Source organism: Lithobates pipiens, unplaced genomic scaffold (genome assembly GCF_037356315.1).
Source record: "Lithobates pipiens isolate NorthernLeopardFrog02 unplaced genomic scaffold, aLitPip1_a1.2 Scaffold_1, whole genome shotgun sequence".
Taxonomy (NCBI): Eukaryota; Metazoa; Chordata; class Amphibia; order Anura; family Ranidae; genus Lithobates; species Lithobates pipiens.
Window position 1 is genome coordinate 204,421,498 of NW_027507685.1, and position 144,179 is coordinate 204,565,676.

Below are 144,179 nucleotides of genomic sequence, written 5' to 3' on the forward strand. Positions count from 1 at the left end.
CCGATCAAAATGCTCTACACATGATCGGATTAGGTCCGTCCGGCGCAGTTGGTCGGGAAATCTTTCCAACATGTTGGAAATTTGGATCGGACGGAGATTCGGACGGAATCAGTCCGATGCATACCACACACAGTCGGATTACCTGACGACGCGGTCCGATAAGACTCATTCTGACAGATTCTCCGACCGTGTGTACAAGGGCTTACTGTGAAGAAACCTTTCCATATTTGGATATGAAATCTTTTTTCCTATAGACGTAAAGAGTGTCCCCTTGTCCTCTGTGGTGACCTTAAAGTGAATAACTCAACACCAAGTTCACTATATAGACTGCTTATGCATTTGTACATGTTGATCATATCCCCGCTAATCTCCTCTTCTCAAGAGAGAATAGATAGCACTTTCTCTCTCTGTATGGAATCTTTCTATCAAATAATATTTTTGGTCTCCTAACATGAGAACAAACAACCAGCTCTCCAAACAATGTTTGAGTTTTCACAATTTTTTCCCTTCCAATAATTATTAAATCAGATTCCGTAAAAGGTCATTCTTGCATTCCAATGGCCTCCTTTATCTTATGTTGTTTGTTGTTCGGTTCTGTGGCCCTTTAAAATGCCCAGCTATCTGTTCAATATACAGTCAATAATTTCTATCTTCATTTCCTAGTTTAGACCAGAAATCAAGTTGTAAGTTAGAATTGGAAGTCATGAACACAGAAAGCAATCTTCTGACCCAGTCTACAGAGCAAACAATAAGATACAAGACCTTCCAGACCAAACAGGAGATTAATTCATCAATACATTGAAGTGTTACTGCCGTCCGTAATTAGTGGCTGCAAACTGACCTCCTGGGTCAGCGTAGTGGGAGGAAATAGACAGCCTGTCACCAGCATTGTGCCTGTAGGCAAATGAGGCTCTGTGACGGGCCAGTCATCAGCAGGTGCAAAACAGAAGATATTAGAGAAGGGTGGATGTGTCAAATTAACAGGGTGACAAATATGAACAGATGGAAATGGAATGAAGCAACATGCATGGACTTTGTTTGACACCTCTGTATCAGGACCATTCACACAGACATTCTCTTGGGGTCTAGGACATGGTTGGCTTACTCATGGTTTACATCAGGTTAATGGGATTTAAAAAAAAAAAACACCTTAAAGTTGACCCCTTGCTAAAGTTTCTTTGCTTAACTATTAAACAGGCATAAACTCCAGCAATGTTATCCTTCACACATTCTACAGCTGCTCTATTGCCCAGGTCCATTTTGTCATCCATTCTACAATGCTGCAGCTGTGAAGCAGCCATCATATTTATAAAGGTGTTCTACTTGTTCCTAGACCCACACCCTGATTACATTAATAATTGAATTCAGTCATCAGAAGAAGGAGTGTGTGGGATATATTTCTGATGACGTCAATGGGCTGAGAGGCTCCTGTAAATCTGGAAGAACAGTGGGTGCCTACTGCCTAGGTATTGTCATGTCTACTGCTTCTAATCAAGAATGCACCTTTAGGTACTAAAGATACATTTTTTAACTGATTGCTTTGTCAAATAAACAGTGCTAATAAATCCTTGTTAGAAAGCCACACTTCGGGTTATAAGTGTAGGTCCACTTTAAAGTAGGATGGATGGAGGTGTCAAATTCATTTTTTTGTTAATGATGTTTAAATGTTTTGTAGTCCCCGATAAAGATTTTTTCTACTATACATAAATCTTGAGGTCACATTTAGTACCTGCTTTTTCTTTTGTGGGGTCTTTTTCCCTTTGTCTTGTGTTTTGCAGTACTTTGGGGTATGCTGACCCACATCCGTATGGTGTTTTCTGTATATATTATGATTTTTTCTACATTTTTCCCTTCATGGTGTCTCATGTATGTTGATACACAATATAGCCACTTTAAAGTAGACCCGAATAGGAAGAGCGATGATATGCTAGAAGAGGGATCTGTAAACTTTCTAAACAGTGCCAGTTTACTGTTCTTCACACTTTAGGGGGGGCCAGACTATAACCCATGAGAGTAGAAAATTCCCCAGCATCAATGTGAGTAGACCAGGCTTAATGGTCAGTGGGAGTAAAAATTACATAGCACCTGTGATTGTAGGAGGAGGAATAGTGCCCCATCATTGGTATTAGTGGGAGGAATTATGCCTCATCATTGGTGCAAGTGGAAGAAATAGTGTCCAATCATTGGTATCCACAGGAGAAAGAGTGCCCCAACGATGGCGTCAGTGGGAGGAATTATTTCTCATTGGGGATAGAGGAAGGATTAATGACTCATATCAATGGGAGGAACAATGTCCCAAAGGCCGGATAAAGGTAAGCAAAGGACCACATGCAGCCCGCGGGCCACAGTTTGGAGACCGCTGTGCTAGAAGAGGTTCTCACTTCTTCTGGTACATTCTTTGTAACACAAACCACTTAAGTAAAAACTACCCTCTCTTAAAGCAGAACCAAACCCTTCAATACCCACCTTTCCATTGATGTGATGTCCAAGAGCTCCCTTTTGTCTCTTCTGTAATATATTTCCTGTTTGCAAATTGTTTAGGTTCAGGGCACAATTCCAACTTAACTGCCACGTGGCAGGTCTTGCTGGCTGATTGTCTAAACACTGGTTTCCCTGAGTGAGCACTGTGTCATAAAATTTCCCAGTATCTACTTTAAACTAAAATCAGGTTTTTGTGTGACCTTTAAGTTCCAAGTCAGTGCTCAGAAAGGTAGAAGGCTGGGCACACAGCTAGCAACTTGGCAACATAAAATTAGCCATTGCTTAGGAAACATCTAGAAACCACTGTCCAATGTGCCATGTAAAACAGATTATATTAATACAGAGTTCTATAGTCTCACTGAATTGACATCTGATCTTGACTTATTGATGGTATTTTGAATTCATTTCAGCAACTCTACAAAATAAAAGGGCCGTAAAAACTGGTGTCATTGGGAAAATTTGAGAAACTCCACCTGCATAATTGTCTTGACAAAATCAGGCCATACAAATAAACCTATCAATATTTCAAAAATAACCCATGTTTGAGATATTGATAGGTTTATTTGTATTGCCTGATTTTTTGCCTTTAAGGGGCTACTCGTGGATGGTTAAAGTGGTGATCCATATATTCGTCTGCCCACTATAGGAGCCACAATTGTGACTATATACTGACTATTTTTCAGGCTGAATCAGTCCGATGACCCATTTTTAGGTATGTTGGGTGCTGGAGTTTATTACACTGCCCAAGCAACTACCTTATACTGAGGAGAATGTAAATAGTCTGGCATTTATGCCTGATTCAATTTTATTTCAGTGAGATGCCCTATGCATGGAGCTGGCTTGAGGATCAGTATCAGTTACCAGGTAATTATGTGTGGATGAACAGCTTAGCATCTGCATACCCTCTAGTTTAGGGGTCTCCAAACTATGGCCCTCCAGTTGTTCAGGAACTACAATTCCCATCATGCCTAGTCACGTCTTTGAAAGTCAGAGTTTTACAATGCGTAGTTGATGAATGCGATATGGATTTAGGTTATCTGGTTGCAATTTCAGATGGGTTCATCTTTGGGCTCTCCTGGGGCTGGCTGACTCTGCAGGATTTCCCGACTCCCTCAAATCCCTCTCTGGAATGGCTATTAAGGTTGTTTTGTGAAGTATGTGGGTCTGTTTTGAAGTTTGGTTTACATTATTTGGTCAAATCCAGCCCTTTATTAGCCACTCCCTCATGTTCTGTTCTTCTCCTGTTTAGGGATTATATCTATTGGTGTCCATATGGTTGGACCAGTATAGTGACAAGTAGCAGCTGAGGAAGGTTGGTTCTGAAGAAGCAAGTAATGTGAAACGTATCAACCTCTTGTATGATGGTAGGCAAAGAATCTTATGAATAGTGTATATGGTTTTGTGAAACAGACAGGATAACTTTCCAAATTGGTTTTAGGTTGTGACAATTTTATAATTAACATTTTGTATCTTTTTTATGTGTCAAGTCCTCTTTGTACTAGTAAAGTCCACAAAATCATTTTGAGCTTGGATTTACCAATCCCCTAGTCATCATCCATCAATTGTCTACACCAATGGTCTCCAGACTGCGGCTCATGGCCCAAATGCGGCCGTTTGCTAGCCTTTTCCTGGCCCTTGGGGCAAAAATTCTCCAAGGACAGCAACAGTGGGGCATAATACCTGCCGCTGAGACCAACAATGGGCACTAATTCTCCCACTGATAGTAATGATGGGGAACTATTCCACCTCCTACTGACCACAGGCCAGGGACGGACTGGGAATAAAAACCAGCCCTGGAAAAAATTTCATACCAGCCCCACAGCATAACGTCATTATTTTCTTGTTCATGAAAGGGAAAATCATACATTTTAAAGCACATTTGATGAAGAGTGTATTATATATAGATATGAAATCACATAGGGATATATATATATATATATATATATATATATATATATATATATATATATGCAAATTCCAATTGAAAGTGGTAAGTGGACAATCATCAAGGGGGGCCCCAGGAACTCAGAATGTGGGGGGGGGTGCACCTTCCACAGAAAGAATACACTAAGGTAAGGGGGGTGGGTGCCCACCAAATGCAGCTTTACTCTGCCCGTGAATGCAGTCTCACTGTGCCCACAAATGCGGCCTCACCGCGCCCACCATTGCAGCCTTACTGTGCCCATTATTGCAGCCTCACTGTGTCCATCAAATGCAGCTTTACTGTGCCGTGAATGCAGTCTCACTGTGCCCATGAATGCAGCCTCACTGTGCCCATGAATGCAGCCCCTCCTGTGCCCCATGTCCCAGTCTGCAGTCCCTGTCTGTGGGAAGGTGTGTTGTTGATGCTTGGTACGGTACCATGTATGCTAGCAGGATATCCATGACGGGCAGCAGCAGGCAGGGTCTGTTCTCGTTTTGGATGGGGACGGTGCTCCTTGCAGAGGATCTGTTTGCTGTGAGATGGAGTGGTCCCTGGCCACCTGCACCTTCAGCCGTCCCCATTTACAGGCCCCAGTCAGCCTGCCCTCTGGTCCTGGGGAAGTGGAGAGCACTGGGTGGGAGCTGGAGAGAAGGGGGAGCAGAGAGTACTGGCAGGGTTGGAGAACACATGGGTGGGGGCAAAGAGCAGGGGGTAGTAGAGATCACAGGGGTGGGGAGCAGATAGCGCTGGGGGGAACTTGAGAGTACTCAGGGTGCCAAAAAGAACAGGGGTGGAGAGAACGGTAGGCTGAGAGCACTGAGGGGGCTAAGAGTGTGGGGTAGCGAAGAGCACTGGAGGGCAGAAAAACAGGGGTGGAGAGCATGGGGGCTGGAGAGTACTGGGGGGTACAAAGAGTAGGGGGGAGAGCTTGGGAACACCAGTGGGGGCCAGAAAGATCAGGGGGAAAAGCACGGGGGACGGGAGAGCATTAAGGGAGGTGGAGAGCATTGGCAGGGTTTGAGAGCACATGGGTGGGGGCAAAATGCAGGGGGGAGTGGAGAGTACAGGGGTGGGGAGTGGAGAGTGCTGGGGGAGTCAAAAAGAAAGGGAGTGGAGAGCACGGGGGGGGGGGGTAGAGCAATGGGCGGAGCTTGAGAGCACCAGGGGGCCAGAAAGAACAGGGGTGGGGAGAATGGAAGGCTGGAGAGCACTGGGGTGGGGGCTGGAGTGTGATGGGGAGAGCTGGAGAGCACTGGGGGGGGGTGAGAAAGAACAGGGGGGAGAGCACTGAGGGGAAAAGAACAGGGTGGAGAGCACTGGGGGGAGTGGAGAGCACTGGGGGGGGGACAGGGGGGAGAGCACTGGGGGGAGTGGAGAGCACTGGGGGGAAGAACAGGGGGGAGAGCACTGGGGGGGAAGTGAAGAGCACTTGGGGGAGAACAGGGGTGGCACTGGGGGGAACAGGGGGGGAGAGCACTGGGGGGATTGAAGCGCACTGGGGGGAGAACGGGGGGAGTGAAGAGCATGGGGGGAGAACGGGGGGGAGAACACTGGGGGGATTGAACAGGGGGAGAGCACTGGGGGGAGTGGAGAGCACTGGGGGGGAACAGGGGGAGAGCACTGGGGGGAGTGGAGAGCACTGGGGGGGAACAGGGGGGAGTGGGGAGCACGGGGGGGAGAACAGGGGGATGTGGAGAGCACTGGGGGGAGTGAAGAGCACTGGGGGGTAGAGAGCACTGGGGGGGAGAACAGGGGGGAGTGGGGAGCACTGGGGGGAACACTGGGGGGAGAGCACTGGGAGGGGGTGAGAAAGAACAGGGGGGAGAGCACTGAGGGGAAAAGAACAGGGTGGAGAGCACTGGGGGGAGTGGAGAGCACTGGGGGGGGGGACAGGGGGGAGAGCACTGGGGGGAGTGGAGAGCACTGGGGGGAAGAACAGGGGGGAGAGCACTGGGGGGGGAGTGAAGAGCACTTGGGGGAGAACAGGGGTGGCACTGGGGGGAACAGGGGGGGAGAGCACTGGGGGGATTGAAGCGCACTGGGGGGAGAACGGGGGGAGTGAAGAGCATGGGGGGAGAACGGGGGGGAGAACACTGGGGGGATTGAACAGGGGGAGAGCACTGGGGGGAGTGGAGAGCACTGGGGGGGAACAGGGGGAGAGCACTGGGGGGAGTGGAGAGCACTGGGGGGGAACAGGGGGGAGTGGGGAGCACGGGGGGGAGAACAGGGGGATGTGGAGAGCACTGGGGGGAGTGAAGAGCACTGGGGGGTAGAGAGCACTGGGGGGGAGAACAGGGGGGAGTGGGGAGCACTGGGGGGAACACTGGGGGGAGAGCACTGGGAGGAGTGAAGAGCACTGGGGGGGAGAACAGGGGGGAGAGCACTGGGGTGAGTGGAGAGCACTGGGGGGAAGAACAGGGGGGAGAGCACTGGAGGGGAGTGAAGAGCACTGGGGGGGAACTGGGGGGAGTGGAGAGCACTGGGTTCGTTTGGAGAGACCCTTAATCTATGTTCTTGACTGAGCTGTCACTGTTCGTATCACGTAGTTGCTCACATGAATGTTTCCCTAGCAGATGGAGAACAGTTTTTGTAAAGCTGGGTATACACGTAGCTTTTTTTTATTTACAGAAAAAAATGTACAGATCCCCTTATCCACACAAACTATATGGATACATGGATCTCTCTCACTCCGGTATTGTATTCTGACTAGGGGTGCACCGAACGGGTTTTTTGGTGCTGAAACCGATACCGAAAATGAAAAATACACTAGGCCAAAAACCGAAACCGATACCGAAACAGCACCGATACCGAAACATATTGTTAAAAAAATATTTTTATACAGGAGATGGTCAGAGACTGGGGACATGTACATGAGATGGTCAGAGACTGAGGACATGGTACAGGAGATGATCAGAGACTGGGGACATGTACAGGAGATGATCAGAGACTGGGGTCATGGTACAGGAGATGGTCAGAGACTGAGGACATGGTACAGGAGATGGTCAGAGACTGGAGAACTGGGAAAAGGAGATGGTCAGAGACTGGGGACATGGTACAGGAGATGGTCAGAGTCTGGGGATATGGTACAGGAGATGGTCAGAGACTGAGGACATGGTACAGGAGATGGTCAGAGACTGGGGTCATGGTACAGGAGATGGTCAGAGACTGAGGACATGGTACAGGAGATGGTCAGAGACTGGAGAACTGGGAAAAGGAGATGGTCAGAGACTGGGGACATGGTACAGGAGATGGTCAGAGACTGAGAACATGGTACAGGAGATGGTCAGAGACAGGGGTCATGGTACAGGAGATGGTCAGAGACTGGGGACATGGTACAGGAGATGGTCAGAGACTGGGTACATGGTACAGGAGATGGTCAGAGACTGGGGACATGGTACAGGAGATGGTCAGAGACTGGGGACATGGTACAGGAGATGGTCAGAGACTGAGAACATGGTAGAGGAGACGGTCAGAGAGTGGGGACATGGTACTGGAGATGGTCAGAAACTGAAGACATGGTACAGGAGATGGTCAGAGACTGAGGACATGGTACAGGAGATGGTCAGAGACTGAGGACATGGTACAGGAGATGGTCAGAGACTGAGAACATGGTACAGGAGATGGTCAGAGACAGGGGTCATGGTACAGGAGATGGTCAGAGACTGGGGACATGGTACAGGAGATGGTCAGAGACTGGGTACATGGTACAGGAGATGGTCAGAGACTGGGGACATGGTACAGGAGATGGTCAGAGACTGGGGACATGGTACAGGAGATGGTCAGAGACTGAGAACATGGTAGAGGAGACGGTCAGAGACTGGGGACATGGTACTGGAGATGGTCAGAAACTGAAGACATGGTACAGGAGATGGTCAGAGACTGAGGACATGGTACAGGAGATGGTCAGAGACTGAGGACATGGTGCAGGAGACGCTCAGAGATTGGGGACATGATACAGGAGATGATCAGAGACTGGGGACATGGTACAGGAGATCAATGCAGCCTCACCAGTGCCCATCAGATGCAGCCAGCCAGTGTCCCCATTGCAGCCAGCGTGTCCCCCATTGCAGGCAGCCAGCATGTCCCCCATTGCAGGCAGCCAGAGTGTCCCCCATTGCAGGCAACCAGTATCCCCCATTGCAGGCAACCAGTGTCCCCCAGTGCAGCCAGCCAGTGTCCCCCAGCGCAGCCAGCCAGTGTCTCCTAGTGCAGCCAGCCAGTGAGTGTCCCCCAGTGCAGCCAGCCAGTGTCCCCCAGTGCAGCCAGCCAGTGAGTGTCCCCCAGTGCAGCCAGCCAGTGAGTGTCCCCCAGTGCAGCCAGCCAGAGAGTGTCCCCCAGTGCAGCTAGCTAGTGTGTGTCCCCCAGTGCATCCAGAGTGTGTGTCCCCCAGTGCAGCCAGCCAGTGTGTGTCCCCCAATGCAGCCAGCCAGAGTGAGTCCAACAGTGCATCCAGAGTATGTGTCCCCTATTGTAGGCAGCCTGTGAAGGGAAGAGAGAGGAGAGCCACCTCCGCCGCCTGTTTGATCAAATCACTGGGAACATCACAGCTTTCATTTCAATAGCTGTGTGTTCCCGGTATTCTGCCATATAGCGTCCGGCCATCTAAAAGTGTCCGCGCCGTACTGCGCAGGTGCAGCGCTTACGCAGTACAGAGCAGAAGGAGATTCGGAAAACCTCCAAAGATGAACGGCGCCTGCGCCGTGAGACGAGGTGCAAGCCCCACCATCCAAGTGAACATAGGGCTGCACATATTAGAAGGCCCCTCGCGGGCTCGCTTCGCTCGCCACGCTTTGGACACAGAGGTCTTCCCGACTGACTTTTCAGCAGAGTTCCGACGGACTTTCAGAACGAACGGACTTGGCCACACACAATCACACCAAAGTCCGACGGATTTGACCGTGATGACGTACGACCAGACTAGAATACGGAAGTTCATAGCCAGTAGCTGCCCTAGCGTCGGTTTTCGGCCATCGGAGTAGCATACAGACGAACGGATTTTTTGACCGAACTCGAGTCCGTCGAAAAGATTTGAAACATGCTCTAAATATAAAGTCTGTCTGATTTTTAGACAGCAAAAGTCCGATAAAGCCCACACATGATCGAATTTGTCATCTGACCTTTGCTGTCGAAAAGTCCAGTCGTGTGTACACGGCATAGCGTTACCAGCAGCTAAAATATGTAGTAGTAGTAGTAGGCAGTGTTCATTTTGATGTCAAATTTAAATTTAGTTTTAGTCATGGTCTTTTGACTAAAATGCCATTTTAGTTTTAATCATATTTTAGTCATCTGAATTGTTTTAGTCGTACTTTAGTTGACTAAAATCTCCAGGGCATTTTTGTCAAATAAAATCATTTTAGCCGACTAAAATCTAATGGGTTTAGTTTAAGAGGAAGTAAACCCTGATGAGTTTTACTTCCTCTTTTTACCCCTGCAAAAAAAGCATATGGACTAGTATGTGATGCGTGCTCTTTATTCAGTGCGCATGCGCAATGACATCAGCGCAAGAGTATATGGTAAATATCTCCTTAACCGTACAGGTTTAAGAGATATTTCCAGTACCTACAGGTAAGCCTTATATAGGCTTACCTGTAGAGAAAAGTGTTGTAACTGGGTTTACAACCACTTTAACCACTTGCTGGCCACCCACAGCCCAAAAACGGCTGCAGGGTGGTTGGATACCCCTGGGAGGGTATACTATAACGTCCTCCCAGAATTGCGCTCCCATGCATCCCCTGGGGCGCGCATCTGGGAATATCCGTGACCGTTGGGTCCAGGGGACAAGGCGCATCACGGATCATGGTATAGGGTCGATGGGAGCGGCCCTTTAACGCGTGGTTGTTCTGTCAAATTATCAGTTGTAAACAAGCTGGCGCATGCCCGTTTCATCTCTCGACCCTCTGTGCCGATCGGTACAGTGTGAGAGGAGAGGGGGAGAGATCAGTTGCAGCAGCTCTGTGGGCTGGATCTGTAGTGCCCACAGCACTGCTCTGTGCTAATTCCTGCCTCATCCATCCATGCTCACCCATGCCAGCCATACTCACAGCCATCCATACTCAGCCATGCCATATATACTCATCCATCCAGCCCTGCTCAGCCATCCCATCCATACTCAGCCATGCCATCCTTATTCATCCATCCGTCCATGCTCAGCCATGTCATCCATACTCATGTGTCCATCAACGCTCAACCATAGCACCCATACTCATCCAGCCATCCATACTAAGCCATCCCATCCATGCTCAGCCATGCCATATATACTCATTCATCCATCCATGCTCAGCCATGCCATCCATACTCAACCATCCATCCATGCTCAGCCATGCCATCCATACTCATCCATCCATCCATGCTCAGCAATCCCATCCATACTCAGCCATCCCATCCATACTCATCCAGCCATTCATACTAAGCCATGCCATCCATTCATTCACAGCAATCCCATCCATACTCATCCATGCCATCCATACTCAGCCATCCATCCATACTCAGCCATCCCCATCTATGCTCAGTAATCCCCATCCACGGCTCAGCCATCCCCATCCACAGCACAGCCATCCCCATCCACGGCTCATCCATCCACATTCATGGCTCAGCCATCCCCATCCATGGCTCATGCATGCCACACAGTTCTCACCTGTGCCACATCCATGCAGTTACAGTGCCCATCAGTGCCTCACAAAAGTGTAATAGGTAGTCAAATTAGATTTGAAATTCATGTCCCTAGAACACCTGATGGTGCTCCTTGCATGTTGGGCCTCTATGGCTAGGCTGTGTAAAAGTCTCAAACACGCGGCATCATTATACTCGGAAGGAGTAGCAGAATATATTTTGGGATGTAATTTTTGCTATGTACATGCTATGTGTTAAAAATATTGTATAAATGGACAACTTTGTGTAAAAAAAAAAAAATGTTTCTTTCCACATTTTCCAAAAACTTGTGGAAAAAATTACATGTTCAAAAAACTCATTATGCCTCATAGAATATACATGCGGGTGTTTGCTTTCCAAAATGGGGTAATTTTTGGGTGTTTCCATTGTCCTGGGCCTTCTAAAGTGCAAGAGGTAGTAAAAAAAATTATATGTGTAATTTATGTCCCTAGAACGACTGTCGGTGCTCCTTGCATGTTGGACCTCTGTATGACCTCTGTATGTGGCCATGCTATGTAAAAGTCTCACACATGTGGTATCACCATACTCAAGAGGAATAGTAGAATGTGTTTTGGGGTGTAGTTTGTGGTATACATACGCTGTGTGTGAGAAATAACCTGTTAATCTGCCAATTTTGTGAAAAATAAATAAATAAATAAATAAAACAAATCTTCATTTCGCAAAGAACTGTGTGAAAATAAGTATGACTTCACAAAACTCACTATGCCTATTACTAAATACTTTGGAATGTCTACTTTCCAAAAAGGGGGCATTTGTGGGGTATTTGTACTTTCATGGCTTGTTAGGATCTCAAGAAATTAGATAGGCTGTCTATCAGGTGTGATCAATGTGTAGTGATTGGCACCATAGCTTGTGGACTGTATACCTTTCACAAAGATCAAATAATATACACAGATATGGATTATTTTTACCAAAGATATGTAGCAGTAGAAATTTTGGCCAAAATGTATGAAGAACATTTACTAATTTGCAAAACTGTATACCAGAAACAAAGAAAAATGATTTTTTTTACAACATTTTCGGTCTTTTTTCATTTATAGCACATAAAAATAAAAAACCCAGAGGTGATCAAATACCACCAAAAGAAAGCTCTATATGTGTGAAAAAAAGGCAAAAATGGCATATGGGTAGAGTGTTGCACGACTGAGTATTTGTCATTCAAAATATGAGAGCACCGAAAGCTGAAAATTGGTGTGGTTAGGAAGGGGGTTTAAGTGGTTAAATTGTAATTGCATTATTTCAGCATTTCTCTAGAATTTCCAAACTCATTTTATACTCCTGGAGTAAAAATCTAATAACAACATGTTATTATTAATGGTACAAGGTTTAAACATGCACTACAGACACAGATTTAGCAATTACGATATTAAACCGTTTTTAACCACTTCAGCTCCGCAAGTTCCTCCCTTCCTGACCAGGCCTATTTTTGCGATACGGCACTGCGTTATTTTAACTGACAATTGCGTGGTTGTACAACGCTGTATGCAAACAAAATTTATGTTCTTTTTTTTCTCCACCAATAGAGCTTTCTTTTGGTGGTATTTGACACCTCAGTGTCTTTTAATTTTTGTGCTATAAACAAAAAAAGAATGACAATTTAAAACAAAAAAAAACAAAAACAATATTTCTTCATAAATTTAGGCCAATATGTAGTCTGCTACATATTTTTGCAAAAAAAAAAAATCCCAATAAGTGTATATTGATTGGTTGCAGCAAAAGTTATAAGGGGGGATTTACTAAAACTGGAGCAGACCTGCATAGAAGTCAGCTTTGAAAGCTCGAACCCATAAAGTAATAACAAAACACTATACCAACAATGAAAAATAAAAGATGGCTACCAAGTAAAAACGGGGGAGGGAAGGGGAGGACCGCGACATTGGGAGGGGAGGGCGGGCGCCTTTTTCTTCTGCTGCAACCGTCGTTCTGAAGAAATTAGTTGGTCGTTTTCCTTTTATAACCTTCTGTTTATTTTCATAGGTTCGTTGGGTCACCTGATGTAACTGTAGAATATTCTGGAGGATTGATCAGGTGACCAGGTAAGTAACCAATTAATTACTGTTAAAAAATCTAACTGAAATTCCCTTGTCCCTATTCCCATATGTAGGGGGCGCTAGTATGCCCCCCCTACTCTCATTCAGCTTCCAGGTTTTGTTTTGTCAAAGCTTAATTGAACAAGCTGAAGTTAGAAGCTAATTGGCTACCATGTACAGCTGCACCAGCTTTAGTAAATCTCCCCAAAGTGTCTACAAACTATGAGATACATTTATGGAATTTTTATTTCATTATTTTTTCTACTAGTAATGACAGCGATCGATGACTTATAGTGGGACTGTGATTTTGCGGCACAAAAAGTGGACACTAACTGTCGCTTTTTTGGGGACCAGTGACACTAATACAGTGATCTGTGCTATAAAATATACACTGTACTAATGACACTGGCTGGGAAGGGGTTTACATCAGGCGTGATCAACGGGTTAACTGTGTGCCTAGCTGGTGTTTTAGTGAACTGTGGAGGAGGTGTTTTCACTAGAGGAATACAGGATCAATGCCTTCCTTACTGACAGATCGCCATTCTGCCTGTGTACCAAACGTTCAGCGGGTGCTGGTGTACATCAGGTCCATGGACCCTCTGTGTAGAATCCCAGCGGGAGTGAGCCGCCCACGTTGCGTACTTGCACTCGATACCGGGAAGTGCAGGATCATGAAGATAGATAGATAGATAGATAGATAGATAGATAGATAGATGGATGGATGGATGGATGGATGGATGGATGGATGGATAGATGGATGGATGGATGGATGGATGGATGGATGGATGGATGGATAGATAGATAGATAGATAGATAGATAGATAGATAGATAGATAGATAGATAGATTTTTAGATTGTAAGATCTAACGAGCAGGGCCCTCTGATTCCTCTTGTACCAAATTGTAATGTAACTGTAATGTCTGCCCTCATGTTGTAGCGCTGAGCAAACTGTTGGTGCTATATAAAACCTGTATAATAATAATAATAATTATATATATATATATATATATATATATATATATATACACACACACACGCACGTGATCCTGCACAGTGTAAACGCCCTGTAAATAGGGTGGTTGGCAAGTGGTTAATTTTGACGTCAAATTTCGATTACGTTTTAGTTGTACAGTAAATTTAAGGTTTAGTCGTATAATAGTCATCAGAATTGTTTTCGTTTTAGTCGTATTTTAGTCGAATAAAATAGTGTTAATTTCCTTCTTGTTAAGCGGTGAAAATATTTTCAACAAAATTAACACTGGTCGTAAGTAGTAGTAGCAAGCAGGTAGCCAAGTGCAGCATAAAAATTTCAAGGAAACTCCATTGTCATTTAAAAATGTTTATATATACTATGTTTTTGTAAGACTTTCTTGCAACCATGGCCATTTGGGGTGATCTGTACTGAACTGATTGTGTACTGAACGTCTCAACAAATCTTATTTCCTGTACATGTTATGGGCTTTTCCTTGCAGTTTTCTTCTATTAGTGCTCATTTGTTTTTCTGCACCCGGTCAATGTACTGTATGTCTTTGCTCACACCAGAACAAAGTGGAGAGGTGCAAAGCGGACTACCCCAGAGCTCACCTGCAGTGCACAGAAGTATGTGAAATGTAGCTTTGTGACATTTCAATAAAGTAAAAAAAAAATAAAAAAAACAATACAAAAGGTAAATATTGCCTTGCATTGTAAAAACATTAGGCACCTCCCATGAGGAACAGACACCAGCTCTCATTCTAAAACGGTTTGTTTTTAGCATGCCGGTGTTCTGCCGTATAGTGTCCGGCCATGAAATAGTGTCCGCCCCGTACTGCGCATGCGCAGTACGGAGCAGACGAAGCTTCAGAAAATTTCCGAAGCTGAACGGAGCCTGCGCCGTGAGTGGAGGTGGTAGCCCCACCATCCAAGCGGACATAGGGTTGTGAGTATTAAAGGGCCCTTAGCGGGCGAGCTTCGCTCGCCACGCTTTGGGCTCGGCCTCGCTGCGCTCGGCTCTTTTTTATTCCTACTCTATGTCCACTTGGATAGTGGGGATAGAACCTGGACTCACGGCGCAGGCGCCGTTCATCCTCTGCAATTTTCGGAATCTGTGTTGCTGTGTACTGCGCATGCGCAGTACACAGCGGACACTATCCGATGGAGGACGTTATTAGACAAGACACCGGCTGTTGTGAATGATTTTCTTACCAAGCCTGATCATGTGACTTAACAGACAAATCTTCAACTTTGCTTTTAGGAAGTAGCAATGGACTGCAAAGAGGAAGTAGGAAGTAACTGGAACCAATGCATCAGTTTCAACAGAACAGCAATGGGTATATTTGGTAAAAACCTTGTGATGTATAGAGTTGACCTGGAGAGACTTGTGGAGTTTCGCTTTGAATGTAATATATGAGACTGGAGTGAACATCTTTAGGCTCCTTTCAAACGAGCTGCAGTATGCACCAGCCCCCAAAAAGCGACCTACAGTGGATTGCTTTCCAAAGTGCTATACATTGAGGCTTGCAAGTGTTCTGGAGTCAATACGGCCATTTCCTAATGCCTTTATTTTTTTTGCATTGTGGGACTGTGAACTAAGCGTTTTGCACTTACATTGGAGAGTCTAACAAGCAGTGCCACCTGTCATATGCGTTATGCTGCATTAAAATGGCTGCAGCACTGTGTACTCACCTGAGCCCCACCATATCTGCTTGCAGGTGGGCAGTTGGGGAATGGTAAAAATGTAGATCAACCACCTGTTTTTACCCCAGATGTTCATTCAACCTGCTGTGGGTGTCAATGTTAAATTAAGGACACCCCAAAACAGCTTTCAAAATGCACTGCAATTGAGTGAACACTCATGCGATCCAATTCCAGTGCAGCAAAAAAAAGGTGCAGGACCCATTTTGGTGCAAATACGGTGCGATTTGAGCCATAAAAAAATAAATGGCTAAAATCGCACCACAGAGAATCACATGCGATGTGCCGCATTGCGGCTGTGTGAATACAGCCTTAATAAAAGCAGGTGCCTGGTGTGATTGTGGAATAACTGACAGCGAAACTACACTGTAATGTAGACCATAAAATAAAAAACGGAAGGCATTCCTCTACAGACCCTGAAGTTTATGGGTGCTATAAATATTTATACAATTATATATATATACATCCACAGTGGATTTTTTTCAAGTTCTTTTATCATAAAAAACAGGTAAAACAATACACTTATCAACTCAAATAATTATAATATTAATTAAAAAAATGTACAAGTTAACTTAGTCCCTGCTGCGAGTGATGACGTAAAAAAAAAATAAAACCAAACAAAATGAAAAAAACAAGATTTCAAAGATCTTGCGCTCTTCATCTGTCTTTAGACTTGAGTCCTGTGTTGGTCCATTCATAGAAAGGGAATTGTGGGTCGGGAGGGTGTGCGTGAAAAATTAAAAACCCACAAAAATAAAATCAGTGGTTTCCTTGCACCGAGCGTCAGCTCTTCAGTTTACACTGCGGCATATTTAGGAAGACGGTAGAATGGGGTTTGTTTTCCTTCCCTTGCATGGCCCCCGCATTTCCATCAGTCTCTGTTCTGCGGTGAAAGCAATCTGCAATCGTCTAAGGGGTAGCAAGTCTGACCAAACAAATCCCTTTTTCTAAAGACAATAGTTTTTTTTTTTTTTTGGAAGCTGGAAGAAAAGGTTAGAAGAGTAGCTGACACCCGGTTTGGCTGAATGTTAGTGAGCGTGAATGTCTATGTTTTGACCGTTGAGAAGTGCGTCCGCCGGGCTCTGCGCTGACACCAGGTGGTGAGGGGAGGCGCCTGCAGGCAGAATCATGGAGGCGTGGTGGGGGTGCCCTGGGAGGTAGGAGTGTAAAGAAGGTCCGTGACGCAGGCCGGCAGGGTGCGAGGGCATGGCGGGCGTGTAACCGGCTGGAGGGAATCCCATGGCCATAGAGCCCGGGGCCGCAGTGTAGTCCCCTGGGATTCCTTGGAAGCCTGGCAGAAAAAAAAGAAATGAAAATGTCAGCTCTTCAAGTCAATACAGAATATTCACTGGATTAAATAACATCCTATTTTCCTTTCAATCCAGAGATGTTTATAGGGGAGAGGAGTAATCAATGTGCATTTCTATATGGAATCCCCACCATTAATAAACTGTTGATTCTACAATCAGCAAAACAGTAAGTCTGGGCTCATTTATTTTAATATTGGATTGTCTACTGACAATAAAAAATTTCCATGAAAGTAGAATTCATCCTAAATGGAGCAGCCAGTTTTGGGTGAAAGAAAACACCTGATTGGTCAATATGGGTATCATGCATTAACAGTAAGTGGCTTCAAACATGCTTGGGACAAACATAAAAAAAGTTTAAAAAACTTAACTAAAAAAAACGAAACCCCCCAAAACATGCATAAAAAAAAAAAAGGCAGACTCAATAGACTCTGTCTATTTTCTGCCATCACTTTTCTGCATACTTAATGGTATATTTGGCAAGGTAGTGTAAAAAAACAATGATGGCAAATTGCAGTAGACCGCAGCAACCAGATTTCAGTTTAATGAAACCAGATAAGTGAAAGTGGATTGCTTTTGTGCGAGTGACTGCACTTTAAATTTTTTTCATTTTATCCCACTTTTATTACTAAGCTCCAGCATAATTCTGCATCAATATTAAAATGTATGTTTAGAACAGAAGCAAAACCACAAAAAAAACATATTATATATATATATATATATATATATATATATATATATATATATATATATATATATATATATATATATATATATATATATATATATATATATATATGGGATGGATATGAATTCTTAAAACAATAATGAATCTGACTTAGAAGAAATTACACAGGTACAATGTTTACCATTCATAACATGCACACACTTATCATCCCAATCATGCATTTGCATTGTGCTCCTTTCACTCTCGATTGTCCCCTTAAGCTGGCAATATACGTATTGATTTCTTTCATTCAGCCTATGGGCCGAATTAAAGAACTCAAACAGCTTCCTCCTTTTACACTAACTGCGTAGGTGAATGAATCTCCCGCTGCAGGCTACTGAATTGGCACCTCCAGCTGTCAGAATACCTGAACAGCACCTGCATCTGATTGGCTGAAGGCACTTTTCAACCGACAATTTTCCACCCATCTCCAACAAAAATCGATACAGAAATTGACTTTTGTCTGTTAAGGTGTTGCAGACGTGGCCACTATGAAACTCAGACGCAAGGCATGTATGGCCAACGTCAAAGAATCTGCAACTTATCTCCTTAGGTACCTCATCACAATTTGGCTGTAAAGAAGAGGGATCTAACCACTCGGAAATGAGCAATCAAAGCCTCTGTGAATCCTCCTTTTACACACCATGCCTATCTAGTGTTCAATATGTGTCGACTGGAGCCCATAAGTCAGCAATAGAATGCTTGTTTACAAAGCTGGACATAACATTCTAATCTGTCTATAGCAGGGTATCTCAACCAGGGCTCTGTGGAACCCCATGGGTTTCTCCAGAGGTTGCTAAGGGTTCCTCAAGCGATGAAAAGTTTCTATCTCCCAGTAACCAATGATATCAAAGTGTAAAGGGGGGCTGGGGCGGTCTTCCCACTGGTCAACACTAAAAGTTTCCTTCTCCCACTGACCATTATTATAAGGGGTCCTTCTCCCATTGGCCACCAATGTATGGGACCAATACACCAACTACCAATATAAGAAGGTACTTTTTGCACTGACCACCAATTTAAAGGGCACTTCATTTTTTCACGATTGGTGTGTCTTTTCTGGACAAAATTATTTTTGGTTTAATTCATGATTGTTACTAAAAAAAAATTCTTATAAAGCAGGGTAGTGTTAAAAAAAACTGCACTGGGTGTCAAAAATATTGGATACACTATATTCTTTTATGTAATATTATATTTACATCTTACTGAGCACACAAATGTGCCATGATCTAGACATGTAATAATTTAGCAGGGGTTCCCCATGACATTAAAATAATTTCAAGGGTTCTTCTGTATTAAAAAGGTTGAAAAAGGCTAGTCTATAGGAACGATCACAAAGAAGTATAAAAAACAGTGGTTCACTCAAGGTAATATCCAATTCATTTACCGACTCACCAAAAGAGGGTGGTGTTCCTGGAGCCAATAAGTAGCACAGGAAAAAGGGGTATGATGGGGACTCAAAGGGGTGCCCATCAAAGGGGCTCCTAGAGTCCTCTAGCTCAGTACTCTCGTCTATAAATTGAAGCTTTCCTTCATCATCCCCATAGTTCATTACCATCCCCCGGTGCCCACAACAGTGTGTGAATGGAAGTGTGTATGTGAGCCCAGGCAGTGATTTTAAGTATTTGACAATGTTGTCATACCTGTTTTAATTGATTTGCGGTGAAGGTGTGGGGATTTTTTGCATAGTTTTTTGGCATACTGTTTAAATGAATTTGCCAATAAAAGTGTATTTTTAACAAGACATACCGCTGTTTGTTCCTCTATGGAGCGTCTTTGATGGGCACCTCTTTGAGTCCCCATCATACCTCCCCATCATACTCCCCATAAGAACACTGATGCTGTATCCCAGCCTTGAGATAACAACCATTTTCATCTATACAAATAATGATTTTACATAACTTCGCCAAAACAACTAGTATCATATGACCAACTTAACCACTTGCCCCACCGTGACATACCGGGACTTATAGTCGTTATACCGGGATGATGCCTGCAGCTGCAGGCATCATCCTGGTGTTGTTTTTTTTTGGCCGGTGGAGCACTTTCATGTAAAAGCAGTCTTAGCCCTTGTACACACGGTCGGAGATTCCGACAACCAAATCCGTCAGAGTAATTATGACGGATTAATTCTGGAAGAGGTCCGGAAGCGATGTTGCATACACACGGTCAGACTAAGTTGTCGGAAAATCCGATTGTAAAGGTGTAAAAAAATACTGCGCTGTGAAAAAATGTGTTCTACCCAGCTGCCAACACTACTGAAGACTACACAGTAACATACAAAAATTAAAACAAAAAAGTGTGGCGCTTAGGTGGCAACAAACCACATGAACCAGTAAGGCACTAATTCAAGCAAAGAAAATTACATACACTTCAAAAAAAAGAAATTATGTGTAAATTCCGTTGTATATTAAGAGATCTTACTCCCAGGTGGAAGAGTGCATGAACCTCATGCACACAAAAGATTAAGGTAAATAAAATTAATTTAACATATACAGTCCATCAAGTGAACGTCTAACAGTCCTTGAAATGTGTAATATCAATCACAATTCCAAACTTGAGGTGACGTGAAAAAAGGTGAAATTCAACTTCTGATGTGTAGAATAATACCACCACCACCGTGATAAAGAAGGGGAGAGGAGGCTTACCAAATGACGTGGACTCAGAGGAAGGCTTACGCCTCTCGAGTCATATGGGCCTGTAGGTAAGCAAACCAGATAATCGTAGATCTAGTATGTAATCTCCCGCAAGTCTTCAGGTCATGAAATCATCCGTAGCGATCCTCCTATAGTGCTCATCCCACGAAAATAGGGGGCTCAGGTATCAAAGACCATGGAAGTAGAAAACTAGCATAGCGTGATACCGTTTTAACATCCAATTTATTAAAAAATAATAATAAAATTACACTCACATTTGGTTCAATCGTAATAACATAGTCAGAAAGTAGCGATGTCTGTAAGGGGGTCCACCCGACGCGTTTCAACTAAACAGCCGTCCTCTGGAGGACGGCTGTTTAGTTGAAACGCGTCGGGTGGACCCCCTTACAGACATCGCTACTTTCTGACTATGTTATTACGATTGAACCAAATGTGAGTGTAATTTTATTATTATTTTTTAATAAATTGGATGTTAAAACGGTATCACGCTATGCTAGTTTTCTACTTCCATGGTCTTTGATACCTGAGCCCCCTATTTTCGTGGGATGAGCACTATAGGAGGATCGCTACGGATGATTTCATGATCTGAAGACTTGCGGGAGATTACATACTAGATCTACGATTATCTGGTTTGCTTACCTACAGGCCCATATGACTCGAGAGGCGTAAGCCTTCCTCTGAGTCCACGTCATTTGGTAAGCCTCCTCTCCCCTTCTTTATCACGGTGGTGGTGGTATTATTCTACACATCAGAAGTTGAATTTCACCTTTTTTCACGTCACCTCAAGTTTGGAATTGTGATTGATATTACACATTTCAAGGACTGTTAGACGTTCACTTCATGGAAAATCCGATTGTACATAACGTGATGAAGTTATTTCATTAGGACGGGACTACGTTCAGGCTAGTAGCCAATAGCTTTGGTCTAGGAATTTGATCTGAGCATGCGTGGCACTTTGTCCGTCGGAGTAGGCTACACATGATCGGAGTATGTCCGATCGGAGCATTTTGTCGGAAAATTTTACTGGCAAGTTGGAAAAGTTGGTCCGTCGGATATTCCGATGGAAACAGTCCGATGGAGACCACACAGAGTCGGAATATCCGACAAAACGGTCCGATATGACACATTCCATCGGAATCTCCGACCGTGTGTACAAGGGCTGAGTGGCTAAATAGCCACTGGACTGCTTTCACAAGCGGTGGGAGGGGGTCCCCCCCAACCACTACCTTCCAAAACCTTCCTGGGCTCTCATGTCCCACAGGGAAACCCAGGGCTGCAGCCAGTTTCGCCGGCTGACCATAGAGCTGATCGGGAATTAGAACAGCCCCAATCATCTCTATGGTCTAAGAAACCAAATGAGTATTTAGTCACTTCCGGTTTCACTGGTTATAAACAAACCATTACTGGTTTGAAAAAAGCATCATATCATACTGATCCTGGTATGATCTTAAGTTTTTAAGGGCAGAGGAGATATCTGGTGTCTAATATGCAGACCTTGTCAAATTTGCATCCAAGTTGCACTAGATAATTACACTGAAAATTGGATCACAGCAATGTGAACCTAGCCTAGGCCCTGGTAGTTGCTGATCTTTATGAGTTGTGATCCTTTGTTCCTGCTGCAAATGCACAGTTGCGCCAACTTGGGTGCAGTTGCCATGATGGAACGAGTCAGGTGACAACTGCTTTGATGTCAAGCAAATCTGGTGATAGCGATCGACCCTCCCGCCTGTGGCTGTCCCAGCACCAGATGCTGACAAAGCGCCAGGCTGAAAGACTGAAGATGTAGTTGTAGGCAGCAATGCTCCTCCGGGGGGGGGGGGGGGGGGGGGATAATTCATCTTCTTCACTCTCTGCAATGTGTCAGTTAATACAACAATCTATGTTACATTTGATATGAGGTCTCCTTCATCTTCACATGGGCTAATTCTCTGCTCCACCACAATTACAGTGTATCTGAGAGCAGAGCAAAGCTTGATGTAAGCGTTCCCTGCAGCTGTCAGCGAGGGTTAATAATTTCCCTCATTTATAAAATGAAATACTTCCCGCTGCAGCGTAGTGCGCCCTCCGCTGACCCATGATAAAGCGCCGCTCGGAAGCAGAGAAATCTACATACCTGCGCAGTCACTGTGATTCGACACGCCGCCACAGACGGACTATTTAGTTTGCTGCCTATCAATTAGCTCCTGCTGGGGTCCTGTGTCCTCATCTTCTGTAGCTAATTCTCCTTGCAGCCCCACCCCCCATTCCTGAGATGCGGGGAGGACCTCCAACCCCCTCTTCTCATCCCTGTTACTTCCCTGCTCTGATCTCTCCAGCTACGGTTGGGTTCTAGTTTCTCCTCCTCATCGCTATGCATTCTGGCCCAGGTTCCTAAATTTGATGCGTTTCACAACCCCTACTCTTCCAGTCACCTCATAGCTGGTGCACACAGCCTGCTGGAGTGTGAGGCTGTTATTGTACAAGTCATCAGGGACTTCTCATTAAAAATTTGTCTAAAGGACGAACCCTAGCAGCCACATAGTCGCTGTTATTTTCTAACCCAAGTTCAAATCATGAAAGCAAGGAAGCTGCTGATTGGCTACTATGGTTAATGCTTGCAGATCCTTTCAGCTATGAGACCCATGAAATACATATCTCCATGTAACTTCTACATTGTTATGTATTTATTGTCAAAAGTGACAATGTACTGCTTCCAAAATAAAACAATGCAAAATATGTGTCACAAAAGACTATAATAAAAGCTGTTTTCACCCAACTCATGGCTGGTACCAGCACTGTAGATTAAAGTCAATGCTCTGAAGCGAATATGCAGTTGGGGAAAAGCTATTCGACTGGAAGCTTCCGATCTGTGACAGATCCCTATTATTTTTATTATTATACAGGATTTATATAGCGCCGACAGTTTACGGAGCGCTTTACAACATTAGGGCAGACATTACATTACAATACAATTCAATACAGGGGGAATCAGAGGGCCCTGCTCGATACCACCTATACCAGTGACGGCGAACCTTGGCACCCCAGATGTTTTGGAACTACATTTCCCATGATGCTCTCATACACAGCAGAGTGCATGTTTTGGAGTTGCAAAACATCTGGGGTGCCAAGGTTTGTCATCGCCGACCTATACTAATGCTGACCATATGCTAGTAGAATTTCATTACAAATGTTTTATTTCAAGAACGTTTCTACAATTTTCTAATTGTTAGTGGGTCAAACTAACATTTAGTTTAAAGCAGAGGTCCACCCTAAAGGGGAGCTTCCGCTCATTGGAACCCTCCCCCCCTCCGGCGCCACAAGGAAGCCATCCCTGGAGAACACAGTGATTATTGCTAGCAGCTATAGCCGCTGGCAATAATCAAATGTAAAAGCCCAACATGCTGATTGTACCAAAGTCGATGGATGGATCGACTCTGGTACAATCAGCCTGCCCAAGGATGGGTCGAATCTCTGCTGAACCAGCTGTGATTCAAACCATCTATGGCCGGCTTAAGTGTATGCTTGTTTCAGGGCAGTGACTCAAAGTAATACTACCAGAGACAACCATGCAAATTTGTTTTTTCGGAACAATGCCAACAATGTCTACTTACTGTACTTACTCTGGGCATGGTTGAACCAACCTTGACTTACATTCGATTGAACTACTTACTCCCTTGCTTGTTGGCCCTCACACTGTGCTTCAAAGTAATCCTTCCCAAGTATGCCACCCACCATCTCTGCAAGAACACAGTGATCTTTGCTTCTATCCTCAGTGATCTATCCATGCTCAGGCACAGTTTGCACTCACACTGAGCAAACCGTTCTGAACTATGACTGAACCATACTCCAGACCACCTTTTCCAAGCAGTACTAGGCACAGTATACTGTACCTGGGCATGGTTCAGAACGCTCATGCTACACAAATGAACCAGACCAGGGAGCAGGATCCTGAGCAGGTGCACCGTGCTCAGGAACAGTTAAAACTGCCAATGCAAGTACACACTTAGTACAGGTTTCCCACAATCACCAGTTTAAAGAATTCTCGTTTAACATGAACGCATGTGGAAATTCTAAAGTTGCTATAGGTTCGCTTTACCTGCAAAAAAACTCTTAGGATAGACTACAGAATGACTATGTTTGTTCCTAAATTGCTTCTTTTTTGTTTCATATTCTCTTTTTGCATAATGGCTAAAAGAATGCTTTGATGCTGATGAATAAATAAAATAAGAAAGGTGTTGCTCATCACAACCAATCACAGTTGCAATTTTTTTTTCATGTAATGAAAAACTAGCTGGAATCTGGCTGGTATGGGCAACAGTATTTATTATTTCTTCATCTCTGTCTATATGCCCTCATCCCTCCAGAAATCCCGTACTGCCAGTATTTCTCGTATATCTGCACACTGTGAAGGGAACTGTTTTTGTTGACTAAACATGTTATTCCCATTAATCTGATGGTTGGAGGGGGGGTTCAGGAAAATTGGTTTGGCCCAAATACTGGTTTCTTCTGCTGTGAGAAAACAACTGAAGTTCATGAAAAGCCAAGTAATTGAGTCTGTGCCAACATTTCATCCATACTTCAAATACCACACATGCAGTGATGTACATGCATGTGACATCCATGAGAGAGGCATTACACGTGGTGTGACAAAATGAGAGAGAGGGGTAAGGGTGATGTGTGTGTATAGAATGACAGAGTTTAAGGGGAAATTGTGATTGACAAGCACCCTGCCCCTCCCGTAGCAGGTCAAAAGATTAATATATATATAAATAGTTACTTACATCCCTAGTACCAGAAAGGTGGCAGGGGGTTACATGTAGTGCCACTGCCCTTCCATACCTACGGCCATGCCTAAGCCTCCCATGGCTCCTAGGGAAGACAGGCAACTAAGACTGCAAGAATAACACTGTGGTACAGTCACCACCCACATGCCGTGTATTACCTGTCGTGGTCAGTCTGCCCTCTTGCTCACTGCAAAAAGCACCAAGTTAATGTAGCCGCTGAGCTTGCCAGGGATGTACTGCCAAACTGGGAATTCTTTGTGCCCAAGTTCAATAACTTGTTTTAGGCAGTACCTGCAAGACCATAACCCAGTGACCACATTAATAGCTAGCCTATCATCAGAATGTATATCTTAAAGAGGAGCCCCAGTCTGGAAAAAAACAAAATTAAAGCCAGCAGCTAAATACTGTAGCTGCTGACTTTTTTATTATAAGGACACTTACCTGTCCAGGGGTCCCGTGATGTCGGCACCCCGAGCCAATTCATTAATCGGCTTTGGGTGCAGGTGCTGACATTGTAAGTAAGGGAAACTGGCAGTGAAGCCTTCAAGCATGCATGTGCATGCATGAGTCGTGCTGCACTTTCTGAATGGTCCCGCCGTCTTCTGGGACCTTTGGGTGTCCCAGAAAGCAGTGGGTGGAAGGAGGAGGTTCCAGAAATGCTCATAGATCACCCCGGCGATCTTATCCGGAAGTGGGAGTGGCTACCCATCAAAACGAGGTGCCTGCTCCATCCAAAAACAGTGCCAAATGTGGCAGTGAGGGGGGGGGGGGGAGTGCGAACAAGTAGAGCTCCTGCTTTTGGGTGGAGCTCCACTTTAAGTTGACAGATTCCTTCATCCACACTACAAGCCTGGTTGGACAAATCTCCCACTGAGGCTATAGTGTTTTGACAGCCAGCATCAGCGGCTATCAAAATACAGTGGGTGCTACCAAACAGTGAATGCAGCTGATTGGCTTAAGTTACTGTTCAGCTGAGAATAATTGGCCTAGCTCCTTCCATTTTCAGATCAAAGGAGGTCGGGTGGTAGGGTGCCAACAGAGCAACCACTGATTGAATTTTATCCAGTTCATCACAAACTGGATGAAATTTGATCAGTGTATGGCCAGCTTAAGCCTGTGAATTAGAGCATCTTGTTAATTCTCCTAGAGCAATATTCAACCCAAATGCTATTATACATGTGCACTTTAACATCCTCCAGTGCTCAGCAACACAAGACAATAAAAGGGATAACAGAAGGACATAATATAAACTACAGCATTATGAAAGCTGCCTGATTTTGCCACAGGAATATTAGTAAAAGGGGAATTCATCCATTACCAGATGGAAGCAATGCTGCTTCTAATGCCTTCTGAGCTTACACTGATCCTGTACCCATAGAAAGATGGAAGCTGCCAAAGCTGGCGAGTCACTGAACTGAACATTCACGCAGGATAAGAGTTCAAACTTTCAGACTTTGATGTCTGCATGTTTGGTTCAGGTTAGAGACTCACAAGATAGTGAAGCCGGGATGACAACAGTGTAAAGTCCGCATCTTTTATGGGAACGTGTCATAGAAAAAAACATGAAGGCTGCAGTGGTGGACCACTCGTTCTTGGTCAACGCTAGCAGCCATATTTAACATTTCCACAATGGCAGCTCCTCTGTTTCCTTCAAGGTTTTTTTTTTCTTCACATATGAGTATAATCGTGTCATGGCAGTTTATTACCTTCTTTCTCCTGTGTGATATCAGATCCCACCACATACTGTATATCTTAAGTCTAGTACACACTAGTATTTTTTTTTGTCATTCAGCCCAGCGAGGCTGAATGAAAAAAAACTCACAGCTCAGGAGGAGCCACTGTACTAACTATCCAACATTAGTAGAGTGATCTCCCCGGCTTCGCTATTGTGTTTTGACAGGGGGATGCCCCCCCCCGACCAGAACACTCAGGTCTGTGCTGATCGGGCACCAATGGGCAGACCTTTTTCTATTCATGCCTCTTCGACAGAAGTTGGCCGAACTTCTGTTGGATTGACTCCAGTATACACGGGCCGAATGTCGGCTGGTTTCTATTGAACCGGCCAATGCCACCCAACATTCAGCCCTACTAGACTTAAGGCTACACAGTGTCCCTATATAGCAGACAAATCAGGGTATAAGTGGAAAGTGTGACTACTGTATCATACAATACTCATCTATTTGCTCCCTTGTATCTCCCCATGTCACAGTCCCATCTCTCACCTGGTGGGCGGATTCCCATGTGCTGTTGGCCATCCATGACGAATCCCCCCATGTTCTGACCGTCGGGGCTATAAGGTCCACCACCTTGACCTGTGGTAACATGAAGAGTTAATGTTAGATGGCTATTCTTTATTTTTGTTATTACATTACATTTTCTTTCAGAAACTTTCATATTTCACTGTGTTGTGTCTATCTGGTTGTATGGGTGATCTGCAGAAACCTTGAGCTATTATGAAAGCCAAAAAGTGGGTTTTGAATGGCTATATTTTTTATGTATATGCTGGTCATTAGACATGTGCAAAAGGAAAAAATTCATTTAGTTTAGTTTCGTTTTAATTCGTTAATTCATTAATTTAGTTTAGTTATATTCGTTAACTTCCTTAAATTCGTTTTCGGATTTCGTTTAGTTTTCTGCCGAATTCGAAAAATCGGCCACATTCGAAAATATTTCAACGAAATTCGAAAATATTTCTACCGGATTCGAAATGATTTCAACATGATTCGACATTATTTCAACCACATTCGAAAATATTTTGTGACCCGACTTTAGGGCCATGTATCTCAGGGTCACTTGGTGCTAGAAACTCCAAATTTGGATATGTTGTATTGCTAGTATGATTGTGTTTGCATACCAAATTTGGATTTTCTAGCTATAAGTGACCCCGAGATATGTGGCCCCAAAATCGGGTCGCAAAATGTTATTAGTTAATAGAGCAGAGAATGACATTTTGCGACCCGATTTTGGGGCCACATATCTCGGGGTCACAAAATATTTTCGAATGCGGTTGAAATAATGTTGAATCATGTTGAAATCATTTCGAATGCAGTTGAAATAATGTCGAATCATGTTGAAATAATTCCGAATGCATTCGAAATTATTTCAACATGATTCAACATTATTTCAACCGCATTCGAAAATATTTTGTGACCCGACTTTAGGGCCATGTATCTCGGGGTCACTTGGTGCTAGACACTTCAAATTTGAATATGTTGTAGTGCTAGTACCATTGTGTTTGCATACCAAATTTGGGGTTTCTAGCTATAAGCGACCCCGAGATATGTGGCCCCAAAATCGGGTCGCAAAATGTCATTCTCTGCTCTAATAACTAATAACATTTTGCGACCCGATTTTGGGGCCACATATCTCGGGGTCACTTATAGCTAGAAACCCCAAATTTGGTATGCAAACACAATAATACTAGCAATACAACATATCCAAATTTGAAGTGTCTAGCACCAAGTAACCCCGAGATACATGGCCCTAAAGTCAGGTCACAAAATATTTTCGAATGCGGTTGAAATAATGTCGAATCATGTTGAAATCATTTCGAATGCAGTTGAAATAATGTCGAATCATGTTGAAATAATTTCGAATGCGGTTGAAATAATTTCGAATCATGTCGAATTCATTCGAATTCATTCGTTATATTTCTTTCATATTCGTTGTAATTTGTTATTTTTTTTTATTCGGACATTCGGATGCATCCAAGATGCAAAATTCGGCCGAATTTCGATTCGTTACGAAACGAATTGCACAAGCCTACTGGTCATGCATAGTGCAATGTACTACAAACGCAAAGTGATCCTATCAGTAAGCTATACAAACTTGCATAGATACTAATCCAATATCTTTATATATCTGTGTAACTTCTGAAATTTTTTTTACATCCTCTAGGGCACCCTCAAACCATGCAACAATGTAGATTTTGCTGCTGTGATCTGACAGGGAGCCCAGGTTAAAATTTAAACACTGCACATCTCAAGCTTCAGGAACTTCTAGGCAGCCCAGAAAAAGATTAAAGAAGTCACATTGGTATTTGTAGCATGTTATGCTGTCCTTCAAGGCAGACAGATTACTTAATTCAGTGACAGGTTTGCTTTGATACCCAGTGCATGCAGTGTAGTAGAACATGATTTCTCTATAAGCCCTTGTACACACGGTCAGAGATTCCGACGGAATGTGTCCGATCGGACCGTTTTGTCGGATATTCCGACTGTGTGTGGTCTCCATCGGACTGTTTCCGTCGGAATATCCGACAGACCAAATTTTCTAACTTGTTGGTAAAATTCTCCGACATAATGCTCCGATCGGACATACTCCGATCATGTGTAGAGAATTCCGATCGGACAAAGTGCCACGCATGCTCAGATCAAATTCCTACACCAAAGCTATTGGCTACTAGCCTGAATGTAGTCCCGTCGTAATGAAATAACGTCATCACGTTCTGCACGATCGGATTTCCCGACAACTTCGTCCGACCGTGTGTATACAACAGTTTCGGACAAAATCCGACGGATTTGGTTGTCGGAATCTCCGACCGTGTGTACAAGGGCTTATAAAGAAAAACAAACAGGCTTCCATAGCTGAACTTTACTTCTGCAATGCCAGTTGCCAGGCTCATCCAAAGGAATTTGTCACTTTTTACATTAATAAGCATGCGGACCAGGAGTTCTAACTTCACTGGCTCCATGCTTGTTTTAACTCAGAGACTCATTATTGAAGCCAGAGACAGACAGGTATCTAGCATTTTTCAGATGGAGGTCAGCAATGGGAAACCCACATTTTTCTCATGGCAGGTTTTCTTTAAGCGCTGCGTTCAGAGCAGGAGATTGCATTAAGCACATGAAAATAAAATACATATTTTATTTTCTTGGGTGACAATATCTGCTGCCCTAATGTGAAACCACTTGGCCTAATTTTACATTATATAAGAACCTGGCTCACTATATTAAACGTCCCAAGAAAGAGGAAGTACTGTATTTATTGGCGTATAACACTCACTTTTTTACCATGAAAATCGGATGCAAATAGCGTGTGTGTGTTATACACCAATACTTCAAATTTAGCTGCCTCGGAGGGAACGGGGGGGGGGGATGAGTCAGATTACATACAGGGGGAATCTCCTGTTTACTTGGCGGCCTCTGTAATAGAAAGTCAATAGATGGCATTGGCGTGGCTGCTCCATTGATGGCAATGGTGAGGCTGCATTGATGTGGACTAGAAAGGCTGCATTGATGGCACTTGTGAGGCTGCAGATGGGCATTCATCAGCCTGCATTGATGGCAGTGGTGAGGCTGCAAATGGGCACTGACCCTTATTTTGCTTCAAAGTTCCTTATTTAAAAAGTTTTTTTCCTGAAACTTCCCTTTTAAAATGAATGTGCGTGTTATATGCCTGTGCGTGTTATACGCCGATAAATACGGTAAACATCCCAGGTAAATACCACTTACCTGTGCGGTTTGATTGGTCAATCATTGGCTGAACGATCCGTCTTCTTGCATTAATGAACCTGTACCCCAAAGAGAAGGAATGAATTAGAAGTCGACCACAACGGAACTTTCTACAATAAAATCAGTAGACTCGTTTACCTTAGTGGCAAAATTTATTCAGGTGGCAATAAATGATGTCTACATTTTTTTCCTTTTTCCTGTTTATCTACAGTACATGCAGAAGATATCGTATTTGTATTAAGGTGCAAAATTCAGTATTACTGACTTTTTGTGAACAGAATTCCCAGAATATTTGGCACCATGGATAGAAGTGACTGAATAACCATCCTTGTTGCCAACAGTATCCAGGTTCTCCATTTTCAGTGCCATATGGACAAATAAAAGGAAGGGTTTGGATGGTTGCTGTTGGTATCGAGAACAGTACTTTCAGTTTTAAAAAGAAAATTTAAACTAGGACTCATGTGAGATTTTAAGACTACTTACCAATTATTGACCTGAAGTATCGTAAGCCCTGTGTCCTGTGCAAGCTGCTTCTTTTGTTCTTCTGAGGGGTATGGGTGCTTCAAGGAGAAATAGAAAATATTTGATTACATCAGATTGAATAAATAGGATCTAACTCAAGCAAAGGACCAAAAATATCAAATATAAGATACATTTTATTATGTTCTTTCATTCACAGTCATATAGCTCTTCATGTAAAGAGTTTGCTCGCTCATCAGACCTGAATGGATAAAACATGGAGTGTAGAGAGAGACTTCCTGTCCACTTATATAGAAAAACACCACATTTGGTCTTTGCTCGAATGTGCATGGAAGAATTTAGTATTTAGATTTGAGTTTAATAAAGCACCACTGCTCTGCGAGGCTACAGACTGGATAACTTGAAGATAATCTAAAGATTCTCCAATAAACGTTCAACCATCTGCTTTGTTAAGTGGGAGTAAGAGGGTGACTTTTATGGTGTCCTTCTAGATCTATAGGACAGATGGGACCGGCACAAATAGCGCCTTTCTTTTTCAGGAGCCCAGGAAATGTGCAACTGGCCCTTTGCTTGATCAGGAGGACCTAAAATCCAAAACAAAAAAATGTCCATGGAGCTGTCAGGGACAGCAATGATGGATGAGATTGGGGGTCTTAGGTTGCAGCCATTCGGAGACCTTTGCTTGACAGGTTAGTGACAGATGAAGGGCATGGGTGCAGGGGGGGGGGGGAGCTGAAGAGTACAGAAGCTAAACAGTTGTTAAGGGTGACCAGGCCAGAAATTTGCTACAGATATTTGCATATTTTCAACGATTTTTCAGATTGAATCATCTAATATGGACTTGTATATTTACTTAAATTGCAGTGGAAGACCCAAACCATTTATTAGAGTGTTCTCACAAAAACTGTCAAAAAATGCATACATTTTCCTTCTTACTACTGAGAACATTATAACATAAGAACATTAAGGTTCTGCGGGTATTCAGATACTATTAGGATTATTTGTTTACATAGCCAAGTCATATATGATGCAAAATGGCTGCTCTACATTCTTAATGATTTATAAAAAATCAGGGCTGTTGGGAGTAAAAATCAAATTAAATACAATTTCCTAGTGAAAATTAGAAGATGAAGGATAACTTAAATAATTAGTTGCTGGGGGGCATACTAGTTTACTTCTGCCCTTGTGTCCAGCTGCCACAGAATCTCAACAGGCTGACCATACATTATGCAGTATTCCCATTTCAAGCTTCTTCTAAGCTATCGCTTGGTTTGCAAATCTCAAACCTTGTAGAGAAACAGATTGAGGCTTTCACTGTGTAGGTGCAAGATATATATATATATATATATATATATATATATACAGTATCTCTCACAAAAGTGAGTACACGCTCACATTTTTGTAAATATTTTATTATATCTTTTCATGTGACAACACTGAAGAAATGACACTTTGCTACAATGTAAAGTAGTGAGTGTACAGCTTGTATAACAGTGTAGATTTGCTGTCCCTTCAAAATATTAAACACACAGCCATTGATGTCTAAACCACTGGCAAATAAAGTGGGTACACCTCTAAGTGAAAATGTCCAAGTTGGACCCAATTAACTATTTTCCCTCCCCAGTCTCATGCGACTCGTTAGTGTTACAAGGTCTCAGGTGTGAATGGGAAGCGGGAGTGTTAAATTTGGTGTTATCGCTCTCACTCTCTCATACTGGTCACTGTAAGTTCAACGTGGCACCTCATGGTAAAGAACTCTCTAAAGGTTCTGAAAAAAGAATTGCTGCTCTACATAAAGATGGCCTAGGCTGTAAGAAAATTGGCAAGACCCTGAAACTGAGCTGCAGCACGGTGGGCGAGACCATATAGAGGGTTAACAGGACAGGTTCCACTCAGAACAGGCCTTGCCATGGTCGACCAAAGAAGTTGAGCACACGTGCTTAGCATCATATCCAGAGGTTGTCTTTGGGAAATAGAGGTATGAGTGCTGTCGGCATTGCTGCAGAGGTTGCAGGGTTGGGGGGGGATCAGCCTGTCAGTGCTCAGACCATACGCTGCATCAAATTGGTCTGCATGGCTGTCTTTCCAGAAGAAAGCCTCTTCTAAAGATGATGCACAAGAAAGCCTGCAAACAGTTTGCTGAAGACAAGCAGACTAAGGACACGGATTACTGGAACCATGTCCTGTGGTCTGATGAGACCAAGATAAACTTATTTGGTTCAGATGGTGTCAAACATGTGTGACAGCAACCAGGTGAGGAGTACAAAGACAAGTGTGTCTTGCCTACAGTCAAGCATGATGGTGGGAGTGTCATGGTCTGGGGCTGCATGAGTGCTGTCAGCACTGGGGAGCTACAGTTCATTGAGGGAACCCAGAATACCAACATGTACTGTGACATACTGAAGCTGAGCATGATCCCCTCCCTTCAGAGACTGGGCTGCAGGGCAGTATTCCAACATGATACTGACCCCAAACACACCTCCAAGACGACCACTGCCTTGCTAAAGAAGCCAAGGGTAAAGGTGATGGACTGGCCAAGCATGTCTCCAAAACCCTATTAAGCATCCGTGGGGCATCCTGAAACGGAAAGTGGAGGAGCACAAGGTCTCTAACATCCACCAGCTCTGTGATGTTGTCATGGAGGAGTGGAAGAGGTCTACAGTGGCAATCTTTGAAGCTCTGGTGAACTCCATGCCCAAGAGGATTAAGGCAGTGCTAGAAAATAATGGTGGCCAAACAAAATATTGACACTTTGGGCCCAATTTGGACATTTTCACTTAGAGGTGTACTCACTTTTGTTGCCAGCGGTTTAGACATTAAAGCGGGAGTCCGCCGCGAGTTCCGCGTTTTTTTTTTTTTTTAAAAGCCAGCAGCTACAAATACTGCAGCTGCTAACTTTTAAAATAAGGACACTTACCCGCCCAGCGCGCCCGCGATGTCGGCACCCGAAGCCGATCTGTCGATCGTCTCTCGGGTGCTGCCGTCGCCATCTTGGGTATGGGAATCAGGAAGTGGAGCCTTTCGGCTTCATTTCGCGGTTCCCTACTGCGCATGCGCGAGTCGCGCTGCGCAATAAGGATGGTCCCGCTGCCTCTGGGATCCGTGTGTTTCCCAGCAGGCAGCGGGGGACTTTCGGAAAGGGGCGTAATCGGAAGTGGGTGCAGATACCTGTACTGTACAGGTACCTGCACCCCTCTCCCCCCTGAAAGGTGCCAATTGTGGCGCCGGAGGGGGGGAGGATTCCAATGAGCGGAAGGTCCACTTTAGGGTGGACCTCCGCTTTAATGGCTGTGTGTTGAGTTATTTTGAGGGGAAAGAAAATTTACACTGTTATTCACTACTTTATATTGTAGCAAAGTGTAATTTCTTCAGTGTTGTCACATGAAAAGATATAGTAAAATATTTATAAAAATGTGAGGTACTGTATATATACACATTAGAAACAACAGGAGCTGTACTTGCCAATCTCCGAGGACAGGCAATGTTTGCATGGGTACGATGGAACTGCTTAAGACCATCAAATGGCATTCAGCAAATTTAGAGCACAAGTATATTACTACTTGTATTTCTGAATCCTGACAGCTAGCTCCTTTCTATAATTCGGGTTAGCTTGCACTTTCATTACAGATGAATACAAATAATTAAAAGAAAATAATACACTCTCCGATTCTAGCTTTTCCTTTGACTGGGTATGAATGGTTTTACCATGGATGAAGCTTTAAAGGGCATTAGCAAAGATTTTACAGAAGAACATATGCTGTGGATCATGGGAAGCTGTGACAGACCTAATCCAATTTGAGATGGCAGATGCAAATCAAACTCACAGCATACTGCTCTAGCTACAATTGTCAATAGCCATATAGTTGCCTCTTTGAACTAACAATAAGCTTGCAACTCTATATAAATATTAAACTTTATAAAACAATGATTAATGCATTTTAATGGAGTAAAATAACCTCTTAAAGGAAACAGTGTTGAAGTCTTTGTTGGGCTACATGTAGTTTTCGTACCATATTGTATAACGAGCAACTACGTATCAGACATTATAGTAAACACAGTAAAAAACTGTAGATGTGCTTTAGAATTTTAAAAACAACTGTGCCCCAACACAGATCTACACTGTATTGGCAAAAGTATTGGGGCGACAGCCTTTACCTGCACATGATCTTCCCAGTCTTTGTCCATAGGGTTCAATAATATTGAGTTGGCCCACTCTTTACAGCTATAAGAGCTTCAACTCTTCTGGGAAGGCTATCCCCAAGGTTTAGGATTGTGTCTATGGAAATGTTTGACCATTCTTCCAGCACATTTGTGAGGTCAGGCACTGATGTTGGATGAGAAGAGGCCTAGCTCGCAGTCTTCATCCCAAAGGTGGGGACGGGTTGAGGTCAGGCCAGTCAAGTTCCTAAACTCAAAACTCACTCACTCATCCAACAAAGTTGGGAGCATGAAATTGTCCAAAATGTCTTGGTATGCTGACACCTTAAGGCCGCGTACACACGGGCGGACTGTTCGCCCAACCTTGTCCGCTGAACAGTGTTTGGGCGGACAGTCCGCTCGTGTGTGGGCTTTCAGCGGACAGTTTCAGCGGACAGTTGGACGGACAAAGTCTTTCGGAAATTCCGAAAAACTGTCCGCTGAAACTGTGTTTGAGCGAACAGTCCGCCCGTGTGTGGGCCTGTCCGCTGTACTTTCGAAATGAGCGGACTGTTCCCGCTCGGAAAGTCCGCCCATTTCGAGCGCGTGTACAGGTAGGCGGGGCCCGCGAAGGAAACGTCGCGGGCTCCGCCGCCTGGAATGGGCTTAAAGGGGAACCCCAACGCCGAAAAAAATCGGCGTGGGGGTCCCCCCCAAGTCCACACCAGACCCTTGTCCGAGCACGCTACCCGGCCGGCCAGGAAAGGGGGGCGAGCGAGCGCGCCCCCCCTCCTGAGCCGTACCAGGCCGCGTGCCCTCAACATGGGGGGTGCCTTGGGGAAGGGGGGGCCGCGCGGCCCCCCCACCCCAAAGCACCTTGTCCCCATGTTGATGAGGACAAGGGCCTCTTCCCGACAACCCTGGCCGTTGGTTGTCGGGGTCTGCGGGCGGGGGGGCTTATCGGAATCCGGGAGCCCCCTTTAAGAAGGGGGCCCCCGGATACCGGCCCCCCACCCTATGTGAATGAGTATGGGGTACAATGTACCCCTACCCATTCACCTGTGAAATAAAGTACAAATAAAAACACAACACAGGGGGAAAAAATATTTTATTGCACAGCCGGGGGTCTTCCGTCTTCGGGGGTCTTCTCGCCGGACTCCTCCGCTATGTGTGTGTAGCTCTTTTGCCAGCGGAGGAGTCCGGCTTTCTTCCTCCCCGCCGCCGGCCTCTTCTCCCGACTTCGGGGGTCTTGTCCCCCTCTTCGGTTCTTCTGCCGGGCCACCGCGCCTGGTCCGGTGGCCCGGTCTTCTGTCGCCGTCTTCCGTCGCCGCCTTCGGTTCTTCTGCCAGGCCACCGCGCCTTCTTGTAGCTCTTTTACAGGCGGTGGCCCGGTCTTCTGTCACCGTCGCCGCCTTCCGTTCGTGTTCTTCTTCTTGTTCTTCTTGTTCTTCTCCAGGAGATGTTGACACGTCGCTCCCTCCGGCCGGAATGCCAGAGCCGCCCTGCGCTGTGACTTATATAGTGACAATGGGGCGGGGTCACATGGTATATGTCACATGGGTTGGTCACATGGGTTGATGTCACATGGGGACTATGACATCGTAAGGGGGCGGGGTCACCATGTGACATCAACCCATGTGACATATACCATGTGACCCCGCCCCATTGTCACTATATAAGTGGCAACGCAGGGCGGCTCTGGCATTCCGGCCGGAGGGAGCGACGCGTCAACATCGCCTGGAGAAGAACAAGAAGAACAAGAAGAAGAACAGAAGACCGGGCCACCGCCTGTAAAAGAGCTACAAGAAGGCGCGGTGGCCCGGCAGAAGAACCGAAGGCGGCGACGGAAGACGGCGACAGAAGACCGGGCCACCGGACCAGGCGCGGTGGCCCGGCAGAAGAACCGAAGAGGGGGACAAGACCCCCGAAGTCGGGAGAAGAGGCCGGCGGCGGGGAGGAAGAAAGCCGGACTCCTCCGCTGGCAAAAGAGCTACACACACATAGCGGAGGAGTCCGGCGAGAAGACCCCCGAAGACGGAAGACCCCCGGCTGTGCAATAAAATATTTTTTCCCCCTGTGTTGTGTTTTTATTTGTACTTTATTTCACAGGTGAATGGGTAGGGGTACATTGTACCCCATACTCATTCACATAGGGTGGGGGGCCGGTATCCGGGGGCCCCCTTCTTAAGGGGGGCTCCCGGATTCCGATAAGCCCCCCGCCCGCAGACCCCGACAACCAACGGCCAGGGTTGTCGGGAAGAGGCCCTTGTCCTCATCAACATGGGGACAAGGTGCTTTGGGGTGGGGGGGCCGCGCGGCCCCCCCTTCCCCAAGGCACCCCCCCATGTTGAGGGCACGCGGCCTGGTACGGCTCAGGAGGGGGGGCGCGCTCGCTCGCCCCCCTTTCCTGGCCGGCCGGGTAGCGTGCTCGGACAAGGGTCTGGTGTGGACTTGGGGGGAACCCCCACGCCGATTTTTTTCGGCGTTGGGGTTCCCCTTTAAGCCCATTCCAGGCGGCGGAGCCCGCGACGTCTCCTTCGCGGGCCCCGCCTACCTGTACACGCGCTCGAAATGGGCGGACTTGCCTCCGCCTTACGTGGGCGAGTCCGTTCATTTCAAAAGTTGAGCGAACTGTTTGCCCAACCTTGTTCGTCAAACAGTCCGCTCGTGTGTGGGCAAGTCCGCTCATACAAATTTTGAGCGGACTGTTTGACAAACTGTTTGCCGAACAAGGTTGGGCGAACAGTCCGCGCGTGTGTACGCGGCCTAAGAGTTCCCCTCACCGGAACCAAGGGGCCAAGCCCAACCCCTGAAAAACAAGCCTGCACCATAATCCCCCCTCCACCAAATGTTTTGGACCAGTGCACAAAGCAAGATCCATAAAGACATGGATGAGCGAGTTTGGGGTGGAGGAACTTGACTGGCCTGCACAAAGTCCTGACCTCAACCTGATAGAACAACTTTGGGATGAATTAGAGCAGAGACTGCAGGCCAAGTCTTCTCATCCACATCAGTACCTGACCTCACAAATGCGCTTCTGGAAGGATGGTCAAACAGTCCCATAGACACACTCCTAAACCTTGTGGACAGCCTTTTCAGAAGAGTTGAAAGCTGTTATAGCTGCAAAGGGTGGGCCAACACAATATTGAACCCTATGGACTAAGACTGGGATGCCATTTAAGTTAATGTTCGTGTAAAGGTGGGTGTCCCAATACTTTTGGCAATATAGTGTATAATGTGTTTCAAAAAACATCATGCTGGACCTATTTTTTCCATCTGCCTTTGCCATTGACAACCCATTCATTGTGCATGAGATTTCTAACATATCTCCTCTCAGTTTTCAAAAACACCTGCGAATGATCCCTTTTCGACATGTTAATAAGCCTGTATTGCCCCACTACCCTTTTCCTTACATTTCCAATCGTGTAACACAACTGGCAGCAAAGAATGTTCTTTCATTGCGTAGACCAGCCTCTCTCAACCTTTTCAACACAGAGGAACCCTTGAAATAACTTTACAGTCTCAGGGAACCCCTGCTTTAAATTATTATAACTACAACTCAATATACATTATTAGTGTGATGTCAGTGGGATGAATGCTCCTTACACATGTGGTCATTGGGAAGAATTACCCCCTTACAGATACACCAATGGTGTCACTGGGAACTTATCTGAGAGGCAGAAATTGCTCAAGGAACCCCAAGGACACTCTGGAGGAACCTTAGGATTACATGGAACTCTGGAGGAGAAAGCTTGTCTTAGAAGTGACCTCTGTTAATATAAGGAGAGGTCAGGTGGTGATTTTATGGCCATGAGCCTGTCCTATTCACAAATGACCATGCATTGAGATTATGGAATTTTTTTCCTACTGACTTTCACACTTAGATGCTGCAGAATTCATCAGGTCAGTGTGAAATTTTTGCAACGTTACTGTGACATGGCCCTAAATTTGAGGCATGGGATATTTTGCTTGAATTCTGTGAAGGTCTATTCCAGCCAAAGCCAATATTTATTTTAGGTGGGCTCCTGTGGGTTTTATCAGAGGCACCTAAAGCTAAACCCTTGCACTTGGTCATGTGATATCACATGATTAAGTACGGGAGAGAGGTGGTCCAGACTTTAACTGTGGCCTCCACATCTGTAGCTAGGCCACAATGTTTGACCACAAATGCTGATATTTTGAGACTGCAATGGTCAGATTCTTTTTGCAGTCTTTTGTGCCTCTGCCCCATCCTATATTAAAGTAATGTCTATGTACCTTATTTATCGGCGTATAACACACACATTTTTTCCCCTTAAAAGCAGGGGAAAATCGCGGGTGCATGTTATACGCTGATCCCCCGCAGTTCTGAGCCTCTGGGCGGCTTTTAGCCGCCTTTAGCTCTTCAAGGCGGCTTTCGGCCACCTTCGGCCATTATTGGCGGCTTTTGGCCTCCTTCGGCCGTACTCGCCGGCTTTGGGCCGCCTTCGGCCGTTCTCGGCGTCTTTCGGGCCACCTTCGGCTCTTCTCGGTGGCTTCCGGCTGCCTTTGGCCGCTCTCGGCGGCCGAAAGCTGCTGAGGACGGCCTTAGGCGGCCGAAAGCTGCCGAGAAGAGCCGAAGGCGGCCTGAGGCCGCCGAGAACAACCACGCGCCGCCGAGATACACATTCAGCTCTGTATCTCGGCGGCGGCATTTTGAAAAAAAAAAAAAGAGACCATTTAAATAGACATGGCTGCAATGGTGGACAAGGCTGCATAAGGCTGCAATGGTGGAAAAGGCTGCATAAGGCTGCAATGGTGGAGAAGGCTGCATAAGGCTGCAATGGTGGACAAGGCTGCATAAGGCTGAAATGGTGGACATGGCTGCATAAGGCTGCAATGGTGGACAAGGCTGCATAACTCTGCATGACAAGGATGCAATTGTGGACAAGGCTGCATAAGGCTGCATGACAAGGATGCAATGGTGGACAAGGCTGCATAAGGCTGCAATGGTGGACAAGGCTGCATAAGGCTGCAGATGACAAGGCTACAATGGTGGACAAGGCTGCATAACGCTGCATGACAAGGATGCAATGGTGGACAAGGCTGCATAAGGCTGCAATGGTGGACAAGGCTGCATAAGGCTGCAGATGACAAGGCTGCAATGGTGGACAAGGCTGCAGATGACACTGATGGGCATATAAGTGTAAGGTTTTTTTTTCCTTTAAACTTCCCTCCTAAAAGTTTTTTTCCTTAAAATTCCCTCCTAAACTTGGGGTGCATGTTATACAACGGCGCGTGTTATACGCCGATAAATACGGTATTCCCAAGTTATATGTCCATTTCACTTTTAAAAGCATTATCAAAGAGTGTGACACCGTCATTTGACTTCATAACGGCAGAATTGAAAATTCAAGTCAACATAACTTGCTACTGGAGTCTCAGAGCAGCAAATCAAAGCTAGTCAAACAGTTCTGAGTAAAGTTAGCCTTGCAGAATTACAAACTGTGTTCATTACAGACCTGTCTTGTTACATAGAATTCTTAAGCTGACCATTGTTGACTTGACCCCACTAACCATTAGAAAATTGAAAAAAACATTCCAAAAATGAAAATTTTCAAACAAAATTCTACCAGCTTTACAGACGCACTGCGTTTCTGTATATTAGCTATAGAATTCCTTACCATCCTCCAACGAGCAGAGAAAATAATACAGATAATCAGGGGTGTGTGATGCGGGTTCGCAATAGCCTATTCGCCTGTCAAATGTAGCTCTTCGTCAGCCAGCCAGCTCTCCCTCCCCGGTGCCTGCCTGCCGCTAAGCAGGTTCAGGGTAATTACCTAGAATTGATTACCCGTTTACCAGCTTCTAATAGGTTTATAGCTTCGTCAATTAGTAACTAATTGGTCAGCGTTCATTAACTCTGCTTTGTTTAACTAGGCAGGGACGGGCTCCGTTCTGACTAATTGTTTCTGTGCACTCCGCTAGCTGAGATGTAGCCCGGGGCGGACTTCATGGGTAGCTGCAGCCGAGACTCTCAGCTTTTATGCCGCTTTAGTAATTTTTAATTGGGTCTGCATCGCAAAGATTTCTCAGCATGGAGTGGGGCAGAGTGTACCCTCTGGTGCAAATGGTTAAACGCAAAGGATGCACTGACAGCACAATATATAAAGCTCCAAGTCCTCTGTCTAATCACATTACTTCCTATGGTCAATTTTTTTTTCTGCATAGTAAAGAGCGCTCTGCAACAGCAAAGCAAGTGGAAGATATGAAATAGCTTCATACAGAGAAGCAGTAATGTATCCAGATCTGTTATAGGACAAACGCGCCTTAGATTGTAAGCTCCTTGAGGGCAGGGACTTAAGTGGATGTATATTAGGTAAAGATCTGTGTAAATTTCTGCTGCTATGTAGGCATAGGACACATCCCCTGAAACGCCCCCTTAAAGGAGAATTCTACAAAAAAATAAAACTAAAATTTTTAGTTAAACCCACAACTGTTTTTTTTCACCACTGATATTCCTTTAGGGTCCTTTCACACGGGGTGGATCAGTGATGATCCGCCCCGTGTATATTAGCTTGCTCATCGGGTATCGCTTTCGTTGAACCCCGCTGAGCAGGAAGATGACAGGTCCGTCTCTGCACACTGCGCAGGGATGGACCTGTGAGAGCGCCGCTCTCCCCTATGGGAGATCGGATGACGATGGACCGCAGTGTCCGTCGTCACCCGATCCGATGACGGATGGTAAAGTAGGTTTTTCCTCCGTCACATTTGTTCAGATCGGAGCGGGTCGGATGTCAGCGGACATGTCACCGCTGACATCCGATACTCCATAGACCTCTATGGAGCATCCGTTCAGGTCCACCTGAAAAACTGTCGGGCGGACCTGAATGGATCGGTAGTGTGAAAGAGGCCTTGTAATAGTTTTTAAAATTTACTAAAGGAGGCATTTAGAATTTTGACGAATGGTTTAGCACCAGGGAACACTTTTTGAAAGACAAATAGTGCATTTTGTATACAACTACAGTATCTCACAAAAGTAAGTACACCCTCACAGTTTTGTAAATATTTTATTATGTCTTTTCATGTGACAACACTGAAGAAATTACACTTTTCTACAATGTAAAGTAGTGAGTGTACAGCTTGTATAACAGTGTAAATTTGCTGTCCTCTAAAAATAACTCAACACACAGCCATTAATGTCTATTTTCCAGCACTGCCTTAACCCTCTTGGCATGGAGTTCACCAGAGCTTCACAGGTTGCCACTGGAGTCCTCTTCCATGCCTTCATGATGACATCACGGAGCTGGTGGATGTTAGAGACTTTGTGCTCCTCCACCTTCCGTTTGAGGATACCCCACAGATGCTCAATAGGGTTTAGGTCTGGAAACATGCTTGGCCAGTCCATCACCTTTACCCTCAGCTTTTTTAGCAAGGCAGTGGTCATCTTGGAGGTGTGTTTGGGGTCATTATCATGTTGGAATGCTGCCCTGCAGCCCAGTCTCCAAAGAGAGAGGATCATGCTCTGCTTCAGTATGTCACAGTACATGTTGGCATTCATGGTTCCCTCCCTGGTGTCATGTGACTTGTTAGTGTTACAAGGTCTCAGGTGTGAATGGGGAGCAGGTGTGTTAAATTTGGTATTATTGCTCTCACTCTCTTGATAAAGAATTCTGGTCACTGGAAATTCAACCTGGCACCTTATGGCACAGAACTATCTGAGGATCTGAAAAAAATAATTAGTTTCTCTACATAAAAATGGCCTAGACTATAAGAAGATTGCCAAGATCCTGAAACTGAGCTGCAGCACGGTGGCCAAGACCATACTGGTGCAGAGTTACTGCAGCTCTACGCTAATAGCCAATCTACAAATCTTTATATTAAATACAATAAAAATATGGAAGAGCAATTGTCAAAATGAAGACAAGGTACGCGTTTACCCAAGACATGCTTTTACTTTGCCGTTTAGTGTTTTGACCTAGCAGCAGAGTTTCTTACCGAAAGGTGTTGGAAGAGCCACGCTCTCATGATGTTTGTGGCGACTTTAGGGAAGATTCCTCGTTTCTTGTTCCTTTTTTTATCCCTGTCTAAGTCATCGTCGTCCCCCGTACTGGGTGAGGCCACACTATTGTCTAGACAGTCACCTGTAAGGGAAAACATTGTATATGTTAAGAGGATACTATTTGTGTAGTTTACTTTGCTTTACTTTACTTTGCTAAAAAATAATCTCTCCTCACCAATGCTTATATTTTGTAGCTGAAATTTGACTTTTGCCAGTAACAGTTTATCTAATTTACGTGGTCTCAGAACAGATCCCTCCTACTAACAGTACGCAGTATCAGTGAATTCACAGAGATAGAGGAATCTCCTTATATGAGCCACTTCTGCTGACTGCACATAATAAAATATACTTTATTGAGCAGCACGTCTAGAAATACAACCCTGTTGTGCATATTACAGTAAAGGCATCGCTATAAATTCCTGGATTCCAGAAAATAGCACAAAGATATCAGTCTGTCGCTGGTCGCGCTTGGTTTTTTCTTCCACTGCAGCCTCTTCAGATTCTTTTTTCTACTATAACCTTTTCATTGATATCAGTTGCACTATATTCACAAACGGTATAACAGAGATTCCACTACACTGTGAGAAATCTCTCCAACCGCCCTTCCCTGCCTATGGTACATCTATTGATTGACATCACTTTCTCTTAGCAATCGGTAGGCCGAAAGATGGTTAAGTCCACAAAATATTTTTGTAGAGATGCCATTTAAACTTTGAGTTAAGAGTACAGCCCTAAAAAATTATTTGTTTCTCTTCTGAAGATTATGTGACCTGCATTAGGATACTGTATAGCTTGGAAGTTAAAATCAGATGACTCCAATGGTCATATTTTTGTTGGGTTGGCTTTCTTGTGCCCACAAATCACCCAATGCAACAAGCAAAATAATAAGCGGGTGGCGCCAGTGGAGAATAGTGAAGAAGGAGTCTCTCGGGTTGGATTTACACTTGTTTGGGCCGGTTTGGAGCTATGATGATCAACAAAATGCCCTCCATCTTGATTCTGCAAAGCAGACAAGGGAATTTAGGAGAGGTAAGGCATAAATCAGATTGTACTGATCCCATGGAGCCACCAGAGCATCTTCTACTCTGCTAAAGGATCTCTGTACCTGGAGACAAGGAGATCCACATCTGGCATCCCCCACCTATGACACAGGTACTGGATCAACTCCGGGTGATGGGGCCATTCTCTGGGAGTCCAGACATTGTGCACTGAGGAAGTTTACCTGCCAAATTTCCAGGGCTGGGATAATCAGCAGACAAGACTGAAATGTGAAGATCTGCCCAAGAAAAAATACCCTTTAACTCTCTTGCCGCATCAGGCCTTCCAAGACTATTTCCTCACAGAATATTGGTGTAAGCCACTGCCATAAGGTTTGTCTGGATGAATAGAGGCCAGCTGAGAAGTTCAACACTGTAGGAACAGCAAACCACCTGAAGCTCCAGAATGTTAATCATGCAATGAGATTTCTCCAGCGTCTATGTCCCCTACATTCAAAGATTGACCAAGACTCCTCCCCAACGCTACAAGCTGGCATCCATGATGAGAACATTTGAAAATACGGAATGGAATGATTTCTCCATCCCCACAGCTGAATTCCTGAGCTACTATGCAGGTGACAACCTGGTACTGAGCGCCAGACAAATAGGGTTGTCCAAAAACTGTCCAGAATGTTGTCTTTAAAGCGGAGGTCCACCCTAAAGTGGAGCTTCCGCTCATTGGAACCCTCCCCCCCTCCGGCACCACAATTGGCACCTTTCAGGGGGGAGAGGGGTGCAGGTACCTGTACAGTACAGGTATCTGCACCCACTTCCGGCGTAGATTCTGCAGAAGGTACGCCCCTTTCCGCAGAATCTACGCCCCTTTCCGAAGGTCCCCCGCTGCCTGCTGGAAAACACACGGATCCCAGAGACAGCAGGGACCATCCTTATTGCGCAGCGAGACTCGCGCATGCTCAGTAGGGAACCGGGAAATGAAGCCGCAAGGCTCCACTTCCTGATTCCCATACCCAAGATGGCGGCGGCAGCACCCGAGAGACGATCGAGAGATCGGCTTCGGGTGCCGACATCGCGGGCGCACTGGGCGGGTAAGTGTCATTATTTTAAAAGTCATCAGCTGCAGTATTTGTAGCTGCTGGCTTTTAAAAAAAAAAAAACGGCGGACTCCCGCTTTAACTTTTATGGGGTAGAACTGGGTAAGTTGGACTGCACTGCATTGAATGAGGTTACCATAAGCCCTTGTACACACGGCCGGAGATTCCGACGGAATGTGTCCTATCGGACCGTTTTGTTGGATAATCTCACTGTGTGTGGTCTCCATCGGACTGTTTCCGTTGGAGTATCCGACGGACCAAGTTTTCCAACTTGTCCGTAAAATTTTCCGACAAAATGCTCCGATCGGACATACTCCGATCATGTGTAGAGCCTACTCCGACGGACAAAGTGCCACGCATGCTCAGATAAAATTCCTAGACCAAAGCTATTGGCTACTAGCCTGAACGTAGTCCCGTCGTTACGAAATCACGACCGTGTGTATGCAACAGTTTCAGACAAAATCCGTCAGGCAAAATCCAACAGATTTGGTTGTCAGAATGTCCGACCGTGTGTACAAGGGCTAACACTCTGGACTGAAGAGAACAAGTCTCAGAGTTTAGCTTTGAGGTTTCTTAGGGGGAAAGAAAACTCTGGCTTTGAGATCTAAGATGGAGTAAATGTCCCCATTTGGCTTGGGAACTGTGAACAAGTTGGAGAGGGAACCCTAAATTTGTTCTGCCACAAAACAATGCAACAATGACATCCTGATCCACAAGTCCTGTTACTTCTACCTGGAGATCTGCTAATCTGTGCGATGACAAAGGAATGTTAGAGCTGATGAACCGAGGAAGGGGGTGGGAGCTCAAGTCAAGCTTGTAGCCCTGGAAACCACCTACTGAACTGAAGCATCTGAGAAGCAAGCCGTCCAAATGTCCACAAATGCCAAAAGACATCCCCCCACGTTGGAACCCTGGCAACCATAGTGATACTCATTCAGCACAATGTGCGGACTATGATTTTCCTGGGAAGGATCATATTTGACTAATAATAGGCTAATAACACATGTGCAGTGAAATTTGGGAAAATATATGTTTGTGTTTTACATAGTATAAATAAAATATAAAAAAAATACTAATGCCGCGTACACACGACCAGACTTTTCAACATCAAAAGTCCGACGGAATGATTCCGGCAGACCATTCGATCGTGTGTGGGCTGCAGTGGACTTTTGATTTGCAAAAGTCTGACAGACTTTAGAAATGGAACATGTTTCAAATTTTTCCGCCAGAACTCCGCCGGACCCAGTTCCTACCGAGAAATCCGCTCATGTGTATGCTAGTCCGACGGACAAAAACTGACGCGAGGGCAGCTATGGCTATCAACTTCCTTATTCTAGTCCAGTCGTGCGTCATCACGTTCGAATCCGTCGGACTTTGGTGTGATTGTGTGTGGCCAAGTCCGTTCATTCGGAAAGTCCGTCAGAACTCTGTCAGAACTCCGTCAGAACTCCGTCAGAACTCCGTCGAAAGTCTGTCGGACCTAGTCCCTCGAAAAGTCCGGTCGTGTGTACGCGACATAACTTTGTAAATGAATGACAGGCCCCAGGCAGGCTGCAAGCTACTCAGAACATGAGAGGAAACTCAGTCAGTCCCCATTGACAAAGATGGACGCACTGGGGTTTATTTACTAAAGGCAAATCCACTTTGCACTACAAGTGAACTGCATTTGGAAGATCTGTAGATCTGAGGGGGACATGCAAGGAAAATAAAAAAAAAACAGCATTTTTGCTTGTACATGATTGGATGATAAAATCAGCAGAGCTTCCCCTGATTTTAGCTCTTCCCCTCAGATTTACAACAACTGCACTTTCAAGATGACCCCAGATCTCATATTTAAGAGGGCCTGTCAAGCTTTTTTTCTATTACAAGGGATGTTTACATTCCTTGTAATAGAAATAAAGTGACACAATTTTTTTTTTTTTTAAATAACAGTGTAAAAGTAAAAAGTAAAATAAATAAGATTTTTTTTTTCTCTAAACGCACCCCGTCCCACTGAGCTTACGGCCGCATATGAAAATGGTGTTCAAACCACACATGTGAGGTATCACTGCAAGCGGTAGAGCGAGACCAATAATTATTGTCCTAAACCTCCTCTGTGACTCCAAACATGCACCCTGTAGAATTTTTTAAATGTCGCCTATGGAGATTTTTACAGGTAACAGTTTGTAGCCATTCCACAAGCGGGCGCAATTTTGAAGCGTGACATGTTGGGTATCAATTTACTTGGCATAACATTATCTTTCACAATATAAAAAAAAAAAATTGGGCTAACTTTACTATTGTCTTATTTTTTAATTTATAAAAGTGTATTTTTTCCAAATAAAGTGCCCTTGTAAGACCGCTGCGCAAATACGGTGTGACAGAAAGTATTGCAATGACCGCCATTTTATTCTCTAGGGTGTTAGAAGAAAAATATATAGTGTTTGGGGGTTCTAAGTAATTTTCTAGCAAAAAAAAAAACAGTTTTTAGCTTGTAAACAACACATCTCAAAAAGTGCCTCGGTCCTTAAGTGGTTAACGCCCCAGCCAAAAGCGCAAGTAAATAGTTAAGCAGCAATTATTTTTTTTTTTTTTTTAAGTTATGATATGTGAATGAGAGCAATTTAGCAAATATAAAGCAATGCCCTGTACACACTACCGGTTTTCCCGTCGGAATAAACTCTGAAGGTTTTTCCAACGGAGTTCCGACGGAGTTCCGCTGAAACTGTCTTGCGTACACACGATCACACCAAAGTCCGATCGTCAAGAGCGCGGTGACATACAACACATACGACGGGACTAGAAAAAGGAAGTTCAATAGCCAGTAGCCAATAGCCTCCATCTTGTACTTGCTTCAGAGCATACGTCGCTTTTGGTCCGTCGGAACAGCATACAGACGAGCGGTTTTCCCGATAGGAATTGGTTCCTTCGGAAATACTTAAAACATGTTGTATTTTTAGGTCCGTCAGAATTTTCGAAAAAAAAAAAACTCCGATGAGGCCCACACACGATCAGAATATACGATGAAAAGCTTCCATCGTACTTTTTCTGTCGGACATTCCGCTTGTGTGTACGCGGCATTAGTGTTGTCTCAATCTGTCTGAAGAAGTGAATGCTGGCTGACTGTCCTCAGCAACTTGTTGCTATTGCTCCTCCGTGATACAGATATGATGTGTGGATAGCCTATTCTCTTCCTAAATGAAAAGATAGACATTAAAAATTCCCAAACTTACATGTTAGGAGCGTGTCTCAAAGAAAATGCGGTTGAAGGCCGTCAGATTGTGCCGTTATGTCTGACCACTCTATGGGCAACCATAAAAAAATGGGACTATCCTTTTCGTGTGCATGCAACAGAGCCCCGTCCTACCCAGGTCAGGACTGTGGATGTGTGTACCAATTTTAGTGAAAGCTTTGCTCTTCCATAGATCAGCTTTATTAAAAACAAAATAATAAAATAAAAAAGCAAAAAAGAAAAATCGGAGAGATAGCGATTTACAGTAACAGTACCAGAACCTTCAAGCTAAACACAGAGCAAGACTGAGATGGGGCCATGGCCAAGTCTTCATCCAATAGGCAGTGGTTATATATCTCTGGGTGCAGATGACCCTCTTACTATCTCCAAGATCTCCTTTGGCCTGGCCTCGCAAACGCACCGTCTCTCCTGTCTCTTAAACATAAATCAGAGAGGAGGACAACAGGGGGGGACTATATAACAGCTGCTCAGCTCCTATAACCTGCGGCAAAAGAGAGGCTTAAAAGCTTGCCTGGAGGGGAAGTAAATTATGCATCAGAGCCTGCGTCTGCTCTGCCCTGTGTTGCACAGTATTGCTTCCCTCCCCTCACCTCCACAACACCCCGTTATGCCCTCTCTTTCCATATGCAAAAATTATCCCTGACTTATGAATTTTCATAGCGCCATAAAGACAGAGAACAAAGGCTGCCTATGCAAGAGGCACGGAAAAAAAGAAAAACCTGATATATGTTGGGGGTCACAGGAATCAGAGGGGTTTAAGGTGTGGGTTGTATTGTCTGGTGTACTAATTACTGATCTGCAGGTCATGAACATGGGAGGGTTGTGGCATGGATGTGGTATGGATTTAACTATGATATGGCTACTTGACAGCTTTCAATGCAATGTTGATGTGAACTTCACGTCTGTTTGAATTGTTCTTTTTGATGCCGGTACATTCTGTATTGTATTGTAGTGATTTTTAATGGTCTTTAAAGGGGACTCTGTCACGAAGCCAAACACCCATGTGAGGGGGCATTTAAAGAAGTAGCCATTTTTCGACTCGTCTACCACCTGCTACTTCTAGGGCAGTGAAATGGAATCTGTTTTCAGAGCCCTAAAACTGGAATGAATCCTCCGAACCAGGAGGTCTTCTTCTCCCTTGAAGTGCATAATTAGCATTATATCAGTAGTAGGAGGATTGTAGTAATGCGTGGGTCAGAGCCCTTTACCTTGCTTTGCTATTTACATGATCATTATTTTTTTTTAACCAAAATCAAGTTTATTGAGCATAGAAATAAAGAATGTCATCATACATATATATATAAACCCTGGTGCAACAAGCACCAATATACATGGTACCCAATATCATAAACATCTTACGTCTGACATACAAAAGTGAAACATATTGACTGCTGCACATACAAGCATTTTAAACTGATGTGATCAGGAACAAGTGCCCCAAGAGGCCATGGTAACGTAGGGGAGTAGAGGGGAGGCCGGGCCCCGCAATGGCACGGTAGGTGTTCTTCAACCCGAGCAGCTATCTGCATTTTCCATCCAGCTATCCCACACTTTACCAAATTTGTCTGGGCACCCCCGGTTGGCATACATTACTTTTTTAAACGGTAAGACATTGTTCACTGCCCCTCTCCACTGCTGTATCGTAGGGGGAGTAGGCCTAAGCCACAAGCAGGCTATCTGCATACGAGCAGTGAAGAGGACCTCCTGCAAAAACGTCCTAAAGTATTTGTCCTCCTCCGGAAGAGGAAGAAGACCCAGGATACACTGCCGTGGGCATAGGGCAACGGGGGAGCCCATGTGGTCATGCAGGAACTTAATTACTTGCTCCCAGAAACCCTGGACAAGCGGGCAAGCCCAAATGAGGTGGTAGAAAGAGCTGTTGGTGTCCCCACAACGGGGGCAAGCAGGGTCAAAGTCTGGCCTGAACTTAGATATGCGGCCCGGGGTAAGATACGTGCGGTGAAGCATGTAGAGATGCGTGAGCCTATCTGACAGCCTCGGGGACACCACCTTAGATACATTCAGGACATCACTCCACTGGTCATCCTCCAAGGCCCCAACATCAACCTCCCAGCGTGTTTTCAACCTGTATGCTCTAGCCGTGGCCTGGGGGGTAATGAGAGTCTGGTAGAAACAGGAAATCAATTTCCTCGAGTCGTCCCCAAACACCAAATCCGCCAAGGCTGTGGATTCCAGTAGTGGGGAGGAGCGCCCAAATTGGGTCTGAGCCGCGTGACGGACCTGCAGATAGCGAAACAACATAAAATTCGGAAGGTCATACTCCTCTTTTAGCTGCTGAAAAGTCTTAATGCCCTGAGCCCCGTACAACTGGGACAAATACACTATCCCTCTACATATCCACAGCTTATAATCCGGCACCCTCAGCATCTCGGGCAGGGAAGGGTTCTCCCAGAGAGGTGTGTGGGCATGTAGGGTGGGAGCCGCAGTCGCCTTCTGGGCCCCACTCCAGACTCTGCTATGGTGCAAAAGCATGAGCTGTCCCGACCCCGAGCGGGAAAGCCCCCGATGGCTACAAAATAGAATCTGGAAGGGGTGCGCCACCACGTCCGTTACCGGCGTACATACCAGAGTAGAGTAACGAAGTCTATCATAAGTGTTGATATAGAAAAGGTGGGACAGTTGGGAAGCCATGTAATAAGCCGCCAGGTCCGGAAGCGCCACCCCGCCCAGATGCACAGGACATTTGAGAGTCTGCCAAGCCAACTTGCGCCTGGAAGACCCCCAAATAAAGGAGTTTAAAATAGATTCCATATCACGGAACACATGGGCCGGGACAGATACTGGAGCATGCCAGAAGACATATAGTAGTTTAGGGAGGAGGATCATTTTCACCAGCCCCACCCGTCCCATAACCCCAAGCGGCAATCTAGACCAAACCTGAGTCTTATGTTTAAGGATGGGGAAGAGTGGCTGTATATTCAAACGGATATAGTCTGCAATGGAGCGGGAGCACTGTATTCCCAAGTATTTGATCCGGTCCGTCCGCACCAGGGGAAGCGCCGCCTGCACCGACGTGGGGGCAGTCACATCTATGGGGAGGATTTGGGATTTAGACCAATTTATACGTAAGCCCGAAAAGTTGCCGAATCTCTGAATCAACTCCAATGCTGCCGCCAATGAGGGGCCAGCATCCTCCAGGTACAGCAGCATATCGTCAGCGTACAGGCTGAGAACCTCTGACACCCGCCCCCTGCAGAGACCCCGGATGTCAGGGTGAGCTCTGATGGCGATAGCCAGAGGCTCCACAGCCAGCGCATACAACATAGGCGATATAGGGCAACCCTGACGCGTGCCGCGGGATAACGGGAAGGAGTCGGACATCTGTCCGTTAACCAAAATACGAGCAGTAGGGGCCTGATAAAGAAGCTGAATCCAGCGAACAAATTTAGGGCCGAATCCGAATCTGCGGAGGCACTCCCACAAATACTCCCACTCCACAGAATCAAACGCCTTTGCGGCATCCAGGCTAACCACCACCCGGGCACCAGCATTGTCATGAGGGGCCTGTAGATTCATGAAGAGCCTCCGCAGGTTAAACGCCGTGTTTTTCGTAGGCATAAAGCCAGTTTGGTCTGTGTGGATAAGATGTAGAATTACTTTGTTTAGTCTAAGGGCTAGAACTTTGGCTAATATTTTAACATCCAATTGCAATAGGGAAATCGGTCTATACGATTCAGGGTATAGGGGGTCTTTGTCGGGCTTCGGGATAAGAATAATCAGGGCCTCACTCATGGATCGGGGGAGGGAGCCGGTCTCAAACACATGGGAATAAAGCGCTTGGAGCCTGGGAATCAATACCTCTTGGAACTGGGAATAAAACTCCCGAGGGAGGCCATCGGAGCCCGGAGCCTTAGCCGGCGCCAAGCACGCCACGGCCTCCGCAATACATTCTTCAGTAATGGGTGCTTCCAGGAGCTCAACCTGCGAGTCCGTAAGAACAGGGAAATCTATCTCATTCAACAAGGCATCTAACTGCTCTCGAGAGCCGTCAGCTCCCGAGGCATAGAGATCCATGTAAAAGCGACGGAACGCACCCGTCACCTCCACGGGATCAGACAATAGCTCCCCCGCAGCCGAAGTCAACTGAACGACTACAGGGGGGCTATGGTCCATTCGAGCCAGATATGCCAATATCTTCCCCGCTCTCTCCCCATATTCATAGGTTTTTTGTTTACTATAGAATATGGACCTGTCCGATTTTTCGTAGTGAAGTTGAGCTGTAAGCCTGGACTGCAGGCGCAAACTGGCAGAGTTCGAGGGCGTAGGATTCGCCACAAACTCCTCCTCAAGCTCCCGCAGCGTCTCCTCCGCCTGTCCCAACACCATACGCGAGGAGGCCTTATGCCGGTTAATACGGGCAGACAAAATCGTACGGGCATGCAATTTAAAGGCCTCCCATACTGAGCCAAACGAGACTGAGCCCACGTTGGTATGAAAATAGTATTCCCACTCCCTCTGAATCTCGTCCAGATCCGGGAGGACCGTTAGCCAAAATGGGCTCAGCCTCCACAGGCGAACAGCGGAGCCAGATGGCACTCCAATACGGACCCAATAGGGCGAGTGGTCTGACAGGACCCTATCTCCGAAACCCACCTCCCGCAGATGCGGGAGCAGGGCAGGGGAGAGCAGGACCATATCTATACGGGACATGGCATTGTGCGCTGGTGAAAAGCAAGAATACGCCCTATCAGTAGGGTGCCTATACCTCCATGTGTCCGTCAACGCGAGCTCAGAGAGGAACTTACCAAATCTAGTGAGTGATGGACGGGACGAGTGACCGGCAGAGTGAGTAACTCTATCAAGGGCCGGATCAATCACCGCATTAAAATCACCTGCCCATATGGCAGGCAACACAGGGTGTTGCAGCATATATTGGACCCCCTCCTGAAGTACCCCAAAATGAAAGGGGGGGGGTATGTAAAAGGCCAGCAGGAGGAACTCCAGCCCCCCCACCGTGACATGCAAAAAGAGGTACCTCCCATGTCTATCCGATTGCAGGCTGTGTAGTTTAAACTGAGTACCCTTGGCCACCAGGACAGCCACCCCCCTAGAGTTGCTCGTGTATGAAGTATGGTATGCCCAGCCCACCCACGGTCTCTTGAGGGATAGCTGTAGCTGCCCCGTCATGTGAGTCTCAAGCAAAACCACTATATCCGCCCGCATCTGTTTAACACACGAGAGGACAGCCACTCGTTTCCGTCTGGTTCCCAAACCCCTCACATTCCAGGTGACCAACTTAAAAGTTCCCATCACCATTCAGGCAACTCACACAGATCCAGAGCCCCATCTGCGGGTCCCCCCACCTCGAGGCCCAGATATGCACCCGGACAGAGGGAGCTAACCATATCCTCCCCACCTCAATCTCCTTCCCACACCAGGTAAAACAACATAGCAACCACATAACACTTGAGCAGCAGTCAGATACAGTGCATAGAAAAACAAAAAAAACAGACTTATAAAATCTAAACAGTGCAAAAATATCTTTATCAACTCTGGACCGACAAAACAACTCGTGCTCCACGCCACCCTCCACCTCCGCGTGGGCCGAGGCCGGCCAGGGAAACTCATCTTGAACATGCCGTGACGCCCGCATCGGTCCACAGTGGCTTACGGGGAAAGCACCGGATGACAAATAAAGATGAGGGCCCGGTGCGTGCGCCAACGGCAAAAGGGACGAACAAAAGTTAACTGTGCTGCACAGCCGGGTGATGGCGTACGGCTCCAACACCAACAGAGGACGGGGTGCAAGTGTCCGGCTGTCAGAAACGGTTGTGAAAAAGGGGGGGACCGATTCAATGTGTAAAATTGTAAAAGTCAAATCAAAAATAGAGGGGGGGGGGGGAAGAGGATAAAGGATAAAAATAAAAACAAAATAATGGGGGAGGAGGGGGAAACAGGTAGGAGAAAGACCCCCCGCTGCCACCCTACACATAGGGCCAGGGTAAGTATCATGGAGTACGGAACCACATATGGACAGGTGGCATCAGGACCCAAGGCAGTCATAAGGGCCCGTCTCAGGGGGGCAGCAGTCACGGGTAACTTACACGGTGAGTAACATGTCTCCCCCTCCACAGCCTAAGGGCATAGTGCAGCAGACGCACAGACATCCTTCGGGGGCAGCAGTTCACTCTGGGACAGCTGCAGGGGCCTGTTCCAGCCAAGAGAGCACCGCATTGGGATCTTCAAAAAAATGCGCTTTTCCATCCCGGATGATCCGTAATTTAGCAGGGAACAGCATGGCATATACCAAATGTCGGGCTCGGAGCCGGCGCTTCACCTCTGAAAACTGTGCCCTCCGCCGCTGCACCTCGGAGGAGAAGTCCGGAAACACTGCAATGCGCTGGTTTTCAAAGGGGATATTGCCTTTCTCCCGGGTAAGGCGCAAGACAGCATCCCGGTCGCGGTAGTTAAGCATCTTCGCAATGAATGTGCGGGGGGGGGCTCCTGCCGGCGGGGGTTTGGATGCCAAGCGGTGCGCTCGCTCCACCGCGAAAGTAGTAGAGAAGGCCTCCCTCCCAAATGTGGCAATAAGCAGGCGTTCCAGAAACCCAGGAGGATCCGCTCCTTCAGCCCTCTCCGGCAACCCCACAAAACGGAGGTTACACCGGCGCAGCCTATTCTCGATATCATCTTGCTTGCTCAGTACAACCTGAAGTTGATGCTGCAGCCGTTCCGTGGTAACTTGGAGGGGGGGGATGTCATCTTCCACCTGCCCAATCCTGCGTTCCGTTTCGCTGACTCGTTCCCGCAGCTTATGTAGGTCCTGGCGGATAAGGGAGATGTCCACCTTCACCTCCTCAATTCTGGAGGTAAGAGTCGTGCGGCAGAGCGTAACAGCCTCCAGGATCCGCGCGGTGTCACCCGATGGCGCGGCGTCCTCGCCCGGGCCTGATGCGGCGCCATCTTCCTCCACGAGGTCCGGACCATCCGCCCGGAATTTCCCGAGCTTCGCGATCGCGCTCTGGGCCCTCTTGGTCGGTGACATGCCACCGGGGTATGCACCGAAGGTAAGTAGTCCAAATCGCCCCCAGGGAAATCAGAATCGGTCCTCCAGGATAATAGTAGGATAACAGGCAGCCGGAGCTCACACTAGAAGCGTCCTACGCCATGCAGCTTCAGGCCACGCCCCCTACATGATCATTATTAGGTAGTGATGCTGCCAGCTCTCTGGTGATTAGGACTTAGTCCGTTATCCTGGCTGTGATATAATGAGGAGTACGGACATTAATATGTGGACTGGAGCAAATTAAATTATATTTAATGCTCACAGGTCTTGTGTTTGGCATGGACTTGTGTAACGATCCACTGATAAAGAAAGCCCTGATTGTTGCTATTTATAGGCCTGTTATCAGCAAAGGATGTAAAACTAGGGGGTACTTACAGAGGATGCCCCTGTCTTTGGGCCCTTGGGGTAAGAATAAGGACACAGATATACTTCTCCAGTTTCCGTGCAGTTGCTGATGCATCTGGCTGCAATCTAGTGCCTCTAATTTATTCTGAAATACTAAAATATTTAAAATATATATATATATATAAAAAAAATATATATATATATATATATATATATATATATATATATATATATATATATATATATAAAATATATATTTAAAATCCAACTTATTTACAATACATAACACTACTATCCCTTTTTAAGGCTATGCCTGGGCCCATATTCTGTAGGATCAACACATGTTAGCTGGCTGTAAGAGAACTCTATAGAATTGCATTGTAAATGCATTAAAATTCATATAAATGCTCTTAGATTTAGATTGTAAGCTCCATGAGCAGGGCCCTCCTGTTCCTTCTGTATTGAACTGTATTGTAATTGCACTGTCTCCCTTTACATTGTAAACTGCAAACTGTTGGCGCTATATACACCGATCAGCCATAACAATATGACCACCCACCTAATATTGAGTATGGCCCCCTTTTGCTAAAACAGCCCTAACCCATTGAGGCATGGACACCAAAATAACATCCACATGAATGGCAGGACGCAAGGTTTCCCAGCAGAACATTGCCCAAAGTATCACACTGACTCTGCCAACCTGCCTACTTATACCGCATCCTGGTGCCACCTCTTCCCCGGGTAAGTGATGCACATGCACCCAGCCATCCATATGATGTAAAAGAAAACTTGATTCATCAGACCAGGCCAAACTTCCATTCTTTCATAGTCCAGTTCTGATGTTCATGTGACCATTGTAGAAGTTTTTGGCTGTGGACATCGGCCACCATAGGCTTCACAGCCCCATACACAACAAATTGAGATGCCTATTTTTTCTGCTTTCACCGTATCAACTTCATGGACAACATGTTCACTTGCTGCCTAATATATCCCACCAATTTTCAGATGCCATTGTAACAAGATATTCCCTTTACTTGTCAGTGTTTATAATGTTATGGCTGATCAGTGTATGTCCTCTATAATAATATAATAACCTGTGATGCATTTAACAAATGCAACTTGGGAAATAGTACTTCTTGGGAGCCAAACTGGAAATTCTAGATTACAGACACTGACAATGGAATAAACACAAGCATTTGAATGGTTGTACATGCTTTCTGAGTGCATAGTCTAAAGCAGCAATACTTCTCTAATACATGGATTATCATGGTTTACTCACAATCTTTAAATGTTTTTTTATCAGAAACTCCCCTTTGGATTTGTACCAGAGCTGTGTGGTTTAGACTGGCCATAGACATGAGATGGTGGTAGGAAGGTCCAACCACTGATATTTCTCTCCAAGTCGATCTTAGGAGTATTTGGTAATGGGGAGGGTAATGGCAGGGAGCTGAGAGGAGACTCGTGCTTGCTTTTCAAGGGGAACAGGATAATTATTCTAACCTGCAAGGTTGGTTGTTTCCTTTAAATCCGGCCACAGACGGTTTGAATCTTGGCCAGTTCAGCAGGGACCGGTCGAGATTCGAACCATGTATGTGCAGGCTGATTATACCCAAGTCAATTGATGGATCGACCTGGGTAGAACCAGCTTGTCAGATTTTTCATGCAATTATTGCCCCCTTCCACTGGGAGAACACAATAGCTCCGCAATGAGCTATGGTTGCAGGAAAGAAAATCGGATCATCTATGGCCTGTCTAAGGCTGGCCATACACGATTCAAATCTCGGCCAGTTCAGCAGGAACCGGTTTAGATTCGAACCGTTAATGGGCAGGCTGAATGTACCAAGTTACACAACCTACCATGTGGGTAGAAAAAGGATTCGGATGGCTGCACTGCAAAGAAATTCCTTTATTGAAACTTAGTCCACACAAAATAAGAATGAAATGCAAGCAGCTGACGTGTTTCAAACCACTCTCACTGTTCCTTAATCATAGCATACCAGCCTGCCGGATTCTCTTGCGATTATCACTAGCAGCTACTATAGCTGCTAGCGATAATCCCGGTCTTCTTGCAGCGAGGATGGCTTCCCCCACTCTCCCCCACCCGGGAGAAAACAATGGCCCGGCAGGAGGGATTCCTGCATCAACACTGTCTGGTTGCAGGAAAGAAATTTGCTCTGTGCACGGCAAGCCTAAGAGAGGACATTATTATTGGAGAGATAATCACTAATCTACCCAAAAAAATCCAGACTCAACAACTGTCATCTCAGCTCTGTGTGAAGGGTATATGTGATACGATCCTTCGTTGACTGTCTACATGAATCAACTACACACATTTGTTGGCTTGATCAATTAAAAATATTTAGCAGTAGTTAGCTGGACTTATTCTGTAATAATGGATGCATTTTGAAGCTTATCCAAATCCCTTCTTAAATTTTAATAATTGTTAGGAAATTCCTTAGCACTTATATCCAAAATGAGTAGCACCAACACCTTGGTCCAATTATCATGGCAAGGCAGATGTTCATCTCTAAGGACAAGAGGGTAGGTGTGAAAATCCCCTCGTGCCCTTAAGACAATAACATCTGCTTTTCCATGATAATTGGATTGAGGTGTTGGTGCTCCCTGTTTGGATATAAATTCTGGAATATTTCCCTGAGACTCATTAGAACGGAAGAAGTGTCTTGGACAAGCTGAGAAACCTTTTCAATATTGCAGAACAAGTCCAGTTGAATGTGATTAACTACTATAATTAGATCTATCATGACCTGGATAAATTGGAACCTTCATAGATCAATTAACAATTTTTCTCTTTTAAAGTCAATGACCGGTCTTAGCAGAAAACCTAGTTGAGTTTGACCTTTGTTGTGCTGAGCCAAATATTACTTTAAAAGTTAGATATGTGATGGATCACATGCAGCTATGTGTTTGATTTTAAAAAGAAAAGACCTCTATGACTCGGCTTGGAGGAGAGTGAAACGCATCAAAGGGGCGTGGCTTGTAAGGAGACATGATGAAGCCATTTTTCTACACAGGGTGATTGAGCAGGCAACTGGTGTGTGGCTCTTTATTCTTTCTGACAGTCATTTTCAGTAGACTGGACAAGCATTGAAGCCACCGGGTTGTTGTTTGTGCTTAGAGCAGTGCTCTTTATTCTTCTTGGGGTCACTATGTGTATGCCTAGTATAAGTCCTTGTACACGTGGTCGGACATTCCGACAACCAAATCCGTCGGATTTTGTCCGAAACTGTTGCATACACACAGTCGGACAATGTTGTCAGAAAATCCGATCGTACTTAACGTGATGACGTTATTTCGTTAGGACGGGACTACGTTCAGGCTAGTAGCCAATAGCTTTGGTCTAGGAATTTGATCTGAGCATGCGTGGCACTTTGTCCGATCGGAATTCTCTACACATGATCGGACAAAGTCCGATCGGATCATGTTGTCGGAAAATTTTATAGCCCAGCTGGAAAACTTGGTCCGTCGGATACTCCCGGATTATCCGACAACACGGTCCTATCGGACTTTGTCCATCGGAATGTCCGACCATGTGTACAAGGGCTAAGACTTTATAAAATGATTTGGTTGTAGTCTTCTATGTGAGATGAATGGAGATATAATATGGAACCTTAGATTCTAAACATGAATATGATAAATCCTAATTTGGAAATATTGTTTCTTGCCAAGAATTTAAAACGTTTGCAGCTCCCCTGTGTGCTTTAAAACTGGACAACATGGATCACAAGGTCCATGGCTACCAAGAGAGCTATGGGTTGTTTCAGGTCTCTAGAGACTCCGTTCTTTTTAATCAGACTATATTATATATGCACTGTCTTTGTAAACTTGCAGTGACAAAAGAGGATAAGAAAGGCACAACCTTTGTGCACTGCTACTAGGCAGGATGTAGAGCCTTCCTATTGAACATTCTAGTATGGCTGGCTTCTTAAGCCTCGTACATACGATGAGTATTTCAGACAAATGATTGTCTTTTTTTGTGGCTTTTTTTGCATACTGATCTCCATATCGAAAATAGAGTGGTAACTAAAGTTGCGAAAATTCTCGTACGACACAATACAACATCAGAAGTGATGTAATGTGTTGCAATGTAATCTGTCGTCTCCATGTGTAGTCTTGCCATTTTGATTTTTTTTTTTTGGACAAAAACTACAGATTAAATTAAAGTCATACGATCTGGTATTGTACAAGAAAAAAAATTGTATTTGCCACTTCAGATAATTTAGCATGAACTGTCATGATTGGCTCTCGAAAGCTGTGTACTAAGGATCAGATTATCGTACAATCAGTACGTACGATTTTTGATCATGTGTACTAGGCATTATGCATATACATTTAATGAGAGAAAGGGAAAATACATATTTTTAAAATTTTAACATGTAAAAGTGTTAATTTACTAAAGTGTAGCTCTGTTTTCAGGTCAGGAAAGGTTTTATCACACAGATTAGGGGGTTATACTGCACAGGTGTCTCATTGAGAGATATCTTGGATGTAAAAAAATTTTAAAAAAGATTATTACACCGATTTTTGTTAAAAATACGTGAGGGGGGGGGGGGGATTTTCCAAAACTGGTGCAGCTGTGCATAGTAACCAACCAGCTTCTAACTTCAGCTTGTTCAATTACGTTTTGTCAATAATATCAGAAGCTGATTGGTTACTATGTACAGCTGCACCGGATTTTGTATGCACCAGGTTTTGTGAATCTGTCCCATTCTGTCTAGTGATAGTTGTGAGGTTCTGCCAGATGTCTACTGAGCAGAGCAAAAAAAGAACCTATTTTGGGTGAAATAAAATATGCCTTAGGCTGCTTTCACACTGTGGCGCTTTACAGGCGCTATAGCACTACAAAATAGCGCCTGCATAGCGCCTGTAAAGAGCCTATACACCACTCCTACAGCGCCCCTGCCCACTGAAATCAATGGGCAGCGCTGTGGAAGACTTGGCAAAGCGCAGCTACAGTGGTACTTTGCGGGCGCATTTAACCCTTTTCCAGCCGCCAGTGGCGGGGGGGGGAGTGGTAAAAACGCCCTGCTAGCGGCCGAAAAGTGCCACAAAAATTATGGTAAAAATAGTGCCTGTGTTCGACCACACCTCCAAGACGACCACTACCTTGCTAAAGAAGCTGAGGGATAAAGGTGATGGACTGGCCAAGCATGTCTCCAGACCTAAACCCTATTGAGCATCTGTGCGGCATCCTCAAATGGAAGGTGGAGGAGTGCAAGGTCTATAACATCCACCATCTCTGTGATGTCGTCATGGAGGAGTGGAAGAGGTCTCCAGTGGCAACCTGTGAAGCTCTGGTGAACTCCATGCCCAAGAGGGTTAAGGCAGTGCTGGAAAATAATGGTGGCCACACAAAATATTGATTTTCATTGATTTTGGGTCCAATTTGGACATTTTCACTTAGGGGTGTACTCACTTTTGTTGCCAGCAGTTTACACATTGTTGGCTGTGCGTATAGTTATTTTGAGGGGGCAGCAAATTTACACTGTTATACAAGCTGTACATCACTACTTTACATTGTAGAAAAGTGTCATTTCTTCAGTGTTGTCACATGAAAATATTTACAAAAATGTGAGGGGTGTACTCACTTTTGTGACATGCTGTACATGTGTAATGCGGGATCGGATCATGTTGTCGGAAAATCTGTATGCGCTCCATCAGACTTTTTCTGTCTGAATTTCCGACGCACAAAGTTTGAGAGCAGGATCTAAAATTTTTCGACAACAAAATCCGATCGTTTTAAATTCCGATCGTGTGTAGACAATTCTGACGGACAAAGTGCCACGCATGCTCAGAATGAATTAACCCCCCTGGTGGTATTCCCAAGTCTGGCTCGGGGTGGAATTCCAGTACCATTAGCGGTAACCCCAAGCCAGACTCGGGGCTGCATCGCAGGATACAGGGAAAGTTACTTACCTTGTCCACTGAATCCTGTAATGTCTCCCCGCTGTGTGTGCGAGCCGTCTCCTCGCTCGATTCACACAGTGGCGAGTTCCACCGGGCTCCGTTCCCTGCGAGCGTTGCCACGCACGGGGACGGAGAACGGCGCCAAATTAAAAAAAGTAAAAACACAGTACACATACAGTACACTGTACTCTTACAGATTACAGTACTGTATAAAAAAAAGACACACCCCCTTTGTCCCTAGTGGTCTGCCCAGTGCACTGCATGCATTTTTATATTATAAATACTGTTTTTTCTGTCTGGAATTTGGAGATTGTCCATAGCAACCAAAAAGTGTCCCTTTACATCAAAAGTGGTTTTAGACCAGCTAGAAAACAGCGATAATAAATTAGAATCACTCGCAGAATTGAGCGATATAATTGAGCGATATCGATTTGTGGGGAGATCCGTCATCAAACACTGAAAAGTAATGACAGCGACAATTCTGCAGCTGAGCAAATTTCTGTGTTTTAGATTTGATTACATTATTGAATCATTTTTATTATTATTAAATTATTATTTGGTATAATTATTTATAGTTATTTATTATATTATAATTTATGATTCATTTTTCAAACTTTATTATACCCGGAATGTCTACTAGACTCTGGTTTAGCCAGATTTAAGTGAATTATTTCTAAGAATTACAGGCCTACGATATAAAACGCCAAATTTCCATGCAAAATAATTCAGCACCTAAAATCGGAAATAATCATACCGCCAGGGAGGTTAAGAGACCACAGCTATTGGCTACTGGCCCGTTTATAGTCCCGACGTACGTTTTGTACGTCACCGCGTTCTGAACGAATGGATTTTCCGACAACTTTGTCCGACCGTGTGTATGCAAGACAAGTTTGGCACAAAATCCGTTGGAAAAAATCCGATGGATTTTGTTGTCGGAATGTCCGACCGTGTGTATAGGGCATTAGTGTGGCACGACAGTGCCCATGCCTGTAAGCGTTTTGATGTTACCTAGCACCACGAACACAGGAAAATTGTTAGTGTATATGGAGCGATCTCTCATATTAAATTGTACAATCAACGGCTGTTTTATGCCTAAGGACAGCCTAAGCTTCCAGCTACAACAGGCCCTGGATGAGATCCTCCAGGTCCAAGCTAGAATGGCAGTTAGTGGAACAGCCAGCACACGTCTGTTCCAGTTGTTTATTTTACACTAATCCAGTTTACATACTGCAAGGAGCGACTGGAAGAGGGAGGGTGTCACTGCGATGGGAGAGCGCAGATCTGGGGGCTGTATACTGGGGCCCCCCCTTAGGATTATTCTGTGATTAACCAACACTCCCTGTGGCTTTATAGCAGCCCTTGCTGTGAGTCAATGAAGCAGACACACAGTGAAGCAGTATGGAGAAGTGGCGAAGGGGGGAGTTGTGTCAGGCAGTGGAGGGGGTGGGGGGGGGGGGGGGGGACACGAAGATATTTATGAATGAGAGGTCGCACACAGATGGGAAAAAAAAAAAAAACTTCTTCAGCAGCCCAGTTAACGCACAGAACTGGCTCTGCACATTTATCTGATGACCTTGAAGTTTGAGAGGAAAGGAGGGTGGGTGGTGCAATAAGAGAGGGGGGCCTCGGTCTGGCACAAGGAGAAAAGCAAGCTGTGATTTCAGTGCTAAGTCTCTTGCAGGGGCACATAGACCCAATTCGTTAACGTGTCATTTTAATGATGGCGGAATGGGGGGGTGCTGTACCCTGTGGACGCTGACTAGGATATTCATGTTACAGATGACATTACAGAATGAAATGGAGTAGCTATGTATGGTCAGCAGATCTGAATGGTGAATCATGAGGAAGAGAGAGCTCTCAGCAGTTTATCACTGAGCTCCCCTAGGACAACACAGGGTCAAGCCTGCAGAGTGCATGGCTGCCCTCTCTGTGGCCCCTCGCTCAGGCACTTCCCCGACTCCCATTCTTTTCCCTGTACAGGCCAAGTGCTGGAATCCCGCTCCTAATTACCATATCAGTCATCCTGATCTATAAGCAAACACTGAAATGCCTTCATGACCAACTCGAAATGCAGCTGGCTTTCCCAATTGTCCCTGGTGGGGTCTAGTGCCCACCCCCCCCCCCCCCAACCCCCCCCCCCCCAACCCCCCCTTACTCAATGATCTCTGATTGGCTTTACCTCTTCACCCAATTCTGCAAAAAGAACAATCTTGCATTCTCCTCAGCAGCCTTTGTGATTATAATCAGCATTAGCCCACTCTGCCCCCTCGGCTCAATGATCAGACACTGCGCCACTAAGCGGCTATGACCCAAGATGGCTGCTCTATCAAAGGTGAGCAGTAGGAGAGTCCACAAATAAAAATATTTTTATATATCATTAAAATTAATAATTCAAAATTGTATCAATATTTTTGACAAAAAAATAAGTATTTTTTATCATTAAAGGATCACTAAAGGCATTTTTTTTTTTTTTTTTAAATAACAAACATGCTCTACTTACCTCCACTGTGCAGCTTGTTTTGCACAGAGTGGCCCCGAACCTGCTCTTCTGGGGTCCCTCAGTGGCTGTCTCGGCTCTCTCCCACCAGGACTCCACAACTTCACGCAAGCTCCCTCGCATGATGTGGAGTGCTTGCGGGCGCGCTCCCGTGATACAGCCAGCAGCCGTAGCCGCTCACTGTATCACTCGGCCCTGCCCCCCCGGCGCGCCGCATCATTGGATGTGATTGACAGCAGCGCGAGCCAATGGCTGCGCTGCTTTTAATCCATCCACTCTAGCCAATCAACGGCCAGGGTGAGCAGTGAAGAGGATGTCGGGGGCGAGCGCGAGACTTTTGAGGGGTCAGGCAAGTAAAACAGGGGGGGGGGGGCTGGGGGAGCCGGCACTGTCAGATGTTTTTTCACCTTAATGCATAGAACGCATTAAGGTGAAAAAACTTTTACCTTTACAACCAGTTTAACTGACCACATGACACAGTTATAGGCATTAGTATACTATGAGGGTTATTTACTAAAGGCAAATCCACTTTGCACTGAAAGTGCACTTGGAAGTGCAGTCGCTGTAAATGTGATGGGAAGATCTGAAATGAGGGGAAGCTCTACTGATTTTATCATCCAATCATGTGCAAGCTAAAATGCTGTTTTTTATTTTCCTTGCATGTCCCCCTCAGATCTACAGCGACTGCACTTCCAAGTGCACTTGTGAAAAGTGGATTTGCCTTTCGTAAATAACCCCCTATATGTACAAAGAGACCATAGTCATTATAAGCTGAATTGAAGCATTACCTTGTTCACTGGAATTATCCCCACTCTGCGAAGCCAACCCTCCACTGGATGGACCCGGCGTTCCTGAGTGGGTGGAGCCTGTTTCATCGTGGTCGCGTATCCATGAATTATTCTGAGGGAAAAAGTAAAGAACTATTAGTGCTATGTGAATTGAGCTGCAACAATTTGTATATTAAATGTAATTTAAAAACATCCCTACAGAATGTTCAATTGTTTCCCAAATAATATATTTTCAACAATCAGACTGGAGTGTATTTGTGTATATGAAATGTGACTGCTGTGTGTTAGGGCTCATGCACACAGGACGTTTTTACAGCTGCTGTTGGGGGCGTTTGACCTTTTTTTTTTAACTGCCTCTAAATGCCCCTCCATGTTAGCCTTTGTGTCTATGTGCCCATGCCAACATAAACTGTCAAGAGGCATATGGAGAAATAAGCATTTAGGGGCAGTAGAAAAAAACGTCAGCCTATGCTTCCAGGGGCAAAAAAAACTGAAAACGCCAAAAAATGCAAATAAACGTGGCTATGACGTTTTTACATTATAAAGAGTGTTTTGAAGAAACGCTCAAAAATGCTCACATGAAAAAACATGGGAAAACACGCAATAACGCTAACGTAAAAACAAGGCTAAATGCAAACAAACTGAGTTTTTAGTGCTACCGTAGCGCTGGCTTTTTTTAAACGCCCTGTGTGTATGAGCCCTAATTTCACATTGTGCATGCATCATATTATCTTTTTGCAATGCATTATTATTATTATTATACAGGATTTATATAGCGTCAACAGTTTGCGCAGTGCTTACAACATGAGGACAGACAGTACAGTTACAATACAATTCAAGGAATCAGAGGGCGCTGCTTGTTAGAGTTTACAATCTAGCAGGGAGGGTCAAGTGATAGAAAAGGTAATAACTGTGGGGGATGATCGGATGGAGAAGATAAAAGTACAGCTGTTGAGTGTGGGCAGGATAGGCTTCTCTGAAGGGGAGGGTTTTCAGGGATTCTCTAAAAGCAAACAGAGTAGGAAATAGTTGGACAGATTAGAGTAGGGAGTTCCATAGAATAGGAGAGGCTCGGGAAAAGTCCTGGAGGTGAGCATGGGAGGAGGTAACACAGAAGCTAGAGAGCAGGGGGTCTTGGGAGGAACATAGAGAACGATTAGGTTGGTATTTTGAGACTAGGTTAGTGATGTAGCTGGGGGCCGAGTTGTGGATGGCTTTGTAAGTTGTTGTTAGTATTTTGAATGAGCTCCTACTTTTTATGAGTTCCTAATGTGTTCCTAAATATGTAAATTAATATAAACCCTCATCAGTATGTCACAATGAGACAGATCTGAACCAGGGAAAAGAAAGTCTTGCTCCCAGAATGCAGTAATGCCGCGTACACACGACTGGACTTTCCGGCAGACTAGGTCCAACGGTCATCCCGACGGACTTTCGGCGTAGTTCCGAGAGACTTTCCGAACAAACGGACTTGGCCACGTGTTTTGAACATGATGACATAAATGGGACTAAACAAGGAAGTTCAATAGCCAGTAGCCAATAGCTGCTCTTGCATCATATTTGGTCTGTCGGACTAGCACACAGACGAGTGGTTTTCCCGATTTTTAGTCCGTCCAATAGATTTGAAGATTTGAAACATGTTCTATTTCTAGGTCCATCTGATTTTTTTTTTTTTTTAAACGATCGGAACTAGCCCACAAACGATCGGATTGTTTGACGGACTGATCCCGTCGGACCTAGTCTGCTGGAAAGTTCACCCGTGTGTACGCAGCATAACAGTTTCCCCTAATCTGTTGTATGTAAGGCTTGCTCGTCACTTTAATATTATGTAAAGGAGGGGACAGACAACACTTTTCAGGGTTGGCAGCCTCTAGTCTATATATTAGATGCTCTCCTAAAAGCTAGCCATACAAGTATGCATTTCTCCTATTCAGCCCGCAAATAGATTCCTCCATCCACGCTAAGCAGTGTGAATGATAAAATTTCCTCTGCTTGCTATAGTTTTCCAAAAACTGGCACCAGTGGCTGCCAGAATACCCAAACAGTGACTGTATCCAATTGGATCCAATCACACTGACATCTACCCAGCTTCTATGACAAAAGTCGACATTTGTTAAGCCAGGTGGTGCCAAAAGGGCTAAATTTCATCTGCTTCAGTAGAAACTGATTATGATGGAATCTCCTCCGCTGGCTATAGTATTCTAAAAACTGGCACCAGTGGCTGTCAGAATACCCAAACAGTGACTTCATCGGATTGGTTCCAATCACATTGACCTCCACCCAGCTTCTATGACAAAAGTCAACTTTTGTTAAGCCAGGTGGTACTAACTGGGCCAAATTTCATCTGTTTCAGTAGCAACTGATCATGATGGAATCTCCTCTGCTGGCTATAGTATTCTGAAAACTGGCACCAGTGGCTGTCAGAATACCCAAACAGTGACTGCTTCTAATTGGATCCAATCATATTGACTTTGAAATGGATATTTTGATGATAGGCAACTCCTATCCTCATATTGATTAGTGGTTCCAAATTAATAACTACTGCAGTAAGGAACAGACACAAAAGATACGCTCAGCATCTTTTCAAATAACCGTTCTTCTTTATTATGACGCATTTGAACGTTTTTATACACATGATTACGTAGGTATAACATTAATATTACAATTGTACGTTTATGGTAACAAGGGGCATTACATAGGCCGGCTAATTCTAATCAGGACTTGAAAGAATGCAAAACATGTACTGAAAACATTGTTATTGCCGTGTGCACAGTGAGGGCATCGTGCAATACATATAAAATAGAATACAATTATATACAGAACCTACAAATTTCCATTACAACTTCCATGCAGCTTCTATGACAAAAGTCAACTTTTGTTAAGCCAGGTGGTACCAACAGGGTAAAATTTCATCAGATTCAGTAGGAACTGATCAAAATTTGAGCCATTAATGGTAGGCTTAGGGCAATGAATAGATATATAATAGTCAACTGGTAACATCTGATCATTTTCAGCAGCTCCTAACTTTAAGCCTTTGTGCACTTGGCCGTAGAGTGTGCAGTGTAATCACTTTTCATCAACCATGCTGCTGCCATGGATAGCTGCCCATTGAGATGAATTTGAATATTTTGTGCCAGGGGTTGCGTAAAGCACACGCGCATTCATATGCCACGAACACACACTATCTGTAGGTGTGTGAATGTGTGGGTGCCTTATTCACCCCCACCCACCACCACATTATTGCATACAGCCACATCTTCTGATTCATCTCAATGGGCAGAGTGAGCACCCTGTACACTCCTTGTCTGGCCATGTGCACGAAGCCTAGAACAATATCCTGCATTTCAGTTGCTTTTTAAGACATAGAATGTGGCCCACTGTGGCTTAGATTATCCTTACTGACATGCAAATCAGGAAACATAAGAAGTTCCACATTGTGCAGTCATTTGGCACGTATGTTATATTCGACGTATCTGTACAAGGTATACATTTTATACAAGTCTTGAACGCCACCATTGATCCAGTAACCTTATCAACCTCTTGTTTGGTCACAAGAGGCAGTTAAATGTTTGATCGCTAACAGGTAGCAGCAGGCTTAGTAACAACACACATTCACAGAGGAACTTGCAGCAGTTAGAGGGAGAACTTGATTTTCTATGGTTCCTTTTGTGAAAGCTTTTAGAAAACCTAACACCAGGGAGATAAGAGCAGGATGAAAGGAAATCTGCTGCTTGGGATGTAAGGGGTCGTTTTCATTTGTACATACACCCCCTCTGGGAGCTGAAGTGACCCTTATTGACCCTTTAATCCCACATTCAAAGGGTTTGCTGCCTTTAGGCTCCAGCCCAGCTCCCTCTCTCCTGAACTGTGTAGTTTTAGTTGCTACTTCCAGGTGATCAGAGAGTTTTAGGTTCCAGCTGTGAAGATTTGGATACAGCAGAAACCATGACCCCTTACCCTGTCCTGATTAACCTGGGGGCTGCAAATGGGACACAAGGGTTAAAGAGGGAGCAGGCTGCAGCTCTGACCTCAAGGAGGGACCAGGCAGGGGGAGTTTTGTTTAAAATCTGCAGGGGGTTGGATTCAGACATGAAATGTAAATGAAATACAGGCACTGGGGCCTTTACATGCTAATTCTCTCTTTCTGTTCAACTGCAAAATGAGGAAAATACTCCCATATTTCCAGATAATGACAGAAACATGTTCTGGGGTCAGAGCCTTTGTGACCAAAGTGTAGCGATGACAGTGGCATGTTTCATGGGTCAGTCCTTTTGAGGGCCAGAGTATGCCAATGTCAGTGGCACATTTAGTGAGTCAGTCCTTCTATGGACTGGAGTATAAATGTGTCAGACATTATTAGGCAGGCCCTCCCAGGATCAGAATGTACTGCTGTACTTCATGTTAAGCCCATGACAAACATGTATTATATAGCCTCCAGTACTGGCATTAAAGTCAACCTCATTCATCTTTTTATTTGGCAGCTTTGAGTAAGAAGTGTCAAGTCTGTTTATTACCGTAGATTCCCACAAGGAACTAAAAGTAGATGCCTTCAAGTATAGATTGCGTTGAAAGGTATGATACCCTACTATGCAAAGCTTGACTTTAGTAGAGAAAGTCAAACTCCAGTAGACTCCCTTCTTCAGCTCAACTTTGGTCAGTGATGATCATAATGTAAAGGAGGATGGCTTCTATGGAAGCCTCTGTAGACTCTACACAACGTTATTAATATAATATTTGCTTTATTAATATAATATTTGCCCCTTTAATAATACTTGGTTAGCGATGATCATAGTGTGAAGGAGGATGGCTTCTATGGAAGCCTCTGTAGACTCTACACAACTTTATTAATATAATAATATTTGCCCCTTTAATAATACTTGGTCAGCGATTATCATACTATGAAGGAGGATGGCTTTTATGGAAGCCTCTGTAGACTCTACACAACTCTATTAATATTTGCCCCTTTAATAGTATTTGGTCAGTGATGATCATGATGTGAAGGAGTATTTGAAAAGTTTATGCCTCAATTTAAATATTTTAAGGTAGGGGTGGGCACCATAATCCATATTATATAGAAAAGGGAGCCTGGGGCCACCTCAGATGTGCCCCTGGCAAGAGAAGGTAGGTTTGGACTATCTCGGTACCTCAAGGACTTATGCCCCGTACACACGAGCGGACTTAAGTCCGACAGACTTCCAAAGGAGTTCCGTCGGAGTTCTGCTGGAATTCCGACGGAGTTCTGACAGACTTTTCGGCCGAACGGACTTGGCCACACACAATCACACTAAACTCCGACGGATTCGAACGTGATGACGTACGACTGGACTCGAATAAGGAAGTTCATAGCCAGTAGCCAATAGCTGCCCTAGCGTCGGTTTTAGTCCGTCGGAGTAGCATACACACGAGCGGAGTTTTCGAAGGGGACCGGGTCCGGCGGAGTTCCGTCGGGAAAATTTGAAGCATGCTTAATTTCTAAAGTCCGTCAGACTTTGGCGAATCAAAAGTCCGTTGCAGCCCACACACGATCGGATAGTCTGACGGACTCGGTCCTTCGGACTTTGGATGTTGAAAAGTCCGCTCGTGTGTACGGGGCATTAGACAAGATATATTTGTTTACAAATAAATAAAATAAAAATTAAAGAACAAAAACAATATGGTAGAAACCATATGTACAAAAATATTAATACGATCAATTTTTACAACTAGAAGACAGCTGCCAAGACGCATCATATTCGATATCCCATACTAACATTGGGGGTCAACTATTGTTTTTTCTACAAATATTCAAGCATTGTACACAGTTGTAAAAATGTATTGTATTAATATTTTTGTACATAGAGTTTCTACCACATTGTTTTTAGTCTTACATTTTCATGAAATTTTATTTTTAAACAAATATATCTTGTCTAAGTCCTTGAGGTACCGAGATAGTCCAAACCTACCTTCTCTTGCCAGGGTCACATCTGAGGTGGGCCCAGACTCCTTTTTCTATTATGTGAAGGAGGATGGACTCTGTGAAATCCTCTGTAGACTCTACACAACTTTATTTATATTTGCCTCTTTAATAGAACTTGGTCAGTGATGATTATGATATGAAAGAGGATGGCCTCTATGGAAGCCTCTGTAGACTCTACACAACTTTAATAATATTTGCTCCACAATGTTTCTGAGATATGTACATTTGTTGGTTAAGCGTCCCAACAGGAACACTATTTGTATGGAGTGTGATGCTCTCCATGTCTTTGCATGGGTTTTTTCCATATTACTGGTAAATAACAGCTCTTCCAACAAATGTCTGGACTTTCCTCTGTTTGAGAGCAAATACCCAACATAATACCCAACATAATACCCAACACCACTGTGAGTAACAACTGGATCTCTCTCACACTTCACAATACTTTTTCCAACTTTTTCCCACTCATACAACTCATACATTCATCAAAATAGTACCTACTATAGATACAGACACCCCCTATTCTCACTGTTAGGAATATCTAGGGCTGCACAATGTTTACAACCTAGAGTGTCCCGGCTGAGCTCTGATATGCTGAATATGTAAGAAGAATTGACACCTTGAGTAAATAGGCTGAGCTAGAGATTGCTATTATTTTCTATGTCACATGTGCAATTCTTCAAAGTACCGCCAGAGGCAGGGGACAAGGAAAAGGATGTGCTATACTAGAAAGGTTTTTTTTTTTTTTTTTAAAGTGCACCTATCTTGAAAGTCTGAGCTGCTATTATACCTTTTACGATAGCATACAGTAATATATTTCCCCTATTTACCTGCAGTTGCGAAAATTGTAATTTTAATTTTCTGTCATTGGTTTGCAGAGAAGCTACATGTTGTGTATCTGCACTGCAAGATAAATGTTTTCAGACACGTCAGTCCCTGCCCCAGTGGAGCCAACAAATACACACACGGGGGATAATTTAGCCAGAAGACAGTTAATCTACCAGTAAGCCTTTGGACTGTGGGAGGAAAACGGAGCATCCAAAGGAAAGCAACACAAACATAGGATAACATACGAGCTCTATATAGATAGTGCCCCTGGGCTAAAGAGGACCTCAGCGCTGCAAGGCGGTGTTAACCTTTGCAGTGACACCATCCTGCCAAAATTAAATCTCTCCAGGAAGGTACACAGGAATGGTTCTCAGAAGATGCTTACCAACTGCGCTGGAAATGCTATCATAGCGACTGATGTCACCAGTAATCACCACTGTTCTATGATGCCGTTAATTTTCTCTGGTTTCAGTAATAAAAACTGACAGTATTTTCCCACATCCACCAATCACATTCAAGCTTGCCCTGGGGAATGTCATTTTAAAGCGTAAATCTGATTGGTAGCTGTGAGGAAATACAAGCAGTTCTTCTTGCATACACAAGGTCCAGAGTGACAGAAAAATTGAGGCTAGGGGCTCGCCAACCTATTTAAAGGGGTAGCTGAATAAAAAAAGTCACTTGAACCTAAATAGAAGCAAAAAAGATTAGCTAGCTGGAGTGATTTTATCACCCCGTTGCACAAACAAATGCTTCACCCCCCACCCCCCCAAGTCCAAGTCAACATGGCTGACTGAATAGGCTCTGTGATACATCTGCATGTAACAGATAAAACACAGCTGAATTAGCAGCTGCACACTTTTATTGTTATTTAATATTAAAGGAATATGGAATGTCCAGCAGTGGTGGGAGGCATATTAATGAGCAGTGAGCGTGGGCAGTGGGGCTCTATGGTAAGGAAAGGGTTAGGTGGCGATGCTGCGAGCAGGGTGACATGCACACAATAGGCTGCTGCTTGGAATTTGGAATTAGTGCACTCAGTGCGAGGCCTCGCTCTGTATCCTGCTCGCTCCTTAGCCTGGAGGAATATTAAAAATGCATCAGTCCAGCTATAGGCAAATGCATCATCGCCTGCATTAGTTTGGGAAGAGAGGCGGGAGAATGCCGGGCAGGGCTTCGTTAACTGGAGGGGAACGTAACCAACAATTACAATCCTGGGATGTGCCTCATTAAAGATGCAGCACAGCGTCCCTGTGTGCCGGGGTCCACTTCTATCACATGCCCACGTTAATGTACGCACGTCACAACAAGGCCGGTACACACTGCAGCCTACTACAATAGGTACATACATGTTCACACATGCTGACTAAGCAAAGCCTGTTTGCTGTAAACCCACCAGATTCAGGTATTGATGGCCACACGGGTATTGCTAAGCGTCATGCTGACCACATATGCTTCTGGTCTGCACTACCTGTATGGAGTTTGCATATTCTCCCTGTGCTTGCATGGAGTACTCCAGTACATGCTGTTTAGATTAATTTGCTTCTTTCTAAATTCTCCCTAGTATGTCTGAGCGTGTATGTACGCATGTGAGATAGGGGCCCTAGATTGTAGGCTCCTTGAGACAGGGACTGGGACAGGGACTGCTCTCTTCGGTCCTCCCAAGACATCCTGCTCTCTAGCTCCCTTGTCACCTCCTCCCATGCTCGACTCCAGGATTTCTCCAGAGCTTTTCCCATCCTTTGGAACTCCCTACCCCAATCTGTCCGACTGTCCCCAAATCTATCCATCTTTAGACAATCCCTGAACACCCCTCTCTTTAAAGAAGCCTATCCTGCTTCTAACTAACATCAGCTCATCCCCCACAGCTACTACCTTTTGTATCAATTGACCCTTCCTTTTTAGATTGTAAGCTCTAATGAGCAGGGCCCTCCGATTCCTCTTGTACCAAATTGTAATGTAACTGTAATGTCTGCCTTTATTTTGTTAAGCGCTGCGCAAACTGTTGGTGCTATATATAAAACCTGTATAATAATACTCTATGTAAAGTGCTATATAGATACCCATAATAAATAAAAAAAATATTGAAATTTTGATTACATTTGGCAATGTGTGAAATGTTAACGTTTTGTAAGTGATAAATTACACTGAAAAAAATGGAACTGAAATAAAAAAAAAATGCTGTGCCACATACATTTCAACCCTGTTAAAAACAATTAAATATCTTCTACAGGGTCTTTTTCTTGTCAATTCGACCGCAAGATAAACAGAAAGTGAAAATGTCCATAATTTGATTTTCATAGATATGATCACAATATCAAGACAAGAGGGTTTTTAATAGCCTGACATGTTTATGGGGGCCATAAGGGTTTCAATTGAGGGCCCATTACCACCATATGCATTGGGTAGTATTGTCCAATGCAGTTCGAATGGACAGGCAAGGCAGTTAGCCTTATGTCTTGTTGTTTCGGTTTACACCAACGCGCTGTATTGGTGTGCGCTGAGGAAAAGTTGGACAGAATGCATTTTTATGCAGTGCAGCAAAAAAAAAAAAAAAGAGAGAATCTCCAAATTCCTTTTTTTCCTGTTGTGATCTGACTTCCTGTTAAGAATGTGGCTAAGGGTAAGACAAGACCACAAAAGGATAATTTTGAACACATGAGGTGAGGAGGATCAGTCCCCCCCCCTTCCCCCCCCCCTTTTTTTTATTTTTTTATTATATATTGTTTTCGGTATATTAAGGATCGATCCGGTCGGGCACCCAATGTGTATTTTCTTACTGTCTGTTTTTATATGAATGTTGAAAATATTGAAATACCACGAATGTTAAACAAAGTGATTTCTAATAGTATGTATAAGAAATATTTTTTACTGCTTTTTGTAAATGTGGAAAACGAAATAAACAATATTTAAAACAAGAAGGTGGCTACATTCATTCTCCATGGTCCCACTATATGTAGGAGTGTAGCCACCCTCTCTTGCTCGCTCTATGTAGTCTGCATAGAGCAGTGCACATGACCACAATTGACGTGCACTGCTTACTACAAACTGAGAAGTTCGGGCACTCATGAAGAACATTAAAAGGTGGCACAGTAAGTAATGATTTCATGAAAAATAGACTACAGGGCCATTAAAGTGATTGTAAATGATTGCCTTGAAAACAACCCATTCAACTTAAAATAGAAACGAAAGGAAAAACATTTGTGTATAGATAAAAAAAAATAAAAAAAAGATAAATATATTGTTCCTCTTTTTTTATAAGTGATCACATTCCCTTTGTTCTTCCCTCTGTTCTCAACTGCTTAAGAGGTGGGGGTGAAGAAACAGCAGTTCACTGAACTTCCCAGTAAATGGCTGTGAGGGGGGAAGGGGGGGGGGCATGCCAGGACAGGTCTGATCAATGGAGGGGAGCAGGCTGAGTTCTCAGCATTGCTAGAGAACTGACCACGGTGTGCTCTGCTGCTTAGGGTGGTCCATTTTTAATAGCAGAGGGATTGGCAGGAACACCAGGGATTTCACATAAAGGAAGCAATACATATCAGGAATATGAAATGTTGGGGTAACAAATGCTTTAGGTAGAGGATGGGTATGGATTAATTTTGGAGTATAGAGATATTATTTAGTGTCATGTTAAAGAACTGGAATCTTTTTAATAAGAGGAATATTATTTAAAATTGATGTTCTCTTACAATGACTTAATACACAACTTGCTGCATATGATCCAATCTATCCAATACATCAGGCCAACAGAACAATGCTACGTTATCGTGTTTTTTCTTCAATCAGTCCTGTTCAGTTGTGACATGCGGAGGAGGAGAAGCCTCACAGAGGAACTAAAATGAATACATATTCCTGGCAGTTAAATCCATGAACACTAAAGTACATATATTACTTCCACAGAGTGATTTTGAAATTACATCAGGGTTGCGCTGTTTGGCTATTTTAGATCCTTTCTGCTAAGAGGAATCCATTTTAAAATTCTAAAACTTTAGTGATGATAGTTGGACTATTGAAGTTCACCTGTAAAAAAATAAATACCGTATTTGCCGGCGTATAAGGCGACTGGGCGTATAAGACGACCCCCTATTTTTCAAGTGAAAACATAGGTTTTGGGCAATACTCGTGGTATAAGACTACCCCCCTTCTGAGGCAACACCATTTAAAAAAACATTAGAACCATTAAAAAACACAAAGCAAGAATGCCAACTACTCATCCGCCATGCTGTGATATGTCATAAAGTAAATCAAACAATAATAACACAAACAGAGATCTGTGGAATGCCACAACTCTGGAAAGTAAAATTTTTCACTAACCAAACCTATACCACTTTTGGGTTACATTCTATGGGAATTGCCCACCAAAATGCATTTAATAACCCCCCTGTCATATGTCCCAGATTTACCGGTCCCTCTTGGGTGCCTGGGACCTCAAAGGCAAACAGCAGGATGTATAGTAGTAGGAGATCAGTGAATGGATTTACCCAGGGAAGTATGGTGAGTGGTGTATTATTTTAATGAATACAACGCCTGCTTGGATTGGCAGAGGCTGTAGCATCATCAGCCCTCGCCTCTCTCTCTCTCTCTCTCTCTCAAAGCCAATCCAAGCAGGCTACTCTATGTTCATTAATAGAATACATTGCTCGCCGGTATTGGCTCAACGGCGTATACTGTTTGTAGCTGAAGCCACATACAGTATTAGCAGACATTTGGGGGCTGACATCCATCGGGCAGCATTGTATACCCGGCGTATAAGACGACCCACGATTTTTGGGCATTCTTTTTAAGTGTAAAAGGTAGTCTTATACGCCAGAAAATACAGTAAATGCACTTTTTTTTGCAGTTAAAAAAAATGTGCATTTTTATTCCCTTGCAATGCCAGGCTCCTGCAGACTGACAGCAAAGCTGTCTGCCCGTACCTCCGATATGGGCAGGCATGTACTGAGTTGCAGGAAGATCGGCCTCGTGGGCGGAGCTCCGCACAGCCGTGCTGTTTTTGAATTGTGACAGCGGGTGCAGAGAGATGATCCCCCGCCTGCTGTCACAATGGGGGATCAGGTCGGGGTGGCAGCAAGTGATTCAGTAAAATGTTACATGTTACAATCTTAACATGGATATAACATGTAACATGATACTAAAGGTAAACTTATTCTTGAGACCCCTTTCACACTGACAAAACAGGGGCATCAGCGGTAAAGCGCCGCTAGTTTTAGCAACGATTTACCGTCTTTTTAGTGGAGCTATTCGGCCGCTAGCGAGGTGCTTTTAACCCCTCCCTAGCAGCCGAATAATGTGCTAAAAGTGACCGCAAAGCACCGCTGCTTAGGCGCTTTGCAGGTGCTGCCCATTGATTTCAACCGCCTCAAAGTAGCTGCTTGCAGGACTTTTTTTGATGTCCTGCCAGCACAGCGCCCCAGTGTGCTAGCACTCGGGCTTTCACACTGGGACTGCAGATGAGGCATTTTTAAGGCGCTTTACAGGCGCTATTTTTAGCGCTAAAGCGCCTGAAAAATGCCTCCGGTGTGAAAAGGGTCTTCAAGTGGACTTTCTCCTTTCCAAAAAGCCCCTGATCTTTTGTTCTCAAATCTTCTCATCTGTAAAAAGAAGAGATTTATTTAGATTTTTTTTCCAGGGAGATTTTATCTGTAAACGGCGAGATCTTGTGGAATTTTGCCAAATTTCGGGGGGAAGCAGTTTACATTAGGAAACAAAATGGTGGAAATTTCCAGACGTAGGTTTGCATGTTGTGATCTTAGAGGGCAGTAAATCACTTTGATATACGTCCTTACCTGATCCGATAGACTCGTACAGGATCCTGTGAAATCTTCCAGGTCTGATTTGGAGGAGCCGTCACGGTCATCTATCACCAAGTCGATGGGCATCTTGCCTTTCAAACAGGTGATGTATCGATGACAGAAGTTATCACACAAATCATGAACCTGCAAGGGGCATAATAGTTATGTGTTAGTCCACAAAAAGTATCTTTCTACTTACTGTAGCTATATTATTATTATTATTATACAGGATTTAAATAGCACCAACAGTTTGCGCAACGCCTTACAACATGAGGGCAGAAAGTACAGTTACAATACAATACAGAAGGAATCAGAGGGCCCTACTTGTTCAAGCTTACAATCTAAGACGGATATACACAAACTACTGTATTCTTGGAATGCTACTAAAGTAAGTAAGGCCGGCCATACATGATTCGAACCTGCTGAACCGGCCGAGATTCAAACTGTTAATGGGCAGGCTGAATGTACCAAGTTGATCGATCGATCAGCTTGGGTACAACCAGCCTGCCGGATTCTCTTGTGATTATCGCTAGTAGATGCTAATGCCGCTAGCGATAATTACGGTCTTCTCCCGGCGGAGATGGCGTCCCCTGCTGGGAGAAGACAATGGCCTGGCAGGAGTGATTCCTGCATCAACACTATCTGTGTTAATGGGGAAATCAAACAAATTTCTTTGGTGTCTCCATGAGACACAAGTGGTGAGATGTCCTCACCAGAATTTCCAGATCCTCCAAACCGCCATGGCCAGTACAAAGTCAACAATGATGTTATGCCTCTAAATGTAGAATGAACAAATAGGGAAATTCAGCCTTTTGGGAAAGCAAGGAAATCTACAAACTAATACAAGTGTATTTCTGATTATATATGATATGATATAAGAAGCCAGCGGGTGTTTCAACCAACTGATGGCCAGCCAAATCTGAAATACGGTGAAGCTAAGAACCGAAGGGCTCATGCATACTGAGCGTTGGACTTTCTCCTCTGAATGCCTTTTACTACTGGCATGAAAAAAAAACGGCTTATAAAAGCTGCGTATTGCACATACGTTCAAGCATTTGAGCATTTATAGATTATTTTGCCCAGTATTGGCCATTGGAATGAATGAACGCTCAAGAGCTAAAAAGTCTATTGTTTAGCCGTGTTCAGATGCGATTAGACATGTGAAGTTTTTTTTTTCTCTCCTGAACTCGCTAGTGATGTTTTTTTTTTCCCAGCCTGTAAATGCTCCTCTTCTAATACGACTGGACACTGCATGGGCACAAACATAGAGGTGCCTTTACAGGCAGAAACCAAAATGCCAAATGTCTATAAAAGCCTTTTTAAAGCCCAGTTTGCATAAGCCTTCAAAGCCCAACCATGTCTTGCCATTTATAGGCTAAAAAGACATGCTGGGTCTTGTGGTTCTTAAAAACCCAGAGAGATATACAGTCTGACCATACATTCTGTAGACTGAAAAAGCCATCCAATTATCACCCCCCCTGGCGGTCGCTAACCTAGGCGTAAGGTGAACACAGAGAGGGCAATCTTTATTCAGTTATAACACACAGCTCTTACCTCCCACCTCTACAACCCCCAGGCCCCTTCTTTAATCCTCCCCGATTCCCAGCAGGCCAGCGAAGGGAATCAAAGGGTTAATTACCACATTAACAAGAGGATTATCTGGTTACAAACCAGCAGCGCCTCTTGTATCCTTTAATGAGCTCATTAGCTTATCAAACCAGAGGGGCAGTTCTGAAGTGGTGCCTTTCATCTCTGCCCCCTCCCCTGCCTCTCAAAGTGGTATGTGCCAGCAGTGCTCTTCTACAGCCTGATGGGATTCTCCATATGGGAGGAGGCAGGGGGAGCCCTTTTTTTCTCCTGACTGTACAATTAACCTTTTCTTGCCTGCGGGCATGCAGAGCACGCCTTGGTATGCCTCCTCATCTTTACATGCACAGCTCATTACTGCACCTCGCATCCATCCGTGTAAAATAGACAGCAAACTACATGCGCTGCGTAGCAGTTGACCTAAATATCCAACGGACCTTAATGTGTTTATGTACAGCCCTCACAGTATACACTGAAACAGCAAGATCTAGCAGGTGCTACAATGTTCTAACCAAGAGAGCTTACAATCTACAGGGCAAGATCAGCTCATCTTATCGTCTTCCTATTTAAGTAACTAAAATGCCACTAAGGGCCGAAAAAAAGTATTACAAATCTTGTTTTATAGGACATACAATTAACATTCACAACTATGTATATGTATCCATGTTAATACCAAATCTGAAATAGTGAGACATTTATGTGACTTGGCCTTACAGACTTTTTTTTTCTGTTGGCTATAATATTAGGTAAAAGGATGAATATGCGCGAGATTTATTTTACCAAAAACTGGCGCACACCGAATCTGGTGCAGTTGTGCATTGTAACCAATTAGCTTTCAGGTTTTAGGCTCCATTCACACCAATGCGTTTTTTCATGCTTTTTTAATGCAGGACATTATTTTTAACATGGGTTCCTACAGAACACGTTTACAGCAATGCATTTTTGTGCCTCTGCGTTTTTTGGAAGGGGTCAGGGATGTTTTGCGTTTTTAAATTAGCCCAACAACAAATCTGCCTAAAAAAAAGTAGCATAAAAAAATGCAAATTTTGGTAAAAAAATAAAAAAAGCAAAAAGCACAGCAGAAACTCTCAAAAGCAACATGCATAGGTGTGAATGGAGCCATAGGGGTTTACTAAAGGCAAATAGACATGCACTTTGCAAAGTGCAATTGCTCCATAGCTTAGTAAATGAGCTAACTTCCATCATCCAATCATGTGCACGCATGATTGGATGATGCGTGTGATTGGGTATTCTTTGCAAAGTGAACCTTCACCTCATTTACTAAGCTCTGGAGCAACTGCACTTGCACAGTCTATTTGCCTTTAGTAAATCAACCCCTTATTGTCAAGGCTTAATTGAACAAGTTGAAGTTAGAAGCTGATTGGTTACTAAGCACAGCTGCACATGATTCTGTGTGCTCCAATTTTAGTAAATCCCCCCCATGTTCTGTCATTTTAAATCCTTAGTTCTGATCTCTGTACCCCTTTAAGTACAAGTAATATTAAAACCTTTTTTTACTTAAAGGCTTAGTCCAACTTTGTGACCATATTTCATGCTGTACCCATATTTAGAGTATAAAATTAAAAATGGTCACCTTCCCAAGCCCCCCACTACCTTAATCATGGGGTGCTTCTCCCTGGAGCATTCTGTTGATTTTAGAATTTAGTGCAGCTGTTCGTGGTTCTGTTCCCACAGACGCATCATCCATTCACATGGCTCTGTGAATAAAGAGCCTACAAGTCCCAACTGCCACTGTGGCAGGACTTGTGGATCTAAATGGAGCACAGGAGTCACTGCACTTGTAGTCCAATGATTACTTCCTCCAAGCTCATAACTGTAAGTCCTTAATTAAGCAAGCCATAGATTATACAAATTTCTTTCCTTCCAGCATGGGTGGAAGGAAAGAAAATTGCTTGATTTTTCCCATCAGCACAGCAGCGTTATTGTGTTCTGCTGGCAGGAAACCTTCTTTGCTGGCAGAACACAATGATCACTGCTAATGGCTTTAGCCGCCGGCAGTGATCACATGCAAAAAATCTGGTTGTACTGAAGTAGATCAGTGAATTGACTTCAGTACAACCAGCCTGCCCATTGATGGATCGAATCTTCGCCTGTTTTCGCTGAACCGGCCAAGATTTGATCCATCTACGGCCCGGCTTTACCTCTGTACATGTCTGCTGATGGGATATAAATAATGCAGAAACCTGTGCCTTGCACCCACAATGCGCTGATCACAGTTGCATTACTCTGCAGGCTTCCATGAAAAAAAAGAATAAATGCCCATTTTTACTTTTATTATAGTGGGTGCATTATTTCTATTTTTGTAAAGGCTGGGCTATGCCTTTAAAGCATTAGGTCATTTCTGTAAAGGCAGCTCAGAATAGACACGTTTCACATGGTCACTGATGTGTGTGAAAAGCTGCTGTACATATCAGTGAAGAGCTATGGCTACAGACCAGGTTCATTTCCAAGAATCCTCTATGTTGTTGAGTAGATTACAGGCATACCCCACTTTTAAGTACACAATGGGGTTTATTTACTAAAGCTGGAAAGTGCAAAATCAGGCTCACTTCTGCATAGAAACCAATGAGTTTCCAACCCCAGCTTGTTCAATTAAGCTTTGGTAATAAAACCTGGAAGCTCATTGGTTTCTATGCAGACGTGAGCCTGATTTTGCACTTTCCAGCTTTAGTAAATAAACCCCAATGTGTACTTAAAAGTGGGGTATGCCTGTATTGTGCAGAAAATGTAGGAATTACAACTAATACACCTTACTACGCTCACCTACTACCGTGTTTCCCTGAAAATAATCCCGGGTCTTATATTCATTTTGACAACAAAAGACACACTAGGGCTTATTTTCGGGGGAGGTCTTACCATGTAATGTGCTGTCTTCTCTCCCCCTCTCTCTCCCTGCCTGACAGGCATCCCCAGTGTGAAGTGAGTTAAAATGCTTCTAAAATCCTATAATCCACTCTATTACAGTAGTATATAATGTACAATGTGTGTTTCTGTAATATAATTGTGCCAAATACCTTCGTTATAGCGCCGCTCTGAGCTTCTGTGACCCACCGGAGCTCTCTTTCCCGCAATTATATTACAGAAACACGCACATTACACATTATATACTACTGTAATACAGTGGATTATAGGATTTTACAAACATTTTAAACTAGGGCTTATTTTTGGGGTAAGGCTTATATTGCAGCCTTCTTGAAAAATACTGCTAGGTCTTATTTTTGGGGTAGGTGTTATTTTCGGTGAAACACGGTATGTATAGTGTGTTCGTGTGTGGCTTTACTAGCTTCAACAGCGTGTTAAAGAAGGCGGAGCTTAGCACTGTAAAATTCACTTAATACACATCTGGGTGGGCCACAAGATCTTTTATCAATCTGTCCCTTCTCCATCTGTTCAAGTGAACCTGCCTGGAGAGAAATAGGGGAACTATCACTGCTGATGCGTTTGTGATGGTGCATGCTCCAGGGCCATCATTTCTGTCCTTCACTACTCAGGGAATGACCTGGAACAAGCATGCTCATATAAATTGCCCTGACTCGCCCTGTACAAAAAGAAGGATCAATAAGAGATCCATGGAGCCTGTCCCTTCACACCTGACAGGTCCAAAGTTGTCACAGCCTAAATCAGACTGCATAGGATTTGAAAATGGTCTGTCACAAAGCAAACCATCAGTTAGGACAGGAAGCATTTGTTCTGACTCCCGGGTCCAATGCTATTTTGGGGGCTTTAAAACTTTACCAATAAGTTGCCTTCAAGTAGTATGTAGCTCAGTAGTCAGAGTAGGAGCTTTCACCTGAGCCTTTACACACAGGCGTGTGGTTTTGCACTTCAAGCTTATATTGGGCCTCAATTTAGGCCCAATTTCCAGTAAATTGGCTGAAATTTAAGCCCTGGGTGGTTCTGTCAGCGCCAAAGTCAACAACAATCGATTTACAATTGTCAGCTGAACCGTGATTGCATCCTATTAGATACAGTCACTGTTCGGGTATTCATGGACCCACAGATGCTGCGGCTGTCAGATAACAAAAGCTGGCAAGGGAGACTTCTTTATGCATGGAGTTTAGCTTAAATGGTGGAATCAATTGAGGAGGACAGGGATAAAAGTATGGCCAAACTTATAGCAGGAATACACAATAAGAATATTGTCTGAAAATTTCTGTTCTGCGAGCGATCGGCTGATTTTCTACTCGTTGATGCCCAACAAGTAATACCCGATATCGATATTGTGAACGAAAAAGTTTGATTGAAAAAATTGAAAAATTGTGTCGCAGGAACGACATTCTTTTTTCGTGGGTGTGACGGTCGTCAGAAAAAAAATCTCTCAAACATTAGCACGCATGAGCGGAAATCTATAAGGTCGCACGCACACTACATCATTTCCACCTGTACGTAAAATGTCAACACTACATATTAAATCGATTGCTCTTTTAAAGATTTTTTTTCAATGGGTTAATGTTGACAACGATTTTGACCAATGAACATTGTTTCGTTGCTTGCCTGTCGAGCGATCGGGTGATTTTCTAACCGTGTATTCCACTCATTAGGCCGGCCAGAGACGGTTCATATCTCGGCTGGTTCCTGACAAGATTCAAACCGTGTATTGGCATGCTGAATGTACCAAGTTGATCGATCAGTCAACCTGGGTACAACCAGCCTGCCAGATTTACTGGTGAATATCGCTAGTGGCTACTATAGCCGCTAACAATAATCACTATATTCTCCTGGCGGGAGTGGCTTTGCACACCCCCCCCCCCCCCCCCGCAAAGGCCTTTGCAGAGAGAAGTCCAGGGCTTTTTTTCAGCAGGAACGCGGGGGAACGCACCTCCAGCACTGAATGTATGTAATTGGAAGGGGTGCTGGGGTGTGCTTCAGGGTCTATTGATGCTGGCTGCTGGAAGGGATCTATTTTTGCGGGGGGAGGTGGGTTTTGTTGCTAGGGAGGTGTATTGTTGCTGGTGGGGAATTGGGGGGTCAGTTGTTGCTGGGAGGGATCTACTGTTAAGGGAGGGGTCTATTGATGCGGGCTGCCGGTAGATTGGTTGTTGCTGCCAGGAATATAATGTAGCTTGGTGGGTATTTTGTTGTGGGTGATCCATGGTTGCTGGGGAAGCGGGGGTCTATTGTTGCTTGCTACAGGGGATCTATTTGACTGTTTTTCTTGTTATCATTAACAAATTTCATACAAAATACTTAGTTACAAATTACAAATGTTACTTAGTTCTGTATTCTGTAAAAGGGGCTGTACTGAGAGGTGGGTATGGGGTGGAACCAAGGAACGGTGCTCGGAGGTGGGTAGGAAGCGTGGACAATGGGTGACTTGGAAACGGGGAGTTCCTGTACCTATTCTCTGAGAAAAAAAAGCCCTGGAGAAGACAATGGGGGTTATTTACAAAAGGCAAATCCACTTTGAACTGCAATTGCACATGAAAGTGCACATGAAAGGGCAGTCACTCTAAATCTAATGGGTAGATCTGAAATGAGGGGAAGCTCTGCTGATTTTATCATATAATCATGTGCAAGCTAAAATGCTGTTTTTTATTTTCCTTGGATGTCCCCCCTCGGATCTACAGCCACTTTACTTCCAAGTGCACTTGCAGTGCAAAGTAGATTTTCCTTTAGTAAATTACCCCCATTGGCAGGAGGGATTCCCCTGTTGGCACTGTTTGTGTTGATGGGGGTGTTGTGCAAATGTCTTTCCTGCAACTCGTGGTTGCAGGAAAGAAATTTGCACCTTCTATTGCCTACCTTAGCCTCCTTCTGGAATTGCATTTCCCACCTCAGGCTAGTAGGGCATGCTGTGACTTGTAGTTCCTCAAAAGCTACATGCTCACCGGTGTGTAACAGCCTGGCCATTGCTGATTCTTACAGCAGCTATCCTGAGTCGAGCATATGACATGTCTTCTCCTCCTTAGCTGAAAACTCAGAGGGAGCTACTGTGTCTTGAGGGCTGTAGTGTTCTGTGTCTATGTGGAAATAATTGTTCAGCTTGTCCTAGTTACAGTACTAGAGGGTACAAACCTTAGCTCAGCACCTCTTCACACTGCCCCCCCTCCCCAGATCAGCATGCACATCACTGAATTCACCAAATCACTTTCTGCTCACTTGAGACCGAACAGCTGAACTGTAACAACTCGGAGCCCCCCCAAAAAAAAGGCTATTTCTTTTTTTTATCTTACCTTTTCTAGCTCTAACAAGTGAAATCGTAAAACCTGGATCGCCTGTATCATCTGCAAATAAAAAGAGAGAGGAGCAGAGCTGTCAATCATATCTTACAATTAAAGTGGAGTTGTATTCAAAAAAAATAAAAAATGACATGAATGTTCCTTAAAAAAAAAAAACATTTGGAAATTTATTTTTTTTACTCACCTCTAAATGGCTGTTGCTAGGGGGTCCCTCATAGTCTGCCTCCATCAGTGCCTGTGCTGGTGACATCACTTCCCCTCGGCGCAGGAAGGGCTCAGCTCTGCCCCCTCCTGCTTGTCAATCATCTGGGACACGTCACAGGTCCCAGATGACTGCGTGGCCAATCACGGCGCCCGGCACCGCTCGCGCATGCGCAGTGAGTGCCCGGCTGTGGCTTGCCCACAGTTACAATGCCGGTGCCACCGAACGAAGGGGGAGATGAGCGGAGCAAAGCGTGATCGCGCCCAAGGAGATTTGAGGCTCAGGTAAGTAAAACGGGGGCTCTGGGGGGGCCGGAGATTGCAAGGTGTTTTTTCACCTTAATGCATAGGATGCATTAAGGTGAAAAAACTTGAAGCTTTACAACCCCTTTGAGTGCATTTTTAATGTACTGTGGAAATATATTCACTTTGAACAAGCCCAAATAATGTGTACACACTTCTGTACAAGCCATGGGGCTTATTGGATGCACTGTAACCGTCCTGTAGCCCCAATACGATCACGTCCAAACCATGGCTTGCTAAGTGTTCTAAGATCTTACAATCACAATTATTAATCAATAAACCAATGCATGAGTGAAACTCAGAAAACCAGATTATCATAAGAAGATCTATTAAGAGAGGAATTCTCATTGGCAGTATTAGTACTTTAGGGGTTGAGACATTGGTTTTGGGGTTGGGGTGAGACATTGAGTGAGGCAAATAAGCTGTTCATTCTGCAAGGGAATTTTCCCTTATCTTATGGAAAGCATTGAAAATTCACTTTTCAAGGAATATCCAATTACATACAAGGATTAAAAGTTTTTTTTTTTCTTGCATGTGATTGGATGATGGTCAGTAGAGCTTCACCGCATTCACTAAGCAAAGGGAAAATTCCCTTGCAAAGTGAAAAGCCTATTCGCCTCTAGTAAATCAACCTCATTGTGATCATACCTCCCAACATTTTGAGATGGGAATGAGGGACACCTACCAGCAAACGTATGTAGGCATAGGACACGCCCCCTGCCACACCCCCTTAAAGGAGAATTAACCAAAAAACTTTCACTAAATCCACAAGGGCTTTTTTTTACCACTACTATTCCTTTATATTGGCTTTTAAAATTTACAAATGCAGCAATTTAGAAATTGGTTGAAAGGTTTAGCGCTGAGAAACACTTTTTGAAAGATATAAAGTGCATTTTATATACAACTATATAGATCAGACCAAAATGAGGGACAAATGAGGAGGGACAGAGGGACATTGCTCCATATCAGGGACAGTCCCTTGAATCAGGGACAGTTGTGATTACCACTGACTTATCGAAAACAACTGCAGGCCTCGTGGTCAATGTCTGTGTTGCCCAGCATCTAGGGCAATAATATTGAAATGGGAAAGGGCACTGTCTGAAGGTCTACCAGAACAGGGGGGGGGGGGCGCTTCGAGGACCTGCTAGTAATGTAGACTGCATTGTGATGCTCATAACTTAAGATTATATCCTAAATCCTTGGTGCTCTAAAGGGCCATTTCTCTCTGCTTAAAATGAAACTTTAATTTCATTAGGAAGAAAAAAACTCTCCAAGTTGAGAATATAAGTCACAGATTAAGAAAAAAAATACTGGAGCTGTCTAAATACAATACAATGGAGATTTCTGGTTGGCAGAATCAATTGATTTTTGACCCCTGTATGGCTAGCCTAATGCCCCGTACACACGATCCTAAAATCGTACGAAAAATGCCGCCTTCGAATCAATCGTACGATATTCGGATCGTTAGTACAGAGCTTTCGAGAGCCAATCAGGACAGTTCATCTGATATTATTCTATCGGACATGCGCGGAATTTTTTTTCATATGATGCCAGATTGTACGATTTTCGTTTAAGCAGTACAGCTGTCGTTCAAAAATCCAATACAGATGCATTACAACACATGACATCACTTCCGAATTTTTATTCTGTCGTACGAGAATTTTCCTGACATCATATTTGACTTGAGATTAGCATGCAAAAAAAAAAAAAAACGACGATCAATCATTCGATAATCGGATCGTGTATACAGGGCATTAGTATTAACAAGAAAAAAAAAATCAGTGCCCAGCATGCTTTCAAATGTACAGCACTAATTCTTCCAATTTCTCACTGAAACGGAAGTTCCTGGTACAGCAGCTTGCTGAGGATGCCTGAAATTTGACCTCAAGCTCTGCGCAGGCTCCTGGGGAACGTGGTGAGACAAATGGAAAAGCAGGGGAACTGGAATATTTAGAAATTCTATCTATATACTTCTACCATGGTTGCAAAAAATGGGAAATGTGATTTTCCCACTTTTTTAGAAAAACAGGACCCACAGAAGCAGGGGCGTAACTATAGGGGGTGCAGCAGTCGCGACCGCAACTGGGCCCTGTGATGCAGGGGGCCCATGCAGCCCCCTCTACATATTGCCGGCAGCAGCATAGGCAGCTAGGGGTACCAGGGCACCATGCACACGGGTGGTGGAGGGTGACTAGCAGAGCTCCATGCTCGAATATCGCACTGGCTGCTCTTTAGTTGTGCATTCCCCGCATGACCTGTGTCCTCGGCTGGCTCCTCAGAGTACCCCTCTCCTGCTCCATGCATTGCCGCTCAGTCCGATGTCTGTTCTCCCCAGCCAGAGGGACCCCATCCTGCCTAGGGACAGTCCCCCAATGGAGCACCGTAAAATAAAAAAAAATAATAAAAAAAAAACTACTGATACCAGTGGTGGAACTACAGGGCTCACAAAGGTCATACCTGTGACCACGCCCTGGAGTTCCACCGCCAGACTCGGAGGGAAGGGCCCTGGCTGGGGTTCAGGGGGGGCCCTTCATGGTTTCTTGCATCGGGGCCCTGAAGGTTCTAGTTACGCCACTGCACAGAAGGTTGATTTGGAAAATATTTTTTTTTTTAAATTGAATTGGCTTATGTAACAATTACATTATATAATTCAAATAAAACAGAAGAGCTACCGGTTGCTGTTAAAGATCTGCCTGGTGCTATCCATCGCTGATCAAACAAACAATATATAACTATACAATATTGTGTATTTGTAATTCATCTATAACTTCCCACCAACTATATCAAAACATTTTTCACTAAACACCTGAGACATTTCTGAAATAAGTCACAAGAAGTAATATTTGAAATGGAAAGATTACATGATGTACAGTTATACAAGGGTGGCCATTAATGTAAGGGTCCTACTTGTGTCTTTACAGTCACCTGGCCTGTAACAGCCAATCAAATCCTTGCAGGGTAGATTGAAAAATAAACGGAGCAATATGAAAGGTGTTAATGGTCAGAACAGTTGAAAAATGTATATGCCATGCAATCTGATAATGAGAAATTCCAGGTTTTTCTCTCACACAAGTCTTACCAGGTTGTCCAGCTCTGGATTGGAAGAGAAGAGAGGTTTTTCCGTTCTGACCTGGAGACATAAAACAGAAACACAGTGCGTTACCATCAAAGAGAGAAGCTCTCCGTCCCGCTGACACCACGTGCATCCCCCTCCAGTTCTCCTCCAGATAAACTTTGCATTTTATTCTCCAATAATCTATTAAATGGTTGATCTTCTTGCCTTGCGCATCCCCTAGAGGAGGCTCCTCTGTGGCCTAACGTCAGCAGCTCTCCTTTAATATCCTAAACCCTCTCGCTTTCCCCATCCATAAAACATCAACGAGGAGATATTGGGATTTTTCCTATCGCCCAACTTCAGAAAGAGACATTTGTTGTAAGGAGAAAGAGTGATCGTGTGTTTTAAGTGTTTCTCCATTGATTTTTCTTTCCCCCATAGCATTTATTTTATGCTCAACAAAATTTTTTATTTTTTTTTAAATGAACCCAGATTTAAACTTTAAAGAGAAACGCCAAATTTGTATTTCAGAAAACCTGCTGTTTTCAGTTCAAACCCCAGAGCCAAAATCATTTTAATTCCTTATATGATTCTCTGGACACAGTTGGGGTTCATTTTCTAAAACTGGAAAGTGCAAAATCTGGTAGAGCTCTGCATGGAAACCAATCATTTTCCAGGTTTATTTGTCAAAGCTTAAAGTGTTACTGAACCCAGGACCCTGAATTCACTATATCTGGTCTCCCACAGTACACAGAATATGGAAATCAATTATTTTAGTAAATATAAACTGCTAAATGCCTTCTCTCATCAGCAGTACAGGCATACCCCACTTTTGAGTACACAATGGGGTTTATTTATTAAAGCTAGGAAGTCCAAAATCAGGCTCACTTCTGCATAGAAACCAATGAGCTTCTAACCCCAGATTGTTCAATTAAGCTTTGGTAATACAACTTGGAAGCTCATTGGTTTCTAAGCAGAAGTGAGCCTGATTTTGGACTTTCTAGCTTTAGTAAATAATTCCCATTGTGTACTTAAAAGTGCCTGTATATGTCTTGTGACTTCTATCAATGTCCAGCTGAGCATTGGTTAAAGTTCGTAGGAGGAGTTTTCATTCTCCTCTGATTGTCCTATGAGGCTACATGGTCCCTGACTTTCTGTCTGGACAGTGCGGATTGGCCCCGTGCTGATCACATGCACCCACCCAAGGAAGAAAAAAAACTCTCTTGCAATACACACAAACTGAGCATGTGCAGAGTGACTCCAAAGGCTCTGTACTATCAGGAGATAGATTATGGACAGTAAAAGAGGGGGAGGATCAGAGAAGAAAGGATCAAACAGCCTTTTTACACAATGCAGAACCCCTGAGGTTCCACAGTGAGTATAACAAGCATGCTTTACTGCATATACACACTGATTTTACTGTTGTGGGTTTAGTAACACTTTAATTGTTAGAACAAGTTAGAAGCTGATTGGCTACCAAGCACAACTGCACCAGATTTTGCACTTTACAGTTTTAGTAAATCAACCCCAGTTGTCTCTATTGTTGGCCTTATGTGGGCTGTCTCAAACTTTCTCAACCAGGGTTCCTCCAGAGGTTGCTTGGGGTTCCTTGAGCAATGAGCAACCTCTGCATCTCAGGTGAGTAACCACTGACACCAATGATCTTTAAAGATATCTGTAAAGGGGGATTCTTCCCAATGACCACAAGTGTAAGAAGCATTCTTCCCAATGACCATCACACTAATATATCGTGAGCTGTAGATATAGTAATTATTAACATGGATTCCCTAAGCTTGGAATGTTATTTCAAGGGTTTCTCCATGCTAAAAAGGTTGACAAAGGCTGAGCTAGACTTTCAAAAACACTCATTATTGACCCTTAGGCCGACCCTAAATGACCCTAAATGACCAAATCGGTGTATTGGGCTGCTAAATCATTGGCCAGATGGGGTTCATTCGGGGGATTCCATTGGCTGCTTTGCTCTAAACATATAGGTTCTTTTGTGTATAGATCACACATGGCAAACAGTGCATTTAGAAAATAAAACTCACAAAAGAAAAATATATAATTTTAGATAACAATGTGCAATCAAAATCTAGAAAAACAGAGCCCTGGGGTGTCAAGATCCTGATTAGTATGCCAAGGTTTTAAAAGGGGCACAAGTTATACAAGGCGCTTGCATCTCTTTAACAGCCTCCCAGGATGTACTGACACTATACTTCATTATTAGTCATTAAACTCACACTTTTAATTACATTCCCGGTGCACATATGCAGTGCAGCCAACCAACTACACCGAATAGTTTAACAGTGTTCATTTAGCAATGCTTTGCTGCTGTAGAGTTTTGCTTCTGAAAGAGAAGGTGATCAGATATCTCCTTCAAACTTGCCCTCCCCATAACAACATTAGATTGTAAGCTCTTCAGAGCAGGGTGCTCCTAATCATCTTGCATAGTGACTGTATTGTCATAAAACACTTCTAATTGCTGGTGCTTTATAAATCCTGTATAAGGCTCCATGCACACTGGCTTAAAAATCACTGCTTCTATAGGAGTTTCGTGTCTTGCCTGTAGAAACCGCTCAATGTTATCCAATGTGCACATTAGGAGGATTACAGGCATATTTAAGCTCAACGTTTAGAGGCATGACAAAAAAAAAAACCTTCTGGTCTGCGTTTCTTTCATTTCTTTCTGGCAGAAAAAACACTAAACTCTCCTAAACTCACCTAAACAATTTACAAAAGACGCTGTATATGAGCATTTTTTTTTTCTGCCAGCGGTACAGGCGTTTTTTTTTTTTTCAAGCCCAGTGTGCTTGGAGCCTAATGCTTGCGCACTGTAATGCTGTATGAACATCAGACATTCCTGCCATAAAAAAATGCAAGGATGGGCTGTATAGCACTTAGGCGTATGTTTGCGCACCGCTGTGAAAATTGTATTAGCTTCATTTTATTCAAGGGAGTGTGGCATATGCCCATATAAGTGCATATTGGTGGGTATACATGTAAAAATACTGACTAACAACGCAGTGTTCTGTATTTTTTTTGCCAACGTAATGGCGCTCTAGGTGAGTGACCGACTCTTATATGCTGTGAATTGGAACCAAGGGTGCTGCACAGCTCGTCTGTGAGATTCAGTAACATGCACTAATCCAGAATATTGCTGCACTCCTTGGTATCTTTACTGAGACAGGAGCATTGGGGGTTATTTACGAAAAGGCAAATCAACTTTACACTACAAATGCAAAGTGCTTTTGAAATTGCACTGAAAGTGCACTTGAAAATGCAGTCGATGTAGATCCGAGGGGTAGATCTAAAATGAGGGGAAACATTGCTGATTTTATTATTATTATTATTCACTATTTATAGCGCCAACAGTTTACGCAGCGCTTTACAATGTATAGGGGGACAACATAATTACAGTACAATACAAAAGGTACAGGAGGGCCCTGCTCATAGAGCTTACATTCTAAAGGGAGGGGGTGTGGTACAAAAGGTAATAGCTGCAGAGAATGAATTGATGGGGGTCATCATGTGCAAGCTAAAATGCTGTTTTTTATTTTCCTTGTATGTGCCCCTCGGATCTACAGCGACTACACTTCTAAGTGCACTTTCAGTGCAATTTCAAGTGCACTTTGCACTTGAAGTGCAAAGTGGATTTGCCTTTAGTAAATATTCCCCAATGTCCTTGTCCATAATGTTACTGTCATACCTGTGATGTCATTTTAATGCTTCTGTATTTTTTTTTTTAACTGATCTATACGCAGCACATGTTTGTGCATCTGTGTGTACAGGCACATTGAACATCAGTGTAAAAAACGCCTGTATGCCTAAAATCAATGCATTTTTAGACAGTAGTGTGCAAGAGGTCTTGTGAGTAGAACCCTGAGTATATGCTCCTTGACTGTAGTAGAATAAAACTTGGGGAGGAGGGGAGTGTAAGTGAAGTAAACTTACACAACGTCATATTTTTTTTTTTTTTGTGAGCTGCAGACGTTCTTCTAACGTAAGGTTACAGTTTAGAGAATTTTGATGAAGGAGGGCTGACTGCTGGGTGGAAATGAACTGTGTGTAATGGCTGTTTCATTGTCCAGAACGCACTGAAGCAGCATATTTTTTCTGAGACAGGCCCCAGGTCCTTCTGCAGGCCCAAAGCACTACTATGAAATACTATTTATTTTAAACAGCGGATGCCGAAATAAAAAGCCAACACAGGTAAATAGCTTAGACTTGGCATATTTTAACAGATTTAGAAAGCATAGATATAGAGATATAGAAATGGATGTATGTGTAAATATGCAGGTAAGATAGGGACTGATAGATTGTAAGCTCCTTGAGGGCAGGGGCTGATGTGAATGTGTGATATACGTATGTAAATTGTCAGCACTATATATATAATATATATATAGATATATATCTATATATATAGTTATATATATCTATAGATATATCTATATATATATATAGTTATATATATATCTAAAGATATATCTATATATATATATATATATATATATATATATATAGATATAGATATATAGATATATATATAGATATATCTAGCTCTCTCTCTCTCTCTCTCTCTCTCTCTCTATATATATATATATATATATATATATATATATATATATATATATACACACACACACATATATATATAACAAATAAATATATCAATTAGATCAAGCATAGGTGAAGTTTTACTAAAATTGGAGCGTGCAAAATCTGGTGCAGCTCTGCATAGAAACCAGGTTTTATTGTCAAAGATGACGTTAGAAGCTGATTGGCTAATATGCACAACTGCACCAGATTCTGAATGCTCCAGTTTTAGTAAATCTCCCCCCATAGTCTTTATGCAACTGCAAAGTCCTGTCTTTTCAGCAGCAATACAGAGAAGACAAATCAGTGGCACCAAAAACCATACCTATGAACCAAACTAACATGCCATGCTGAGGCTTGTAGTCCCAGAAGACTGGTTATGATAAAAGTTGGCTACTTGTGCTGTTATAGTTTATCAAAAACACATTGAGAATGCAAAGAAAAAAGATGCGGTGGTTTTGGTGTTTAGGTAGGCCAAGCAAAAGTTCAAGAGCCCAACTCGCAGTTCTCATTGGCTGCTGAAAATGTATGGGGTCGAAGACCCGCCCACCATCCAGAGATGTCAATTACAAGTCAAGCCAACTGTTCTTTATCTAACGTCAACATTCTAGGCTTCTAAGTGACCTTTCCTCTTTTGTGTTAATTGAATCCATCTTTTCCTGATCACATTCTGGATAAAAACACACCACATCCAACAAACCATCAGCTGAGTTTTTTTTTTTTTTTGTGTTATTTAGCCCTGCCCACACTCACCTGCTTAGCAAATACGGCAATATCTTCGTTGAAGGAGTCCGATGAGCACACGTCCCCCCCTGGGAAGGAGCCGGAATTATCCCGCGGTGAACACGTCGCCAGTTCGCACTTCTCAAACACCAGTGCCAGTAGGGGAAAGAGGGGGTGTCTGTAGGGGGGGGGGGAGACAGTGTTACAGTTACACATTGAGAAATAAAATCTCTCACTTTCAATAAAAAAAACAAAAAACGACACACATCCCTAAGCTTTAGAGACCCCGGTCATCCAGCTGTGGTTCCGAGAGCTTGCAGTCTACGGAAATTCATAATACGCCTCCGAGCGCTGAGTAGGCCGTATGCGAAGCCATTCATCAGCCAGACTTATCGGCAAACGCAACGCAAACATTACTTCCTCTACACAACCGCAGCCACATCAGAAGCGGGCTTTCTATTTATAGAAAAGGTACGGTATATGCCATCTGTATACATATAGAAATACACACATTTGTATACTGAGATCCATTTGATTGAGCGACACTGTGGACAGGTATCACGGACAGATGAAGATGTTTGCATACATTATATACTAGCAGATTATAAAGACGTATGTATTTTTAGATGTACACACACGTGTCTGTATATTTATAGACAGGCTGTGGGTGGTATTGTATTACACTTGGACTCTTAACACTGCTTTAACGAGACAAATCTCAGCCTCTGTTTAATGCACGCACTCCAAAAAAAGGCCTTTTTTTTTTCTCCAATCATTTAATCAGAATATTATAATAAAACGGGAAACTATTTTTTCAGCTCTGTGGGTCACAATACAAGTTGCAATTTGTAATCCTTGGACTAGGCATATTATAAAAATAAGCCACAATTTATAAAAAAGAAAAAAAAACACAAATCGGTACAGCTGATACAATAATATGACATTATATATCATATATCTGTTACAGAGGATGTAACAATACCTCGAGATCTTGCTTTATATTAGTGTTATAGACTATAAGAATTGGAACACCTGCAAACAAACAAACGGGCTTATTTTAGGGCTCATAACACATTCCAGCCAATGAGAAGGCATCTTTTATTAATCTGAGGATAAGAAACTAAAAAAAAAAAAGCACATTTTATTTACTATCGTAGCAATCTGTCTGCACTGTTTTGTATATAACCTAAATGACTAGTTATATACCAAAAAAACATACTTTTTTTTTTTTCCATAAGCCTATAACAGAAGACACAGTATATAGTCCCACATCTTGAACTATGCTGCTGTTTAGCAAACACAAATATTGGCCTCAACCCAGAAAAATAACTGTCAGCTCTTTCTCCAGATTAAAACCCTTTTTAAATCGGGAACACAAGTGAATGTTACATAGGAGATACGCATTCTAGCTCTATGCGCTTTCCAGCAACGTGAATGAATCTATTTACCTACAGGCTGTAAATATTCCATAAATACAATACAGGATTATAAACCTGGAAAGATTTCAATACATTTTGCCAATAATCCGCTTGTTGACCTGGTACATAGACATACCACATGTGTACAATCCAACCAAGAAGCTTGATGCTAAACTCAATACTAGGCTCATAAGTCAGCGTGCTACAGTAATGTACAAGCAACATACATGGAAAGAACTGCAGCAGAATGCGCTCAAGGATAAAGAATGGCAACTAACAAATGAACGATCGATTGGTTTATTAATTACAGAAATACAGAATATAAAATAATATATATATATATATATATTTTTTTTAAACTGTTGCTTAGTCTCACTTTTTACGCCGACATGGGATGTATTTGGCTGCACTACAGAAAGGTAAAGCAAGCACAAACTCCACAAAAACCGGGGCTTAGAAAGGCCAAAAGTGACTTTTAAATGGCTTGCTCCCAATACAGACATGTGTTTATATACAATGATGCGAGCCCTTAAATATTTTTATAAACAGGTTTCTATGGTGTGGATCTGTGTGTCTGTGTATCGGCACAGCTGCCATAGTTGTTCAGCCATAAACTGTGTATATAAAGTGCAGCCCAGGCCCTCTCAGATCTGTACACAGCGCAGTGCATTGTAAACCGCTAAAAGGTCAACACTAGTATACAACGGGCAGCAAACCCATGGAGGAAAGCAGAATTCTCTTACCCATAAATCTCATCCTTCTCCCTCTTCAGGCCGTCATTGCTGCCCATACCAGGGGGCATTGGGACCCGGTGAGCCGCCCCCACAGGCCCATAGGGTGAGTTCTGGCTGAGAGCATGGTGCTGCATGGCTCTTCCTGTGTGTGCATCCCCAAAGCCGGCCAAAGGGATGCCATCTAACCCTGGGTAATGCACCATTTCGTCGTACTGCAACCACAGAACCAAGAGAAAAAAAAATTTTAGATGTGAGCGCACCACATTTCAAATGAACATCTGTAACTTTCCATGAAGACAATAATGCGCCCAGAAATGCCCATCAACACTCATCAATGCAGGAACTGTATTGTTACTCCATCTGCTCTTAAAGAAAACTTGTAATGCTAAAATGTCAGTAACATAGACATTGCTGTAATGTCTTCAGCCCCCAAAACACAACGTATATTATTGCTATATGGCGTGTGTTGTTACACCATATAAATAATACATGCTAAGCCTTGAACCCATAACTATTTATTCTAGGCTATTATACCATGAGCAAATTAGTGTGCAATCTGCACTTTAACACATGCATCATCTATATTCTATGTAATACACATAAATGTTACCTCTACAATAATACCTAGGGCAAAACATAAATATATAATGGCCTGCTCATAAATCTATACTCTTTTATAGATTTTTATTGGGATATGTGTGTGTGTATATATATATATATATATATATATATATATATATATATATACGTTCCTGTATATATAACAATATATATAAGGATATATTCCTATATTCCTACAGTATAGCACAGATTTATAAACAGCCTTTTACATGCAGATGGAGTATACATTACAGCAGACACACAAATGCATACATGAAAACACATACACACCTATATAGTATAACACCATATATGCAAAAAATAAACAGATAAAAAAAATCTAGACACAATGCCCTGGACATAGCTTGGAAAAAAAAAAATGTAGCTACTGACACCAATGTAAGTTTTAAAACTCCTATTACCCCTTTGAACTTTTACAGGATACACCTAAAATCAGAACAAAAATTTAAAAAGAGCAATAGAAGTTTGCCTTTTTTGTAGTTTTATTTTTTTTCTAAAACGGTTACATTAAAATGTTTCCCTAAATAGCCTTCAAATTAGAAGCATTTTTTGCATTTCTCTTAATAACTGTAGCAGCCCAATTTGATGTTATTATGAAGATAGATTGAAAATTTACTTTTTATTTTTTTAAACCATACACTTTTTTTTTTTTTTTAACATCCATACACCCTTTGCAAAATCATCTACAAACTGCACCAGTGAAAACACTGCCTTCCTAGACCACTGCATTAAACACTACATTCATTTAACTAAACTTTTATTTTATTTTATTTATTTTTTTTCATTTTTAGATCAATCTTCCAAATTGTTATTTTCACACAATCCCCCTCGACCCCTTGTAAAATGTCTTTTCACCCTAAAGCTGCATATTTCTGTAATTTCGAAGCGTTACATTCGCTCTCCCAACTTCCAGACAGGAATCAGTCAACTGTAAAGAAAAGTTTTTTAAAATGCAAATCTCTCGCGAGTTTCCCATTCTGCCAAAACTTCTCAGCGTTTACATTTTCCTCTAACCGGCCCTGGAGATTTCAAGAAGTTTCAAGAACTGTGTGAATTTCTGCCCTGGAGTTTGGTGATATAAACACCAACTTACACTCAAACAGGGCTTGAAAGAAACCATGCATTACCCTGTGCTGTGTGCTTTACAACACATCTCTAGCTACTACAAATTCATGTTAGGGACATGATTTATACATTTTAGATATAACATTTTTTTTTTTTTAAATCACAGATCTATGGCTTGCTACTTAAATGCAAATTTACACTTAATCAGAGCTTAAAGGAAACCCATACATGACCCTATGCTGTATGCTTTAAAATAGCTTACTATATAATATAATATAATATAATATAGTAATATATTATATATATAATAGCCTACTTTATATATACACATAGACTATAATATATACACGATTATATATAAATATATATTTATATACACACATACATATATATCTATATTTTTTTTTTTTTTTTTGGTATATACAGTACACACACACACACATATACAAATATATGTGTATATATGTATATATATTTATATATACATATATATATATATATACACACACACAATGCACACACATGTATATATTTGTATATACAGCACACACACACCTATATATATATATATATATATATATATATATATATATATATATATATATATATATATATATATATATAACTTTTACAATCACAGCTCCCTGGCTTGTACCCTTTGCATTTCCAGGACATAACAATGGTACTATTCATGTACTATCCCTGTCCCCCATGTCCCCATGTTGGCCATGGTAAATCTTGCTCCCTGCTCCCCAGCTGCCTGTATATTTGGATCAGACAGAAAACTGTCACCAGAAAGCAGTTGATGGAGATTTTCCCTTCTGCAGCTCCACTGGGGGAAGTTTAGTAAACAGCAGCAGACATCTCAGTGTAAATTCACACATTTAATGAGGCTGACATTCCAGTGTTAATTTGCACAGAACTAATTAGGATCTGGGTGTGATTTGCATAGAGGGGGTGATGGCGGTAGGTAGGAGAGGGCTGCTGCTGATGGGTGTACGGAGCCGGCACAGGACAGCTCGGGGAGGGAAACTTTCTGATCGAGGCTCCGCTGTCTGCAGAGGAAAGTTTTCCCGAAGCCTGGCCCGGAGGGGATCGTGCGATCTGCGGGAGATCTCTATATCGCCCCACACTGCACATCGGATGGCATCCATCACTGAGGATCTATCGGGCACCATGGGGTGTTCGGGGAAGTTTGGGGAAACACTCGCTTTGATTTGGATTTGGATTATGAGATCTGGATGGAGAAATTAAATATTGTTTGTTTTCTGTTTTGCAATATATTTCCAGTTTATAAACAATCCAAAATCCAATCAACAAAGATCATCATCTGTGCAAAGTAATTACATGATCCATGGATCCTTACCTATTCTATACAATGTAGGGGAGTTGTATATTCTATACAATGTATAGAGAGAACTATATTCTATGTATAGAGAGTTCTATATTATATATGGAGTTCTATATATATCAATATGTATGGAAGGGTTATATATTATACAATGTAGGGGAGTTGTATATTCTATACAATGTATGGAAAGGTTATATATTCTATACACTGTATGGTATATTCCATACAGTGTATGGAAAGTTCTATATTTTATACACTGTTTGGAAGAATTCTATATTCTATACAATGTATAAAGAGTTGTATATACTATACAATGTAACTATGGAGAGTTGTATATTCTATACAATGTATGGAGTTTTATATTCTATACAATGTATGGAAAGTTGAATGTTCCATACAGTGTATGCAAGGGTTATATATTATACAATGTATGGAGAGTTCCATATTCTATACAATGTATGGAAAGTTCTATAGTCTATACAATGTATGGAGAGTACTATATTCTATACAGTGTATGGAAGGGTTATATGTTCTATACAAAATATGGAGAGTTCTATATTCCATTGAATGTATGTAGAGTTCTATCTTCTATACACTGTATGGAGAGATTTATATTCTATACAATGTATGGAAAGTTGAATATTCCATACAGTGTATGCAAGGGTTATATATTATACAATGTATGGAGAGTACTATATTCTATACAATGTATGGAGAGTACTATATTCTATACATTCTATGGAGAGTACTATATTCTATACAGTGTATGGAAAGTTCTATAGTCTATACAATGTGTGGAGAGTACTATATTCTATAGTGTATGGAAGGGTTATATGTTCTATACAAAATATGGAGGGTTCTATATTCCATAGAATGTAGAGTTCTATCTTCTATACACTGTATGGAGAGATTTATATTCTATACAATGTATGGAAAGTTCTATACAGTGTATGGACGGGTTATATATTATGCAAAGTATGGAAAGTTACTTATCATGGGTAAAGAAGCTCCATAGGTACAATGTAGGAAAGAGTTACATATTCTATACAATGTATAGAAAAGTTGCATAAGTAATATGTGGAAGAGCTACATATTATAAATTGTATGAATAGTTATAAATTATACAGTGTATGGGAGAGTTATATGCAATCTATAAAGAGTTATATATTTTACAGTGATTGGGAGAGTTGCATATTATATACAGTGTGTGGAGAGGTATATTATACAATGTATTGAAGAGTTATATATTATTTACAGTGCTTGATGAGTTAAATATGCTATACAATGTATAGAAAAGTTGCATCTAATATACAATGCATTAAGATTTACATAATATGGAGGGGATGAAGGTATGAAGAGTTATATATTCTATGTAATGTATGAGATATACACATTATCTGAAGAATTACATGTTATATGCAATTGAGTTCCATATTATATACAATATAAGGAAAGTTATATATAATATAGATTATATAGAAGACTTCCATACTATAAATAGTGTAATAAGAGTTTCCATATTATATGCATTGTACAGAAGAGTCCCAAATTATATACAATGTATAGAGTGTTATATATTCTATATACTATGTAGAAGAGTTCCATCTCCTATAGATTGCATCTAGAATAGTTGTATCGCCTATACATTCTATAGAAGAGTTCCGTCTCCTATAGATTGTATATAGAAGAATTCCAGTTCCTATAGATTGTATATAGAAGAGTTTCATCTCCTATACATTGTATAAAAGAGTTCCATCTCCTATAGATTGTATATAGAAGAGTTCTAACTCCTATACATTGTATAGAAGAGTTCCATATCCTATAGATTGTATATAGAAGAGTTCAGTCTCCTATAGATTGAATAGAAGAGTTCCATCTCCTATAGATTGTATATATAAGAGTTCCATCTCCTATATATTGTATATAGAAGAGGTTCATCTCCTATACATTGTATAGAGGAGTTTCATCTCCTATAGATTGTATATAGAAGAGTTCCATCTCTTATAGATCGTATAGAAGAGTTCCATTTCCTATAGATTGTATATAGAAGAGTTCCATCTCCTATACATTGTATAGAGGAGTTTCATCTCCTATAGATTGTATATAAAAGAGTTCCATCTCCTATAGATCGTATAGAAGAGTTAAATCTCCTATAGATTGTATATAGAAGAGTTCTTTCTCCTATGATTGTATAGAAGAGTTCCATTTGCTCGCTGAGCCCCGGCTCCAGCGCAGCCCCCCGATGTCCCCGCCCGCAGTAAATCAGATGCCGGGTCCGGTGTAGTCCCGGCTCCCCCCTCCTCTCCTCCCCGGTGCCCGGCGCCTCTCCCCGGCCTAAAAGCCCCTGAAAAGTGTAGTGCAGCAGCTGCCCGTCCGCCCCGGTGACAATGGAGGACCTACCCTTTGTGCCATTCCGAGTGCAATCCGCCTGTGATTGTCCTTTTGGCTGCAGACAATGGAAGAAGGTGAGGGGTGCTAGCAGCGGCAGCTCCTGGCTAGAGGGGTCCACAGGGCTGGGGGATAAGGTGGGAGCATGGAGAGACACAGACCCCCCTTCCTCCTCTCTCAGAGCTGCTCTCTTCTCTGCCTGTCCATCAAGGTTGGGGGGGATCTGTCAAAATCCAGATGACTGATGATCAGAGGGAGCAGTGGGTGGGGTGTGCAAGGCAGACCCCCAAACAGCAGCCTTGGAGCCTAGGCACCCCCTGTGGGTGATTGATCAGTGCAGGAGGGTCTCCTCTGTCTGTCACACAGTCATGGTGCAAACCCTCTCCTGGCTTCCTGGAGGAAGATGCTCAGTTCTTGCTGTGTGTGTAGCAAGGAGAGTGCATGGGGGGATGCTCCTCTCTCTCCCTCTCCTCTCTCTCTCTCTCTTCTCTCCCTCCCTCTCCAAGCCCTGAGCAATGAGCAAACCCGGAAATAGAAGGCCCTTTAACTCCTGCACTGCCTGGCTTGGCCATTCACAGGGCTGTGTGCTCTGCCCCCTCCCCATGCTGTGCCACAATCCAGCAAAGTGTCCTCACATGTCATTAACCCCCTGCACACCTAGGGCCACCTCTGACCATTCCTTTTCTCATCAGGTTAGAGATCTTTTAGGTCTCATTCATTTTTTTAAAGGGCATGTAAACCTTAACAACACATTTATAGGATTTGCTCCCTGTTAAATATTCAGTTTAAATATTTTTTTTTATATCTGTTCAACAAATGCAAAAAAAAAAAAGAAAGATGTTTATTTTTTATTTTTTTAGAAAGCTAAAAATCTTGTGGTCAGCTGACAGTTATCTCAGTTGTCTACAAAACACCTCCTCTGTGCCATGGAGAGGGGGGAGGGGTTATATAGACCTAACTGACTCCCTTGCTAGGGTGACAACCCTGCTACTCTAAGCTACAATACAGTTGTCACCCTACTGCAGGGAACGTCCTCAGGAAAAGACAGGAAAAATGTAAAAAAAAGAAAAAATTGACAGCACTATATAAATACAGGCATACCCCACTTTTAAGTACACAATGGGGTTTATTTACTAAAGTTGGAAAGTGTAAAATCAGGCTCACTTCTGCATAGAAACCAATGAGCTTCCAGGTTTTATTATCAAAGTTTAATTGAACAAGCTGGGGTTAGAAGCTCATTGGTTTCTATGCAGAAGTGAGCCTGATTTTACACTTTCCAGCTTTAGTAAATAAACCCCATTGTGTACTTAAAAGTGGGGTATGCCTGTAACTGTAATAAATACAATTAAATTAAATTCAGCCGCAATTTTATACCTAGACATACATGGCTATTTATGTATTTATTGATTTTTTTTAGCCATAAAAAAACTAAAAATCTTTATTTAAAAACAATAACTCCCTGCACTCTCAATTGTCCCACCTAGAAATCCTTTTTTTTTCTTCTTATTTTTAAGAGAAATTCTTGGTATGCCTAGACCCTAAATGGATGCCCCCCATATGGGACTTCTCCATGTGTCCCAGTAGCTAAGTATGTTATAGAGAGACCCCCCTCTTACACTAGGTTGACGCTTCCATGCACCATTTAGAAGGGAGCTACACCCTGGTACACTTGCTACTAGCTATATGTGGTTACTTGTTCACACAAGATTTCCTCCTTCTATCCTTACTTTGAACAAGCCTATCTCATAGCTCCCAACTGTCCCTGATTTCGAGGGAATGTCCCTCTGTCCCTCATTCCTCCTCATTTGTCCCTCATTTTGGTCTGATATATATAGATGTATAAAAAAAATGCACTTTTTATCTATCAAAAATTGTTTCCCAGTGCTAAACCTTTCATCTGATTTCTAAATTGCTGCATTTGTAAATACCAAAAGCCAATATAAAGGAATAATAGTGGTAAAAAAAAAAAAGCACTTGTGGGTTTAACCAATCCTATTTTTCTGTACAATTCTCCTTTAAGGGGGTGTGGCAAGGGGTGTGTCCTATGCCTGCATACTTTTTCTGATAGGTGTCCCTCATTCCCATCTCAAAAAGTTGGGAGGTATGTTATCTGTGACAGGATATGCCTATATACTATAAGGAAAAATATTTCATTGTATTGGACAAACATTCTGCGGCGTTACCGTTTTATTGTAATTGTTGCATACTGCTAAACAAAAAATGAAAAAAAAAGGAGAAATTCTTTAAAAAAGAAAATGCAAGCCAGTTAAGGCGAATAGAGTAAGATGGTATTTGTGACATTGGAGTCTGATGTTCGCAGGAGTTGGGGCGGCGGCTCCATTCTCCCACACCGGATCAAATTTTGCCGGGCTTCTTCTGACCCCATAAATTATTAGATAAAGGCCGATACTTTGGTAATTATGTCTCATTCATTTTTTTATTTTATTTTTTACAATAAAGTTTATTAAGAAGCTCAGGGTACTTGGGTATATGTCAGCCACTGGAAGAGGCTGATACAAACAAGTAAACATTTCATTTCATTTATAAATTGTGCATTATAAAAGGAAAAAACAAATAAACAAAACTATACTACAGTAGTTCTGTGCAAAACTACATCTAAAAATGTGTCTTTAATAAAAGGAGAAGTTTAGGATATGTAAAAAAAATAAACATACATACACACCTCCATGATGCTGCAGCTGTCTCCCGCTATCTTGTGACATGACCGCTGATTGCTCAGGTCTTGATTGGCTCTAAGCAAAGAGCGCTAACTCTGTTCTGCCTCTCCAGCACTCACTGGAGTGCCAGGCCAGGAAGGGGGATGGGAGAAGTTGGCCCAGGCTCTCAGTAGCAGTTAATCAGGTATCTGGGTGGATCCCGACAATATGGTCGTGATCCTTCCAGAGCCTGGACCTACTCTATGACATCAGCCGACAGCAGACTTTAGCCCACTGTCGACTGATTCTGGGTCACAGGAGGGCACTTACCAAAAAAGCTTAGACCATACTTCTTTTTTTTTTTTTAAAAAGAACACAAACAAGGCAAATCGAATATGAGTGTATCTGTAAGCATCGGAAGACCCATTCACACCATTTGGGGTTGATTTACTAAAACTGGAGCGTGCAAAATCTAGTGCAGGTCTGCAAAGTAACCAATCAGCTTCCAGGTTTTGTTATCAAATCTTGTCTCCATTCCCAGTAGCGTGACTTGCCGTGCGGCTTTGGACACATAAAGTCACATGACAGATCGCAGCCCAATGATTTCAATGGCACCCGTTTTAATCTATGCGACTTTGAAAAGCTTCCTGCACTACTTTCGTGCGACTTTCTTGCAACTTGAGTGCCAGAGAGTGTAAAATCACATGAACGTCAAACTGCAACATCGCACTCGAAACCAGCGCAAAGAGAAGGCAATTTTCCTTGTTTGCTCTGAAGTCAGTTGATACCACTGTGTTGTGGTGGTGTGCACTGAAATGTACACAGTATTATTTTTTAGCACAGCGCATTGCAGCACAAATCCCCATATGACAATACTGCAGCAGTAAACAGAACTGAATATAATGACGCTTGTGACATAAGCCCCTTTCACACTTAGGAATCATGGACAGAATCTGCATTATTGTGCCCGCAATTCCAAATTGCAGCAAAATGCATGCTGTGTGTCTGGGTGCCATTCATCCTAAGTGCCACCCCAAACGCGGTGTGATTTCAAAGCAATTTTCATGTGATAAAACGTGAAAAAGTCGTGGCAAAATGTGTGTGTAAAAACGCACCTAACTCAACGTCAACATTTAGTCTCTGAGCTGCTTTGCCACAACAAACATGCATAGGGCTGCCTATTTAAGGGAAAGGGCTGTCCTATGAGCGATACACGGTATTGCGTGAAAATTGCCCACATAAAATCGTGAGTGGGAACTTGAGTTCCTAACATGTGATATGTGAACGTGGCCTTAAGTTCTAAAAAAATAAAAGAGTAAACAATGCAATGCACCAAAATTGGTATATCTGCCCTGTACCTCCCAGTGCACACCAGCAATTGCGCTAAACAACAGCTTAGACTGGGGTGCAATGTTCACAGGAGTTGGGGTAACATATGATTCCCAGATTTGATCATATTTTGCCAGACATCCTCCGGCCTCATAAATTATCCTATAAAGGAGAATACTTTGTTAGTTATGTCCTGGTGTCCCTTTACCTGGGTTACTACACCCCTAAAGGACTGACTGACCACTGTTATTGGCTGTCACAGTGGTCACATGAGCAGGAGCCGTTCCCACTGGCTTCCAATCATTACTAGGTACTGTCTTTGACCACTCTGTCATTGTGCTAGGAGCGGGCAATGATCTCTCAGCACAAAAACCATACCTCCCAACTATCCCTGATTTCGAGGGACTGTCCCTGATTTGGAGCTATGTCCCTCATTCCTCCTCATTTGTCCCTCATTTTGGTCCGATCTATATAGTTGTATATAAAAGGAACTATTTATCTATCAAAAAGTGTTTCCCAGTGCTAAACCTTTCATCCAATTTAATATAACTTTATTCATGCACTTTTAACGTGCTGTGATCCTGTGTTGTAATACTAGGCAACAATGCAGGTCTGATTTTAAACAAATGCTCACCCTGTTCTTATCTTGGACTACAAGTCAGTTAGTGGCTATGCTTTGGATATGGGAATGGTTGAGTAGTTTAGAAAAAAAAACATTGGGCAGGGCTGACACCATTCAGTCCACAAAAATGTTGTGTGTTGTCAGCCCACAATAGGAAAGAGCTGAGTACATTGTTGGTAGATCAGCAGATATTCTTCTGCACTTGCAGGTTCCTTGTGGCCGGGTTCACACCTATGTGACTTGGATGCACATTCCGCATCCAATTCGCACGACAGAAGAATGTGACCGGCTCTCTATGGAGCCAGTCCACATATCTCCGGGCCGGCTGCGGAGTGGCTTGCACAGAAACGCTGTGCGTCTTTGACTCCGTTTCAGGGCCGAATTCAGGCAAAGATTCGTCCCTGATTTGCCCCTGAATGGGAGAACAGGGACGCACAGCGTTCCTGTGCGATCCGTGGCCATCTTAGGTGTGAACCCAGCCTAAAGGAATAAAACATGGATAAATGTACATATATTGCATATGCCGCCAGCTACATCACCAGCTTCATCTTCAATTTAGACATGTACGATTAGTTTCGTACGAATCGAAAATTACATTCGGGAGGATCGGAAATACGAATTGCTATGCTTCCGAATTTTTGTACGAAATACGAAATTTCGTTTACAAATTTCAGATCCAAATTTCCGTTTCAACGGAAACGTGACTGGTGTTTTGTTGACCAATCAGAGGCTTTCTTCTGCTGCTGAGTAAGGGTTGGGAAAATGACCTTTTTTAATATGGGAGTGGGAGACTGGTACTGGTAGTCGATGGAAGATTCAGAATCGGAGAAAATAAGAATTTTCGTTAATTACCATTATTCATTATGATGAAGTTAAAAACCAAGGAAGTCAACACAGCACAGGCATAGTGGGAGCCCCTCATAATGAGCACAGCACAGGGATGGTGGGAGCCCCTCATAATGAGCACAGCACAGGGATAGTGGGAGCCCCTCATAATGAGCACAGCACAGGGATGGTGGGAGCCCCTCATAATGAGCACAGCACAGGGATGGTGGGAGCCCCTCATAATGATAAATTGATTATAACGAACGTTCGTAATTGTTACGAAAAGTTCAGGAAGATAACGAAAATTTGTATATTTTGTACGAATCCAAATTGAATTTCGGACACTAATTACAGCCCTTTCTATCCTCTGGAACTCCCTACCTCAATCTGTCCAGCTATCTCCTACTCTGTATGCATTTAAGTGATCCCTAAAAACTCATCTGTTCAGGGAAGTCTATCGCGCTTCCACCCAACAACTTACATTTAAACTTCCTCCATCCATTTGTAAATGGTCCTCCAGGGGACCCACCCTGTCCAAATAAATATTTTTAGAATTTTCTATTTTCTACAATTGTATTGTATATAAATACATTTTAAAATCTATATTAATAAACTGTTACATTTTATTTTAAGTGCCTATAAAGTCCATTATTTTCTTTCTTGAATCTCCAAATATGGTAATTTCCAGGATGTGGCACAGCTAAGGTGTAGGTGATCATTAGCCACCATAGGCACCAAATTCGTTTTTTTCCAGCTTTCTTCATCAGCATATCCCCCACTACTGTTATCTTAAATTCTTTTAAAGGTAATTAGAAAAAAAACAAAAAAAAAACAAACTTACCTGATTTGTGCAATAGTTTTTCACAGAGCAACCCCTCTGCTGCTCCTGCCCCCCCCCTCCCCCCAGAAGCCACTTGCTATGGGGGCATTCATGTGGGTTTGATCCTGAAGCGGGCTCTCTGTGTTCAATGACACACACAGCACAGCTTAGTCCCACCTCAGGTCCCACACCCCAGGCTGTGATTGACAGCAGTAGGAGCCAAAGGCTCCTGCTGCTGCCTCCATGTCCAGTGAGGTGAAAGAGAGCAGAGAGAGCTACTGTTCTCAGCCACAGCATTCGATCGAGATCAAACACAGGCAAGTGTGGGAGGCAGATGAACACAGAAGGTTTTTTTAACTTAGTGCAGAGAATTCTTTAGGATAAAAACTTCTGCCTTTCCAACCGCTTGCCCCTCCCTTTTAAGTAGGAGTGAGCTCAGGCGTGTTTGGATACGATTCCGAACCCACCTGAGATGGTGTTGAAGCAGACAGCCAAGCAGGGGTGGCAAAGGCATTCCCTCCTCCAGAGCTGCACATATGCAAGGTGCATGTATACCTGTGACTGTTTTTGCAGGGAATGCCTCTGTCACGTCACATTTGGCTACCCATTACATTTTGCTACCTGCTGGAGTACGCAAGCGCGACACCACCATATGCGTTCCAACACAGGGTCCCTTGCGGGCCCGCTTCGCTCGGCATTATAATCTAACTCTGTTGGCTTGAACCTGGAGTCAGGGGTGGAACGCATATGGCAGCATTGCGCATGCGCAGTCCAGCAGGTAGCCGAATGTGATGGGTCGCCATATGTGACGAAACACCTGACCTGTCTATGATTGGCTGTCCGCTTTGACAGCTTCTCTGCGGAATAGCACAGGTGGGTTCAGACTCATGCCCGAGCTCACCCCCTGATTGTAAGCTGAGAAGGGCCCCCCTGACCTTCTTGTCTTGAATTGTATTGTACCTATCCTGTCTCCCTTTATATGATAAAGCGCTACACAAACTATTTGTGCTACATAAACCCTGAATAAGAATAAGGCTGGGTTCACACTGCTGCGGGGGGGAGATCCGGATGTGATTCGCACCGCACTGCAGTGCAAATCACATCGGATCTCTGTAGCGATGCGAGTTCAGCCATACAGATAGTATGGCTGAATTCACATCGCTCCCGCAGCAAACTCGCACGGGACCCTTTTTTTGGTCCGCAGCAGAATCGGATCGCATGGGTGTTCACACCATGCTATCCGATTCCTGTGCGAGTGTGCAGATCGCACTGCGATATGCGGACGGATCTGGGGGTGTCATTAAGATTTCATTGACACTCCCAGCAGTCCGCATAGGGCAGTGTGAACTGCCGGCGGGAGTCATGCGATGCGGGAAAACGCAGCGGATTTGCGGCGTTCCCGCATCGCTATAGTGTGAACCTAGCCTAATGATGTGGGTTTTTTTTATATTTTGTTCTTTCTTTTGACATACGCTTTAAAATATTTCAGAACATTTTTGGATGAGATTTTCTCCTATCCCAGACAACTACTTCTGTTCAGTTATTGGTAACAAAAACCCTAAAAAGTACGATCACACAAAACAATTAAAATAACCTGCGTTTCGACGTTTGTTGGATAAGAGATCCCATTCCTACACATTTCACTAGAAGAGCAGTAATTACTGGAGTTTTTGTCACCATCTTGCTAAAGGCTTTCCAAACACAGAGCTCCCATGCTGGTGTGAAGTGTCCCAGTCACATGCAAAGTCAAATTGCGGCCACTGTAGGGTGCAACACTTATTTTTACACTTGAGTACTTTATTACACTAATTCTGCCTGTGATAAAATGACTAATGAATAAACATGTCAATTACATCCCGCAGTGCTTTGGCAACAGTTGACAGATAAGAGGACATTTCTGATTTAAAATAGGGAAAAAAAGTTCTAAAAAAAAAATTAGGAAGACATCCGTTTTATTCCAAACACATTTTAAAAAAATCTGGGGGGTTCTGTGTTTGTAGATTAGCCACAAGGCATCCATCCCTGTCACCTTCTCACCCAGGGAAAAATAGATAAGCGTTTTCTTATCACAGCTTATCTGTCCGAATTCGCACCATCCACTGCTAAATGTGTTCACAATTCTGAGAGGAATGGTGAGGTGGACAATCGGGTCTACACATAAAAAAAACAACCAAATTTATAATGTAAAGACCGTACATAAAATTATTTTTACAAGCGATAACGAGAACGTATTTGGCATCATTTTAAGCAATTGGGACATGTAAGGGTTAAAGAGCCTCAGAACCCAAGAACAATAATTGATTATATTGGAGCTCACCTTTTCTTAGGTATGGGGGTTGATTTATTAAAACCGGAGAGTGCAAAATCTGAAGCAGCTCTGCATAGAAAACCAATCAGCTTTCAATTTTTTTTGTTAATTAAACAAGCTGAAGTTAGAAGCTGATTGGCTACCATGCACAACTGCACCAGATTTTGCACCAGCTTTAGTAAATCAACCCCATGAGGTCTGCTTTTGTTTTTTTTTTCACACTTCTTTCTTTATTTTTACCAGGTGATCTGACTAGGAACAACTGTCAAGTCCTATCTAGGAGAAGCATGGTTGTCACCCTAGGACAGCATTTCTCAACTAGGGTTCCTCCAGAGGTTGCTTGAGGTTCTTTGAGCAATGAAGAATTTCTGCCTTTCAGATACGTTGTCACTAAGCCCTTGTACACACAGTCGGAGAATCCGTCGGAATGTGTCCTATCGGACCGTGTTGTCGGATAATCCGACTGTGTGTGGTATGCATCGGACTGATTCCGTCCGAATATCTTTCGGACCCAATTTTCCAACATGTTGGAAATATTTCCCGACCAACTGGTTCGATCGGACATACTCCGATCATGTGTAGAGAATTTTGATCGGACCAAGTGCCACGCATGCTCAGATCAAATTCCTACATCAAAGCTATTGGCTACTAGCCTTTATGTAGTCCCATCGTAACGAAATTACGCCATCACGTTCTGAATGATCGGATTTTTCGACAACTTAGTCCAACCGTGTGTATGCAACAGTTTCGGACAAGATCCGACTGATATAATCCGGCTGAATGTCGGGCGGCATCGACTGGTTCAATAGAAACCGACGTTTGGCCTGTGTGTACTGCAGCCAATCCAACAGAAGCCGGCCATTCAGATGGTTTCTGTCAAAGGGGCATGATTGAAAAAAGTCTGTCGATCGGCTCCTTATCAGCACTCTCAGTCAATGGCTGAGAGCGTTGACTGGAGTATTCTGGTGGGGGGGGCCATCCCCCTGTCAGAACACAATAGAACAGCAGGCGAGGTTGCTGTACTAACGTTGGATAGTTAGTACTGGCGCTCCAACCTGTGCGGTCAGTTTTTTCCATTCATCCTGCTGGGTTGAACGGAAAAAAATAGTAGTGTGTACTAGGCTTTAGGGGGTAATTCTACCTAATGACCACAAATGTAAGCAGCAATCTTCCTACAGATCATTACACTAATGTGTAATGAGTTGTAGATAGCCTTTTTTAGCAGGGGTTCCCTGATATCGGAAAGTGTATTTTAAGGGTTCCTCTGTATTGAAAAGGTTGAGAAAGGCTGCCTTAAGAAGTGTGTTAAGACTAGACAGCTGGGTACAATGCAAAATTGATCACCAATAGCAAAAATGAAAGAAAATCCCAAATTTTGAGTTGTCACCAGAACAGGAATGAAGGGGAAATCTTCACATGGAGACCGTAGTTCTGGCAACCCTGGTGACAACCAGGGATTTCCTCACTTCGGAGGAATATCCTCTCATTTCCTGTTTTGGCTATGGGGCAGGAAGTGAAGGTATATCTCCCCAATGGAACACAGAGGGACAATGAAACTGAGATTATAACCCTCCCTTACTCTATCCCCCCAAAAAATTGCCTTTAATTCTACTTACATTTTCTTAGTCACTTTATTACAGTGAGAAGTACACATTATCATGCACAAAAGTTTTCCAATGTGTTGTATCTCCAAAAGATCAACAGTTATGCAGGCCATACATGGTCGAATTTCAAACAAATTTTCTTTTCAAAATCAGAAAATTCGTTTTTTTGTTATCCGATGACGCCACCATTGATTTTCGAAATTCGGCCGACCAAGCCTTCAATTTCACTTCATGTTGCTACAGAAAAGAGAAAAGAATTTTCGTGGCCGGGAATCTTCTTTTCTCTCCGTAAATGTTCTTTTCTTATTACATTTCTCGCACGATTCTCCCATCATTTTAGAAAATCGTTTGTTTTTCAAAAGATTTCCAACATGTCCGATTCCTCAAATTTCATTTCCACACGAAAATCGGCTGTTGCTGCAGCCCACTAATGGTGTGAAATTCATACGAAGATTCTTAGATACGATTTTCAAAAGAAAATTCTTTCGAAATTCGAACCATGTATGGCCGACATTAGTAAGAGAACTAACATGCCACATCATAAGCACATCATAAGCTTCAGTTCTCCCTGTGTGGCCTTGCATGGGCCAGTCCATTAGAAGAGTAGAGGAAGACTGGCAATCAATGAACCTAACAGCAATAGCATGCTGTTCTTGATCCAAAAACTACCTGATCACAGATAAGAACTGGTGAAATCCACTGATTTCTGATTGTTTTTTGAGGAATACTATTAATATAATTATTATAATTCATTTAGGTAGGTCGTAGCCCCTGTACACACGGTCGGAGATTCTGCCAACCAAATCTGTCGGATTTTGTCCGTCAGATTTAGTCTGAAGGATTGTGTCCGAAACTGTTGCATACACACGGACGGACTAAGTTGTCGAAAAATCTGATCTTTCAGAACGTGATGACGTAAGTTCGTTACGATGGGACTACATTCAGGCTAGTAGCCAATAGCTTTGATGTAGGAATTTGATCTGAGCATGCGTGGCACTTGGTCCGATCAAAATTCGCTACACATGATCGGAGTATGTCCGATCGAACCAGTTGGTCGGGAAATATTTCCAACATGTTAGAAAATTGGGTCCGACGGATATTCGGACGGAATCAGTCCGATGCATACCACACACAGTCGGATTATCCGACGACACGGTCCGATAGGACACATTCCGACGGATTCTCCGACCGTGTCTACAAGGGCATAGACAGCAGAACATGGTTGGTCATACAAGTGCAATCTGACCATCTCATGATGTTTCCTGAGCCATAAACATTCACGTTTAGGTCAATGAAGGAAGTAGGGGAAGCTGCATGTAGGTAGTCCTGGTGTTGTGTAAAATTGTAACAATTGGGAAAGGCTTTCTAACCTGACCGTTTGTTTTATTTCTCAAGAATGCTTGTTCTAGATTGTTGTGTGCTTCGCCATAGACAATTAATTATCACCTCATAATAGGCCAACTGGAGAGACTATCAATAAAAGTATATGTGAGTATTTTGAGGACAAGGCAAATGGAGAGGTAGGAAAGAATACCCTAAATTGTACAAGATGGTCAGAGTAAAATACTTACATGTTCACCTGTTTTACTCCCGAAAAATTATGGATGAACTTTCAATTTTTTTCAAACAAAATGGTTGTCGTATGACCTGCTGGGGCTGAACGAGAGAACTCATAACATATATGGCCAGTATTAATCATAATTCCTGATATACGGTACATAATTGTTCTGGGTCACTTACTCACGTACTTCGAAAATGCTGAAGTCAGAATGTTAGCTTAACAACATGCCTCTTGTCAGGTTTCCTTTATGACTGGTCCAAGAAAGGAAGTAGCCACAAAAAGGCAAAAAGGTATTTGTAGAGCTGCCCATTCACATTTGAGGAAATGTGGACGTCAATACTTGATCCAGCTCCCTCAGGCTCAGCACCTGGCAGGAACACAAATATGAGAGCTCCAAGCCATGTTTTTTTTTTTTCTTTGGAAGGACATGAAAAATGCTGCTTATCATTGAAGGAACAGTAGATATTAAGATAATTTTATAAACTGGCTGATTGATTGTTCTTCTGAGGTTGGATGTGCGACAGGTAGATGTAGGAACAATAGACGTGATACAGTGGTGTGAAAAAGTGTTTGCCCCCTTCCTCATTTCCTGTTCATTTGCATGTTTGTCACACTTAAGTGTTTCGGAACATCAAACCAATTTAAACAATAGTCAAGGACAACACAAGTAAACACAAAATGCAATTTGTAAATGAAGGTGTTTATTATTAAAGGTAAAAAAAAATCCAAACCATCATGGCCCTGTGTGAAAAAGTGATTGCCCCCCTTGTTAAAACATACTATAACTGTGGTTGTCCACACCTGAGTTCAATTTCTCTAGCCACACCCAGGCCTGATTATTGCCACACCTGTTTACAATCAAGGCATCACTTAAATAGGAGCTGCTTGACACAGTAAGGTCCACCAGAAGATCCTTAAAAGCTACACATCATGCCGAGACCCAAAGAAATTCAGGAACAATTGAGAAAGAAAGTAATTGAGATCTATCAGTCTGGAAAGGGTTATAAAGCCATTTCCAAAGCTTTGGGAATCCAGCGAACCACAGTGAGAGCCATTATCCACAAATGGCGAAGACATGGAACAGTGGTGAACCTTCCCAGGAGTGGCCGGCCGCCCAAAATTACCCCAAGAGCGACGACTCATCCAAGAGGTCACAAAAGACCCCACAACAACGTCCAAGGAACTGCAGGCCTCACTTGCCTCAGTTAAGGTCAGCGTTCATGCCTCCACCATCAGGAAAAGACTGGGCAAAAATGGCCTGCATGGCAGAGTTCCAAGGAGAAAACCACTGCTGAGCAAAAAGAACATCAAAGCTCGTCTCAATTTCTCCACAACACATCTTGATGATCCCCAAGACTTTTGGGACAACATTCTGTGGACCGATGAGACAAAAGTGGAACTCTTTGGAAGGTGTGTGTCCAAGTATATCTGGCGTAGAAGGAACACTGCATTTCATAAAAAGAACATTATACCAACAGTAAAATATGGTGGTGGTAGTGTGATGGTCTGGGGCTGTTTTGCTGCTTCAGGACCTGGAAGACTTGCCGTGATAAAAGGAACTATGAATTCTGCTGTCTACCAAGAGATCCTGAAGGAGAATGTCCGACCATCTGTTCGTGTACTCAAGCTGAAACGAACTTGGGTTCTGCAGCAGGACAATGATCCTAAACACACCAGCAAGTCCACCACCGAATGGCTGAAGAAAAACAAAATGAAGACTTTGGGGTGGCCTAGCCAAAGTCCTGACCTGAATCCTATTGAGATGTTGTGGTATGACCTTAAAAAGGCCGTTCATGCTCGAAAACCCTCTAATGTAACTGAATTAGGACAATTCTGCAAAGATGAGTGGGCCAAAATTCCTCCAGGACGCTGTAAAAGCCTCATTGCACGTTATCGCAAACGCTTGGTTGCAGTTGTTGCTGCTAAGGGTGGCCCAACCAGTTATTAGGTTTAGGGGGCAATCACTTTTTCACACAGGGCCATGATGGTTTGGATTTTTTTTCACCTTTAATTATAAACACCTTCATTTACAAATTGCATTTTGTGTTTACTTGTGTTGTCCTTGACTATTGTTTAAATTGGTTTGATGTTCCGAAACACTTAAGTGTGACAAACATGCAAAGGAACAGGAAATGAGGAAGGGGGCAAACACTTTTTCACACCACTGTATATCTTGGTGTCTGATCTGGCCAAAAACAGCTTGATCAAGAGACTGCCACCTCTTGTCATGTTTATGGGTTATAAAAAATGTGGATTGAAGATGCTGAATCCAAAGTTGGGTCTGTATTTTAGTGTTGAGATAAGTTCATACTGTAGAGCACCATAACTCTAGTTAGGCAGCTTAGCCCTTAGGCATCCCGTAAAAATACAAGTGTAGGGAAAATACCAAAGGTTTAGGAATCCAAGAGTATTTATTTAATGGTGAAAGTCCAAAAATTGTAGGCCAATGTGTTTCAGGGCTAATTAGTGTTCTCTGCTCACCAGGGCTTTAGTTGATGGTTTAACTTGAGTGATGGACTTATTGGCTAGTTGCTGATTTGCCTTGAGTGACTCTTCACCAAATGTGTGCTTAACACCATTGATGTGGAGCACCCTGTCCTTACCTGTATTTCATAGCTTTATGCTTCCCATATTCGGGTCAGTTACTGGGCAGTTGAGGCCTTATCTGGCCTAGGCATTGGAAAGTAACTACTGTACATATTGTGTATGGGTACCTTATAGCATTTGTGGGGAAAACGCTGAAATTATCACATAAGTATGGCCAGGGCCATATTAAGAGCATTGTGTGCTTGGTGCTGAGGATTTTGCTGGGCCTTTTAGGGGCACCCTTCTGTGTTTCTAAGAGCCTGTGTTGGCATGAGCCCAAACTCTAAAGGGCACATGCAAACAAGGCAAGCCTGGCATTTGATTTGCCAGGTTGCCATAAGGGCTGTGCATTGGCGTGCACTCTGAGCTGAAAGAGTGCAGCCGAGCAGGCCTAACACTATGGAAGCCCCAGATATTTGCAAGAGCCCTGCATCGGGGTGCACCAGGCTTCCGTTAGGACTGCTCATGCGGCGCCCATTATAAATCCCACCACCCTGCCCAGGCAGTATGTGCAGAATGCAGGGCCCGTCAGGGGAGAACTCTATTGGCCCATTGCTTTTCATGAGCAGTGTGTTCTTTTTGGGTGGCTGGGCCTATATTAAGGTAGGGGCCTGGAGCTGCAGCTCCAATAGCCCCTACGTTAATCCAGCCCTGGGTATGGCCATTGCTGCCAACCTACTTCTGAAACTGGACAGAATTTTGTTCCATCATCAGCTAGGAAGCATGTAGGGTATGAGCAAGTATGACAGATAAACATAGATCACAAAAGTCACATCTCTTTAGGAGAAGTCTGATTTTTTTTCTTCTAAAGAAACCATGAGCAGCTGCCTGATATAATCAAGCTGTATATTACAATGAACTCAATCAATCTTAGGATCAGGGGGATGCAAATATTTCCCATATGTATGAATCGGGTTCACATTACTGGAGTGCTCAGCCATGCAGAGTTGTGGTTCTGGGTTCAGTTCCCGTAAGCTCTTTCAGATTGTAAGTTCTCACGAGCAGGTTCTTCCTTACCCTCTCGTATTGAATTATAACCGTATTGTCTCCCTTTATTATGTGAATCACTGGTGCTATATCAATTTGGTATCATAATAATAAGTGGGGATCTACATTTAGGGTGTATATTCTTCCCATGGTTTTGTGGACAGAAATATAAAAGCTATGGCTGATTTGTTTTTATGGGTAAAGACTCCAGAGATTTAAAGGCTTATTGAGAAAAGACAGCAAGCAGGCAGGCAGGGCGTTATCGTAGAAGAGACATGCATTGGGGTAGATTTACTGAAACCGGAGAGTGCCAAATCTGGTGCAGCTGTGCATAGAAACCAATCAGCTTCCACAATATTTGTCAAAGCTTATTGAACAAGCTGAAGTTAAAAGCTGATTGGCTACCATGAACAGCTGCACCAGTTTTAATAAATGAACCCCAATATCTCTTCTGCAATAAACGACACCTACCTACCTGCTTGAAGTTTTCAGCGGCATGCAAACTGAACTGTGCATGTGCAGCTCAGATTACATTGCCGAAGGGGGGAACATGTGTGCTGAGATGACCGACTCCTTCTCATGCGCAGGAAATACATCTTCCTGTGCCAACCAATTGAAATGCTCAAAGACCGGCATCCGGGCAAAATATGCTGGTGCCAGCGAGGGACCCAGACAGTGAGAGGAGGGGCAAGTTTAGTTCTGCTTTAAACTAGGTGTAGATCCTACCAATTAAAATCCCCTCTTTGTCCTAAATATACCATTGAAAGCAATTTGCTATGTCTCTTTGATAAAGTCAAAAAATATACTCTGCCAGAAATCCAGTGCTGTTCTGTGCACTCTTGACCCTGTTCACTCTTATTTCAAGCCCTTCGCAGTTCGCCCTTTCAGCCCTTTGTAGCTCACTTCTATGGACTACAGAACACCTCCCCTTATGTTATGTAGATGAGGAGAGGGTGAGGTGTTCTGTAGTCTGAACACACTACTAGAGTTACAGCGCTGCTCCTCCATAGATAAAGTACAGTGAGTTAGTGTTGTATCACTAGGACAGAAAATGCATTACTGGCAAGAACATCAGCTTAATTAAAGTATAACTAAAGGCAAAACTTTTGTTTTTAATTTGGATAGATTGCAGAGGGATTAGAACCCTTGTCAGACTTTATTGCTGTCTGTGTCCCTGTTAAGGAGACTCATCCTCTCTATTTATAAAATATTATTATTTTAAAGAAAATCCCAAATTTTGGGTTGTCCCTAGAAGAGTAATAGAGGAGAAATCTTCCAATGGGGACACTCGTTCTGGTGCCCTTGGGGTCCCCACAAGGTTCCTTTAATTTGCAGGGATTTCCTCTCGTTTCCTGTTTGGTTATGGGATAGGAAGTGAAGAAAAATCTCTGAAATGAGACACAGATGGCAAAAAATAAAAATAAAATCTGACAGGGATTCTAATGGCCCATAAACACAATCAGAAAATTGTATGAAAAATACCACTTTCAAAGAGTTTATACGATAATCTGATTATTAGTACTTAGCTTTCGAGAGCCGATCGCAACAATTCATGCAAAATTATCTGATGGGACAAGCACGAAAATTTACCTCGTATGATACCAGATCGTAAGATTTTCATTTAATCAATACGGTTGTCATTCGAAAATACAATACAAATACACTACAACACATTACATCACTTCTGAACTTTTATTCTGAGAATTTTCGTAACTTCAGTAAACTTTTAATTTTTGATATGAGAATAGAATGCAAAAAAAAAAGTATACTTATTAGTTCAATAATATGATCGTTTGTACCGGCATAACCCTCCTTTTCTCTATCCAAAATGAAACAAAAAGTCTTGACCATAGATCTACTTTAAGTGGGCATAAACTCCCATGCATGAATTTTACCTACAGGTAAGCCTATAGGTACTGTAAATATCTCCTATACGTTCACCATTTAGGAGATATTTACTGTAGATGCAGCCGGTGACATCATGGCGCATGCGCTCTGAAGGACCGGCATACCCGAGCTGTTCCTACAGAGTCCTGTACCGTAAACGGCAGACGCCTGCATAGGAGTAAGGTCATCGCGGCTCCGGCTACTCACACAGCCGAAGTCCGCTAACCCGTAAATATCTCCTAAACGTGCACCATTTAGGAGATATTTACTGTAGATGCAGCGGGTGACATCATGGCGCATGCGCTTTGAAGGAATGGCATACCCGTGCTGTTCCTTCAGAGTCCTGTGCTGTAAACGACGGTCTCCTGCATGCACGCATGGGAGTGATGTCATCGCGGCTCCAGTCACTCACGCAGCCGAAGTCCTGAGAAGCCAGATTACCAGATTTCAGCTGTGTGAGTGGCCGGAGCCGTGGTGACGTCACTCCCATGCATGCGTGTGAGAGACCGCTGTTTATGGCACAGGACTCTGAAGGAACAGCACAGGTATGCCGTTCCTTTAGAGCGCATGCACCATGATGTCACCGCCTGAATCTACAATAAATATCTCCTAAATGGTGCACGTTTAGGAGATATTTACAGTACCTATAGGTAAGCCTTATTATAGGCTTACCTACAGGTAAAATTCATGCATGGGAGTTTACGCCTACTTTAAAGTAGAATTATAGTTATACTTTTTTTTCATTCTGAATAGAGCAAGGGAGGGTTATGACGGCACACACGATGAAGATGGAAGCCCTGTCAGCGGCGCTGCAGGGCTTCATTCTAAGGTAAGTTTCTCATAATGTGCTAGTATGCATTGCATACTAGCACATTATGACATTGCCTTGCAGGTTTAAAAAAAAAAAAAACAACCGCTTTAAGAAAGAAAAAAAAGAAGAAAACGAACGCAGCCACCACATCTAAGGACTGGTAAGCTGCAATATATTTTATTTTTGATCTTAGGTTTAGATTCAGGTTTTACACTTCAGCTCTGCTCATTGCTTCACTTCCTAGTAGGTCATTGACCTTCAGCAAGCATGCAGCCACTAAAGACTACAAAACCTGAACCCCTGCCTTGCATGCTCATTCCAAGTTAGTGACTCACTAGATAGTGAAGGCAGGATCAATATTGCAGCCCTGGGATCTGTACCTTGAAATGTGACAAAGCTTCTATATTTTATCCTGCACAGGTTCTCTTTAAATTGTTAGCTCCTCTGTAGCACGGTGAACTAATATGCCCTGTACACACGGTCAGACATTCCGACAACAAAATCCCTCTGATTTTTTCCGACGAATTTTGTGCCAAACTTGTGTTGCATACACACGATCAGACAAAGTTGTTGAAAAATCCGATAGTTCGGAACGTGGTGACATTCGTTATGTAAGACGGGACTACGTAGAGGCTAGTAGCCAATAGCTTTGGTCTCGTAAATTTAATCTGAGCATGCGTGGCACTTTGTCCGTCGGAATTCTCGCCAAACTATCGGAAAAAGTCGATTGGATTTTGTTGTCGGAAAATTTTAGATACAGCTCTCAAACTTTTTCCGTTGGGATTTCTGATGGAAAAAGTCAGATAGAGCCCACACACGATCGGATTTTCCGACAACATGATCAGATCGGACCTTTTCCAGCCGAAAATCTGACCGTGTGTACAGGGCAATAGTCTAGGTACTCTGTTAGCCCTTATACACACGGTCGGACATTCCGACCACAAAATCTGTCAGATTTTTTCCGCCGGATTTTGGCCGAAACTGGTGTTGCATAGGAACGTGATGACGTTCGTTCGTTCCGACGGGACTACGTTCAGCCTAGTAGCCAATAGCTTTGCTCTCGTACTTTGATCTGAACATGCGTGGCAATTTGTCCGATCGGAATTCTCTACAAACGATCGGACAATGTTCGATCGGATCATGTTGTCGGAAAATTTTATATCCAGCTGTCAAACTTTGTTGGTCGGACATTCCAACGGAAAAAGTCCGATGGAGCCCACACACGGCTGGATTATCTGACAACACGGTCCGATCGGACATTTTCCGTCGGAATGTCTGACTGTGTGTACAAGGGCTAAAACTTTATGTGATTTTGTGTACTATATAGGTGAATGAAATAAAAAAAAAAAAAAAAGACAGGTAACCCTTCTGCTCGACCCAGCCAATCACAGCAACATTACAGCCATTCCTGGGGTTTCCTTGCCCTATAAATTTCCCTGTAGGCTGCTCCAGGGCACAGTACAATAGGCTTTATTCCTAATGTGTTTACAGCTCTCATTAGGCAATAGACTAGCTGAGTATTTTCATTATCCTGGTGTTTACTGCTCTTTCACTACATAAAGCACTCTACCGCCCACTTTGATAGGGATCCTCATGGCAAATCCCAATCACAAAGACTGAAATGACGTAAAGTAATATACAACTCACATACGAATGTCACTACAAATACACACGTCCTACACTGGGCATTTCAATAGGTGTTTTACCATTGGTTATGCCCTAGTAGTAAATCTTACCTGAGATTGAATTTTAAAGTATAACTAAAGGAAAAAACTTTTTTTTTTTAAGTTTTGGACAGTTAGAACCCCTGTCAGTTTTTATTGCCATCTGTGTCCCCATTAGGGAGATTCTATTCTCTCTCTCTCATACTCTCTATTTGTCCTGTTTACTATTATCATTTAAAGTGAAATAAAATCCCAAATTTTGGGGTGTCCCGAGAAAAAGTAACAATGTGGATGTTCTGACAAAATGAGCAGTCTGGCAGAATGTGCAACTCGCATCACTTCCTGTGAGGTGGAAGCAGCTGTATCGCCAAACCGTGGTCACGGCGCATGCACAGCGCGCCATACATGCAGTGGCTGACGTCGGTGCACAGAGGAATTTGCCTGACAAAATGCTCGACTGACTACTGTGCATGCGCACAACAGAAATCAAATAACACTTACGAAATTTACATTGCTAAGAATATCAACCAAACAAAGTAAATGTTCATTTTAGCAGTAAAGTGAGCGTATATACTTATGTACAGTATGTTGAAATCTGTAAGGCAATATTGATACAAAAATGTTGAAAGCAGCGGAAAGCCTGAGGTCAAAAGTCGGCGGTGTCCATCTTGGTACTCCTTATGCTCAACCTCATCACACCTACAGTAAGAAGGCGGGGGAGCGGACATCTTGCTACACCAAACCCCGTTTTGAATTTGCAAACTAATTTCAGAAATCGAGTGAGCTTATCTACTTAAATATAGTATATTGAAACCTACAAGGTGGGGTTTTGACAAAATGAGCAACCTGCGCAGTTACTTTGTTTGGTTGGTATTCTTAGCAACGTAAATTTCATAAGTAGTTGATTTCTGCTGTGCGCATGCGCAGTAGTCGGTCGAGCATCTTCTCAGGCAAATTCCTCTGTGCACCGACGTGAGCCACTGAAAGCATTTATGACGCATTGTGCATGCGCAGTAAGCATGGTTTGGCAATACAGCTGACTCCACGTCACAGGAAGTGACGTGGGTTGCACATTCTGCCAGGTTGCTCATTTTGTCAGAACAGTGGGCACTAGTTCTGGTGGCCTGGGGGGTCCCCAAGGAATTGCCTTCAAAGGTGAGGCTGCATTTGATGGACACTGGTGAGGCTGAATTGATGGATGCTAGTAGACTGCATTGATGGGCACTGGTAGGCGGCATTGATGGGTACTGGAGAGGCTGCTTTTGATTAACGCTGGTGAGGCAGCATTTGATGGGCACTGGTGAGACTGCATTTGATGGACACTGGTGAGGCTGCATTGATGGGCACTGGTGAGGCTGTGTTTAATGGGCGCTGGTGAGGCTGCATTTGATGGGCGCTGGTGAGGCTGCATTGATGGGCGCTGGCAGGCTGCATTGATGGGCACTGGTAGGCGGCATTGATGGGCGCTGGAGAGGCTGCTTTTGATTGGCGCTAGTGAGGCAGCATTTGATGGGCACTGGTGAAGCTGCATTTGATGGGCACTGGTGAGGCTGCATTTGATGGGCGCTTCATTAAAAAAGGTAGGGTATACATGGGCAGGGCAAATGGGATGGAACCAAGGAGGGGCGGCAAAATGAGGTTTCACCTAGGGTGTCAAAAATCTTTGCACCAGCCCTGCTTGGAGTAATGCGCACATTACCACTTCCCATACTACAACACATCTTACATGCATTGGTGCAATGTGGTGAAATGCATCCCAACAGTCCTTGCTGATGGCCGTATGTTGCTTGGAGCACAACATGCACTATTATGTGTTGCTGTACACTGCCAAAACATGGTACAGGCAACGCATGTCTGTCCACAGGCAACTGCTGCTGTGAATAGAGCCTTACAGTGGCAGTTTTTTTATAAATACCAATAGCCAGTTATGTTTTATGTATTTAGAAACAGATAATGATCTCCAGTGGTAGACCATTCCATGTTTTCACAAGTACGGAAGAGAACCCTTTCCATATATGCCCTCCTAACCTTTTGTGCGGATCTTAAAAAACTGCTATAGCGAAAAATATTCTGGAACCTATAAAGACAGTATTTAGCATATGCATTTATTATTTATTACAAGTATTTATATAGCACTGACAATTCATGCAGCACTTTACATTCTATACATTCACATCTGCCCTTAATAAGCTTACAATCTAAAGCCTCTATCTCACATAATAGCATATACACTCACATATACTAGGGCCAATTTGTACAGGAGTCAATTAGTCTAATGCCGCGTACACACGGTCATAATTTCGGGCCAGCAAAAGGCTGAGCTTTTCGTCGGAAAATGCGACCGTGTGTATGCTCCATCGGAATTTTGACTAATTTCCGCCAGCAAAAAGATTGAGAGCAGGTTCTCAATTTTCCCGATGGAAAAAGTTTCTCTCGGAAATTACGATCGTGTGTAAGCATTTCCGACGCGCAAAAACTCACGCATGCTCAGATTCAACTACGAGATGGAAGCTATTGGCTACTGGCTATTGAACTTCCTTTTTCTAGTCCCGTCATACGTGTTGTATGTCACCGCGTTCTTGACGGTCGGAAATTTGGTGTGACCATGTGTATGCAAGACAGCTTGAGCGAAATTTCCTCGGAATTCCGTCGGGAAAACCATCAGAGCTTTTTCCGACCAAAATCCCGATTGTGTGTATGCGGCATTACAGCATGTCTAAAGCCCGCCATATGTGGATGGAAATTCGTCCGGTTCAGCAAGTACCAGCTGAGATTCCATCTATGAATGGGCAGGCTGATTGTACTCAAGTAGATCTATCGAACGTTTTAGGTACAACCAACCTGTTGGATTTTTTTACATGCGATTACGGCCGGTGGCTATAGCTGCTAGCAGCATTAATTGTGTTCTGCCGGCCGGGAAGGTTCCCCACCTCCCACTGACTGTGTTGATGTAGGAATCGGGCGATCAAGCAATTCACTTTTCTTCCAAACCTAGTGGAAGGAAAGAAAATCGAATCATCTATGGGCTGCCTTACATACAAGGATTTTTTTTTGTTCAGACAGAACAGAAAACTTCCATCCACACAAACATGGTGGGTAGAGGAATCCCCCGAGCTGGGACATTGTATTCTGAGAGCGGCACCTATCTCTATCAGAATGCACTGATCGGTGGCAGAAGCTGATTGTCCGAAAATTTTCTGATGTGTCACTTTAAATTTTGCTGTGCGGAAGGAGGCACACGCACTGATCGAAATTTGGACTCTTCTTATCTCACCTCCCTACATACATTCCTTTTTTTTTTTCTATTTCACATACCTTTATTTTTATTTTTCTCCACATTTACATGCAGACTAACCTGTCTGGCAAAAGTGACAGTTACAAAGTTGGGACAAACCTTATAATACTGACAGGGGTTCTTTTATTGGTTAACTTTTATTCACACTGCTTAAATCATTTTTTCTTTTTTTTTCATTAAAAAAAATTATTTTGTATCGTATTAAGTGTTAACTGGAGTTAGGCTGGGTTCACACCTGTGCGGCCGCATGGGCCGTGCTTTGCGCGTGCACGAGAGCCTATTCATTTGAATGGGCTGCCATGAACTGCGACACACAGGAAAGAACTCCCTGCATGATTTTTGAAATCGCAGCCCGCACGGGAACCTTGGTGGACCTTAAGATTAATAGCACCCACCCGCGGGTCCTGTGTTTCTCTTTGTGGGTGTTTGCAGCTGCAGGTATTTGTGCAGGTCAATTTTAAAACCACATATCCTACTTATGCTGCGTACACACGGTCGGACTTTCCGATGGGAAACGTTCGATGTGAGCTTGTTTTCGGAAAGTCCGACCGTGTGTATGCTCCATCGAACATTTGCTGTCGGAATTTCTGGCCATAAATGTTTGAGAGCAGGTTCTCAAATTTTTACAAGTCTGTAGCACAAAAGGTCACGTATGCTCGGAATCAAGCAGAAGCAGCACTGGCTATTGAACTTCCTTTTTCTCATCTCGTTGTACGTTTAGTACATCACCATGTTCTCATGTTCGGAATTTTGGGCCAACATTTGTGTGACCGTGTGTATGCAAGATAAGTTTTAGCCAACAACCTTCAGGAAAAACATCCAAGTTTTTGTTGGCAGAAAGTCCGATCTTATGTACGCGGCATAAGACTGCCCTCTTCACAGAGTGACAACACTTTTGCATGATTTTACTAGAGAATGGACAGTGTTGTCTCCCTGTTCAAGCAAGTGGAATAATAATAGATCGGCTTGCAGGGTCAAAAAATGCTGTCACTAGGAGGCTAAAACTGCTGTGTTAATGCTAGAGACAGACTGCTAATACAGACTGTATTGTATATGCAGGGTGAGGGGTAGGCAGAAGAGGCTGCTGCCTTAGGCTCTTCAGCAGGAGGGGGGTGGGGTGTAAAAAGTTCAGGACCTGCAACTTATGCTGTTGAAGTGGTTCACAGCTCATGGAAGGGGGTTTATTTGGCTTTATTGCCTCGGGTACAAATTGATCTTGTCCCAGTATTGCATGTATGCATATCTCCCAAATGTCCCTGATTTGGAGGGACTGTCCCTGATTTGGAGCAATGTCCCTCTGTCCCTCTTTCCCCGTCATTTGTCCTTCATTGTGATCTGATCTATATTGTTGCATATAGAATGCACTTTTTATCTTTCAAAAAGTGTTTCCCAGTACTAAACCTTTCATTCAGATTATAAGTTGGTGCATTTGTAAATTTTAAAAGCCAGTAAAGAATAGTAGTGGTAAGTCCCTAGTGAATTTAATTAAACTTTTTTTTGTTAATTCTCCTTTAAGGGGGTGTGGCAGGGGGGCGTGTCCTATGTCTACATATATTTGGTAGTAGGTGTCCCTCATTCCCATCTCAAAATGTTGGGAGGTATGGGTAAGTATGACATGTTTATTATTTTATAGGGGGGAAAAAACGGGACTTTACAATCACTTTAAGCTTTGGCAATGATTTTGCACTCTCCAGCTTTAGTAAATGAACCCCTATGTCTCTCAGGGACTCAATTAGTGAGATCCGTGTGCTTGGGGACCGCACATGTACTATGGCCATTGCAAGGGGTTCCCTCTCTCCCTCTTTTTTTAATATTAATTGCATACTATGGAGAATGCAACAAGTGATGCTGGAATACGGGACGTATGTGGTCAACTTAAATCTCATCAATTAGCCAATTAAATGCATGGATCCTCTACCTCCCGTACTGGAACACCTCTTCACCCTCTCCAAGTACACATGATAATGAGAGGAGCAGTGCAAGTATACCATGATTAGAGTCTATTCACAACATACGTTTCAGGCTTTTTCATGTAGCCTTTCCATGGTTTTGTAAATAGTCTGTATTGATGTAACACTGGGATTATAACGATTTTAGACCTTGTTAATCCTGCCCTGTAGGGCAATGACATACCACATCTCTCTCCTATGCTAAATACAGCCTAAGGGGCAATTGTGTGACCTCTAGGGGACCCTTGTGCTGCTGACGTAAGTTTGGTCCTTGTATAAAAAAACTGCTTACTGGTTACTGAATGTAGATGGTGGTTACAGTTTCTAGGTTGGCCTTTCCCAACTAGGGTTCCATGGAACCTTAGAGTTCCTCCAGAGGTGGTCAGAGGTTTCTTGAGCAATGGGTAACTTATACCTCTAAAGCCGCGTACACACGGGCGGATTGTATGGCCTACTTAGTCCGTCATACAATCCGACGGACAGTCCGTCATACTTTCGAATGAACGGACTTGACCACACACGGATGAACAAACAGTCCGTCGAAAGCTTGCGCGATGACGTGTACAGCACGTACGACGGGACTAGAAATAGGAAGTCCAATACACAGCAATGCAACCTTTCGCCGTGTAAATCCTTTCTGAGCATGCGCCATACTTAGTCCGTCGAACTAGCCTACTGACGAGCGGATTGTCCGCTGAAACCAAAGTATGATGGACAGTATTACGGAAATTCCGAAATACTTAGTCCGCCAGACTGCACGCTGAAAAAGTCCACTGAAGCCCAGACACGAGCGGAATGTCCGCTGAAATGTGTTTCGACGGACTAAGTAGGCCAGACAGTCCGCCCGTGTGTACGCGGCTTTAGATTAACCACTGACAACAATGACCTTTTCAGTTATCTGTGAGAGTTGGGGGGCTTCTTCCCAAAAAACACATTAAAAGGTTGAGAAAAGCTGCTGAAGACAGGTTGAGAAAGGTTTTTGTACAACCACCTTAGCATGAGGGTTTATGTTTTGGCCTATGGAAGAGAGAAGAGGGAGCGTTCGAGCGCCAGTATATTGGGGTGGACAATATCAATTCCATGCCCAATAGTGCTTAGCCACAGTATGTTGGAAGATTTCAGGGTGGACCTATAAATGTAGGATAGCTTTGGGATTGAAGAGATCATTCTCTTATGTCTGTAGTCTTCTTAAGTGATAATAAAGGTTTAATATATATTTTTTTAAATAACAAACATGGCTTTGCACAGAGCAGCCCTGATTTTTCTTTTCTTGGGTCCCTCACTGGTACTCCTGGCTCCTCCCCCACACCTCTTGCTATGGGGGCACTCATGCATGTTCGCTCCCGAGCCCCGCTCGGTGTGTCCGTATGACACAAAGAACAGGGCTCGACCTTGCCCCCACTCCCTCCGCACTGGCTTTAAATAAAAAATCTTCTGCATGCAGCCCCCCTATTACTTACCTGAGCTCAATCACAATCCAGGGATGTGCACGAGAGCACCTCCTCATTGGCTAAGAGACAGCAGCGGGAGCACATCGCTGGATCGTGATTGGGCTCAGGTAAGTAATAGGGGGGCTGCATGCAGAAAGTTTTTTACCTTCCTGTATAGAATGCAGGAAGGTAAAAAAAAACCTTCAAGCTTTAGAACCACTTTAAACCTCCATTTACGAATAGGTTAGCCTCAAAAATAAAGGTAAATTGGGGGTATAGGTATCATCATCATGAAAATACAATTGAAGATATGGAAGGGTGAGTAGGTACAATATAGGCTACTCCAAACCCCATTGACCCCAAATCACCCTAAAAAGGGTCTTAGGACTATTACGGTACCTAGTAATGCAAAAACTCTTTAAAAAGGAAATAACATTTATTGAGAAATATTATTTTTATTTATTTTTATTTTTAATATTTCTCAATAAATGTTATTTCCTTTTTAAAGAGTTATTGCATTACTAGGTACCGTAATAGTCCTAAGACCCTTTTTAGGGTGATTTGGGGTCAATGGGGTTTGGAGTAGGCCATATTGTACCTACTCACCCTTCCATATCTTCAAACCTTCATTTACAAATAAGAGCCACATAACCAGTGGAAAATACAATCACTCACTCATCCATTTATTAGGTACACCTGTTCAATTGCTTGGTAACACAAATTGCTAATCAGCCAATCACATGACAGCAACTCAATGCATTTATGCATCTAAATGTGGTGAAGTTGACTTGCTGCAGTTCAAATCGGGCATCAGAATAGGGAAGAAAGGAGATTTGGGTGACTTTGAACATGGCATGGTTTTTGATGCCAGACGGGCTGGTCTGAGTATTTCAAAAACTGCTGATCTACTGGGATTTTCACACAGAACCATCTCTCGGGTTTACAGAGAATGGTCTGAAAAAGAGAAAATATCCAGTGAGCGGAAGTTGTGTGGATGAAAATGCCTTGTTGATGTCAGAGGAGAATGGGCAGACTGGTTCCAGATGATAGAAAGGCAACAGTAACTCAAATATCCTTTTGTTACAACCAAGGTATGCAGAATACCATCTCTGAACGCACAACACATCGAACCTTGAAGCAGATGGGCTACAGCAACAGTAGACCACACGGGGTGCCACTCCTGTCAACTAAGAACAGGAAACTGAGTCTGCAATTCCCACAGGCTCACTAAAACTGGACAATAGAAGATTGGAAAAACGTTGCCTGGTCTGATGAGTCTCGATTTCAGCTGCAACATTCAGATGGTCGGGTCAGAATTTGGAGTAAACAACATGAAAGTATGGATCCATCATGTCTTGTATCAACGGTTCAGGCTGGTGATATAATGGTGTGGAGGATATTTTCTTGGCCCACTTTGGGCCCTTTAGTACCGACTGAGTATCGTTTAAATGCCACGGCCTACCTGAGTATTGTGGCTGACCATGTCCATCCCTTTATGACTACAGTGTACCCATCTTCTGATGGCTCCTTCCAGCAGGATAATTCACCATGTCACAAAGCTCCAATCATCTCACCACTGGTTTCTTGAACATGACAATGAGGTCACTGTACTCCAATGGCCTCCACACTCACCAGATCTCAATCCAATAGAGCACCTTTGGGATGTGGAGGAACGGGAGATTCGCATCATGAATGTGCAGCCAACAAATATGCAGCAACTGCGGGATGCTATCATGTCACTATGGACCAAAATCTCTGGGGAATGTTTCCAACACCTTGTTGAATCTATGCCAACCAAGAATTAAGGCAGTTCTGAAGGCAAATGGGGATCAAACCCGGTACTAGCAAAGTGTACCTAATAAAGTGTCCGGTGAGGGTAAATTAAAATAACTCCAGGCAGATATAAAAGGCACAAATCAATATAGCTGTGTTCATTAATACATCATTACTTTAGTTTTAGTGTAAGTATCTGAGTATGACCTGAGATCAACCTCTAGCAATCCCTGCATAGCAGAGCTAAGAGAGGCGAGGGAGAAGCAGCACAAAGAGCTTATCAGGTGTACTGCGGTGCAAGAAGCTTGCTTATAGGATGAGGGACTAGAGATACACAGAGATGAGCTGATCAGTGTGCTGCTTCTTCTTTCACTGTCCAGTCACAGACTGGGAGACCTGTAAGTGAAAGTGAAAAAGCAGCAAAGAAAGATCAGGCTCCCCATCCTGCTATGCAGTACTGGATACAAATCCTTTGGCAGGTAAAGCAGCTCTTATATACATTTATTTTGTGTATTCAGCTGCTTGGAGTTGAGCATTAACCACTTGTCAACCACCCGCAGTTGTACTGCGGCAAAATGGCACGGCTGGGTGAAACGACGTTATGTAACATCGCTTCTCACTGTGGCCACTAGGTGGGCGCGGGGGGGGGGGGGGGGGGGTGCTGCTCGCTCCTGGAACTGATGTGAGTGCCCGGCAGGCGCGATAACACCGGGCTCCTGCGATTGCTTGTGGCACACCGAGGGGAGAAGAGACTGATCATGTGTTAATGCAAAGTATGAACAGCAATCTGTCATCTCCCCTAGACCAGTGATGGCGAACCTTGGCACCCCAGATGTTTTGGAATTACATTTCCCATGATGCTCAACTACACTGCAGAGTGCATGAGCATCATGGGAAATGTAGTTCCAAAACATCTGGGGTGCCAAGGTTCGCCATCACTGCCCTAGACAGTCCCACCCCCCTTCAGTTAGAACACACACTAGGGAACACAATTAACCCCTTGATCGCCTCCTAGTTTTAGCCCCTTTACTGCCAGTGACATTTTTCCACTCATCAGTGCATTTTTATAGCACTGATCGCTGTGTAAATGCCAATGATCCCAAAAATGTGTCAAAAGTGTCCGATGTGTCCACCGTAATGTCGCAGTCCTGATAAAAATCACAGATCGCCGCCATTACTAGTAAAAAAAGAAAATAATAATAAAAATGCTATAAATCTATCCCCTATTTTGTAGACACTATAACTTTTGCGCAAACCAATCAATAAACGCTTATTGCGATTTTTTTTTAACAGAAATATGTAGAAGAGCCTTAACTGAGAAAAAATTTGCTTTTAAAAAAAATAAATAAAAAATGGGGATATTTATTATAGCAAAAAGTACAAAATATATATATATTTTTATCAAAATTTGTGGTCTTTTTTTGTTTATAGTGCAAAAAATAAAAAAAGCAGAGGTGATCAAATGCCACCAAAAGAAAGCTCTATTTGTGCGAAAAAAAGGACGTCAATTTTGTTTGGGTACAGCGCCGCAGCACCGCGCAGTTGTCAGTTAAGGCGACACAGCGCGGTATCGCAAAAAATGGCCTGGTCACCCAGCGGCCAAATCTTCCGGGGCTTAAGCGGTTAATGAGTACACACGTAAACACTTCTCTAGAATAAAAAAAAAAAAAAAAAAAAAAACAGCTGCTCAATCCATCAGACTTTTTAAAGTGTATTTATTGAGCGTGTGCATCTATTAGATAGTATATGTTAGATGATATTTACATAAAGCAGGAGCAGCTTATCAGCAATGGAAAGCGTTGGACAATATTCCATGCGTCTAATCAGAACTCCGGCGATGAAGTTCATGAAAGTAGCATATTAAGCCACAAATAATGAACAGGAGCGTAGTGGATCTATGGAGCAGCTTTCCAGCAGAGGAGAAAGATGTTAACGAACAGCATTAAGATTGCTCGAAGCCGCCAAGAGACCCAGCAGGATGTGCAAAGCTTTTCAATGCCTTCTCCGTGAGAGATAGAAAGAAATCCAGAGGAATCCTTTCCCTGCCAGCTGGGTCAGCAGTGTCAGCCATTAAACCCTGCTCCGCTAGATACTCGGTCCTCTAATGCGTTCCCTTATGCACTTGCTAATCAATGATACAGGTGAAAATGGGCCTTTCGAGGGCTAAGAATCCAATTACTGAGCAAGAGAATGAGGCCGCAATGGCTGGATAGAGCGATGGCTGCCAAATTCCGCCTGTCTGGCACAAAGGGCTGCCCCCCTCCCGCTACAAACGACAACTGTTACTGCTGATCTATTGGCCTGTAATGGGCCGTAGCGTGTTTGATGGCTAAGACAAGTCGTACGATGAGGAAGTGTTCAGCAAGCATGGCAGCAGTGTCCTGGCAGACGTGGTACAGGGTGAATGGAAGACTCACAGAGAAAGGGATTAAAAAGAACAACTCAGCTCAAATAAAATTAAACACACTATTTAGCTGGCATACGAGTACCGTTTTCTGATCAACTAGCGTATGAGCTCTGTCCTATTAAAGACTTTCTCCATGCCGGTTTAATGTTGAAATCAAGCTTTAAGTTGGAGTGCCTGCTTTGAGAGCTGATTGGAGGGAAAGGTAATTACTTAACCACTTGCCGAATGCTGCATGCCGATATACATCGGTGCAATGGCAGCAGTGGGCAAAAAAGAGAACATGTACATCCCCTTTAAATGGCGGGGTTAGCGGGCACACGTGCGCTCCACGTACAGCGCGACCGTGCCTGCAGGACCCGCGGACTCAGTGTCCGCCGGTCTCCCGGTGATCGTTTCATGGAGCCGCAGAACGGGGAAGTGCCTATGTAAACAAGGCATTTCCCCGTTCTGCCTGGTGACATTACAGAGATCACCGCTCCCTGTCATCGGGAACACTGATCTCTGTTATTGGAGGGAAAAGTAATTGCTTAACCACTTGCCCACTGCTGCACGCTGATATACGTTGGCACAATGGCAGCGGTGGTCACCGTTCCCTGTCATTGGGATTAGTGATCTCTGTCATGTGAGTGGAAGCCCCTCCCTCCCACAGTTAAAATCACTCCCTAGGACACACTTAACCCCTTCCCTGTCCACTAGTGGCTAGCTCCTTCCCTGCCAGTGTCATTTACACAGTAATCAGTGCATTTTTATAGCACTGATCGCTGTATAAATGACAATGGTTCCAAAATAATGTCAAAAGTGTTCGGTGTCCGCCATAATGTTGCAGTCCCGATAAAAATCGCAGATCGCCATCATTACTAATAAAAAAAAATTCTAACAAAAATGCCATAAAACTATCCCCTATTTTGTAGATGCGATAACTTTTGCGAAAAAACAATCAATATATAATTATTGCGATTTGTTTTACCAAAAATATGTAGAAGAATACATATCAGCCTAAACTAAGAAAAAAAATAGTTTTTCTATATATTTTTGGGGGATAAAACAAAAAGTAAAAAAATATTACATTTTTTTCAAAATTGGTCAGGAAGTTGGTAAAATCTTCCGGGGCTGAAGCCGTTAAAGAAGAACTCCAGTTTGTAAAGATCAGTAGATGGCAAGGAGGTAAGTGTAATGATGCAATAATAATCATTTTTTTGCGCTATAAACAAAAAAAGAGCAATAATTTTGGAAAAATATATATTTTTTACTTCTTTTTGCTATAATAAATATCCCCCCCCCCCAAAAAAAAAGTCTTCCTCAGTTTAGGTCAATATATATTCTTCAACATATTTTTGGTAAAAAAAATCCCAATTAGCATATATTGATTGGTTTGAGCAAAAGTTATCACTTCTACAAAATAGGGGGTAGATTTATGACATTTTTATTATTATTATTTTTTTCTTACTAGTAATGGCTGTGATCTGCGATTTTAATCCTGACTGTGACATTTTGGCGGACAAATTGGATACTTTTGACACTTTTTAAGGACCAGTGACATATATACAGCAATCAGTGCTATAAAAATGCACTGATTACTGTATAAATTTCACTGGCAGGAAAGAGAGATTAACACCAGGGGCGATTAAAGGGTTAAATGTTCCCTAGGGTGGTGCTTTCTAACTGTGGGGGGAGGGGACTGACAGGGAGTAGAGAGAGATCGCTGTTCCTAATCACTAGGAACAGACTACCTCACTCTACTCCCCTGATAGAATGGGTATCTGCTTTGTTTACACTGGCAGATCCCTGTTCCATACCTCCCAACTTTTTGAGAAGGGAGCGAGGGACACCTATTAGCAAATGCAAATGTATATAGGCATAGGACACTCCCACTGCCACGCCCCCTTAAAGGAGCATTGTACAAAAAAAATATTAGTTAAACCCACAAGTGCTTTATTTTTACCACTACTATTCCTTTATATTGGCTTTTGAAGCTTACAAATGCAGCAATTTAGGAATCAGATGAAAGTTTTAGCACTGGGGAACACTTTTTAAAAGATAAATAGTGCATTTTATATACAACGATATAGATCAGACCAAAATGAGGGACATATGAGGAGGAATGAGGGACAGAGGGACTTTGTTCCAGATCAGGGGCAGTCCCTTGAAATCAGGGACAGTTGGGAGGTATGCCGTTCTGCCTCTCTGTGGAGTGGAGTGATCACGGGTGGCCCGCTGATTGGCTCCCCTGCTAGCGAATGGGCACACGCGCACTTACAGATTGCGTTGAACACGCCCGACGTATAATGACAGCGATTCGTGCAGCCGAGCCAACCTGCCGCAGTGTAACTGCGGCGGCTGGTCAGCAAGTGGTTAAGCAGAGTTAAAAGAGGGAGGTGGTTCCTAAACAGCAGACAGCAGGTGAGGCAGTGACACATGTATACAGGGCATATTTGTAAAGAAGAGAATCTGACATTCAGCAGACATTCTCTGAAGGTGAATCTTCCATGGCCATGTGTTTTAAAGTGGAATTCCAGGTTTACTATCACTTTAAATAGTTGGTTTGGACCAAGTTGTCCTGTTTCCTTTATATACTAGACGGAAGCTGTGTGCACTGTAATATACTGTTGTAGCATTTGCTATTTATGCAGCAGAAAAGGTGACTTCCCGTCTGCTGACAAAACTAAATAGAGTCAACCTGAAGGTGTCTCAACCATTTAGGAGAAGCCCTGTATTTTTTATCAATGAATGGGTTCTTTTGGTTGACCAAGGTTGGCTTTGGCCAATCAGAGAAAGCCTTGTATTTTTTTGAAAATACAAGGCTTCTCCTGAATGGTAGAGATGCATGTAGGCCTGTAGGCCAACTCTATTTAGTTCCAGCAGCAGACAGTAACCCACCAGAACTGCTGGCGGAACACTTTGTTGCATACTGTATGTAGGAGACGTGTGAACTGCCAAAAAATGTGATTCGGTATGATTTGAAAAACTGTAAATTTGAAATTTCGTACATTCGTAAATTCAAAATCCGAATATTCGAAAATTCTGAAATCCGGAAATCCAATAATTCGAAAATCCAAAAATTAGCAAAATTTCAAAATAAGAACTTAATTCCAAAAATAAGAATTTAAATCCGAATATTCAAAAATCCAAAATAATAACTAAGCAATAATACCCAACTATTAAATTATTGGTATTGTAATTTCCTTTCAAATTTGGCTCGAATTTATCGATTTATATATTAATAAAATGTTCACTAACAGCCAAATTTGAAAGGAAATTACTTTTGCTTTTAAATATCCCAAATTAAATATCCTAAATTTAAAAAAAAAATGTTTTCCTCAGTTTAGACTGATATGTATTCTTCTACATATTTTTGGTAAAAAAATGGCAATAAGCATATATTGATTGGTTTGCACAAAAGTTATAGCACCTACAAAATAGGGGATAGATTATTGTCATTTTTATTATTATTTTTATTTTTTACTAGTAATGGCGGCTATCTGTGATTTTTATCAGGACTGTGACATTGTGGCGGATATATTGGACACTATTGACACCATTAACATTTATACAGCGATCAGAGCTAAAAATAGCCATTGATTACTGTATAAATGTCAATGGCAGGGAAGGGGTTTACACTAGGGGGTGATCAAGGGGTTAACTGTGTTCCCTGGGTGTGTTCTAACTGAAGGGGGGATGGGACTGACTAGGGGAGGAGACCGGTCAGTGGTCATACTTAGTATGAACACACGATCTGTCTCCTCTCCCCTGAGAGAAACGGGATTTGTGTGTTTGTAAGGTTCTCGTCCTGTCACAAGCGGTCGCAGGGGCCTGGCGGTCATCACGCCAGCCGGGTCACGCGCATCGGCTCCAAGGATATGCTGCAAGCACGTGTGCGCTCCTGCTGTGCCACCTTAAAGGAGCGACGTACAGCTACGGCGATTTGCATAGCCGTGCCAACCTGCTGCAGTAATTGCGGTGGCTGGTCGGCTAGTGGTTTATAATAGTTATTATTAGTTAGTTAGTTATTATTTCAGATTTTCAGTTTTCTAATTTTCTGATTTTCGTTCTTATTTTCAGATCTTCAAATTTCCGAATTTCCGATTTTCGCATTTTGGAATCTTTGAATTTCTGAATTTTCAAATTTAAAAAAAAATCTGTTAAACGGGTTTTCGTTAATTTGAATATCCCAGATTTAACGAATTTGTTGAATTTCGACGAAAAAACTAATTTGGAACTAAACTAATTGCTTGCATATGTCTAGTATGTAGCAAATGCTCTTAATGTTCTTTCAGACAGGTGGTAATAGCAGTGCCTGGCAGGTGCTCAGTTGGTGCTCCTGCAGCTTCCTGGCACCTGTTTTTTTTTTTTTTTTGTTTTCTTTTACTTCTTTATAATTACTGAACTGCAATTTTACATTGTGGGACTACACTGCAACCGCAAGCCAAGTGTTTGCCTGTCAAACTCTGCAGCTAAGAATGCAGTAGCCATGAAGCAAAGCATTGCGGCCATGAAATGCGTACACCCATGTCAGGCTGTAATGTTAGAATTACCCTGAGTGGCTGGGGCAGGGAGGGGCCGATGGTCAGACGGCTGTTTTTACCATTCCCAGCCACCAATGTAAAACAGCACATAGAGCGCACACAGAATAGTTTATTTGGGCTAAGCTTGGAAATTGGAATTCTTTTTTAAATGACAGTGATTATTTCTATATTTGTTGAAATTTACATTCACTCCTTTATAAATATACTCATAGAGTGTATGTACTGCGGCTTTTTCTATCATCCCTGACCTGCTGAGTGTTGGAAGAACGACAACATGTAATGTAAAGTTGCTTATATAAACTGACAATATGTACTGTATGCATCATACCTTTCTATCCAGCAGGTGGCACTGCAGTATGATAGTGTGTATTCTATGGTACAAAGCAATAACAGGATGTGCCGTCTGTATCTAAATGTGTACTTCCTGTCTGTCTACATGATGATAAAAGGCATGTAGTATATTTCTCCATAAAATTAAAGCTGCTTGCTGTATCCAAGAAGCTTCCAAAGCACAATTTCAATACTCTGCTAAAAGGACGAGGAAGAGTGGCAAACACTTGTCACTTTTTAAGAATTCTTCCTTATTCTTATGACTTTTAGAGGCATGTGACTTGCTCACTGATAGGGCCTAGTTATGAAAACTCTTTAAAATCTTGACTTCACAGTGCATTTTTATTAAATCACTTCGTTAGTAACTTTTAATTACATATTTAAATTCCTGATGAGAAAGATACTGAATGTATAAATGTAAAATGTAAAAAATGAGGGACGTGGCTGAACAGAGGTGTACATATTATTAAAAAGTTTTCCAAGCTTTCTTGAAATTAAAAAAATTGATAAAACAAGGTCGAAAGTATTGGAAAAAACACAGGCCTCTTCATCAGTGAAAAGTAAGAAAAGGAAAGAGTTTCAGCTTTTTATAAAAAATTACAAACTTTGTTTCAGTGTTGTCATTTAGCATAAAGTATTTAAATGAGTGGACACAGATACATAATTCAGTACTGCCAAGATCAGCATGTCTCAACTCCGGCTACATGCAGTCTAGTCCAAGTGTGACTATTCAGAACAATCAGCCCCCTTGTAGGGTTCAGTCGACTATAGAGGGGCAGATGTCTCCCTGAGAAAGTCAGCATAGGAGACATCTGCCCATGCTTCATTGCACTGCTATACTTGCGTGATTTGCCTGATGGATTGAAACAGTGCACATGAAGTCACTCACTATGAAGAAGGGAGGATCAGTTGGGTAGATCAGACATATTTTCAGAGAAATTCTATGTAGGAGAAGCTTCTGCTATAGGAAGGAAAAGCTTTTCTCCCAAAGCGTAGCCATTAAAGGCTTTACCTTGTCCATGAGTTGTGGCGGAGGTACTGGATTGGCGTAAGGATTTGACTGGTTACGGCAAGTCTTACCCATAGACATGAGATGACAGTCACTTGTTTTAGCCTTTTCTGGATGAGGAATGTTAGCTGTTGTTGGGGGGGGGGGGACTTGGATAGCATAGTTAGCACACGGAAAACTTCAAAACTATTGATGTCTCAGAGACTCTATGGCCTCCTTTCTGAAATTGAAGTGTGTCACCTTGAGAAAGGAGGCCATGGTTTCGCCATGGTTTCGCTGAAACGCCTGCAGTTTTGATGTTTTCTTTGTGCTAAATATGTATCCCAATAAAGTCCTCAAAATCTCTACTGAGACCTTAGTTGCAACAACAGCATATTTAGCACAAAGAAAACATAAAAAACACAGAAGTTTCAGTGACACCATGGCCTCTTATCTCAAGGTGACATGCTCCAATTTCACAAAGGAAACCATAGTGTCCCTGAGACATTGGTGGTTTTGATGCTTTCTATGTGCTATGATATTATGCGTTAAAATTTGAGGTCTTTATTGGGCTGCTGCCCATTTTTGTACTTTAGGGTTAATAATGTCTCCAATTTATAGTCCCCCCAACAACAGCTAACTTTCCCCATCTAAAAAAGGCCTAAACAAGTGACTGTTATCTCATGTCGATGGGTAAGGCTGGCCATAAATGGTCAAATCCTGACGCCGATCCAGGACCTCTACAACAACTCATGGGCAAGGATCAAGCCTTTTACGGTCTTTATATATTTGTTCATACAAAGTTACTTGGCTTTCAGTGAAAACTTGGAGTCCGACTTTGATACGACTTTGTTGTGACTTTTTACACTCCACTCTATGGCATTGAAGTCGTATCAGAGTCGGGCCAAAATAGTGCAGGAACCTTTTCTATAGTCAGACAAACTTGTGTAGTATCAATTAAGACAGTCCTCGTAGGGAAACATTGAATTTCACATGTCTTCCGACTTGGGGTCTCACAAGTCGGATCTTATGTCGCATCAGTGTGAATCGAGCCTAATCGGACAAATTAAAGTTAGAAGCTAATTGGTTGCACCAGATTCTGCGTGCACCAGTTTTTTCTAAATCCCCCCCATAGTGTCTGTTAAGATACAAAATCATAAGGTTGGCAGAAATGACCATCCAAGTGCTCTGCAGTGCTCCATGGACAACTGCCAGTAAGGGTGGTCAAATTTTTTCTCCATGAACAATGACCCTCTCAGCTCTATGGGCAGCACAGACTACAATTACATAAACAATCTCATTTATTTTGATCATAGTCACACTGATTTGCGTTTGTGGGCTTTATTGTAGTAGACTGGTAATGAACTGACTTTGTCAGGATCACAATCTGTGACTCTCTCAAGACTAACTTCCCCCACCTCCCCCAGAACAAATTAAAACAACTCTTAAAATTTCTTTTGCAAACTTTCTACTGTGAAGTCCCGGTAAATGATCATTAATCTGGGTATTTAAAAGGTGAACTGAGCCTCCTCTGACACCAGTAGCTTAATGCAGAGGTGAGACAGGGGCCATCAGATAAGAAGAGCCTGAATTCTCTCCAAACCTCCCCTGCCTGAAGTTTGACTGATCCTTCCCAGCATTAATCAGTAGATCATTTGAGGGAATGTGTGGATCTCATGACATAGGATTCCACTATCCTCTACAAAGAAATTAGAAAACAATTATCACTCCATTGTAGGGTATTGTGTGTTTGGGACACAGAACAGGCCAGAGGACAATCTACTATTTTACAGAAGTTGGAATAAGAAATGTTGCTTTGTGCTCACTGTTAGCTTTGTGTGTAATAGTGCATACTGTTGTGACCGGAAACAGGTATAGTTACTCTGATGGTGCCCATAGACAATAGAGGAAAGTCTCTTGATTTCCCCGTACAGTTGTTTAAGAGAGAGAAAGTTTGGTTATGGGTGCAATGACTTGACGAAGATGGAGGTTGGATTGAGCTTGCATATCCAATTACAATTTGATGTCTGTTGATAGCTCTAGGATGCTAAAATACAAAAGTAAATCTGACAGCCTGAAGTAATGAATGGGCAAAGATAGGGCAGGGTAGGGATTCCCTAGGGAGTAATCATGAATGCTCCAGATCGATAAAAGTACATACATTTTCCATCTTCAAGATTGTTGGAAGGAAGTTGTTCTGTGCACATGGCACTTCTTTTTAATGGACAAGTTACCTTAATAGCAATACCTGCAGGTCTTTTGTTCTAGATAAAATGTCTGTCAGCATGCTTTAGCCATTGGAAGGGTTGCAATATTCACAGCAACTTGCCTGAGCAGACACAGTGTATAAGATTGCTACCTGGCAATAACAAGCACCTGCAACCTGCAATATATTTTTATGTGCAAAATGTTCTCTCTACTTGTTCCCTTTCCACCACAGAAAGGGGACCTTAACATTTGCCACGTGTGCACCCTTATGAAACATGGGTAGGGTAAGCTTTTTCTTGCTACAAATATATAATCTTACTAGTACAGGCCACTGCACCTTGTTATCAGTATTCTATGCACAATTCTGAAGCTTCCTGAAACACTTCCTAAAACATCCTTCAAGAATTTTATCAACAGGACGTCTGCTTTACACAAGAAATCTTCTGCAAGCAAATTGATATACATGGGCAGCCAAAATTACATCCTCTGGTTCCATTATCATGGCTAGGATAACATGCAAAGGTTACAGTGTTACAGTGTTAAGAGACAACAGATTTGGGATCTGAGTCAGAAGAATATTTGTGAAAATGATGGAACCCCAAACAGGTCTGGTTAAGCATTGTGCAGACCAGTCTAGATGCTGCATTATCTGGAACAACTACAGAGGCTGGCCATCAAATTTCAACCCAGAAAAGTCTTGCGTGGACAGTGGTCAGCCTAGAGCCACCTGCACAGGTCTTGGAACAATCATATTGGTTAGCAAATTTGTGAAAGTGAGCACACAGAAGTCTATAGTATTGTAGCCATGAATTCTATCCTGATGGAACCCGCTTTTTATAGATATAGGATCTATTCAGAAAAATAGAAAAAAAAGTAAATGTAGGTAAAATGGGAGCAATTCAGCAGAGCTAGGTCATATATGTGATTTTACTCAGTTATTAATGAACCATCTGCATTTCTATATGTCATTAAAGGTTTTACCCATCACACAAGTCCAACAAAGTCTGGCAGTATGGTCTTCATAGAACCAACTGATCACATTTAGGTTGTGATAGGCATGAGATGAGTGTATGCTGATCTTTTTCGAGTGAAAGATTGGAAACAGTTTATATTAGTGGCACATGGACATATCTGCCCAAAAGGCATTGAGGACAATGCAGCTACTATACCCAAGAGAATTGACAATATTGGTGTCTCCTCCTCACTGACTCTTTTATATATTGGTAATATACATGATATAAGCATGAACACTAGTGTGATCTGCACACTTAAGAGTTTGCTTTCATCAGACGAAAAAAAAAACCTCCTAATAATGCTTGGATCATGACTCTATGTTTGTTCCTCATCTGAGATCTATGACCACATTTATATTCTGTTGGCATCAGATGAAAAAATACCTCTTCCAATGCTTGGATCATGCATCCATGTTTAAGCCTCATCTGAGACATAGTACCAACTTTATATTTTGTTGGCATCAGACCAAAAAAGATCTCTTCCATTGCTTGGATCATGCCTCCATGTTTGATTTTCATCTGAGATCTAGGACCAACTTTATATTCTGTTTGCATCAAACCAAAAAAGATCTCTTCTAATGCTTGGTTTGCGTCTTCATGTCTAACCCTTACCTGACATCTATGACCAACTTTATAATCTATAGACAGAAAAGTACAGAGGATCTGCACTACACAATCAGAGTGCTTGGTTTGATTTGGGTTTCAAATTATATGACAATGACAATTGATTTTACAGTGGTAGCTACAAACACAATCCAATCTCTTTTTGAAATGTGCATACTTATAGATAATAAGGGAAGAGGTTCTTCATCGTTAAGAGTTGAACGGCAGTCTTTTTTTTTCTCTAATCTTGAACATAAAGATATCTATCAGGATTTTATTTCTCAACCCTTGTACACATGGTCGGACATTCCGACAACCAAATCCGTTGGATTTTGTCTGACGGATTTTGTCCGAAACTGTTGCATACACGCGGTCGGACAAAGTTGTCGGAATGTCCGATCGTTCAGAACGTGATGACGTTATTTCGTTACGATGGAACTACGTTCAGGCTAGTAGCCAATAGCTTTGATGTAGGAATTTGATCTGAGCATGCGTGGCACTTTGTCCGATCGGAATTCTCTACACATGATCAGAGTATGTCCGATCAGAGCATTTTGTCGGAAAATTTTACCAACAAGTTGGAAAACTTGGTCCGTCGGATACTCCGACGGAAACAGTCCGATGGTGACCACAAACAGTCGGAATATCCGACAAAACGGTCCGATCGGACACATTACGTCGGAATCTCCAACCGTGTGTACAAGGGCTCATTGGGGAGATTTCTCCAGACTTCCTCTTGCATAGACACAACAGGAAATTGAAGCTTTATCCCTCTAGAATGAAAGCTCACCAGTAGAGGTGGTTTTCCTGACTTCCTACTCTGATGACAATAGTAAAAATTTAAATTTCTTCTTGGTGTCTGCCCTGGTGACACAGGCAGCAATAACAACATGACAAGTGATCTAATTCTTCTCTACTATATCCAGAACTGAATACTAAAAAAACAGGTTCCTTTTTAACAGCCTGCTGTTTATATGTACATCTGATATAAACAACTATGCACTTACATTACAAGTATGAATGTTTGATTGGCATTTACAAACAATTCTTCTCCTTTTGTAATTCTACATTGAATGCAGCTTTTTACCCAAAAAAGTACAGCAGGAAAAAGTCAAAAAGACTGTACTTCATGTTGCCCATAGCAAGGATTCCCTTCAGGAAAGAATCTCATCTATATCACAGACAAAATGGACATTGGTTGTTGACAAGACCAGACGAGGCAGATGCAGAAGAGACACATGTCTTGGGCGCATGCTGAAGGCATACAGCTAGGGCAATAGCCTCTTCTGCATCGCATGCCCCTCTGCAAACTGATTGTTATTATACAGGATTTATATAGCGCCAACAGTTTGCGCAGCGCTTTATATTGTAAATTGAAACAGTGCAGTTACAATACAAAAAATGCAAGAGGGTTCAGGGGCCCTGCTCATAAGAGCTTACAATCTAATAGGGTGGGGCAAATGGAACAAAAGGTATTACCTGTGGGGGATGAGCCAGTGGAAAAGTTGAAAGTTCAGTTGTTAGTAGGTGCAGGATAGACTTCACTGAAGAGATGGGAGGAGGAGACGAGAGGGCTTGAGAGCAGGAGGTCTTGGGAGGATTCGGAGAGGATGGTTTGGGTGATATTTAATATCAAATTTAGGGAAGGGATTTCCACTTTGCTGTCAGTGCTGTCTGTCTGCTTCTGATAAACAGGGGTCAGTCCCCGGTTGTCACACAGCTACGATGATTACACAGGGGTCCAAGCCATGTCTGCATTTTCCACACTGCACTGGATGCTACCACATCACTGCACTGCTTAACCACTTGCCTACTGGGCACTTAAAGAGGAAGTAAACCCTTACTTCCTCTTTGATTCCCTGCAAAGGTAAAGCATAATGGACTACTATGCATCGCATAGTAGTCCATTATGTGTCACTTACCTGACACAGGAGCCAGCGATGTCACCGCTGTCCCCTGTAGTTCC

At 43.1% G+C, this 144,179-nt stretch overlaps 1 protein-coding gene across 3 annotated transcripts; it reads right to left on the reverse strand.

Moving 5' to 3' along the window:
• Nucleotides 1–16,185: 16,185 nt before the first annotated feature.
• On the reverse strand, nucleotides 16,186–102,534 carry MEIS3 (Meis homeobox 3). 3 transcript variants are annotated; one of them, XM_077480759.1, is made up of 13 exons: nucleotides 102,046–102,534; nucleotides 96,618–96,820; nucleotides 94,487–94,634; nucleotides 89,162–89,212; nucleotides 85,573–85,623; nucleotides 77,786–77,935; nucleotides 65,222–65,333; nucleotides 43,255–43,400; nucleotides 31,165–31,241; nucleotides 30,682–30,740; nucleotides 27,451–27,540; nucleotides 25,226–25,310; nucleotides 16,930–17,068 (listed from the first exon to the last, which is right to left on the reverse strand). In XM_077480759.1, exons 1-12 carry the CDS (start codon nucleotides 102,055–102,057, stop codon nucleotides 25,255–25,257), a joined length of 1,155 nt encoding a protein of 384 aa, XP_077336885.1. In that variant the 5' UTR covers nucleotides 102,058–102,534; the 3' UTR covers nucleotides 16,930–17,068; nucleotides 25,226–25,254. The 3 variants fall into 3 exon arrangements, with proteins under 3 accessions (XP_077336866.1, XP_077336885.1, XP_077336876.1); XM_077480750.1 differs by having other exon boundaries at nucleotides 25,226–25,313; XM_077480740.1 differs by lacking the exon at nucleotides 25,226–25,310 and having other exon boundaries at nucleotides 16,186–17,068.
• Nucleotides 102,535–144,179: the final 41,645 nt, after the last annotated feature.

Bases quoted from the DNA above. Each gene is read 5' to 3' on its own strand.
- MEIS3 (XM_077480740.1), bottom strand. The intron at 65,334-77,785 runs GTAAGGACGTAT...TTTTTCCCTCAG, and splicing joins GTACGAGTCTATCGGATCAG to AATAATTCATGGATACGCGA. The intron at 31,242-43,254 runs GTAAGAAACTCT...TTCTCCTTGAAG, and splicing joins GGCTCTTCCAACACCTTTCG to CACCCATACCCCTCAGAAGA.